This window comes from Phascolarctos cinereus, unplaced genomic scaffold (genome assembly GCF_003287225.1).
Source record: "Phascolarctos cinereus isolate Bilbo 61053 unplaced genomic scaffold, phaCin_HiC Scaffold_2;HRSCAF=192, whole genome shotgun sequence".
NCBI classification, from domain to species: Eukaryota; Metazoa; Chordata; class Mammalia; order Diprotodontia; family Phascolarctidae; genus Phascolarctos; species Phascolarctos cinereus.
Window position 1 is genome coordinate 130095648 of NW_027555625.1, and position 144179 is coordinate 130239826.

At 43.2% G+C, this 144179-nt stretch overlaps 3 protein-coding genes across 10 annotated transcripts; 1 reads left to right on the forward strand and 2 right to left on the reverse strand.

Annotated features, from left to right (window-relative positions):
• Positions 1–3998: 3998 nt before the first annotated feature.
• On the forward strand, positions 3999–66236 carry ADGRA2 (adhesion G protein-coupled receptor A2). 6 transcript variants are annotated; one of them, XM_020985276.2, is made up of 21 exons: positions 4163–4251; positions 20912–21039; positions 22645–22760; positions 29771–29842; positions 43805–43876; positions 44338–44409; positions 44810–44881; positions 45867–46030; positions 47405–47618; positions 47949–48113; positions 53204–53402; positions 53989–54138; positions 54307–54468; positions 55056–55280; positions 55548–55764; positions 59256–59464; positions 61235–61362; positions 61639–61762; positions 62373–62518; positions 62936–63025; positions 63281–66236. In XM_020985276.2, the coding sequence occupies exons 4-21, from the start codon at positions 29829–29831 to the stop codon at positions 64554–64556; spliced, it is 3699 nt and encodes a 1232-aa protein (XP_020840935.1). In that variant the 5' UTR covers positions 4163–4251; positions 20912–21039; positions 22645–22760; positions 29771–29828; the 3' UTR covers positions 64557–66236. The 6 variants fall into 6 exon arrangements, with proteins under 6 accessions (XP_020840932.1, XP_020840934.1, XP_020840936.1 ...); XM_020985277.2 differs by lacking the exon at positions 20912–21039 and having other exon boundaries at positions 4162–4251; XM_020985278.2 differs by lacking the exon at positions 22645–22760.
• A 441-nt stretch (positions 66237–66677) lies between these two features.
• Positions 66678–69663, reverse strand: BRF2 (BRF2 general transcription factor IIIB subunit). Its single transcript, XM_020985279.2, has 4 exons — positions 69295–69663; positions 68671–68730; positions 67875–68196; positions 66678–67582 (listed from the first exon to the last, which is right to left on the reverse strand). Exons 1-4 carry the CDS (start codon positions 69452–69454, stop codon positions 66874–66876), a joined length of 1251 nt encoding a protein of 416 aa, XP_020840938.1. The 5' UTR covers positions 69455–69663; the 3' UTR covers positions 66678–66873.
• A 12319-nt stretch (positions 69664–81982) lies between these two features.
• On the reverse strand, positions 81983–120686 carry RAB11FIP1 (RAB11 family interacting protein 1). Of its 3 annotated transcripts, XM_020985272.2 has the most exons (6): positions 120224–120683; positions 99485–99924; positions 97192–97895; positions 97053–97144; positions 92659–92767; positions 81983–85533 (listed from the first exon to the last, which is right to left on the reverse strand). In XM_020985272.2, the coding sequence occupies exons 1-6, from the start codon at positions 120592–120594 to the stop codon at positions 85315–85317; spliced, it is 1935 nt and encodes a 644-aa protein (XP_020840931.1). In that variant the 5' UTR covers positions 120595–120683; the 3' UTR covers positions 81983–85314. The 3 variants fall into 3 exon arrangements, with proteins under 3 accessions (XP_020840931.1, XP_020840929.1, XP_020840930.1); XM_020985270.2 differs by lacking the exons at positions 99485–99924; positions 120224–120683 and adding an exon at positions 93634–95607 and having other exon boundaries at positions 97053–97259; XM_020985271.2 differs by lacking the exons at positions 81983–85533; positions 92659–92767 and adding an exon at positions 95333–95607 and having other exon boundaries at positions 97053–97895; positions 120224–120686.
• Between the last annotated feature and the right edge of the window lie 23493 nt (positions 120687–144179).

Consider the following 144179-nt stretch of genomic DNA (forward strand, 5'->3'; position numbering starts at 1 on the left):
TGAAATGACACAACAACAAAAATACTGAGTCTTAAAGAAGTGAAGGGAATTGCACCTTCACATACGTTATCTGGTATCAGAAGCCTGACTCAGTCAGGACTTCCTGAGTCCAGCACAGAATGCTACAAGTATGCTGCCCTTTCTCAGACACCCCAAAGAACTTTCCTGCCACACTGTCCTAGCTCCAGAGAGGCAGTCATTCCCCATAAAAGCTAGGGCATCTGCTCCCTCGCCTTGTCACAGATGAGGGAATCCCTGAGGACCTTTTTCTGAAAGAATTCTATTTCTTCTGGCAGCTACAGTCTTCGTTAGCCCGGGGAGGAGGGCCCCTGCAGTGGTGGGAAGTCTATCCCTCTTCTCTATTCCTCCATTTGCAGTTGGTATTTATTTATTTTAGGAAACTCAATGAGCCTGTGCCTGCAATGGCAACAGTCTTCTGGAAGCAGGGAAAGAGAGAAAATAAGGAGGAATTGTAGAGCCAAGGATAGGACTCTGAGCTTGCAGTGAGTCAAGAGAAGACACGGAGGGGGGGAGACCCCCAGGAGGAGCCAATGTGTATCTTAGTATGGAAGCCAATAAAACACAGTAATGGAGAACAGGCCAGCCTGCCCCCCAGCAGTGTTGTGCAAAGAGTAGGAGGTTTTTCCCAGAATATAGTGTGTTCTTTTTGTATCAGACTGGAGAGTTAGATTTGAGGGGGTTGGGAGGAAGGGAAGGAATGGAGACTAATCCAAATCGCCCTTCTTTTCTCTCTTCTCCCTATGCTTCCCACCCCCAAAACAGAAAAAGTCCCCAAACTAAAGGGGGCCCAAGCTACCAAAGCTCTCCACCACATACATACACACTAAGAGTCTCTGGTGTGTCCTAGTGAATTCTTGGGAGTGAAATTGGTGATGGGATAGTAGTAATCTTGGGGGCTTGCATATTTTAGTTATATACATAGTGACCACATGTGGGCATGTGGGCAGAGTGCCAGGGCCCAGCCAGGTATTACTGTGGCCATCCCTGATTGGCTAAGAATGTGCTGTGGATTTTTGAACAAACCAATAGCCAAGGCCAAAGAGGCCGGAAGCCGAGCAGGGCCAAGCTTGGGGCACTGGGGCCTGGGAAGGAAAAAAAAAAACAACAAGATTCTAAGAGGAATCAAGAATATACTAAATAGAGTCTGTGAAAATGTGGTCAGTGCTAGTGAGAAGGTCTGTGAAGAAATAGATGTCCTTGTGAACTTTTGTGAAAGAATTAGAGATATGGGTGATGTATTATTTAACTACATATTCCTTCAATAGCTCAATCGATCCAGGATTTCTCAGTGTGGATATACCCCTTTCTCCACCATTATGATCTTTTACTGAAAAAATCCGTCAAAGAAGATACACCCAATGAGCTAGAGGCCCTTTTCTGATTATTAATAATGTCAGTACTGTATAAATGAGTAATTACCTGGGTGTGTACAGCAGGACACCAGCTACCTTGCCTACTCCTACATAGCTGAAGATTCCTGGTTGGCTGAAGGTATGACCAAGGATTTTTTAATTTATCAGCAAGCTATCCCCAGGGCTCAGGAAGCTGAGAAGCCTAAGACCAGCCAGGGCAGAGTCCAGTGAAGGAGATTAGCCATTTGCTGATCTGGGACCAGGAAAGATTAGGCTCTTGGTCTGGCTAGGAAATACCTGAGGCCTCAGGCCAAGAGAAGGGCTTTAGGAAACTAGCTGGACAACTAGTATGTTTATGAAGTTTGAGAATCATCCAGTTGTGAATGGGGTCCGTGATTTTTTCTTTGCAATGATTTTCTTAAACCCTCAGTCTTATCTATATGTTCTACAGGAGGTAGCCCCCTCTTTCTGTGGAAAAATCACCCTAAGTTTAAGGCACTATATGTGTCCATATCTATTTAAAACCATAACTCACAAGCTATCAGTGGTATATTTACTTTCACTAATTACCTAGAAGATACAATTAGTTCAAAGCAAAGACATTTTAACGAATAGTAAGAGTATAGTAAGAAAAATGGTAATATTACATTCACTGGATAAACCTGGGGTACATGTAAAGGACATACGTCACCAGTGAACACACACAAGGAACATATATGTAGCCACACACGTTGAAAGGGAATATATGCTTCACATTCTACAGATTTTTTCTGTTAATGTCATTACACCGTTCTCTCAAGCTCTGCTGCCTGCTAGATCCCGATCTTTTCTGGGCCTGTACTTGGCCATCACATTGTATCTCTGTTGCACCCTGTCCTCCCTGCCCTGTCTGTCTCGGTGTCTCTCTCTTTCTATCTCTGTGTCTGTCTATCTGTCTCTCCTTGACTTCTCTGCTTTCCATTGGGCACATCATGCTGCTGGGCTACTAGTCACTACTAAGTGTTGTTCTTCACTACTAACTTCTAGACTTCCTTTTTTTCAGGTCTACCTGCAGGTCATCTCGGCTCTAGACTGCTAGGGTGCAGGCACTAGAAAGCCTGCCTTTAAGAGCAAGGCGACAGCTCTTTAGTGACAAAGTGACAGAGCCATGAGTCACCGCAGCCAGGTACCAAAAGGAAAGTGCCTCTGAGTTTGATTAAGTTTTTTCTTTTAAGTCTCTTCGCATGCAACTATCAGTCCTTTGAGCCAGAAAACTATCTGACTTAGGGTTAGGCATTCCTAAGCTCCACTCCAACCACCATGAAAAGGAATTGAACTCAGAACAACTAAATGAAGGAATCTAGGCTATATTACCCTTCACTTTTCTGGTCCCTCCTTCCTGCCTTTATGACGTATATCTGTCAGTAACAAAGTTACCTCCACCTTTGGCTCTGCATTTGGGACAGCTAAAAAAAAACCTTCACTATTTTCTCACATGTTAACTTTATTCTTGTCCCTATAAATAAATGCTCTTGCTTTAAACTCAGAATGGCTCTGGAACAGAATTAGGTGTTTGGTGAAAAGTATCAGGTGGCGCTGGCTATTGGGGAAGAAGGTGGAAGGTCAGAAACCAGGGAGGAAAGACAGGCACCAATCTCAAGGCTGGTCAAAAGGTGTAGCCATGTTCTCCCAGGGCTTAAGGAACCAACTTGCTTACTCAGACTTAGCAGTAATGCGTTTCCCCGGAGATTTCTAGTGGAGGGTAGATGGATATTGTAAAAGGGATATCTTCTCCTTTCAGGTCCCAGTTGGCCTAGCTGAACTCCCGAGACTCTTCTGATGCCAGGGTTCTAGGGCTATCACCATTTAGGGAGCTTGAGAGTTGGAGCCGTCCATTGAGTGTAGCCTGTCTGCATCGCACTTAGGAAAGCTTCACAAACTCGAACCTGGGGTACGTGAAGAGAAGAAAAACCCAAGAAGAACCGCAGAACACCATGGGAAGGCGACAGTCTGGGGGAGCCGCCGGAGGGCTCCCCAGGCATCTGGTGTCAGAAGTTCAGAGCGCAGTGGCCGTTTAGGGGGTATCCGGGAGGCGCTAGGGCCTTGCGGATGGGTCGACCAGTGCAGGGGAGGGAGTGAGCGAGGGAGGGAGGAAGGAGGGGGCTGGGGCTAGGGCAGGAGGCGGCGGCGGCGGCGGTGGGAGAGGCGCCTGAGCTGCCTCCATCCATGGCACGGAGCGGCGGCGGCGGCGGCGGCGGCGGCGGCGGCGGCGGCGGCGGCGGCGGCAGGAGCCCAGCCCTATCCGCTAGATCCCAGTGGAGTGCGCAGCCGGCGAGTGCCACCGAGGGGATCAGTCCGGCGGGGAGAGTAGGGCGCAGTGGCCTCTCCGGCGGGGCCAGCCCGAGCCGGAGCCCCTCTGACAGCCGCGTCCTCCTCTCCGGGGCGCGCCGGCAGGGTCCCCGAGCTCGCCGGACATGCCCCGTGGGCGCGGCGGCGGGGACCCCCGGGTTCTCCTCCGCCTAGGGCTCCCCACCCGGCCCATGGGCGCCCCCGGCCCCAGATAAGCCCACCCTCCAAAGTCGGTGTCCGCTCCCGCCCTTGGTTGTACCCTGGTGCCAGCGCTGTCCGTCCCCGCGAGGGACGATGGGCTGATGGGCGCCGGGGGCCGCAGGATGCGAGGGGCGGCCGCGGCGCTGCTTCTGGTGCTGCTGCTGGCCCTGGAGTCGGGGGGTGCCCGGGGCTGCCCGGTGCCGATCCGCAGCTGCAAGTGCGCGGGAGAGCGGCCCAAAGGACTGAGCGGCGGCGCACCCAACCCAGCTCGAAGGAGAGTGGTGTGCAGTGGCGGGGATCTCCCGGAGCCGCCTGAGCCTGGCCTGCTGCCCAATGGCACCGTTACCCTGTAAGTACCGTCGCCTCTGCCTCATCCCGTCCCATGCCGTCCCTTCCCGTCCCGTCCCGTCCCATCTCATCTCATCTCATCTCATCTCATCTCATCTCATCTCATCTCATCTCATCTCATCTCATCTCATCTCATCTCATCTCATCCTATCCCATACCGTCCCGTCCCATGCCCGCGCGGTTCTGACGGGAGGGATTGTAGACTGAGAAGACGGCATACCATTCACCTCTCTGTATTGTGCCCCAGAGGCAGGCTGCCGAGGTGCTCCAGCGCCTGAGTGAGAGATTGGGAAGGAGAAAAGTGTTCTCTGGGACCACTGGACTTAGAGGGGCGGTGGTTAGAGAGGTGCTGTTTATCAGCCGCTAGGTGTTGGGGAAGGGGTCCAGGAACTTTCATAATGAAGGCCTTGGGATGGGAGAGATATGGTAGCTCTTGCTCACCAGATCAGATAAAGTTAGGACATCCCCCCATCTCCTCTCCCTCTGTACTAGCATGGTAGCTTTGGACTTCGGAGGGGGCATGGAGGGAGAGAGATGATGGCTGATTTGGTTGATGGTTCCCTACTACCCCCCCCCATCCTAGAGAATCTCCCCCCTGCCCTGACCAGTAGAGCTCTGGACAGGACTGACCAGAGGTTTGGATTCCATACCTGGGTAATCCAGCCTCTACCCCCAGCCTGCCAACTCATCCTGTAGAAGGGTTCTACCTAGTTTCAGAGAAATGAGGGTAAGGGGAAAGTGTGTCAAAAAAAAAAAGAAAGAAAGAAAAAACCCACCTCCTTAAGCATTATCTTGTCCTTTAAAGATCTGAATGTTCTTAGTTCAAATAAGTGTTTGAGCTATTCCTATTTTCTCTTACCTCCCACAGGCAATAAATCGACTTACACAGAACCTAAATATTCGAGCATGACTGTGGGCACACACACACACACACACACACACACACACACACATCCATCCAGATATCATCCATCCAGATACACATTAAAGTCCTTAACTACATCCTTCCCCCCTTTCCTTCTGTCCTCTGGGCATAATAGATAAACCCTGAGTATTTCTTTAGCAGCTTTTGCTTCATTCAGTGTAATCCTAGTCTCCTCTTTAGAAGTCTGGCTGATGGTTTTACAGAAAGGATGTCTTAAGGTCCCTTCATTACTGCAGGCCTAACTCCCAACTATTGAATCCATAGGATCTGAGGTCACTGAAAATCAAAAAGAGACTTAGGAACACACCAGTCCTCTCAATTTCCTAAGCAGATCATTCACTGAAAGTCCCTAAGCAAGAACCACAAAATGTGGATCCAGCTATCCCTGTGGTCTGTCACAGAATCACCTTAGTCCTTTCCCTCCCCTTGTCTCCCCCAACAATCACCCGCTTTCCCACCTTCCCTTTCCCAGAGTTGGGGGTTGGCTTATAACTGGCTCAGATTGTATTTAGAACAATGCAGTAATATCTCTCTCTGATTGGGTGAGTTTAGGGATGGTTTGCTTCCTGACAGGACACAAGTGGTCAGCCTATGACACTGTGTGTGTGTGTGTGTGTGTGTGTGTGTGTGTGTGTGTGTGTGTGTGTGTAGGGGACTGTTTTGCTCTGCCCTACTTCCTTGCAGTTCAACAATTTGGCAGCAACTAGTGGAGACAGCAGTGGCCCCACTGCTAACAGGGACTGGTGATTCTGGGTACCAGAGATTTGAGGTTTAAGGCTAATTTCTGGAGAAGAAAAATGCCTGCCCTCTGTGAGTTTTCAGCCAAAATACCCTTGAGTATGTATATTTGACTCCCTGGGGGAGAGAGGCAGGGACTGACATCCCTCTGAGTCCTCTTTTGTACCCCTATTGTATACGTGTCCATTTGAGTTATGTTCCTATCTGTGTCTTTATCTGTGGTGGTGAGCATGTCACACATATATTTGATATCTTCTTATCTGTGGGTCCTTGTCTGTGTATTTGTGCTGAGGATTCCTAACAGACACAAGCCTTGGGAAAGTGGAGGAAAGGAATAACATGGGAAAGCCATTCCACTGTACATCCTAAAGTGATTTGGCTTCTACTACTTTCCATCCATAGCTAATTCTCACTGACACTACTTTGAGGGGAATGGTGGAGAGGTGAGATGGTCCCTAGGGGAAAAAACTCATGGAATGACAGGGCTGCAATTTACCTCACCTTCTGCACCCCAAACCTGGCCATGGTAAGTGTGACAACTAGTTGGAGGTTTGGGGGGGTTGGTTTTTTGTTTTGGGGTTCCCCCCTTCATAGGTCCAAAGCCCTTGGAGTTTCAGGGACCTTCCAGTTGGAGGAGAAAGTGCAGCAGCAGCAGCAGCAGCAGCTGCTGCTGCTCTGAGAAGGGACTAGCTATTTCAGCAGAGGTGTCCATACACACCTCTGATGAGCTTTGAAAGCTTTTTGCCCATTCAACCTGGAATAGGCTAATATCCCCACCTCCTCGGGTGAAATATAGTTCTTGACTTCTTTTCCCCAAACCCAGAAGAAACAGAGAGAGAACTATTGAACCTTCAGATTTAAGATCCCCTGAGCAGACTTCTGTTTCTAAGAAAAGACCCAGATTCACCTTCAGCCAATGTTAGTCCCCAGTACATTCTGGTCAGGGTTCAGTCCCCTGTCTGGCCTCTTAATTTCAGTGCTCCCTCAAGCTCCAACACCATTCTGAACCTGATGTGGAAGAAAATGCCTGATTTGAGATTCTGCCCCCTCTTTCACTGAAGCTATCCTATTCCCTAAAATTTAACAAAGCTGCCATTTCAGCCTGGCAAAAGAAGGGTATTGAGTTCAAGGTTCTTACAAAATTTCCATCAGATTCCTTTAATGCACTAAATCCTACTTCTGGACCCCTGTGCTCTATCAGTTTGGGTTGATTTTTTTTTCCTTAACATAAGTCTCACCTTTTCTTCCTGCCTACCAGATGGCTTTGTGGACTGTATTCAGTGCTCTACATGTAGCAGGCCAGGCTCAGCTTATGTGCTCTCTCCTGCAAAGGATGCTTTCCTGATTCTCCCACTTGTTATTTGCTTTGTCCCTCCTCCAGTTACTGTGGATATACTGTATGTTTACATCTTGTATCCCTTGAGTAGAATGTAACTTGCCTGAAGGAAGGAGATGTTTCCCATTTTGTCTTTGTATCCCCAATGCCTAGCACAGTGCCTTGCATATGGTAGACACTTAACAAATATATGTTGGATTGAATGCCTGAAGATGGTATTCTCTGCCGCCTTCACTTCACTTTTTTCTAAAAACATTTTTATTTATATCTTTTGTTTTAATATCTCCTAACCTTCCTCTGGATCTCACCCTCTCCCCTTTCCAGAGAGCCATCGCTTACAACAGATTTTTTTTTAAAAGAAAGAACAGAAAAAAAAAAAGATTCAGCAAAATCAATGAATGCATCAAAAAAAAATCTGCTGTTATATGCAATGTGATATACTGGTATACTTGACATCTGCAAATAAGGAAGGGAGAGTCTTCTTGTATTTCTTCTTTGGGACCAAATTTGGTCTTCATCATTTCACAGCATTCATTGTTAAATGTCTTGTTCTTTCCATTTCCATCATTGTAGTTGCGTCTGTGATTTTCCTGGCTTTGCTTACTTCACTTTGCATCAGTCCATGTAGGTGGTTCCATGTTTCTCTGTATTCATCATGATCATTGCTCCGTACAGCACTTCCATTGTATTCATATACCATATACCACAATTTTTAAAGCTGTTTCTCTATTAATGGGCATCTAATTTGTTTCTAGTTCTTTGTACCTCTGAGATTTTTAGCATATTTCAAAGTTGATCCTGATCACATCAGGAAATTAACATTTTTTCCACTTTTATAGGACTCATGAGTCCACCTTGAAGAAAATTGCTTTTTTTAACACACCAAGGAGATGAATCATCAAATACTAGAGTTGGCAGTGGCCATAGGCCTCTAGTTCAGCCTTCCTCCCAGTGCACCCCACACCCCAATAGATTATAAACTCAGAGCAGGAAGTATGCTCCCCCCCTCCTTGGTACTATCCATTGAATTTAATGAAGATGGCAACGTCCCTCATAGTATAATAGTCATCCAATCTATGCTTACACAGTTCTAGTGACAGAAAGCTCACTCACTACCTACTAACAAGTGCCCTTGCTGGACAGTTTTAATTGTTAGTTGTTTTTTATTGAGCCCTGAAGCTTGCCTCTCTGTAATTCCTATCCACCAGACCAAGCTCTGCCTTCTGGGACCAATCATTCATTCATTTCTTAACAAACATCTATTAAATACCTACTATGTCCCAGGAGCTGGACTACCAAGGTGAAAAACAAAAGCATCTCTGCCTCAGAGAACTTGCATTTCTTTTTTTTAAAGAAGTGGAAGAGCAAAAACACAGAGAAGTAAATAGGAAGTAATTTTGGCAGGAGGGGAGACAGCTGGGAGGGTGGTGGGGGAGGACAGGAATCAGGACAGTCCTGGTGCTCCCTGTGAGGGACCTTCACATATTTATAGATAGTCATATGTGCTCCCTGAGTCTCCTCTTCTCCAGGCTCAGACCCTCAGAGTAGACAGCTAGTCTCTATTCTATTCGTCAAAGTCACTTATAGTGTAGGGCTAATTGTTTAGGACATTGAAGTAGGAGCATGAAGTCCCTTCCCATGAAGAAGCTTACAGTCAAATTAATACTGGATTCTAGCCTTGTTGAAAGGCTGCTCTGTGTATACAGTGCCCTATTTGTTTCTCTACTGAAATGGGACACATCTTCCCACTACTTAGCTCCATCATTTCAGTTTATGCCTTTTCTTTATGTTCATCTTTCCCCTGTCTTCCTCCCTTTCTCATTTACTTTATCCCCAACCCCCCTCCATATTAGTTTTTATTTGTGTAACTGCAGAATAGCAAAACACAGAGTTTCCTTCCTGATTCATCTGCCCCCTGCTCTTTCCTTTCCACACCCCACCAGCTTTTTGACCCCATGACATTCCAGGAGCCACCATCCGCAATGATATCATGGCCAATTCCAGAGTAAGGGTACTCTTATCCAAAGTTACAAAGTTCTAGGCTTCTCCCCAGGGAGAATGACTATTAAACTCTGCAACAGAAAAGACACTGATGATAGGAGAGATGATCAGACAGATATCAAGTAGCTCCTGCTTCTCTCCTTTCCTTGGTCCCCGCAAATACAAGTGGTGTTGTCACACTTTGGTTCTAAGAATAGTCTCTTATTGCCTCCTTTCCACATCAGGGGAACTTCTTTTGGGAAGGGATTAGGTGACCCTAGAAGAGAAGTGATTAGGCCCAGGTTGGGGTAGATGAGAAACATCTACTTCTAGGGTTTTTCCAGTTAGAAGAAGAATCAGTCCCCTCCAGTGGAACAGTATCCTAATTTCATGTCCTGTGTCTTTCTCCCAAGGAAAAGCCTCATGATATAGTAGAAAAAATCCCTTATGTCAGTAGATCTGTGTTCAGGTGTGACCTTAGGCAAGTCATTTCAATGGGCTCTTCATAAAATGAACTAAAACTGAACGATATGATTTCTAAGATCTCTCCTAGCTCTAAAACCTTTGATCTACCAGCTTACTTTGTTAGACTTGAAAAAGTTCAACACCATGACTTGCATGCTGTAAATATTTTGGGGGGGGGAGGGTTAACAGGGAACAAAACTCTGATAAAAAAAAGTTCATCAAACATTTTAAAATCTATTTTGATTGATGTCTTTTGTCTTGACATTGCCTAGATTTACCCACATATCTCTCCCCCTCCCCTTCCAGAGGGCCATCCTTTATAACAAAGAATTTATTTTTCTAAAAAACGGATATAATAAAATGCATTGAAACTGATCAATGTATTAAAAAACTATAACATCCTGTGCCTATGCACCCCAACTTCTACTGAGGGGTGACAGGGAAGCAACAAATATTTCTTAAGCATTTACTAAGTGCTAGGCATTGGGCTAGGTGCTGCGCATGCAGAAGTAAAATAAAAGTCTCTGTCCTTAGGGAAATTATAATTTAATAAGACTTTAGTTATTATGAGGTTCATGATTTCCTGGGTGTGGGTACTTCCCACCATATGTTCTCATCCTGAGAAGTTCTTGTCAATGTTTTCTCTTGTATCCTCTACAGAGGAAGCTCCCAATCCACTCAACTCAACATTTATTAAGTGACTACTACGAGCTAGCAGACCCCTTCCTGGTCGCCAGAGGCCAATGGTACTTTATTAGTATCTCAGAGGGTAGCAGAGACTATATTACTTGGTCTGTCTTTTGTTTCTAAGTCCTAGTCCATGACCAGTCAACCTCCTTTTCTGATCATGCCTGTTGTTGGTAATGGTTTTTTTTTATTGGGGTACCCCTTCTCAATCAGAAACTATTTCTGGGTAACAGGCTGTTTTCTTATCTTCTCTTTGACCTCTGGGTTGGTGTTAATATCAGTTGTACAGAGAGTATGCAGTTACATTATTTGCAGGCATATATCCTCCCCAGGAAGCTTTTGGTATTAAAGAGATGGATTTTTACAATAGCAAAGAAGTGGGGGGAGGAAAGCCTGTTAGGATCATTGAAGGCACTGTGCACCCCCACTCCAATTTTGTCTCTCTCATGTGTACATCCATTCACATACATGCTCCCGAGTAACTTTATCTCCTTATTGGCAAGACTTAATGTCTCTCTGACTAAAGAACGTTCTCTATACATAATATATGGATGCTATTCATATACATACATATTAGTAACCATATCTCCTTATTGGCAGAACTTAATGTCCCTCTGACTGAGGAACATTCCACATGTATAATATGTGCATGTAATTTGTATACGTGTGTGTGTGTGTGTGTGTGTGTGTGTGTGTGTGTGTGTACATAAGAAACACCATTTCTCCTTTTTGGCAAGATTAATTTTCTTCTGCACAAGGGACATTCTGGATCAAAGAGACCTGCCCTGGATTTCCTTAGGACAGGAAGACCCTGATTCCTCCTGGGCATCAGCATTTGAGGGTATTTATCCAACTCACCAGCTGGTGCTTGGGGTAGCACCTGGATCAGTTGTATGCAGGGCATAGGGAGCTGTTGCACCTTACCCAAGGGGTTTGGGGTGGGGAGGCAGAGTATTTGTGAGTGGTACAGGGCAAGCTGTGGAACGATACCAGTTCACCACATCACTAATCCTCTGGCCTTTGGGAAGTGGCCCTCAGCCCACAGACCTCCCTCCTGCTTCTGAACCTCATGCCTGGGAGCAGGTCCCTGTATCAGTGGGGATGGCCCAGATCCCCTGTGCTTGGGGAAGGGCATGCCAGTATCCCACTTTCCACAGCCTTGTCTGTCTAGAAGGATGAAGGCTGGAGGGGTGGGGCCACGTGCTTACTTCCCCCACCCCCCTTCCCTTCCACCCTCTTTTTCCCATATGGTTCTCATAACGTCTGGGCTCAGAGACAGCAGCCAGAGGAAGTGGCTGTGTACAGAGAGCTTTTGTGAGAGAGAGGGGGAGGGGAAAAAGAGGGGAGGGAGAGAAAGAGAGAGAGAGAGAGAGAGAGAGAGAGAGAGGAGAGAGGAGAGAGAGAGAGAGAGAGAGTGACAGGCAACCAGGGCTCTGCAGTTATTCCCAGACATTTGAGCAGTCCCATCATGTAGCTTCCCTTCACAGCCCCTAAAGCCCCATACATAGAGAAAATGGTCAGTGAGGGGGTGACAGGGGGAATCTAAACTCCTCCCTATCTGGTCCTAAATGCCCAAGATAGGAGCAGTCACCTCAGGTTTTTATCCTTAGGAGCTAAGTTTATTCTTCGGGAGTTTAGGAAAACCTTTTCCCCTAGGGTGCCCCTTATGAGCGGAATAGAGGGGGCCCCCTGTGAACAGGCAATCTTTTGTGTATCCACATTCACAAGGCAAAGACGAGACTGAGAGCCAATTCCTGGGTTCACTGACAGGAAGTAGAATGGAGATCAGAAAATTCCTCCAATTAACATGATCTATAAAGATGATCATAATAATAGCTAGCATTTATACAGTGCTTTGAGGTTTACAAAGCACTTTACATGTTTTATCTCATTTGATCCTCATAACAATCCTGTGAAAGAGGTGCTACTATTATCCCCACTTTATAGATGGGGAAACTGAGGGTGAGAAGTTAAGTGACTTGCCCAGTCACACAGCTAGTAAATATCTGAGACAAGATTTGAACTCAAGTCTTCCTGATTCCAGGTCTCTCCACTGCTCCAACACTAGGAGTCAGGGAATACTAGATTGAAAGTCCTGCTGCTGACACATTCTATCTCTGTAACCCTGGACAAGTCACTGGACCTCACAGTGTCCCAGGCAAGAAAAAAGTACCAATCTTCACTGGTAGAGAAAATTCCCTGCTAAACTTCCCTATATGATTGAAATTACAAAGACAGGAAAGGAGAGGAGAGGAGAGGGGAAAAATGGAAGAAGGGAAATGAAGGAATAAAGGAAAGGGAAGGGAAAATTCTACACATACACACACACACACACACACACACACATACACACATATACAGAGGATTAATTTAGCTTAAATTGTCTAGACTGTCTATAATGTAAACTCTATGTGGACAGGACTGCCTGGATAAATCATCAAATAATAATAAAACCCCTTACAATTCTTATGAACTTTTGATTCCCTGACTTTTGAGGCAGGTAGGGGAAGGGTTCGGTAACTTTATTTTGTAGAGGAGGATACCTAAGTTCAGATGAGTTACATAACTTCCCCAAGGTCACCCAGCTAATCAGTGACCAAAGAAGGACTGAAAAGCCAGTTTTTCTGACAGTGCATCCACTCCCCTCTGCTATACCTCATGGTCTTTCTCTGTTTCTCAGGGTTCTGTGTAGACACACCCAGAGTGGAACCTTAAGCAAGTGCTTTCCCTTTCTGCTTCCTTTCTCCTTAGTTCATCAGAGATAACTGGGGAAAGATCTGAAAAGAGATGGGGAAAGGGCTTCTCCTAAAGGTATGTGTAATGCCCAGTTATTCTAACCAGAACATAAGCCATGATACCAACATTTTGGGGGGGGGGTGAATTTCTAAGTTTACTTCCTGTGGATGTCACTGGGGGTCAGAGGTAGAGAGGACCTCTTCAGGATTCCTCCTGCCCTTTGTAAGGGGAAAGGAAGCAGCCACCTTGAGATTTATATATCCACTCCTTCTGTGAAACATAGAAGGGCCCACAAATTCTTTTCCTTGAGGCCAGCGGAGTCACAAAGAAGGGAGTTGAGTTTCCTAAGGTCACATAGCCAGAGATCAGAATCCTCTTACCCCCTAAAGGGAAGGATCTTAATTGTATTTCACTTGGGCTGTCCAGAAGTGACAGAGGGAAGAAAGGAAGAGAGGAATGGCCAGAGGAAGATGTGGGAAGGGATAGAAGTGGCACTGGGGGCCTCAGAACAGAAGAACAGGAGGAAGGATCCCAGCAACAGCTTGGAATGGGCTGCACAGAGGGGCTGTTTATTTTCATTTTCCAAGACTAGCTGCTCAGTTCTATTTCCAGCTCTGACACCGAGGGGTGGATCAATGGCCCCCCTTCCTTTCCTTCGCTTCCCTCCTTCCTCCTCCCCTTCCTTCCCTCTTGCCCCCCCCCCCCAAGATTCAAAAATATTCTCATACTCTTAGGATTTGGTGGGGGTTGGGGAATATGTTAGCAGAATCCCCGACGCTTGCTGGCCACTGACTTGCCAGGACCAGCTGTTTCCCCTAGCTCCTTTCCTCAGTTTCTACCATGGGATGAGGCTTCCAGACTCCCTCCTTCCCCAGTGAAGGGGCGGGGGAGTCAGAGGAGCCATGGAGATGGACAGGGGCAGGTGAGGGAGAGGAGGGGGATCAGCAGAGTAATGGTGAGGGCCAGGAAGGGTTTTCTTGCCTGAATTGGAAAGGCTAGCAATCTGGCAGCTGGGAAATGGGGCCTGATGTACAAATCTGCCCATGGATCAGAGAGGCCTTTCTCATAGTGGCGACCATATGGCTAGGTTTTCCAGGACAGTCCTGATTTCAGAAAGTACTTTTAAGAGGCTCCTTGAAAGAATACTCATTGTCAGCTTTTTTTTTTTTTTGGTTCTGAAAATGTGGTCACCATTACTAGATCCCAAGGTCCAGCAAGGGATGCCACACCCATCTAAAAAATTAGGAAGAAAATGAAGTGTGAGGGGCAGCTAGGTGGTGCAGTGGATAGAGCATTGACCCTGGAGTCAGGAGGACCTGACTTCAGATGTGACCTCAGACACGTAACACTCACTAGCTATGTGACTCTGGGCAGGTCACTTAACCTCAATTGACTCACCCCCTCCCCCCTAAAAAAAAGATGAAATGTGTCTTGACTACTTCCTCCCTCTCGTTTGGACATGTCCCCTTACAGGTGTCACGTGATTCCAATCCTGTGAGTGAGTTCACTCACTGTGTGACCCTGGGCAAGTCACTTTTTTGGTCTCAATTCTTTCATCTGTAATAAAGTAATAATAATCAAATTCGTATAAGGATTTAGGGTGTATAACATGCTCTATTCGCACCACAACCTGATGAGAGAAAATAGTGCATAGTCATTCTTTGTATCCCAGCTCCTTCATCTGTAAATGGGTACCATAATATTCGCATTACTTACTTTATAGGGTGGTTGCAAGGAAAGTGCTATATAAATCTGAGCTATTATTTTCTCTTTTTTGCAGATGAGGCAATCTAGTATAAGTAGAGTGCAGGAGTTAAGGTCAAGAAGAACTGGATTCAAATCCTTCCTCTGGCACTTAATAGCTGTGTGACTCTGGGCACCTCACTAATCTCTCTGAGCCTGTTTTGTCATTTGCAAGACAGTGATAACAATACCACTAGACCATTTGTCCTGGGGTTGTTGGAAGACTCAAATGAAATAATATCTGTAAAGCCATTTTCCAGTTTTAAAGAACTGAAAAAATGTCAGATGAAGACACTAAGGTTGAAATTCTTGTCTGAAATTCTCACTATTAGAGTCACTTTTCTGAGTTATACAACAAAGGGGGAAAAAGCAAGGTGTTCAGCCCTTATTAAATGGGAAAACTGGCCTTGAGAGAAGTAGTTTGCTGTAGGTCACACAGATAGTAACTGAACCAAGAATTAAACCCAGGCTTTTTTATTCTCAATCTGGTAATTTTCTGCAATGCTATGTCTGAGTTGCTGAGGAAAAGGTCTTGATAGGGAGTTGAAAGATACTGTGGGCTTGAGATACAAGATGGGAATATAGGGTTTAGCTAAACACACGAGCCAGGCTACTTTGCTGGTGGAATTTTAAGGGGGTCTTTCACCGCTACCCCACTTTATGGTGTAATGCAGTGGAGTGACTCTAATATTAGGAATTCAGTCTGTTACATTAGTTTTGTTAACCTGGAACACGATGTATTAAGGTTCCTTGAGGGATGGTATAATTTTATGTCTTTGTGGACGCAGTATCTAGCACTGCATATGCTAAAGGCTAACTAAATGCTTGTGGAATTGAATCAGAAAGAGTTCTTTCTAGTCATCTCATCCAGCAGTTCCCAACCTTTTTGAGTGGTAAGACCTTTTTTAAGCAACAACAACAAAAATAGTTGCAGGCCCACATTTCTAAATGCATGGGGGAGGGAGGGAGGTAGACTGGAGTGATTCCCACAGAAAAGGGTCTGAGCACATGCTGGGACCACATGTCCTTTACTGAGGCCACAACTCATGTCCAGCTCTATGCGGAATGATCCAATCTACCAACTCTCTCTCCATCCAGCCCTTTTTCAGACATCCTTTATGTTTCTCTTTCTCCTCTGGCTTTGAGCTGGGCACAGTGATCTTTCTGGTGAATAGATTACTTCTGCAGAGACCAGGTGCTAGTAAGCCTCCGTTTCATAGGAGAGGATGAAAGCAATGTGGAGGAAGCCAGCATCCATCCAGCCCTGGGCCTTGGTCCTCTCTGACCAGAAGTTGGCTTCCCAGGACGCCACCACCCCAATGTGCCATGATTACCTTCAACTCCATAGGGGCTCTTTCATCTTGTACTCCTAACTTCCCTGATACCTGAACCCCTGATCAAAGCACTGAGGCTCCTGGACCTTGCTGGCCAATGAAACTACTTAGTTCCTTGAGTTTAGTGGTTAGCTGCACCAGAACCCTAGTTACCCACCCCATTCCTGTGCTGCTGCACTCATCTCCAGGAAACCATTCCTAGCCACCATTTCCCTCCTTCTCCACACACTCAGTGCCACCAGACTATGTTTTCTAGTCTTTATTTGTAAGGAGAAAGCACATATACAAATTTGGAAATCATGCATCAGAATAAAGTAATTGGAAGCCCAGTAATTGAGTGTATATCTGTTGTCCCAGCTTAGCCAGCTTAGCCAAATTTGAAGAGGCCCATTACCAGGTTGACAGCAGGCGGCGTTTCTCAACCTCAAGACCATCTGCTAAGTCACATAAGGGTGTGAAGGGTGTAATCTGCATTGTTAGAGATTTTGTTTCCACAGATGGAATCAAACTATATATAGTTTATATAGTATATAAATATATTTTAAAAATCTACTAGGTAGTCTAGATTAAATGGTCCTAAAGTACTTTAAATATTAGAATTAAAATTTCTTACCCCTGAGGAGGCAGGTAGGTGGCTCAGTGGAGTCAGGAAGACCTGAGTTCAAATCCAAGGTTGGATACTTACTAGCTATGTGACCCTGGGTAAGTCACTTAACCCCATTTGCCTCAGTTTCCTCATATGTGAAAAGAGCTTGAGAAGGAAATGGCAAACCATTCCAGTATCTTTGCCAAGAAAACCCCATAATGGGGTCACATAGAATTGGACATGACTGAACAACTAAACAATAGCCCTGAGGAAGGTAGCCTGGCCATCCTCATTTCCCACAGGCTGAGAATAGTGTCACTTTCAACTCAGCTTTGGTCCTAAAGGATGATGGTATCCTCCCCTTCAGAACATGCCCAAGCCTAGACTGGAATGTGCCTACCTGGGCTGCCTGGGCTGAGGTGATTGGTCTATTCCTTCCATCACACACTCCCTCTCAGCCAGTCAGTACTGTGATTTCTTCAGGTCTCACCTCCCACCACTAGTGGGATAAACAAGGAAATACAAACAGGTAACTGAGACAGTTCCCATCACCCCAAAGTCCAAGTAATTCAGCCTGAAACACCAGTTACTGCCAAAGTTCAAAAAAGACGCTTCTATTGCTTATAGGTAGCATAGAAAAAAACGAGGGGATCAGGGATCTCAAGGGCTTAAGGGGGGTCAATGGGCATGAGGACCCTGAGGGAAAGCAGAGATATGAAGTAGACTTCCTAAAAGAGGAAAGAGAAATGTCCTGGCAGAAATGGAACCAGCAATTAGGACCCCTGGGACAAATGGTAAAAATAATAATAAGCTTTATACATGTTAACTCATTTGATCTTTACAAGAATTCTGTGAGCTAAGTGCTATTGTTATTCCTGTTTTACTGATGAGGAAACTAAGTCAGATTAAATGACATTCAAACTCTGGTCTTCCTGACTCCAAATCTTCTGCTCTAGCCACTGAACCACTGAGCTGCCTCAATCCAGCTTTTTAAGACAGATTCAGTTAGGAGGGAGGGGGGAAGATGAAGGATACTGAAAGGCCACAGCTGGAGACACCAGCACTGAAGGAGGGAACAGGGTAAGTCTGGGCCTCCGCTGAACTCACCTGGAGTACAGCCAATAGAGAAGAAAGTGCACCATCTGGTATCTTCCTGTTTTAACTAGTTTTTCTTATTAATAAGGCACTAAGTTCAATTGTTTCTACCTGCTGGAGCAGGGAAAAAACTGTCAGTGCCCTTTAAATTTTGGTACCCCAGGGCAATGTCCTAGTCACCCAACCCTAGTTATGGCTCTGGGTCCTTGTCATCAATTCTTTCCCTTTCTTTTCCCAACCTTCCCCATCTGCCCCACCCCTCAAATATACATACTTTCTAAATGGAGAAATTGAGGCACAGTCCTTTGCCCTGGGAAAGAAGGCAAAAAAAAAGAAAAAGAGAGAAAGAAAGAGAGAGAGAGAAAGAAAGAAAGAAAGAAAGAAAGGAAAAAAAGAAATGAGGACACAAAAGGTGCTTAATAATTGCTTATAGAATGAAAAGTGAAAGTAGAGATTGTACAAAAAGAACAAAGAATATTAGATTTAGAGGTGGAAGCATAGGGTTGTTTTCCTGGTTCCATAGTTTACTGGCTGTGTGATTTTAGGCAAATTATCTCTCTTCTCTGAGCTTCAGTTTCCTTATCTGTACTCTGAAGAATAGAGGTATAATGGAGAGAGAGAGAGTGGGCCTCAGATCCAGTAAGTCCTGGGTTCAAGACATTTATGACATATCCTGGCTGTGTGACCCTAAGCAAGTCATTTAACTTCACAAATGTTCTAGAAAACTCTCTAAGAATATAAATTGCAGAGAAGGTGGCAACCTGCATTGATAAAGGTAGTTTACTCATCTGGGAGTTCTCTATACCAATGAAATCACAAGGTCTAGTCTCCATTCCTAAGACAAGGGTAGTATTTACACAATCTAACTTCCCTTGCAGGATTATTGTCAGGCTTAAAAGAGAGAATGTATGTTTTTTAAAAAGTCCTGTAACTCATAAAGCATTAGAGGAATATGGGGTGGTGGCTCTGAGGTGGCAGGGTAGATAGAGAGCTAGACCTGAAGTCAGGAAGACTAGATTTCAAATCCATCCACAGATAGTTCCTAGCTGTGTGGCTCTAGGAAAGTCACTGAAACCTTTGGCTGCCTCAGTTTCTCATCTGTAAAATGGGGATCATAATAGCATCTATCTCCCAGGATTATTGTGGGGATGAAATGAGATGATATTTGTAAAGTGCTTTTCAAACTTCAAAGCACTATTTAAATGCTACTTATCATTATCATCATCATTATGATTAAAAAGATTTAGGGGCAGATAGAAGTTGTCAGGACCTTAGAAAGTTTTCCCATACATTCATTCTGGGGTATCTCTGTCCCAGATAGGGGATTCCCCTCACCAAGGCTTCACTCACTCACCATGCCCCTTTTCAAGAGAAGTCTGGTCAGTATCTCTCCCCACCCCCATTTTTAGCTTCCTGGCTTATCCACCCAGTGGAGGAGAACAGCTGCAAGTTAATGCCTGGGATGGGGCCGCTGTTGCTGCCAAACTGTGAAGCTCACTAGGGGATGGTCTTCTTTCCTAGAGGTCAGAGCAAACCTTCCACTAATGGAGATAGTGGTGGAGAGTGATGGGAGGTAACACCTTTGTGATTGGAGAGAAATACAGGCAGTGCAGGAGTTAGTCAGGCTTTGTCTTCCAACCTCCCTTTTCTTGACCTGCCCCACTCCTCTCTCCCTCCTTTCTGGAACCCAATCCAGCCTAGACACCCATTGATTCAATCCATACATATTCTCTGATCGGCCGCTTTGTCCAGTAACATAGCACTAGGTGCTGTGGGGAATACAAGCCAACATGACTCAGATTCTGGCCCTCTGAGAGCTTTACAGTCTGGTTGGGGAGGCAAGAACTACATGTCTCAAAGTTAATTCCATGCAATAAAATAATAATTCATATTTCTGGATCACTTGAAGTTTGGCAAAGTACTTTCCTCATAGCCCTGTGAGAAAGGAGGGCAATCATTATTACTCCCGTAGGTGGCTCGGTGATCTTCCTGAGTTCAAATCCAGCCTCAGACACTTACTAGCTCTGTGACCCTGGGCAAGTCACTTAACCCTGCTTGCCTCAGTTTTCTCCTCTATAAAATGAGCCAGAGAAGGAAATAGCAAACCATTCCAGTATCTTTGCCAAGAAAAACCCAAATGGGGTCATAATGAGTTGGACAAGACTGAAACAATTGAATAACAACAACAAGAGACCAGGAAACGGACTTGGAGAAATTAAGTGATTTTCCCTGAGTCACCCAAGTTGTAAGCAGATTAGGTGGAATTTGAGCCCAGGCCTCCTCAGTTCAAATATGTCTTCTCCCCTGCATCATGCTGTCTCTGGCTTGAAAGGTGTCAGTGTGTCTGGGCTCTCGTGCTAAGTATGCCTCCCTGCTCACCAGCAATCTTTGCCCTACGCTTTGGTGTGCCCATTATTTCATCTCTGGTAGGTCCCCCTTCCACTCACATAGAGCATAAGAATAATAATAGTAATAATAAACATTTATATAGCACTTACTATGTGGCAGGTGCTCTGCACTTTACAATTATTATCTCATTATATCCTTATAACAACCCTGGAAGGTCAGTGCTATTATTATCCTCATTTTACAGATGAAGAAATTGAGGCAAACAGAAGTTATGTGACTTGCCCAGGGTCTCATAGCTAGTAAGTATCTGAGGTCAGATTTAAACCTGGTGTCTTTCTTGACACCAGGCCCTGTGCTCTATCCATAGCACCACCTAGCTGCCCCTAAGAGATGGTCTTCATGAGTTGTTGTCAAAAATATTCATCAGAGGGACATCAGCCCTTTGGTGGTAAGCTTCTCCTAACTTAAGTAGGCTGGCTGTCATTTAGTAGACATATATTGTCAGGCCTATATTTGACGCCTTTCTACCCTGGCAGAGCCCCCTGGAGCTGGTAATCAGCTGACATAGCCTTTGAGAACCCAGGATCATCTCTACCACACCAGGAGACATTATGATACAGGACATCCTCAGTGAAGATATTAAATCAAACATCTTAATGACCATCTCCTTTCACCTTCCTCTCTTAGGCAAATCTCTTAGGAGGAGAGTAGAAGAGAGAGACTGACCCTGGAACCCATATCCTTAGAATAGGTGTGATCTTCTTATGGCTTGGGAAATGAAGCACCTGAACCTGCATTTGAAGAGGGAAGTGCAGGTACTGATGGGAAATATAAAAAGGGGGCTGGTTGTAGTTAGGTGGTCAATAATTATATGTACTCATGCACATAGAGAGGTGAGCCAAGTAGGTGAAAATCCAATCAGGTACGTTCTAGAAGATTCATGATCTTATCAGCATGTTCCTCCCACGCCTACACAGATCAAAATCCCTTTATACCTTTTCATCTTGAGTGTATGTTGTCTTTGTTTTCCCATAAATCCTCCATGGAGGATATACTCCATGTTCAAACCTTCTTGATAATGATAGAACCAAAGATTTAGAACAAGAAGGAACCTTAGGGTTTGAATCTACTCCAAATCAAAAGTAATAAGACATCATCCAGAGTTGTCCTATTGCTTTCCATTCTCATTACATGACAGTCCCACTATTTCTGGTTATTTGTATTTTTTTAAAAGTTACATAAATATTGGTGTTAAAGAGATGAACTTTTGTAATAGTGGGAAATTTGGTATTATTGGAAGTATTGCGTAATTTTCCAGATGTAGTATATCCTCGATCTAAATCAAAACACTCTTTCTATTCAGCTTGTTGCCCCTATGTAGCATTTATATAAACTTCTGGCTAAGCAGAGAGAAATGGTGACAGGGTAGTCCTAGTTCTGGAGTAGAATCTGAGCTGCAGAACACTAAAGGGGGAATCTAGAAGTCTGTAGACAATGTCATTACACAAAACAGCAAGAACAGTTAAGGAAAAAACAAGTCTATGGGGCACTTGGCATGAGGTCTAGACAAGCCCAAGAAATTTTGTAAATGAAATGGGAAGGAGGATAGCAAAGAAGTATAAAAAGAACAAATCTGCTTGTGTTTCACAACCATCTCTTCTCAGCTAATTGGTACAGTGGCTAGAGTGCTGGACTTGTAATCAGGAACAGCTGAGTTCAAATTCTACCTCTGACACTTACTAGCTGTATGACCCTGGACAAGTCACTTAACTTAATTCTTGGTTTTTCTTTCTGCTCTCTGCTAGTGCCTGGGTTGGTGACTTTATTTGGAGGAGGGGATGGTTATTGTTAGGGCTCTTTCAGAAATGTGCCTCAGTTACTCAGTGATGTCTGCCTCAGTTACTTCATTTTTAAAATAGGGAACTACTTCCCAGGATTGTTGTGAGGATAAAATGAGATAATGTTTGTAATGTGCTCTGCAAACCTAGTATCAATGCCTTATTGAACTATGCCTACCTCGATACCTTATTTGCTATACAGAGATGAAGTAAGGAGCCCTAAGAAGATGAAATTATAAGTGGTTGAACCTAACCAAAGACATGCAGAACAACTCAGCCCTGAATGAAGAGTAGTGCTCTAATACTCAAACATTCCGCTCTTTCCCTCTTCACCCTTCAACACATGCACAACAGAACTCCCATTCTCACGTGTCCTGGTGTCAGATAGGAACTGGGGATGAAAGGATCTAAATGAACTCCTCACATAGAAGTGTGAATGAGGTTACCTTCCCTGGTGGATTTACATCTTAAAAGAGGATGCTGGTTGACTCCAGTCAATTATCTGCCAGTGGTGAAACCCAAGCAGGATGACTGGCAGATAGTGGGGGAGCTACTTTTGAGTGATTTATTTTCTCCTTCCAGGAATGGACATGGACATGGAGAGCATGAGCACTAACTAACAATCTCATGCTGGGGAAGGACTGAGAGGCATCATTTATAATGGGAAAAGCTGTGGTCTGGAAACTAAAGACCTAGAGGCAAGTCCTAAGTGTATCATTGACTCCCTTATGTGACCATGTTCGCGTCACTTAGCTTATGTCTCTGTGCAGACCATCTCGGTGGGCTCATGTAGACATAGCCTGTGACCATTTCTGGCTGCCCTACTGCAGCATGGCGATACAGACATGTTCCCTTTTTGTCCAGATCAGCCAACTGAATTCAGCAGGGAAGATCTGAGAGAAGTGAAGACTCCTCGAAGTGCTGGCTGCCTTTGAATCTCATGAGATAGTACTCTTCCTTATCTCCCCTTGGGCTCAACATCCATAATCTGCTGCTTCAGAATAGGGGTACTAGAAGTCCCTTTCTGCCAGATCCCTTATTATCTACTCTACACACAGCTCCCACTGCCACTTGGAGTTGCCTACAAGTGCGTTGGTGGCCATTGAACTCCATGCATCAAAACTTCTACTGTTCAAGCCCTGTATCCTGACCATGAGACTCTAGCACTAAGGCACCTTCTAGGTGCGCTGAGCTATTAATCCCTTTTAAGTAGGTAAGGAAGGTTTTGGTTTCTGGATCTCACACAAGGATCCCTTGGCCCAAGACTTTGCATTGAAGGCAAAGCTTCAGAGTTTCTTCTTGTTGTTGAGTTGTTTCCGCCATGTCTGACTCCCTGTGTCCCCATGACCCCATTGTGGGGGCTTTCTTGGCAAAGATACTCGAATGGTTTGCCATTTCCTTTTCCAGCTCATTTTACAGGTGAGGAACTGAGGCAAACAGGATGAAGTGACTTGCCCAGGGTCACACAGCTAGTAAATGCTCAAAGCCAGATATGAACTCAGATCCTCCTGACTCCAGAGCTGGTGCTCTATCTATTGTGCCATCTAGATGTCCCTCAGAGTCTCAAGGTCCCATCAGCTCTAACACTGAAGAGAACCCAAGAGAACAGGGAAGGGCTGAGAAGCACATAGCTGATACTGACCTTGTGCCACAGGCTCATCTCTGCTGAACCATTTGATGTTAAAACCTTAGGCAGCTCACCATATATATATGGCCAGGGAGACAGGGAAGGGGAGAGGAAGATGGGGAGGAGAAGGGAACGGAAGAGACATTGATTAAGCATCTGCTATGTGCCAGGCACTGTGCTGAGCGCTTTTACAGATATTATCACATTTACATTTAATCATCACAAGCCTTCTACGGGAGCACACCCGTGCAGAGGTACACATCAAATGAATGAATGAAGCATTTATTAAGTGCTTACTGTATGCAAATCACTGGGCTACATGAAGGGGGTACAAATAGAAAAGGATTCTAGTCTCTGCTGTCAGGGAGTTCACATTCTAACATCCTGTGCCCTCATCCATAGACACTCAAAGTTGAGGTGGGTAGACCCTCCCTAGCCAACATTACACTAACCGGTAATATTTTATGTCACCTGCATATTTGATAAGCATATTGTCTGTGACTGATTTGATCCTTACAACAGTCCTGGAAGGTCATGGATATAGATAAACATTTCCCCATTTTATAGCTAAGAAAACTGAGGCTCAGTGGCAGAGGGCAATATCTGGATTCAAGCTCAAATCTTCTGGTCTTTCCACTATGCCACACAAGAAGAAGAGGTTCAAAGAGTTGACTTGCTCAAGATTACACAGCTGGTAAACTCTAGGGTGAGGAGTTGAACCAGAATCTCTACTCTCTGAAGTCTAGCCCTCTTTCCACTGTGTGTTTTGTGGAATCTGAATCGGAAGCTGGGTCAGAATAGGGGTGTTGTTCTTGTGATGATGTGTGTGTTTGTGTGTGACTAGAGCCTATGTTCACATACATGTGGAGAGATATGTATGATCTGAAGCCATCTTCCCTCTCTCCCACCTTGTGATTCTCTCATGACTGCAAAAATGTTCTCTCTGACAAGGGATGGCTGGGCTATAATTGCTAATATATATATATAGCACCTACTATGTGCTAACTGTACTAAGCTTTTTACAATTATTATTTCATTATTGCCTCCTTGGAAGAAAGGAAGGAAGCAAACATTTATTAGGCACCAGCTATGTGCCAGGTACTGTATGAGGCAGGTACTGTTACGAACCTTATTTTATAGGTGAGAAACTGAGGCAGTCAGAGGTTCACACAGTTATTAAGTGTCTGAGGCTGGATTTGAACTCAGGTCTTCCTGACTCCAGACCCAATGTTCTATCCATTGTGCCACCTAGCTGTGTGAAGGGAATCTAACAAGTTTCTTTTTTGGTTTAAAAAAAAAGAAAAACAACAGCAACTCAAGCCCCTTGCTGCTTAAGTCTCTAATCTCATTAGTGGTAACTAAGTTTGTTCCTTCTTCCCCTTTGATTGAAGCAAGTGACTAGAACAGGACTCCAGCCTTTTGTGATAGACTCTGCCCACATCCCCTCCCCTTGATCCTAGGTTTCAGTGCCCAAGACTCCAGCATTTGGCTCGCCTCTGTCCAGGAAGTACTTGGGTTCAGTATGGTGGGAGGGGATGTGGGGTGAATCAGGGGTTTGGGGGAAAAGAACTCTTAAAATGTTTATTCTGGAAGAGCCAGGACACTGTGGGGCAGAGCCGAAGTGGTTGGGAAGGGAAACCCACCTGTCCCCTTGAGTCCCTGGTGTGGTTAGAAAAGCCTGTTGTGCCAGGCTGAGGTGGTGTCTGGAGGGATGTGAAGCCTGGGCAGAGGCTGGCACAGCATCCAGAAGGAGTGGCATAAGGGCTGGGGTTGTGGCTCCTTCCTTTCTTCTCTCCCTCCTTCTTGCCCTGATGGCTTTCTGTATTTGCCAGTCTCCCCCTGGCCCCATAAGACATCCTCAGAGACAAAAGCATTCACTCGATTTTCCTGTCATAGAAAAAGCAATGGAATAAGAAGCAGGAGATTCTAGACCCAGCTCCACCCTTAACTAGCGCCTTTCCTTGTCTGGACTTCAGTTTCCTCCTTTGTAAAATGAGGAAGGAACCTAAGGTCCCTTGTGGTTCCAATATTCTATGAGTCTTTGGGACAACCATGTTCATCAGTGCTCGTTGAAGTATAGGTAGGTGCCCTACCCATTCCAATAATACTAGATCCTAACAATCTCTATAAAGAATGAACCTATCCCTCATTCATCTAACAACTACTTGGAACTAACATCTACTATGTGTTAAGCATACGTGGAAATCTGTTCACAGAACAAAGTGGGGAGGTGAAACTAACTTTCATAGTCATTTAAGACAAAACCCAACTTCTTGGAAATACCCAAATCACTAAAGCAAAGATGGTGCATTCCAGGGCTTGAATCATCTAGACCATAGGTTCCCAAAGTGGGGATACTGCCCCCTGGGTGCTGGAATGATCCAGGGGGACAGTAGTAGTCTGGGTACAATTAAGGGGCATTGAATAAAAATAAGGGGGTGGTGGAAGCATAAGGAAAGAAGAGAAGAAAATTTTGAAAAACCATTTGTACATGTTTCATCTGTAGTGTAACAGAGGTACATTTTATTTTCCAAATAAACACGCAAAATGCAAGTTATAATCTATCAGTGATCAAGTCCACCGACAGGTCTTAACAAACAAGTGTTGGCAGGCAAGCATGTCATGCATTGTCAGGAAGTCCAGCATGCATCAGCGGGAATATACATGTAATGACTTATTGCAGGAAAAGCCTGCATTGAATAATATTTAAATTTAAATTGTTAAATTTAAGATGCATCATTTTTAAAAATTGTATATCTTTTTGAAATGACACAAATTTTTTAAAAAAGTGTTAAAGGGTGAAAGAAAGAAGATTTCTGGAGGGGTAGGGCAATGAGCAGTTTTGTTTTGTTATTTTTTGAATAGGGTATAGTAGGCCAAATCAGTTTGGGAACCTCTGATCTAGAAGAGAAGCCTTTGTGGCACAATGGAATGATTAATTGTTTTGGAGTCCTACAACCTCAGATACAATCTCTGACATTTTGTGGCTTGGGCAAATCACCTAACTTCTCTGGATCTCAATATCCTCCTTTAGAAAATGAGGAAGTTAAATAAAGGTGCTCTGTAAAGTCCCTTCTAACTCTAAATCTATATTTGCATAAATTCTCCACTTTTGCTAGTAGATAGAATCAGGGGTGTCCTGGAACCATCTCCTATGGGCTTGTTAGACCCAGTTGTTAAATTTTTCAGAGCAAAAGCATTTGTAACTTAGAAATCAGGGAATGCTACAAAAGCAGGACTTGCTTTGTTATTTTGTTGATTTCTCAATTTATGAAAGAGATGGAGAAAAATGTTAATAATGCAAATTAAACTTTAAAATATTTTTTTCTCTTAGAGAGCCAGTTGTTAAACAGTGACCAGCACATCCCTTGATAGAGCCTTACTGACATTCAAGTATTGGTGATGTCAGTGAATAGAGAGTAATAGTCTTTACTCATTGATATTAATGGTGGAGGATAATGAGAAAGCCATTTGGCACCCTTTGACCTTTGCTTTGGGGAGTGAGCTAGGGTACTCCCTTTTTACAGTCATAAAAACCACATTGTGGCTGGGAACTTTGCTTTTCCAGTCTTCCAAGGGTCCAGAAATGTGGTCAGCAGCTGACTTGCCCACACAGAGGGCTATCCTAGAGAGGTTGTTAGGGATGGAGCAGCTAGCTCCAGATGAAGGAGCTTAGTCCCCAAGGCCAGGCCAGGAGAAATTCCCCTTTCTGGACTGGGTGGAATCCATTACTCCCTATTCCAATAGCTTAGATTTGATTTAGTCACACACCACTTTCCACCATTAATTCTAACTGTCTAACTCATAACTGCTGCAGACTCCAAGAACTAACAATTTCCACCCCACCCCCGAGATAGAGGATTGAAGAGAAAGAAATAGGATGGTTCTAGCATAAAATGGGGCACCTCTGCCAGGCCTTAGGTGGGGTCCAAAATTCTAGGTGCTAAGATGAATATAAATAGGATCCCACTGCTGAGCTAGAAAGGCATTCAGAAACCATTTAGCCTACACTCCTCATTTTACATAGGAAGAAACTGAGGCCCAGAGAAAAATTACTTGCCCAAGGTCACATGGCTAATAAGTGGCTAAAAGTCCTGATTTGAAGTCTGGGGCTCTCATCACATCCCTTCCCTACCTCTCTTCTATCCCCTCCAAGGACAGGAATGCAATGTGCTGGGCTCCCCCAGATCCTTCATCGTTCCCTATCTCCAGCCTCCTGACTCTGATGATTTGCTTTACTCTATTAACCACAGTCTTGTGGCTAACGAATTGAGTGGGAGGATGCTTTGGGGACACACACACACACACACACACACACACACACACACACACACACACAGAGTGCCCTGTTAGGATTTTAAAATTTCTCACTCCCTCTGACGTCAGAAAAGGGAGTGAGGGGAAGAGGAGCTATTTCTTCTTCTCCCTCACTAATCCAATAAGTTTTCCCTCCTCTTCATGCCTCAGACTTTAGCTGCCCAGTGCAGACAGGTGGCTGAGATGGCCAGTGGCTTTGATGCCTGTTACCTGGGTCCTTCCACTTCCTAACAGCCCAGTTCCAGTGAACTGATAGGAGCCTCAGATTATTCTACTGGAAGAGATCTTGAAGTAGGGGCTAGAGTCCAAGAACTATTTTTTAAAATATTTTGATAGCTATTTCAATGTATTTGGCTTCCTTTGTAAGTTTTTTTGAGGCAATTAGGGTTAAGTGACTCACACAGCTGTCTGAGGCTGGAATTGAATTCAGGTCCTCCTGACTCCCTGGCAGGTGCACTCTCCACTGAGCCACCTAGCTGCCCCTCCTTTGTAATCTTATGCATTTTATCTAAGTGCAATTAAAAACATTATTCTCAAAAGGAATCCATAGTTTTCACCAGACTGCCAAAGGGGTCCATGACACAGTAAAGGTTAAGAAATCCTACCTTAAAGATGATACTATCTAACTCCCTTCATTTTACAAACAGAGAAAATGAGACCCAGGAAGGTTTGTAGCTTAATGGAGTCGTGGATGAGCCAGTTACAACTGTGGGATGCTAGGCAAGTCACATAACACTTCCTGGCCTCAGTTTCCCCATTTGTAAAATAATTCAGTTTTTGCTAAATGATCTATAAGGTCCCTTCTAGCTCTAAATCTGTGATCTCTGAGGTTAGGAGACTTGCCCGAAGTTTCCTCCAGGACTGTCCTATCCCAGTCTCTTCCTAAAAGGCCTTCCCTTGAAAGACTCAGAATCCCAGCCTTTCCCTCCTCTGACCTATCTCTCCCCAGGCTGCAGGAAAGGGAAACTGCCTCGGGTTGGGAATGGATACCAAGAGGCTCATTAAAGATCTTTAATGAGCAATTAGCTGGGAGTGACCGAACCCCTTGGCTGGGCCCCTGACTGTGCTGCTCATGAACCCGGGGCCTTTCCACTTGAAGCTTTTGAGGGTCTGGCTGAAAAGGGGCTAGTGGAAAGGATGAGGAGGAAAAAGCATTATGATGGGAGAAGGGGGTGCCATCTAAATAGGGGTTCCCTCCTCCCTCACTGAGGGAAAAAAGCAAGCCAAAGAAATCTGGGAAAGATTCAGCTTCGAGCCAGAGCTGCTCCCAAAGCCTTCAGTCTATCGCTGACCCCTTGGAGACGGATTTTCATCCTCAACTGAAGTTGGGCTTTCGAGGGGGTAGTGTTGGTTGGGTATAAACATGTAGCTAAAACTCCCGCATCCTTTGCATAGGGGACCCAAACGGTGGCAGAGGATAGCTTGGAGGCAACAGTGTTGGGAGGTCCCTGAACCACCGAGCCTTCTCCTTCCATTCCAGGGGGGCCAGAGTCCAAAGGAACCCAGTCCCCACTCTCCCTGCCTAGCTTCCTTCCCTCGGTGTGGAAGGCTCTTTGGGAAGTCTCACTGAAGAGGAAGAGATCTGAAGGCAACCTCCTTGTCCTCTGTGATCTGAAGGAGGGACCTTTACTTGGATTTTACTATTGACCCCGTCCATCAAGTACACTAGGAAATTATGAATGGAGGTGCATCAGGCAGTTTGTCTGTCTAGTGTTACTGCCGGTAACAGGACCTTTCTTCCCATTTGTTCTTTACCCATCACAGGCTCCTAAGCAATAACAAACTCACCGGGCTCCGGAACGGCTCTTTCTCTGGACTTCACATGCTGGAGAAACTGTAAGTGTCTGAGGCAAACTCAACTTCATCTCCCTCCAGGCTTCCACCCTGGGAAGGGGTAGGGGCAAGTGGCATTGATGTGGGTGGTAGAGGAGAGACTGGTAGGAGATGATAGTGAAAGTCTGACCACTGACCTCCCTGGCTTCCCTTAAATCCCAACTAAAATCCCACCTTCTAAAGGAAGCCTTCCCCAGGCCCCCTTAAGAATTCCTATTTATCCCGTATACAGATTGCTTTGTGTATATTTGGTTTTTGTGTCACCTCCCCCATTAGATTATAAACTCCTTGAGGGCAGGGACCATCTTTTGCCTCTTGTTGTATCCGAGTGCTTAGCACATTGTAGGCCTGGCACATAGTAGGCACTTAATAAATGTTTATTGATTGATCAGTTCTTAGTTGCTGGCTAGTGCAGGCATGAGCCAACCTGGAGTACCAGCTGGTCATTCTTTGGGGCCCAGAATCAAATCTCGCTTGGGGTCATTGGCTCGGTGATTTGATCTTGCAGTGTATACAGCTACGATTAGGATATGTTCATCTGGGGCAAAAAGTAGTCAATGAATGGGGGGAGGCCAGTAGCAGTGCAGAGGACAAGCCGACTTCTGATTCGGTTATGGTAGGAGAGGGGACGGCTCATCTCTTACCCCAACAAGAGGCGGTGAGGTTCATCAGCTGAGGGTCATTTGGGAAGAGTGCCACAGTGACAGGGCCATGGAAAGTGGCCAGGGTGGACTGGGAGATCTAAGAAAGCTTGCTTCCCCTTCCATGTAGGCACCCTAAGGCAAAGCTCCACTCACTCCATGCTTGTTACAACTCAGGAGATCTCTGTTAATAGCCTCCTCCCTGTTCCTTATCTTCTTGTGATGGTGACCCTGTTATTGAGGGCTATTCCAGGAAAGCACAAACTCCTACTGGTCTTGCCAAGCTAGGAAGGCTTTGCATATGGGCCCAGTACAGTCCCTCTTCAGAGGGCCAGCTAAGTACGAGGAAGTTCATTCCCTTGCCTACAGCGTGTCTGGTGCTTCCACAGGGATACAAATACAAAGAATAGAACAATTTCTGGGAGCTTACATTCTATTGGGGGAGACAAAAAGTACATATGTAAATAAATATGATCAATATAATGATAAAAAATACAAGGTAGCTAAAGAGCAGGGCAGCTAAGTGGCCAAGCAAATAGAGCACAAGACCTGGGGTCAGGAAGACTCATCTTCCTGAGTTCAAATCCAGCCTCAGACACTTACTAGCTGTGTGACCCTGGGCAAGTCACTTAACCCTGTTTACCTCAGTTTCTTCATCCGTGAAATGAGCTGGAGAAGGAAATAGCAAACCACTTCAGTATCTTTGCCAAGAAAACCCCAAATGGGGTCACAAAGAGTTGAACACGATTGAAAACAACTGAACAAAGGTGAAAGACAAGGTAGTTAAGGAGCGATAGATAGCACTAGCTTTAGGGGGCATTAGGAAAGTCTTCCTGTAAAGGTGGTGTTTGATTTTTGAAGGTTCTAAGGTTATTTTTTGCCCAGCACTCAAGAAGACTTCCTACCAAGGCCTAGATGGGGCTGCAGTTTTCATGGGTAGAGGGAGAATGATCCCACAGGGATGAAAATCACAAGTCCTATTAAAGACATTCCCTAAGTCAGATGGTCTAAAGAAAGGACCGAGGGAGGGAAGATAGGAGAAGATGTCTTTATTGCTGGAAATTCATTAAGGAGAAGCAAAGAGAATGAAAGCCTAGGACTTCTCTTTCTGCTTTCATGTACAGTCTGCTTGCAACCCACCTTTTCAGTCCTGTTTCAAATTCCTCCCCTCCAAGACTCATGTCTTCCAGCCCTCTTGGACTTCCAGCTGCTCCCTGACCCCAGCATTCCATCTCTTGCCTTTTGTATGTTTGCACAAGCTGTCGTGACCCCCTGACCCCCAGCCCCATACTTGGAATTCACACTCCTTTTTCATCCCCACCTATCAGAATCCTTCAGTTTCAGCTCAGGTACCCACCCTCATCTCCCCCATACCTCCCAATTAGTGTTGTCTTCTGTCTCAAGTAACCCTTGTATACTTTATCTGATCTCTTTTTCTGTTCCATTCACTCCCTGTTCTGTATTGTTGTTTTCTGTGTACATGACTTACACTGGTAGAAGATAAGCAGGACATTTTAAACTTTGTACCCCAATCACTTAGACCAGGGTTGGGGAACCTGCAGCTTTGAGGCCACTTGAGGACCTAGAGGGCCACGTATGATGTTGGAGGCCGCAGCTTCCCCAACCCTGACTTAGACAATACCTGAAACACATAATTAAATGCTTGTTGAATTGATTTGATGCTTGTATGAGAGCATCTATGAGGTTATGGAAAGTGCAGTGGACTTGACTTCAAGAAACCTGGTCATGTGACCTAGATCCGTCACCGCCCTGGCTCTTAGTTCGTCTGTAAAATGAGTGTTTGAGAGTAAAATAAATGCAATAGATTTTTACTGAGATGTAAAGATGACTTTAGGGCGGCTAGGTGGTGCAGTGGATAAAGCACTGGGTCTTGGAGTCAGGAAGACTCATCTTCCGAGTTCAAATCCAGCCTCAGATACTTCCTAGCTGTGTGACCCTGGGCAAGCCTCTTAACTCTGTTTGCCTCGGCTTCCTCATCTGTAAAATGGGCTAGAGAAGGAAATGGCAAACCACTCTGGTATCTTTGCCAAGAAAAACCCAAATGGTATCATGAAGATGGTTTGGTTTGACCAACTGAAAAACAACTGAACAACAAAAAAGATGATCTTTAAGGTCTTTATTGGTGTGGCTTCTGATTCTGATGCCTTTAACTGTAACTCTATTGAAACAAATATCAGGCAGCAACAATCCCTTTCAGCTCAAAATTTTTCATTTCCCTTTTTTTTTTTTGACTAGGCAATGGGGTTAAGTGACCTGCCCAGGGTCACACAGCTAGTAAGTGTTATGTGTCTAAGGCCAGATTTGAACTCATTGAACCTGACTACAGGGCTGGTGCTCTATTCACTGCACCACCTAGCTGCCCCTCCTTACCTTTTTTCTACCCCCATCACTCCTCCACAGAACATCAAATGGATCCTTCCCCATAAGTGTGCCTGTTAGGGTCCTGGTGGGAGCAGAGAAAACTGATCAAGTCCTATTGGGATCCTTGAAATCTGGAACACAAGGATGATTGGTTGGATAGAGAGAGAGAGGAAGGGGCTGAAAAAAAAAATCTGTAATCAGATTGGGCACCATGAGCAAAGGCTGTGGTTGCAGATCAGAAGATAGGGAGAGTAAGAGCATATCTGAATATTCAAGAGTGTGTGTGTGCATGTACAGTTTATGTGTATTGGAAGGGTGTACAGTCAGCATCTATCTATTCAGTGTGTCTCTGCAGCAAGAATGTGTGTATACAGTATGTGTGCATGAACTGGTACATTCTCTAAGACTTATACTATGATAAGCCTAAAATAATTTGACAGAGAAAATGAGAAGACACAAAAGCAGAGATTTTAAAACTATCTCTGGCTGCCAAAAGCTGACCAAGTGGCTTTACTCTCTCTACGCAAGCAGTTAGGAATCTAGGTCGCTGCTTCTTAACTTCAGAAGAGCTTTGGTGCCTGAAACCTGGGCTCTCCTTCCCAGATTGTCTGCTGCTTTATTAATGAGTTAGCTCATTAATGAGCTAATTAATTATTACATTAATGATCTATTAGCCCTGGGAGAGACCTTAGTGATGATCTAGTCCAATCTCCTCATTTTACCGATGAGGAAACTGAGGCTCAGAATAACTTGATAAGGACACAAAGCTAGGAAGTGTCAAAGACTAGATTCAAACCCAGGTCTCTTAACACCAAGTCTAACAATAGTCCTGTTATAGTAAGCTGCTCCTCACTGATACCTTTTTCTGTCCATCAGTCTCCCACTGGCCAAATTCTGGTCCTTTATTCCGGTCATTTATTCTGCCTGCCTCTGCCCCACTGGACTCCCTTAAGCCACCTATGCAGTTGTACAAGTTCTGGTCTATGCAGGGAAGGGAGGGTAACTCACATCTGTATGAGTGTGGGAGAGAAGGTGAGTATGTAAAGACAGGGAAAACGTCTGGGATGATCTCCAGAGGTCTGTGCTCTGAAAGGAGAGGGGAAAATACCCCCATGGTCTTCAGAATACTTCTTTTACAGGGTTTTGTTGGCTAAGGCTTTGATTTTGGATGGGAACCACAGAGACTGGAAAAATATGAAAAGGGGAGGGGCACTTAGTTGATTCCTGGCCAGGAAGTCTCATCTGGGGAGCCCTGGGTCAGAGCTCCACATTGAAGAGGAGGAGCGATTCAGATCCAGCCTCTGGCACCCACCACCCAGAAGGGCTCAGCCTGGTTACATGCAAAAAAAGGCTGCTCCCTCCTGTCCTCCCCTGGAATGTGTGTCCTATTTACATCCACCTACCCAGTCTAGTCTCAGGCAGTTTTCAAATGAAATTTAAATTGTTGCTAGACTGAAAATTCTTTTCTCTGTTCCTTTGCATCCACCCACACACACTACCCCTAATGGTGATTCCCTCCGCCAGAAGTGTACTGGAGAATATTAAAAGAATTGGTAGCAGGAAAGGACCTTAGGGAACATCTGTTCCAACCCCTTACAGAGAAGAAAACTGAGGCTCAGAGAAGGGAAATAAAATGCCTGATGTCACACAAGTAGTAAAATAAAAGAGCTGAGGTCCTCAGGTCCTCAGACTCCCAAATCCAGGATTCTTTTCACTATACCATGCTCCCAGAAATAGGTGATTTATATAGTTTGCTGAACCTGGAGTTAGGAAGCCCTGGGTTCAAATTCTGCCTCTGACATTTACTAGCTGCATGACCTTGAGGAAGTCACTTCACCCTGGGCTTTAGTGTTTCATCTGGAAAATGAGAAAGCGGGATAAAATGGTCCGTAACTCTGTGAATGTCAAATGAGGCAACCCCCCAGAAACCTTTCCCAGTCCACTGAGGGTCCCACAGCTGGGAGAAGCACCCTCTGAGGGCAGAAACAAGGAAGGGGAAGAAGGAGAATGCTTAGGAGCACTCATCTCACTCTGTGCCCTTGAAAGTTACTCTCCTCGATGCACGCACACAGACACGTGTGTCTGAGCCAGAGGCAAAGGGCTTGGGGAAGGTAACTCGGTGGGCCCCATAATGATTTGTAGCTGCCTAATGAGATTAATGAGCCCTGAGGGCTGGTATGCGGCTGGTGCTGGGGCACTCATTAGAAACAGAATCAGCGCTGGAGGAAGTAGGAGAGAGAGTGTGTTCCTCACAATCCAGGTGGTTTCTATTAGCCTGTGGGTGGGGGCAGGGATATGAGGATGCTTCTGCTGCCTTTCCCGCCTCCCTCCTTCCTCCACCCCCGTATTAACTAGGGAGGAATTTGGGATAGAAGCTGCCACCAAACCTCTTGTGGAGAAGCTAAAGGGGCCACTCTCCTTTAGACCCGGGAGGGAAAACTGAGGCGTCGAGAAAAGGCAAGATGTCCACAGTACTCTAAGGACAGAAAGCCTGGAGAAGGACCCTGAATGTGAGGAGGAGCCAGGCCACTTGGCTTTCACAGCTGCCACCTAGAGATTTGTTCCCAGACAAACAGAACGTGGGTGCCCAGGATGCTGTTCTCCACAAGTTGTCAGCCAGGCTCCACGTTCTAATTAACCCTGGAAGTCCTGTAGGGCCCCAGGGGAAGCTGTTCTGTGGCCTCAGACCCTGTAATTTGGTTTCCAAACTCACAGGCAGGGAGGTCTGTGGGGGCTAGAGGGAGCCAGCTCTGGGCCACTCCACCCAGCCCCCTTCATGCACGTCTGGACTGACGAGCAGAGGCTAGAATGTCAGAGGGATGGCTCTTGGTTCACCCTCCTGCCTGTGGCTTAAGGCTGCCTTTGCATAGGTACAAGATGTGTGGTATCGAAGTTAATAAGTGAGGGTGGAAGAGTAGAGGGAAGGGGCCTTTTTAGAAAGAGAGTAGGGGTGGGGAGGGGGAATGCACCGAGCCGGGGCTGGGTATCAAGACACTTGGGTTCTAGGCCCAGCTGTATCACTAAATAGTTGTATGACTTTGGGTAAGTTACTTCTACTGCCCGGACCTCAGTTTCCTCATCTGTAAAATGAAGGTGTTGGTCTAGATCAGGGGTTCTTAACCTTTTTTTGTGTCATGGACCTGTTTGGTGAAGTCTGTGCACATCTTCTCAGAATAGTGTTTTTAAATGCATAAAATGAAAGACTTAAGATTACAAAGGAAAGCAATCATGTTGAAATAAAGAGGTGATTTTTTTCCTTTGTGCAAGTTCATAGACATCCTGAATTTTGTCCATGGGCCTCAAGCTCAGAATCCCTTGACTAGATGATTTCTAATAGAGTCCCCTGCAGCTCTGACATTTTATGCATCTATTAGAGAAATTCCCTCTGCCCCTGTCCTCTACCCAAACTGGAAGGGTCCAGCTGGCACTCAGCTGTGTCCCAGCCAGGTGGGAATCTGGATGATCATCGCAGTAGCTCTGACTGGGACCTTGGGCTCAGCCTATTTCCAGCCCACCAATTCCCCTTCTTTTTAGTTACTGGCCTCAACTGGTCAGAAGTTAGAAAGGGGCTGTCCTCACTACCACTCCCCTGAATATGAGGCTCCCCAGCCCAGACCCCTGGGCTCCAAGAGGCCCCCAAATGTCTAGAGGCTGCATGCAGGAAACCAAAGGCAGGAAGAGGCACTGGGGACTGAGTAGAGGGGGCAGCCCAGGCGCAACTCAGCCCCATCTGCAAAGCATCAGTTGGGCAGGCAGGGTGGGGGCTGGGGGAGGAAATGGGAATAAACACTGGCTAGCAGAGAGGGAAGGGGTGGGGGGCGGAGGGGGAAGGGGCTGCGGCCTCAGCCCCTTGGCAGCCCATGAAGGGAAGTGACACAATGAGGAATGTGTTTCCCTCTGCCAGTCCTCCCCCCACCCCCCCTACAGAGGGGTGGGAGGCCAGGCCCTTCCAAAGTCTGAGACTGTACAACTGGCCCAGGGGGCAAATGCCTGGGCCCCAGGGAATGTCGGAGTGGAGAAGGGAGGGAGACCAACCAGGCTGCCCCTTCGAAAGATGGCGAATTTGCCTCCAAGGGCAGTGTGTGTGCGCCCAGGATCTGTGCGCATGGATGGATCCTGCACATGTCTGTATGGGAGTGCTCCAGTCCAGCACATGTGTGTGGGCATCCCCAGGCCTGTCCCTTCTCCTGAGAGCTTCCTCCCCTTGACTCCTTCCCTTCTGGGGGCATCGGGGGATTGGCGCTGGCTTCTTCCTGCCCCCACCCTCCCTCCTATCTACTTCAGGTTTCAGGGTTAGCAATGAGGTTAGAGGGAAAGGGCTGGGTCCCGGAGGAGGAGGACAGGGTGGTGGTCAGCTATGTGAGTGCCCTGCTGATGGGAAGGGCTGGGCGGGGTATTTTATTGCTCTCTCCAGCTATTTCTGTTCAGTGACTCTGCGACTCTGCAAAACATGCCTCTGGTAGGAACAGGGCCTCCCCCCTACTGACCCCAGCTTCCTCCCCTCTCCCTCCTCAATAGGAGAGAGTAGACTTCATTAACCCCTTCCAGGATATGAGGATTCCCTGGAGACTCTGAGAGGGTCTCAGGACCTGCTTGGAGTGTGATAGAGGGGGTGGGTAGCTAGGCAATTTTCAGCGTGTCTGTTGTGCCTCATGCCATGGTATCTTGGGCATACTGAACACTCCACCAGCCTCCTTTATCCTGAAGTGATCTCTCTCTCCCCCTCTGAGCTAGCATGGTACTGTGTACCTACCTTCCTCTTTTATCACATTATCAGAGAGAGCCATGTCAACAAGTATTTATTAAGCATATGCAATGTGTAGGCTGCTGGCAATACAAAGAAAGGCAGAGTTGGGTCTTGCCCTTTGAGGGTTCACAGTCTAATAAGAGAGAGACAACATGCAAACAATGTTCAAACAAGATATGTACAGAATGAATTGGCGGTAATCTCATTAAGGAGAATCAGGAAAGACTTCTTGTTGAAGGTGGGATTTTAGCTGAGACCTGAAGGAAGCCAGGAGGCAGAGGTGATGTGGGAGAGAGTTCTAGGCATGGGGAAATAGTGAAAAGGCCAACGGTTAGAACTGGAATGTCTTGTGAGAACAGCACAGAAGACTTCCAGAAGACTGGAAGGGCAGGAAGGGGCTAGGCTTTTAAAGCCAAACAGAGGATTTTTTAATATTTCATCCTAGAGGTAATTGGGAGCCACTGAAATTTAATGAAATGAGGTGAGGGGGGGAAAGTGACATAGTCAGATCTATACTTTAGGAAGATCAATTTGACAGCTGAGTGGAAGATGAACTCTGGACTGGGGAGAAACGAAGTAGGGAGACCAACCTACAGTAGGCTATTCAATAGTCCAGGCATGAGGTGGTAAGGGCCTGCACCAGGTGGTGGCAGTGTCAGAGGAAAGAAGGAGGTATATAATGGAGATGTTACTAAGGTAGAAGCAACCAAGTGTAAAGCCTCATGCTTGGGTTCAAAAAATCAGAGCCACTAGTATGAGATGGAGGGGGTCACTACAAAATGGCAGTTTGTCTTTAAAAGATTTTTAAAATTTACCATTAGCTACTCTTCTTGGTTTCAACTCCGAAACCGTCATGCCCTAGCACAGGTTCCCTCTGGCTCGAGGTTCTCATGCAAGTACACACATGCGCACACACACACCCCTTTTCAGCTTTTATGTGTGGTCTTCCCCCATTAAACTGTAAGTTCCTCGAGGGCAAGGGCTGTCTTTTATTTTTCTTATTATTCTTTTTATTCCCAGCACTTAGCAGAATGCCTGGCACCTAGTAGGTCCTCAATAAATATTTATTGACTAATGACTGACACAAAAAAGGTTAAGAAACCCTAGCCATACACTGTCACTCTGTAAACTCATCAGCTCCCATGGATTCAATTATAATCTCTACACAGACCTGTATTTTTAGCTCTAGTCTTTCTCTGAACCTGCAGTCCTGATTGCTTATTGGACCTTTCAAACTGGATGTCTCAGAGATATCTCATACTCGACATGTCCAGAACCAAACCCAATATCTTTGTTCCCACACTCTCCTATTCCAAGCTTCCCAGTTTCTATCTAAGGCACTACCATCCTTCCTGTTTCTCTGGTCCATAACTTAGGCATATATTATACTTCAGTCTCCCTAACCCCATTTCCAAACGATTGCCAGATTCTGTCATTTCTACCTCTGTGGCATCTCTCACACCAGACTCATCGTCTCCCCTCACATAGTTACACCCTTAGTCCCTTATCACCTCTTGTGGTGAAATGGAACAGTCTCCCGGTTGGTGTTTCTGCCTCCTCCCTCACCACTCCAGTGGACCCTGCACACTGTCTCATTGTCATATACAAATCTCATTTATCTTACAAAATTCAATCAGCCTCATCAGTACCCTCTGCCCCTCTGATCAGATCCTCTGAGTGGAAGGCAGAGCCATGAACTCCAAAACATCCATCTCAGGAGAGGTCACAGCCCATTCTTCTTCCTATTTCCCATCAGCTGTGCTACTTTTCTATCATGCCCCTGAGTTGAACCTTGAAGATAGGTGCTATTTTGTTTACATTTGTATTCCCACTTAGCACAGTGCCTGGTATGTAATAGGAGCTTAATAATTATTTATTGACCATCTGACACTGATGCCAAAGTAGTTTTCCCTAAGCACAGATCTGACCATGTTGCCCACCTATTCAATGAACTCCCGATGGTTTCTTATCATCATTAGGTTATTTAGCTTTGAAAAACCTTCTCAATCTGGCCCCACCATATCTTTCCAGGCTCATTTGAATATTACTTCCCATCCCATACTGTACCATCCAGCCAGACTGGCCTGGAATACACTCTCTCCTCACTGCCACTCCATGGAATTCCTCTTTTCCTTCAATATGAAGCTCAAACACCACATGCTACTCAAAGTCTTTGCAGATCCCACAAAATGCTAGTATCCTCCCACCCAGACTACCTTGTATTTAATGAGTGTGTTTTTATACTATTTTCTTTATATTTATTCTACTTTGTTTTTGTACATGTATTTGTCTTCCCATTAGAATGCAAGTTCCTTGTGAGTGGTGTTGCTTTGTTCTATTTATTTATATTCCCCAATACTTGGCACAATGTCTGGCACATAGTAGGCATTTAATAAATGTTTGTCAACTGACATATTGTGGAGGGGATGTCTTGTTCAGATGCAGTTAGGACTAGCTGTTCTCTCTGGTCTCTTCTCATTTGGAAATGCTGCCATTTTGTGAACAATAATTTACATTCACGTAGTGCTTTACACAACTCTCTGAGGCAGGAAATTCTATCAAACTGTCTTCACAGGTAAGGAAACTGAGCCTCAGAGAAGTTGAATGACTTGCCCAAGACCAGACACCCAGCTGGTAAAACTTGAGCTTGAACCTAGGCCTCCTGATTCCTGGAGCAGTGCTTTTCCTCCTATGATACACATCTTTCTGCCTTCTACTGTAGCCATTTATGTAATGCCTCTTGTCTCCAGTGCCTAGCACAGTGCCTGGCACACAATAGGCACTTAATAAATGCTCGTTGACTTTCGGTTGATATGACTGCCCTCCTAGACTTTAAGCTTTGTGAAACGAGGAACCATGATGTTGGGCAAATCACTTAACCTCTCTAAGAAGAGCCTTAGTTTTCTTACCTGTATAACAGAGGAAATAATACTTATGTCACCTACTTTGAAAGGTCATTTTCAGAAGACACTCTATAAGTGATATAAAGTAGTTGTGAACTGTCTTTATTCTTCTCAGTGCCTAACACTGTGTCCTCTGCATGCAGTAAGTGCTCAATAAATGCTTATTAAATGAATGCATCAAAGCCTCCTGATTGTTTTGACTGGAGCAGGGGGTGGAGGGCACAGGGAGCAAAAGGGAAGAGTGATGAAGAAAATAGAAATAAACCCAACTGAGTGGTAAAGAGGGAGTGGGGACACTGGACTTTTCTCCAAAGAGATATGAATAGTGCTCGCAGTGACAGCCACCAGTAACAGGTGCTGGGGCCGGGAGAATAGTAGCTGAGTGAGCTCAGGGCAGCTGGTACCTCTTCCCGCAACCCCCTCTTCCTTTCCTCCCACCAGAATGTGTCGGGGGAGGAGAGGGAAAGGGAGGGGAAAGTGGAGAAGTGGAGAATGAACAGTCACATCGGCCCATCCTTCTTGCCAGGAAAGTGGCTGTGTACTGCTGTCTACTCTGAAAGAGGAGGAGGGTTTGGGCCCTGCCAGTGCCTAGCAGGTTCCTGCAGGTGTGGGAGCTGTCCTTTCAGCACCGTGCCCTTCCTTAGTTGCTGGGATCTGCCTGGGTCTCTATCTGCCTCCTGAAAGGGAATGGCTTACTCACAGTGGAGTTGTTTGAGTTTCTGGTCACCACCCACAAGAGCCAGGTACTGGATGCTCCAAGATGCCGTTCTCTTTTCTTTCATGACTCAGTTTTAGTGCTTCTAGAGGTTGAGAACTTAAAGACTAGAGGAAACTTTATCCCTGGAGCCTCATATAAGCTCAGAAAACAGGATGTCCTTCAGCAGATGCTAGATCCAAATTCTTTGCCTTGGTCTGTGACCTTTCTGAGTAAATTCCCTGGACTGAATATAACCTGGAGTTTTCAAAATAATTTGTTCCCTTTTCTCTCACCTAGTATTTTATGTTTATGTCAGCTGGGAATTATGGAAGAAGAAAAAGAATGCTGAAAGCTCTTGGATATGTCAGGAGCAAACTGGACAAAGCAAACTCTGTGACCCTAGGCAGATTGCTGAGTCTTCTTATCTGTAAAAATGAAGGGATTAGACTGGTCTCTAAGGGCTTTTTCAATTCTGACAGTCTTTATTCTTACTCAGGTTAGGGTTGGGCTAGATGTCTCTGGAGTCCTTCTAACTTTGCGATTCTATGACTAGGAGACAGTATTATGGAAAGAACGCTGGAATGAAAGTCAGTCAGGCAATCAAGATTTGTTAAGCACCTACTATGTGCCAGGTACTGTGCTAAACTCTGAGGATACAAAGAAAGGCAGTCTCTGTTCTGAAGGAGCTCATACTCAAATGCGGAGTCTAATGCTACGGTCAAAGTGAGAGGACCTGGGTTCAAGTCCAGGTCCTGTCACAAACTATCTATATTATCATGAACCAATCACTTACCTTTCCAGTCTTCTTATATCTTACACTTCCCTCCCCCCTCACCCTATGTGCTCTTTAATCCAGTGACACTGACCTCCTTTCTGTTCTTTGAACAAGATATTCCATTAACGACTCTGGGTATTTCCACTGGCTTTCCCCATACTTGGTTATGTTATTCCAGGATCTCAGGAGCAGGCTGGGTACCTGCAACCTTTTAGTGTTCCCAAAGTGGTCTGATTCAGAATAAAATCTGATTGCTGCCCAACTACCCCTCCACCCTCAATCTAAGCTTTGCAAATTCCTGACCTGATTTTGAGTCAAGAGTATGCAAGAGTAAAATGGCTGCTGGACTCCACTCCTATCAATAGCTGGAAAGCTTTGTTGGTCAGAGTGGCAGAATTGCAGGCTTCTCTTTGGTTTGGGATCCCTGCCTGGTTATTCCTCTGTAGGCTGGCCTAGATACTTGAAGTGAGCCCCTGAGCTGAGGTTGCTCACACTGGTGCTGCTGCTGCCTCTTGAACTTCCTCTTTTTCCTGTAAGCTGTCCAGTACCTCCCTACACAGGAATACCACTCCCCTGAGAAGATTCCCTTCTCACTCTAACTTGAATCTGTGACCAGGAATTGGGTATTGGGTAACAAAGCTGCCACTCTCACTTGTCTGAGTCTAGTGCCCCAGTATGGGGCCATACCTGCTGATACCCTGATATAAGTCTGAGATCTCATCTTGCCCTGGTGTACAGCCTCTCCTGAGAGCTAGAGTGCTCCGCAAGTCATGTGCTCCTGATCTGACCTCCATCCCTAGTGTCCAAAGACCTACCTGCATGTATACCTATGCTGTGCTGGGCTGGACAAATGACTCACTGTAACTTTTTCTGGATTTCTCCATCAGGATTCTGTCTGGTGCATTTTCTAGATTTATTTGGAGGAATTTGTGGAGGGAATTCACCACACTGCTTCCTAATACTTCACCATCTTGGTTCTGCCTCCCTGTCTCCCATACCTGGAATGCTGTCTGTCCTCATATTTGCCTACTGGCTTTCCTGGCTTCCTTCAAGTTCCAGCTAAAATCTCACCTTCTACAGGAAGCCTTTCCTGATCCCTTAAGTCTAGTGCCTTCTCTCTATTGATTATCTCTATTTTATCCTGTATGTATCTTGTTTATACTTAATTGTTTGCATGTCTCTCCCATTAGACTGTGAACTCCTTGAGAGCAGGAATTGCCTTTTACCTTTCTCTGTATCACTTAGCACAGTGCCTGGCACATAACAGGTGCTTAATAAATGTTTATTGACTGACTGACTAAGCTTACCTCTTTTTCTCATCTGTAAAATGAGGTGGTTTTAGATGGTCCCTAAGGTCCCTTCTGTGTCCGCACTAATTAGCTTTGTGACTAAGAGCCTTATACATCAAAGGGAGATAATAAATTAAGACATGTAACTGCTCAGGGCTCTCGATGGCCTTCTCCCTTCAGTAGAGAAGAATCTCGTTAGCCGACTAACAACCCACTGTGTAAAAGACCACCTAGTTCCCTGACCCTGTCCACCTTTTTGGCTTCTCCTCTCCAAAATTATGTTCTGTAGCTTCTGATTGGCCAGCAATCAAAGGAACTGAGGAAGATAGTGCTGAGAAAGGGAGACTGCCATGTGGGGAATGGAGAGGAGGTTTGGGGTTGGGAAGAGGTGGAAAGGAAAAAGATGTCTAGAGAATGCATGAAGGAGCCTGACATTTTTAGAGGAAGAGGAGATTCCTGCCTTGGGAAGGCTGGTCAGGTCTTACGAGAGGCAGAGCCATGATGCCTCCTTCCTCCACCTGCTTCTTCCAGGGACCTGAAGAACAATCTTATCAGCACAGTGCATCCTGGTGCCTTCCTGGGACTGGGAGAGTTGAAGCGCTTGTGAGTACCAGTGACTGATCTGCCTCCCCTTCCCTGCCCTCCTCATTCCACATATCCAATACCCTTACTATCACAAAGTACATAAAGGTATCTTAAGCCCAGATCTGGCACCAGCCCCTATCCCCAATCCTTTTCTACTCATCTCTCCTCTTGCTTCTGTAAGTAGACAGAATGCTGCACTTGGAGTCAAGAGGATCTGAGTTCAAATCCTGCCTCTGACACTTACTGACCATGGACAAGTCACTAATTTCACCCTTGGTTTCCTCATCCATACAACAACATCCATACTTACCTCAGAGGGTATTTGTGACACCCCAAAAAGATAACATATGTAAAGTACTTTGTAAAACCTTAAAGCATCACATGTATGTGGATTGTCATTGTTTTCCCGTGCCCCTCACCCCAGTTGCAACCTACCTACAAGTTGATAAATCCTCCTAAGGCTGTATCTGTTTCTCTAGAGATCTCTCCAACAACCGAATTGGCTGTCTTTCTTCTGGAGTCTTCCAGGGCCTTTCCAACCTCCTCCGATTGTGAGTATGAAAAGGCTAGAGGAGGTGGGGAGGACTGAGGGGAAAATGGATGAGACAATGGTAAAGACCCAATGAAAGATATAGTAGGGACTGAGAAAAAATAAGAGAAGACTTCCAAATGAATCTCTTGGTCCTGGACCACCATGATTCTTTGGAGCCTCACTCCTTCTCAACTCCTACCCCTAAGGCAAAAGTTTTTAAATCTGGAAGTGTTTTTTTTAATGTTGTGATAACTGTATTTCAATGTTTCCTTTGTAATCCTATGTATTTTATATTATACATTCCAAGAAGTTCAAAGGCTTCACCAGACTGCCAAAAGAGTCCATGGCACAAAAAAAAGTAGGAATCCCTTAACTTTGCAAGGTCTCACAACCCCATTCTTACTATTCTTCCCTCATAGAAACATGTCTGGGAACATCTTCTCTAGCCTACCAGCTGGGGTGTTTGATGAGCTTCCAGCCTTAAAAGTTGTGTGAGTATCTTCTCCCAGCCCAATTGACTTCCAAGAGAAATCCTTCCTCCCCTCCTTTGGCCACAAAGGGAGGATACATTGGCTTTACTGGACTAGCACAAATGTGGCATCAGGACCATCCAAGTGAGTAGACAGTGTAGAGAGGCATCTTTGTGGGATGACTTAGGGAGCATTGGTTAGGTCCATCCCCAAAGTATCCCCATCTCTGCTTGCTATGCTGCCTAAAGCATGATATCATTAGAGATTCATTTCAAGTCCCAAAGGATTCCTTATTAAAACTGCAAATTCACCTGAGACAGAGTGGTGGTACCTGAAGCCATTATCATCATACACCATAAGGAATTAATTGAGAAGTAGCTAAGAGCAAAGAGTCTTGGAAATAGTCAAGATGGTGTATACCTGGCTTTCATCGGTGGGTATTGGCAGGCAAGTTTCCAGGGCAGGAGATATGAGCTGAAAGGAATGATGAGAAGGTCCCAAAGATATATTCTACCTAGGCTTGATAATTTCATTGGTGTAGAGAGTTCCCAATGAACAAACTCCCTCTCCCAATGAATTATAGACACCTTCTATGCAATTTATAATCTTATAGAGGTTAAACAACTTGCTCAATGTTACATAGCTAGTGTAGCTCCAAAGCAGGACTTGAACCCTGAGTCTTCCTGACTCTGAGGTCATTATCTTTCTACTCTACCATGATTCCTCTCATAAATTGCATCTACTTTGCAATTTTCTTAGGCTGACCCTGGTGAGCACCCTTTTCCCATAGACTCATCTTCCCTGATTCCTGGTCTTTTCCAGCCCTATATATTTGGGGGCAGGGGCTTACACATGCATCATTCCTCTCTTCCTGATGGCCAAAAGTCTACCCACACACCTATCCCCATGAGCCCCTCACCTGTTGGCCATTGTTGACCATAGTCTCAAGCTCCCCTTTCCCTACCCTTCTACCATGATTTCCTTCTTTATTCCTCACCAACCCTAGGGATTTTGGCACGGAATTCCTGACCTGTGACTGCCACCTACACTGGGTACTGCCATGGGCCCGTAACCACTCTGTGCAACTGTCTGAGCGGACACTCTGTGCCTATCCCAGCTCCCTCCATGCTCAGGCCCTTCGAGGTCTCCAGGATACCCAACTCCATTGTGGTAAGAAACTCCTAGCCTTCCCTGATGTGCCAGAGAAATCTGTCTTCCAGCCTCACTCCAAACTCCTAAGATGCCTCAGGTTCAATTTCCTCAGACTCCTCTAAAAATATAAGAATTTCCTCCCACTCTTTTGATACCTGTGGGCCATTCAGCCCAGATCGGCAACCTCAAGGGCAGAGACAATCCCTAAACATCCTACTCTCCATGAATAACTCATTATGGATCTGCCATTCATGAATTTACTTATGTCTTTTTGGAAGCTTTTTGGAGAAAGCCTGTTAGCTGACTGACAATGGACTGTGTGTAGGACCATTCTTTACATTAATTACAAAACCACCTTTTTGGAGATTTTCAACATTTGGGAATTTGGTGTCCACTTTTCTGTCCACCCAGTCTGTGACTTTTATATTTTTATACACATAAATCATAACCTTTCTTGGCCCTTTCTAGACTGAAGAATCCTTAATCCAACTTCAAACACCCAACCCTCCCCTTACTGAATACCAGAGACATGCCTAAGAACATAGATGGGACCTCAATGGCCATCTGGTCCGACCCACTCATTTTACAGTTGAGGAAACTGAGGCCAGGGAAGGTAAATGACTAACCCAGGGTCACACAGGTAGTAAACATCAGAGGTGGGATTTGAACTTTGATCCTTTGACTTTAGAACCGATGCTCTATCCACCGTACTATACTTTGCTCTGGATGTCTCTGGCTGTCCCCATTCTCCCACTTTTCCCAAGTCCTTCTCCCACTTTTACAAATAATTATTTATATATTGAAGTCAGGAAGACTTGAGTTCAGATCCAGCCTCAGACACATACTAGCTGTGTGACCTTGAGCAAGTCACTTAACCTCTGCCTGCCTCAGTTTCCTCCACTGTAAACTAGGGACAACAATAGCATCTACTCCCCGAGGTTGTTATCAGGATCAAAGGAGGTAATATTTGCAAAGTGCTCAGCACAGTGCCTGGCACAGAGCAAGTGCTATATACATGCTAGCTATTATCATTATCATCATCATCATTATTATTTTATCTCCCAAATTAGAAGGTAAGCTCCTTGAGGGCAGGGCCATTGTTGTCTTTTTTTTTTTATCCATAGCACTTAGCATAGTGCCTGGCAGATAGTAAGCCCTTCATAATTGTTTGCTGACTGCCTGGCACTCTTCGTGCGCTTTTTTCCACAACCGGTCCTGTTGTTTCTTACTCCATTTTCTCTCCTCTTCCCTGCTCAGTAGGTTATGGGATACAGGTGGAGAGAGTCAAGCCTGTGTCTCTGCTGACTCTCCTCGTGTCTGAAGCTCCCCTTTGCCCTCCAGCCCCATCCTTTGCCCATAGGCCTTACTGTGATTCTGCTCCCCCCACAACAGCGGGTGCCCTGGAGCTGCACACTCACCACCTGATCCCCTCGCTGCGCCAGGTGGTGTTCCAAGGTGATCGGCTTCCCTTCCAGTGTACCGCCAGTTACCTGGGCAGTAGTACCCACATCCGCTGGTACCATAACCGGGTACCCGTGGAGGGGGATGAGGAGGCAGGTGTCATCCTAGAGGACAGCCTGGTCCATGACTGCACCTTCATCACCAGGTACGAGCATTGCCCCCCTTCCAGGGTGGGGTTAAGAAGCGGGAAGGGCTCACCAACATTCCCTGAAGAGGTGAGAGGGTGAGGAACAGGGGGAGGTAAGGAAAGGACCATGTCTAGAAGACCAATCAGGTCTTGGGCCCCTATATAGGGTAGGTTCTGGGAGGGCGCATAACTTGGGGTGTGAGGTCATAAGAAATATAAGAGACCTGACAGAAATAATGCCAGTGAGGGTCCCAAAGTTGTAAGAGGACCCGCTACCCAAATAAAGAAGAACCACTGGAGATTTCCTCTTGCTGGAGAGCATGACTACAGATTTCTGTGCCCCCTCAGCGAGCTAATTCTGTCCCACATCCATGTGTGGGCATCAGGTGAATGGGAGTGCTCCGTCTCTACTGCCCAAGGCAACGTTAGCAAGAGGGTGGAGATCGTAGTGCTGGAGACCTCAGCCTCCTACTGCCCTGCGGAGAGAGTTGCCAACAACCGGGGAGACTTCAGGTTTGAGGGCCGGGCTGGGGAGGATTACCCCCCAAAATGCACACATACCTCCAATAGATTCAACAAGAACCCTTCTTCATCTTCTATCATAGACCCCAAGAAGAAATTTGGGAGTATTGTCAAACCCCCAAATTGCCCCCACCATCTTTCCATCTTCCCCCTGGTATTTACTATTTCTTATGGAGAAATGACTATTTTTCATCAGTCCCATAAATAGTATTTACTCAGCACTCTGCATGCACCATGCATCCATGTTGCAATGGGAAAACTATTGGGTTTTAATTAGAGAACCTCAGTGTGAATCCTGACTTCGGTAGCTACTAGCTATATGACACTGGGCGGGTAACTTCCCCTCCCTGACCCTCAGTTTCCTTCCCTAAATTTCCCTTGAACTCAAGATCCTATAGGAAATGTTAGAGGATTGTTCTAGGCTATGTACAAATGAAAGAAATCTAAAATTCAATCTCATAGCAAAAGAACTCAAAGAATCACACAATGGCAGGGTTGGAAGAGAGCTCAGGACCATCAAATCCAACTCATGCTAGCACAATATACCCAGCAGGTACCCAGGCTTTGCAGGAAAATCTGCAACCCAACTCCCACCCCGACCTTGACCCCTTCCCCCACTATTCTACTTTTAACTAACTCTAATTTTGAGGATGTTTTTCTTTGCATCAAATTTAAAGAGTTTTTGCTTCATATCTTCTACCCACTGCTCCTAGGCCTTCCCTTTGAAGCCAAACAGAATAAACATAATCCCTCTTCCACATGACAACCTTTCAGATCCTTAAAAACAACTATCATGTCCTCCTTCAGTCTTCTATTCTCTGAGCCAAACATCCCCATTTCCTTTGACCAGCCCTCCCATGGAATGACCTTCACCAGCCTAGTTGCCTTCCTCTGAATATTGTTCAGATTGTCAATGCCCTTCCTAAAATGTGCCTGGAAACAAACACAATACTCTGGCCAGGGCAGGGCATAATGGGATTATCATTTCCTCATTCCTGGGGCCTACACCTGTCTAAATGTAGTCCAAGATCAATGAACCAGTAAATATTTGTTAAGCACTTACTATGTGCCAGGGTCTCTGCTACAAGCTGGGGATACAAAAAAAGGCAAAAGACAATCCCTCCCCTCTGGAGCTTATTTTCAATGGCTTATGAGGATAGAATTAGCTTTTCTTTCAGCTGCCATCTCACATTGTTAACTCATATTGAACTTGTAGTCTACTAAAACTCCCAGCTCTTTTTCAAACTGCTATTTAAGGAAGCCTGGATCATTTTGTATTTGGAAAGTCAGTTATTTGAACCCAAGTGTGAGTGTACATTTGCCCCTATTACATTCCATTTTCATCTAACTATATAACAATCTGGACAAAATCTACTTGGGTTTTTTGTTTTATAGAGATGGTTTGAGTGATTATGGATCCCATGGGGAATCAGGAAGGGACTGATGCAATCAGAACAACGTCATATAAAAATAGAAGCATCTGGAGGGTCTTGGCATCTATTGGACATTCCCTTTCAAGTTGGACTCTGCATTAGATCTCCAAGATAGTGTCAAACACCTTTGGCGTGCAGGCATCTCCTTGTTTTATGATTTTTAATAATCAGAGGATTGTTGACCAGGTTACTTGTTAAATCTTTCAAGGAATCTTGGATGGGAAACCCATAGAGCTCGTCCATCAATGGATCTATATTGTGTCTGACTGTCTATCTATGGGGCAGCTAGGTGGCGCAGCGCATAGAGTGCTGGCCCTGGAGTCAAGAAGACTCATCTTCCTGAATTCAAATCCAGCCTCAGACACTTACTAGCTGTGTGACCTCGGGCAAGTCACCTAACCCTATTTTCCTCACTTTCCTCATTTGTAAAATGAGCTGGAGAAGGAAATGGCAAACCACTCCAGTATCTTTGCCAAGAAAACCCCAAATGGGGCCACGAAGAATTGGACATAACTGAAAATGACTGAACGACAATATCTATTTGTCATCTTTCTATCTGTCATCTGTCATCCATCTTTCTGTCTATCTCTCATCTACCCATCTATTGGACAGACATAGCAAATGGAAAATGATCTGGGCCCAGAACTGAACAAAAGGAGAAGAGGCTGATTTATCTTTAAGGAATTTTAATGACCACAAGTTTCCCCCTAAAACAAAGGCCCATCTCTTCAACCCTAATATTCTTCCCATGGCAGAGAGAGACAGTACAACATAGTGGATAAAGAATTGATCTTCACCAAACCTGGAGTGAGGAAGACCTGAGTTCAAATCGAGCCTCAGACACTTACTAGCTATATGACATTGAGCAAGTCACTTAACTCTGCCTCTTAAAAATAAAAATAAATTTTTAAAAAGAGTTGATCTTAGAGTCAGGAAGAGCTGGGTTCAAGTCCTCCCTCTCCCATACTGGTTGTGTCATCCTGAGCAAGTCACTTCACCTCTGAGCTTCAGTTTCCTCATTTGCAAAGTGGAAATAATGATAGCACTTACTTCACAGGGCTGTTGTGAAAATCAGATAAGATTGCCTACCTCCTGACAGAGAGCTAATGGACTCAGAGTATAGATTAAGAAATCTCTTTTTTGGAAATGGCCAGTGCAGGAACTAGATTTGCTTGACTCTACATATTTGTTGCAAGGATTTTGTTTTCCTTTCTTTTTAGGGGGTTGGAAGAGGGAAAGGAGAGAGGTTTTATTAATTAATAAGAGGAGAAAGTTTTATTCATTTAAAAAATAATTTTAAAAATCAGGTAATATATGTAAAGTTCTTTGCAAACTTTAAAGCACTGTATAAAATACCATTAGTATGATATTCACATTAACCCTAGTCAATGTTCTAAGATGATAAATTGTAGAATAGTTTTGAGCTACATCGAGAGGGGGAGTTTCCTTCCATTTCCCATGAAATCACAGAAGAGAAAAAAAAATTTCTTCCCATGATGTCATATAGCTCTGAGGCACAGAATGTTAAATTGAGGCTCATCCAGTGGGAAATAAAGAGGCATATGGTGGGCATAAGCAGACTGTAGCATAGCATGAACAAGGAATTAGGAACGAAAAACCAGGATGTCATCAAAGAAATGTACAAGAAAAAAAATGGGCTAGTTCATGTGGTGAGATTGAGGGAGAATGGACTAGACAGACTGAATGCATCATTGACTTCTTTGAAGGAAGGAAACAGGCATGCATTAAGTGCCTGCTGTTTACCAGGCACTGTGCTAAGTGCTTTACAAATATTATCTCATTTGATCCTACTCTGAGAGATAGACAGGTGCTGCTTATATCCTTATTTTACAGTTAAAGAAACTGAAGCAGGCAGAGGTTAAGTGACTTGCCTGGGTAACAGCTAGCAGGTGTTGCGTTTAAACTCAGGTCTTCTTGACTCCAGGCCCAATGCTCTATCCACTGCGCCACCTACCTGCCCTAGAGATGTCAAGAGAGCTCAAGGAAGGCCTCTGGTACATTGAATGGACTGCCCACTTATGCACGTACATTGACAAGAGTCCCACAGGATAGGCGAGTGTGGTTGGGACTAGCTTATGGTGAGGATTACCTCCACTGATAAGACCACAGACTCTGGATTCTAGTACATTTCCTCTGAACAGATTCTGTCCAGGGTTCTAGTCTGTCAACATTTTTTCCAACCCTGACTGTCGTCCATTATGTTAGTCATCACTGCTAGCTCTGTATCACCTGCAAATCTCTTCAGGATGCCCATTTGTGTCTTTAAGTCATTTTCTTTTTGGTCTAGACCTGTGGTTTCATTAATGTAGGGAATTCTTAAGAAGGCAATTCCTTCTTATTAATGCTGATCAGCAACTGCTCTGTAATTTATATAGTCTTAGAGTGCCCTGGAGCCCTGAGGGATTGGGACTTATCAAAGTCACTCACACAGCCGGAATATAGGCAGAGATGGGACTTCAACCCATTTCTTACTAACTCCATTTTCATTTGTCCTTTTTCTAGTTTTGTTTTTTTTTTTCAGTTGTGTCTCAACTCATTGATCTGCTCTTTCTCTATTTTGTTGATGTAAGAGTTTAGAGATATAAATTTTCCCCTTAGTACTGCTTTGGCCGCATCCCATAAATTTTGGTATGTTGTCTCATTGTTGTCATTCTCTTTAATGAAACTATTGATTGTTTCTATGAGTTGTTCTTTCATCCACTCATTCGTTAGGATTAGATTATTTAGTTGCCAATTAATTTTTAATCTATCTTTCCACTGCCCTTTATTGAATGTAATTTTTATTGCATTATGATCTGAAAGGTATATGTTTAATATTTCTGCCTTTCTGCATGTGATCATGAGGGTTTTATGCCCTAATGTATGATCAATTTTTGTGTAGGTGTCATGTGCTACTGAGAAAATGGTATATTCTTTTCTATCCCCATTCACTTTTCTCCAGAGGTCTATCATATCTATCTTTTCTAAAATTCTGTTCAACTCCTTATTTCTTGTTTATTTTGTGGTTAGATTTATCTATTTCTGAGAGGGGAAAGTTGATGTTTCCTACTAGTATAGTTTTGCTATTTTCTCCGTAACTCACTTAACTTCTCCTTTAAGAATCTGGATGCTATACCACTTGGTGCATCTGTGTTTAGTATTAATATTACTTCATTGTCTATGATACCTTTTAGCCCTTCCTTATATCCTAACTCCACTTTCAGTCTACCAGATTGTGCTGCTTAACTCATTGATAAAAACCTAGTCCAACCTCCCCCCATTTTACAAATGAGGAACTGGGCTCAGTTTGGTGAAATCTTTCCTGAGGTCACACAGGTATTAAGTAGTAGGAGTGGGATTTAAACTCAGGTCCTCTGACACCAATCCAGTGATCTTTCCTATTCACCTGAGAACTGGGAGAAGGATTCCAAAGAGCCCTGTGCAGGGAGGTGAGGGCAGGGAGAGTAGGAAGTGTCTTTTCCTCCTTCGTTTTGTGCCCACTCCCCATCTTTGTTCCTGGAGAAGCAGAATAGCACCATGCTAAGGGACAAGGGAGGAAGAAGGGGTGAGGATGAGGTTGAATAAAACATAGTGAGTTAGACATGTGGCCTTAAGATCCCTGAGCCCCCAACCCTCCCTTTCTCCCAGGTGGCCTCGAACACTGGGAGGCATCACAGCATATCAGTCCTGCCTTCAGTACCCCTTCACCTCAGTGCCTCTCAGTGGGGGCACTCCAGGCACGAGGGCCTCTCGACGCTGTGACCGAACTGGGCGATGGGAGCCAGGGGACTATTCGCACTGCCTCTACACTAATGATATCACCCGTGTGCTCTATACCTTCGTCCTGGTAAGGCTATGAAATGGGGAAGGAAGGGATTGGGGTGAACAGGGACCACCATTTTCTTTTCCTGATACCTGGGGCAGGGGTAGAGTGCGCTTCCAGTGTGAAAAGTCCAGAGGTAGACCACCCTTCCAGAGTGAGGAGGGTGCTGTGATATGGTAGAGAAACTCTGGAGGGTCAGGAGTGGAGCCTGAAGGAATGAATAGATGAATGGGTTAGGGAACTACAAGCAAGGAAACAGGACAACCAAGGGCCTCTTGGCAGCTTCATACTCCTGGGCTATTCCTGCTCTTCAGGTGTATGGGAGTAGGGTATGGGCAGTTTAGAGACAGAACTAGCCCCACTCCTTTTTTGTCTCTGAGGGTGCTAGTGATCCATGGGCTGGGTGAGAGCCTTGGGTCTTCATCAGCAACAGCTGGTTGAAGGGGCCCTACACCCCTGCAGGCTTTGTCTGTGAGTCGTGACCCATTAACAACAGCCATCTAGGGAGGGGATTGGATCAGGCAGAGCAATTCTCCATCTTCTTTATTGTGATTTGGAATGGGGAGGGGAGGTCTGGGCCTTCTTTCCCCCACTCCAATGCCTCTTTCAGATGCCCATAAATGCTTCCAATGCACTGACCCTGGCACACCAGCTGCGTGTCTACACAGCTGAGGCAGCGGGCTTCACAGATATGATGGACGTGGTCTATGTGGCACAGATGATCCAGAAATTTCTGGGCTATGTTGACCAGATTAAAGAGGTGAGATTTCTATACAGATTCACCCAGTAAGCCCCAAATCTGACAGTTACCTAAACTTCTTGACTTCCAGTCTCCCCAGTTCGCTCACCCTTTGTAGCTTGCCTTTAGCACCAAACCATTTCCCTACACTGTTATCAGCCAATGCATGAGGCCTTCTCTGGTCCATAGCTGGTGGAGGTGATGGTCGACATGGCCAGCAACCTGATGCTTGTTGATGAACACCTGCTGTGGCTGGCACAGCGAGAGGACAAGGCCTGCAGCGGCATCATTGGAGCCCTGGAACGTATTGGAGGGGTCGCCCTCAGCCCCCACGCCCAGCACATCTCTGTGGTAACAAAGGGGGCGGAAGAGGAGTCTGAGAAGTCAATTCAAGGCCTTAAGACTTGAATTCGTTCATTAATAATAATTGTTAATAATAAATTATTAATTAATGAAATATTTAATATATTAATTTGATTTGTGAGTTAATGAATTATTAATTTGTTAAGTGCTTAGGGATTGTTTGTTCAGTGCCCTCATTCCATGGACGAGGAGAACCAATCACAACGTGTTCACTGAGTACCTGTGTGCTGAGGGGCAAACGTAAATGTGCCAAATGCAGTCTGAGGCTTCAAGGAGTTTACGGCATTGGCAGATACACTCAGGGGAGATGAAATTAACACCCATAAAGGGAATTCAGAGGAGAGACACACCAGGCCTCTTAAAGGAGATCGAGAGAGTGAAGGAATTAGAATTAGGAGGGAAAACTGGGGAGCATCCTATTCCTAATGTAAGAGGTGAGGGAGTGTCACAAGTGCCCCTGGGAAATACTCTCTGATAGGTCGTTCACAAGTACATTTCACTACAACTTGAATTCATGGCATATGAAGGGAGGTGGGGTGTCTCATCTTATGAGGTGATTGGCTCTTCATCCCTAGAATTCAAGGAATGTGGTGCTGGAGGCTCACCTCATCAAACCCCACAGCTACGTGGGCCTTAGCTGTACGGCTTACCAGAAACGGGAGCCAGCCGTCTCAGGGCATCGTCCAGGGCTCCCTGGACTAGATCCCCAGCCTGAGCATGAGACCCTAGCTGATCAACAGCTGCGTTTTCGCTGTACCACTGGGCGGCCCAATATCTCCCTGTCCACCTTCCACATCAAGGTAGGGTACTGGCTGGGTTTGAGGTAGAGTGGGGTGGGGTGGGCTATTGCTGAGATAAGGGATCCTGAGAAGTAAGGCCCAGAAAAGGGGGGAGGGGTGGATGATTGAGGATAGCCAAAATTGGTGCTGAGGTCTGGGTTTATTTGTTTGTTTTTGTGGAGGGAGAGGGGAGAAAGACCAGCAGGATTGTGGGTGCTAATGAAGTCAAGAGCCCAAAGGGCCAAGAAACCTTGATGTCTCTGAGGAATCCCTATGTCCCCTCCCCAGAACAGCGTGGCCCTGGCTTCCATCCAGCTGCCCCCCAGCCTGTTCTCATCCCCTCCGGCTGCACTGGCCCCCCCAATTCCCCCGGACTGCACCCTGCAATTGCTCGTCTTCCGCAATGGCCGCCTTTTCCGTAGCCATGGCAATACCTCCCGCCCTGGAACCACAGGACCCAGCAAAAGGCGTGGGGTGGCCACTCCTGTCATCTTTGCCGGAACCAGTAAGAGACCAAATTCTTTCCCCAAGACCTTGGAGAAGGGCGAGATCACTGTGGTCTTGGGGAGTGTGTGTGTGTGGGGGGGTGGCACAGTGAGGGAAGGCCTCAGAGATGAAATGAGGCAGCTGGGCTTTGAAGGACAGATTAAGAGGTGAAGAAGGGTGGGGAATGCCTTCTAGCTATTCCAGGTGAGATGAGAGTGCATGAGCAAGTGTTCAGGGGTGAGAAAGTGTGGCCTGGAGGAGGAGGAATGGGGTTATTCCTGAGATTTTTGGTGGGCACCCTGCATCCTGTGCTCCCCCAGCCTTTTTTCTTCTATGAGGATCCTGGTGCTTGAAACAGACGCAAGTAAAACCTACCAAGGTTCTCCAAAGTGGGCAGAGGATGAGAGATTCCCTTAGTAAAGACGGAACAGCTCTACACAAGATTAGATATTACGCTCCAGAAGGGCTGTGGGATTCTGGACTGCATGTGAAAATATCCCTTCCCCAATATGCACACAAACACAACTCCACATTCACTACACCTCCTGCATTCCCATCCCCCCACCACCACCACTACTACTGCACACACAACTCTATAGGAAGTACTGAGTGCCCACTATCTGACTGGGAAAACAGAACACACACACATTAAATGTAAAGCAAGACAATAATTAAATAACAGTAAAGAAAAACTAATTAAGAAAAGTGATTTGGCCTCAGACACTTCCTAGCTGTATGACCCTAGGCAAATCACTTAACTCTGTTTGCCTCAGTTTCTTCATCTCTAAAATAAGCTAGAGAAGAAAATGGCAAACCACTCCAGCATCTTTGTCAAGAAAACCCCAAATGGGGTCATGAAGAGTCAGAGATGACTGAAATGGCTGAACAACGACAAGAAAAAAAGACAATACAAAAGTCCAGGGAATAGTAATAGCAGATCTGTAGAAGACTTTGTCTACATCCATGATGCTCTTGTGTCTGTGGATGACATGGAGAAAAAATGGCTAATAGAGATGATGACAGAATCAGGATCCAAAGTGATCTCAGCAGGTGTTGTTCGCTTATCACCGCTTGCTTAGATGATTGCAATAACCTTCTAAATAAGTCAGATCAAAAAAGGCGGAAATTAATAGGTATAAATGTAAAGTCCAGCCCTTAGGTTCAAAAATACAATTGCACAAGTGGGGTGGGAGAGGTGACCAGACCATAGGTAACATGAAAAGAACCTGCAGAGACAGAAGCAACATCCAGAAGTAGGAAGGTATCTTGCCCTAGTCCAATTGCATCTGGAATATTTTGTTCAGTCCTGGGTGCTGCCTTTTAGATAGGGCATTGCTAAAGGCAGAGAGCACCTGGAGAACAGTGATCGGGACAGTGAGGAGCCTCAAAATTGTGCTATGTAGGGAGGGATTGAAGGAACGAGCGCTGTTTGCCCTGGAGAGAGGAGAAGGGAAATGTTCGCTGAAGGGCTGTCCTGTGGAAGGGGCTTTAAATGTGTTTTGCTTAATCCAAGAACGCAGAGGCAGGAACGACGGGTAGAAGCTGCAAAGCTGCAGGTTTGCTTCAGTATTAGCAAAGCTCTCCAATGATGAGAGCTGTTAGGAAAGTGGAATCGGCCGGAGCCCTCCACCTTCAAGCCAGCGCTTCTTGGGGTGGGGGGGGAGGGGTACCATCTGTTTCTGCTCACGTGCAAGAATAAATGAGCTCCGAGCTTCCTTTCACCTCTGATATTCCGATTCTGTGGGGTTCCTGGAGGGTGCAGTGCGTGGGGACGGCTTCCCTCCTGTCTATCATCAATATTTCTTCTGCCTCTTGGAGACTCCACTTATTAAGAAAGTTCTCTGCACTCGGTGTCTCTGCTTCCTCTCCCCCAACTCACTTCGGAATGCTGCAGTCTGCTTCTGGCCCCATCATTCGTAGGCAACTGCTGTCTCCAAAGCTACCAAACACCAAATCTAATGGCCTTGTCCCATCTCCTGGATACTCTTTCCTGTCTAGGTTGTCATGATGCTGCTCTTCTAGTCGACCTCCCACTTCTTCCTTCTTTGCTGGCACACTCACTAACTATGAGTATCCCCCCAAGACTCTATCCTGGGCCCTTTCCTCTTCTCTCTCTATTGTTCTCTCCCTTGTTGACCTCATCAGCTTCCATGAATTCAATTATCATCTCTATGTAGATTTTTTTCTCAGATCTATAGATCTTCTCTAACCTCTCTTTTGACCTCCAATCTCTCATTATCAACTTCCTTTTGGAAATCTTAAACTGGATGTCCTGTAGACCTTTCCAACTCAATACTTCCAAAACAGAACTCATTGTCTTTCCCCAAAAACCCTCTCTTCTTCACAACTCCTCTATTACATTTTGAAAAGAATTCTTTATTTATTTTTTATTGATATCTTTTTTAATTACCAACATTTTTCCCAGCATTCCTGTGAAGCCTTCCCTCATCATCACAGCCCTCAGGGATTTCTCCCTTTTCTGACTTCCTATAGCAATAATGATCTAATTATCTGAATCTCTTATTTGACTCTTGTCATGGTTATTTATCTTTTTATGTGCATACCACATGTGTGGTATGAATATAAGTAAATGTAAGCAAATGCACCCTAAGAGAATAGCAATGAATGTAACAGATACAAAGAGTACTGTTAATAAAAATGAACAAAAATCTTTATTGGAATTGAGGAATGTTAAAAAAAAATCCTTCCCTAGTAAATACATATACATGCATACAGGCATATATATACACACACACATAGACTTTTATACAATAATGTTGTGTATGAGTAAAGTACATTAAGGTCCTTCCATGCCTCATCAAGTCATAGATGGGACTCTGATGTCTTGAAAGGCTTGCCAGCCTATAAGTTCTAGCAGGCCCACAAGCTTGCAAAAGGCACAGGCCCAGGGATACAATGTGTACCTAGGTCCTGAGGACCAGCTTAGCTTAATAAAGGTCAAGAGACTCATCACACAGGGGGATGGAGTTTTTCACAGCAGCACGTGAAGAGGGCTTATAACCTGTATCTATGGAGTGAGTTATCCATGCCCCCCCCCAAAAAAAAAGACACCTATGTGTAATTACTTTTCTTTTTTTGGTGAGGCAATCAGGGTTAAGTGACTTGCCCAGGGTCACACAGCTAGTAAGTGTCAAATATCTGAGGTCACATTTGAACTCAGTTCCTCTTGACTCCAAGGCCGGAGCTCTATCCACTGTGCCACCTAGCTGCCCGTGTAATTATGTTTCAATGTATGCCTATATATCTATATTTTGTTTTCAAAGAGACTACATTTTAGGAGTATGGCCTAGATTTGACCAATACCTTATACAGATAAAGTGTCATAGTTTCCTAACTAGACTATAAGCCTCTCGAAGGGAAGGGTTGTGTCTTACACTTCCTTGCGTTTCCCCATTTCCTAGCACATAGTAGCTACTCAGTAGCTACTTGTGGAAGATGGTGGCCTCCTCAGTCGATCTTTATGTGCCCTCTCTGTCCCTCCCTCCCTAGGTGGCTGTGGTGTCGGGAACCTCACAGAGCCAGTGGCTGTCTCCCTAAGACATTGGGCTGAAGGGATGGATCCCGTGGCGGCCTCATGGAGCATGGAAGGGCCTGGAGGACCAGGAGGCTGGAGTTCTGAGGGCTGCCAGCTCCACACTAGCCAGTCCAACGTCAGCTCCCTGTACTGCCAGCACCTTGGCAACATTGCAGTGCTCATGGTATGTCTGTGTGTCTACGTGTGAGGGACAGATGGACAGACAGACACCTGGATAGGAGAGAGAAAGGGAGGAGGGCTGGGAAAGAAACTTGATCCCACAAGGAAACAGAGGCAGAGGAAAAGAATTCGGTAGATGTGAGGCTCACCTCGCCAACCTCCCCGACATGGCTCCATCTTTCGTGAGACAAACCCATGGCCAACTTTTTTCAGCACTTCAACTCTATACCCAGAGAAGATGAATCAGTAATGATGCAGGCAGGTTTTTTCGGATCCTTGCTTTTATTCTCTTCAAGTCAAAAAAAAGTTTCCCACTCCCTTTCTCCTCTCCCTGAGCAAAAATCAGGTGTAAGAGATATGATATATATACATGATGTCTGAGAAGAAAGAATGAAGGAGCAGTAGAAAGACCACTAGACTTAGGAGTCAGAAGACTTTGGTTTGAGTCATGGTTCTGGCACTTTCTACTTATGTGACCTTGGGTAATTCATTTTCTGTCTGTGAACCTGAGTTTTCTCTTCTATAAAATGAGAAGACTGTGCAACTCTGTGGCTCAGTGGAAAGAGTAGTGGGCCTAGGGTCAGAAGACCTGAGTTCAAATCCATCCTCAGATCTTTACTAATCGTGATTTGAGGCAAGTCATTTAATGTCAGTTTACATGTTTCCTCAACTGTAAAATGGGATCATAATAGCATCAACCTCCCAGGGTTCTTGTGAGGCCAATTAAGAAGCTATTGCAGTAGTCCAAGTAAGAAGTAGTAAGGGCTTGAACTAGGTTATATGAGTGGAGAGAAGGGAACAGATGGGAAATGGGTAGAGGCAACTGATTAGATATCAGTTCTGAGGGAGAGTGAAGTGCCAGAACTGTGACCCTGAAATCACAAGCCTGAGTGACCGAGAGGGCAGTGGCATCCTTAAGAGGGAAGACAAATGAATTCTGTTTTTGTTGTCTTTAACTGTTGTTCAATCGTCCCATCAGGCATATCCGACTCTTCATGACCCCATTTGAGGTTCTCTTGGGAAAGATCCTGGAGTGCTTTGCCATTTCCTTCTCCAGCTCATTTTACAGATGAGGAAACTGAGGCACATAGGGTTAGGTGACTTGCCCAGGAAGGGTCACACAGTTAGGAAGTGTCTGAGGCTGGATTTGAACTCAGGTCTTCCTGACTTCAGGCCTGGCATTGTACCCATTGCGCCACCTAGATGTCAAATTTGAGATGCCTGGGGAGCATCCCAGAGGAATTATCCAGTATTGGTAGATGTAGCATGACTGGAGTTTAGGAGAGAGAAAAAGCCTACTTGCCTAGATCTGGGAGAATATGATTGTGGGTGTGTCCCCATTTTGGCCAAAACAGTGAAACACACAGTGCCGAGCTCCTGATTTAGGGACAGTGCAGCTTGTCAGCCTTACTTCACCGGGTACTGAACAGGCTGCGGACCCCACACACATTGGCAGGAAGTTTTCTCTGATGCCTAAGATAGAGCAGGCTCCCTGATCAACTGTGGCTGGAAGGCTGGCTCACACTCTCCTAAGGAAGGTGGAGAATGGCAGAGAGTGAGTGTGATGGAGGACTTGAGAGGCTCAGGCAGCTGTGGAGGCAAACACACATTAGACTGTGAGCTCCTCAAGGGCAGGGACTGTCCTTTTGCCACAGTGCCTGGCAAAGCAGGCGCTTCACAGACGGGTATTGACTGACTAACACCGTCGATGGGTCTGTGCCTCTTGCTAAGCCCTGGACTCTGGCTCCCTTGCCTTTTCCTATCTCCTCCCCAGGAGCTGAGCACTTTTCCCCGAGAAGCAGGAGGCCCAGGAGCAGTTTTGCATCCTGTTGTCTACCCTTGCACTGCCCTGCTGCTGCTCTGCCTCTTCTCTACCATCATCACCTACATCCTCAACCACAGGTGGGAGTCCTTGGAGGGGAAACAGGAAAATACGAAAAGGAGTTAATCTCAGTGTTGGGGGTGTCCTTAGTTCTGGGGAATGGGGAAAAGGGGTTGAGGACCTTTCCAACACCATTATTTTTGGGGCGAGGGTATCATTTTGAGGATCAAGGATAGATGTTTCCCATTCCTTTCCTGCCACCTCCTGAACTGCTGTCCCCAAGTGTGGAGTGGGTGGGCTAGGGGATGCCACCAGCTGGGCCCTGGTGCCAGCAGCATGACCTGTATCTATGGCAGCTCCATCCATGTCTCGAGAAAGGGCTGGCACATGCTGCTGAACCTATGCTTCCACATGGCTATGACTTCGGCTGTCTTTGCAGGCGGCATCACCCTCACCAACTACCTAATTGTCTGTCAGGCGGTAAGGCAGCAACTTGGGGAGGGAGTGCTTGGGGTGGGAAAGAAGGATTGGAGGAGAGGTGACCTCAGGGAGGAATGTGACGGTCAATGCAGGATGTTGGGGTACCCAAAGAGAGAGGATCCTTATCATAATGGGCCTGACACCAGATCCTCTGCCGGCTTTGTGGGAAGGAGGAATAAAAACACAGGTGAAGGTCAGGGCAAGGACAGGTGGGAAGTAATGGTACCATGGGCAGCTGCAATGGCGAACATAGGGATAAGCAGGGCAAGGAGGGTGGCACAGGGAACTGAAGGGTGAGGGTGACCCAGTAAGAAGAAAACCCACAAGGGAGATGCCTGAGGACCATAGGGAATATGGGGGGAAGGGGGATGGATACTGTGGGAACCTCCATGGAGAATCGCTGAGTAGGCCGCAGGTAGGATACCACCCTGGAGGAGGAAAAAGACCAATTGCTGTGGGAGGATGACGAACATAAGGACTCAGTCAGGGAAATCAAGGGGAAAGTGAAAGGCATTTTCCCAGGCAGCTGCTGTGCTTCTGGGACAGTTCTGCCAGCGGCAGCCCTGGCTTCCTTCCCAGCTCTGCTATCTTCTCTCCTCCCCCACTGTAGGTAGGCATCACCCTGCACTACTCATCACTGTCCACACTGCTCTGGATGGGTGTGAAGGCTCGAGTTCTCTACAAGGAGCTGACCTGGAGGGCTCCACCCGCCCAGGAAGGAGAGCCAGCCCCACCCACGCCCCGTCCAATGCTCCGGTAAAAGATGCCTCCTCTCACCCCTAAATATTCTTCAGAGCTTGGGAAGACCAAGGCATGAAAGCAGATCTAGATGAGGTCAGCTGACAGAGGACAGGGTCCATCCAACACATAGAAACTAGGTGCACACACTTACAGGCATGATCAGGCCTGGAGAAAGATGAAGCAGGAGCTCAGCTATCATCTCCTGATATCAGGACAGAGAGCAAGGAGTACATCTTCCATTCAACTCAGCAAAATGAATGTTAGGAGCCACCTTTGCCTTAGTTTGTGAAGGTCTCTTAAGCCACAGGTGAAAGACCCTCCTGGAAGCCTAAGGAGAGAATGGGACAGGGTGGAAAAAGTAATTTCCACAATGGTCCTTGACCTGGAAGTTTTCACTCTCTTCACTTCTTAACCCAGATCTCTTTTCATCAGGTTCTATCTTATTGCCGGAGGTATCCCTCTCATCATCTGTGGCATCACGGCAGCTGTCAACATCCATAATTACCGGGATCATAATCCCTAGTGAGTATATGCCCAGCTCCCAAACCCCACCTACCCCAGCCAAGTCAAATGCCTAACCACTTTTTCCATACTGGAAAAGCCATCCAACCAGGTCCTCTCAGCGCCTTGACCTGAACCTATGACTGTCGACCCAGCCTTGCTTATCCCTGTCCCTGCATGTGTGCCTTTCTTCTTTGAACAACCCCAGTCACTCATTCAGGTTTCCGCCAGAAATTCTTTTTCCTACCCTCCTGACTATTCCCCATCTTTCCACAGCTGCTGGCTGGTGTGGCGTCCTAGTCTGGGAGCTTTCTATGTGCCAGTGGCTCTGATCCTGCTGATCACTTGGCTCTATTTTCTATGTGCTGGGCTGAGCTTAAAGGCCCCCCAGGGGCAGGGCCCCAAAGGGAGCCACAGCAGGGCCTCACTGGAGCCAGGGGAGGACCTGCGATGCCCTGCCAGGCTCCAAGGCAGTGGCCCCCTCCTGAGTGACTCTGGTTCCCTCCTGTCTGCTGCGGGTGGAGGAGTGATTTCCCCAGGGCACCCAGGCAATGGAGATGGCATTTATTCGGTAGGGGCCCAGCTGGGAGCACTGGTGACCACTCACTTCTTGTACCTGGCACTGTGGGCCTGCGGTGCTCTGGCAGTGTCCCAGCAGTGGCTGCCCAGTGTGGTGTGCAGCTGTTTGTATGGGGTGGTGGCTGTAGCCCTGGGTGTCTTTGTCTTCTCCCACCACTGTGCCAGAAGAAGGGATGTCCGGGCTTCCTGGCAAGCCTGCTGTCCCTCCTCCCCTCCTTCCACTCGGGCACTGCCCAGGTCCTTGTCCACCAACATAGAGGACAGCTCTCCAGTCTTTGCCGAGGGGCATTCCTCCCTTAAATCTTCCCCCAGTGGCAGCAGCGGCCATGCCCAACACACAAGTCCCTGCAAGCTGACCAACCTGCAGCTGGCCCAGAGCCAGGCCTGCGACTTGGGCGTGGGGGCCCTCGGGGAAGAGCCCGATGCTGCCGGCCCTCGGGGCCCTGCTCCCCGGCACCCCAACAACGTGCATCACGGGCGCCGGGGACACAAGAGCCGGGCCAAGGGCCACCGTGCTGGGGATGGGGGAGGCAAGCATCGCCTGAAGGCGCTTCGCGGGGGATCGGCAGCGCTAACGGGGGCCTCGGAGCTGCAGTCCAGCGAGAGCGGCAGCCTGCACAACAGTCCATCTGACAGCTACCCGGGCAGCAGCCGTAACAGCCCCGGCGCCGGCCCCTGCCTAGACCCTCGGGAAGGAGAGCCTACACTCAGCCCCTCGGAGGGCAGCGACACCAGCGGGGCCCCCGGGCCCGAGGCCGGACGCGCGGGCCAGCGACGCTGTGCCAGCCGGGACAACCTCAAGGGCGGCGGGGGGCTGCTGGAGGACAGCAAGCGCCGCTCCTACCCGCTCAACACCGCTAGCCAGAATGGTGCCTTGAAGGCCGGGAAATACGACATCAACCTGGGAAGTGCAGAGACTGGATCTGGTGGCTGTATGAAGACGGGCCTCTGGAAGAGCGAGACCACCGTCTAGCTCGAGGGGGCTGTGGAAGCAGTAGGGAACACACACTCACACACACACCCTGCTCACTAGTGGCCAAGCTGGGGGCCTCTGGCTGTACCTCAAAAGGTTCCCCATACCGGTGGCAGCCCAAAGCAGCACCTCTCCTTGCCAGTAAGGCAGATGCCAACCCACGAACACTATTCCTCAACCCCACTAGGGGAGAGGCAACTCACTTAAGGGAAAGGCATCTGCCCCTTTCTGGAAGGAGACTTTCCAAAGAGTGACAATCTTTGGAGCACATTAAGGACACTGCTTCCCTTCTACCCCAGCCTTACCCTCCTTTTGTGTCTGTCCAGGATCCTTGATACCATCCAGCAGGAAAAGGCCATTTGCCACCTAGTCCACAGGGCAACCCTCCCCCTACAGAAAATGGGCAGCTTGTGTGGGCTGACGAAGGTTCCACTGTTCTTACCCAAACTGTCTCTCATGTTAGCTGGTTAGAGGAATAGAGCGTAGGGTGAGTTTTCTTTAAAGTTCTCTTTAAAGGCCTAAAGCCTTATTTTTTTAGGACCAGGGCCCGAGTCCCATGGGTTAGCCAGATAATGGGCACTGGTTTGTCAGCCAGGCTGCTGCTTTGGAAGACAACTATGCAAAGGCAAATGGGGAGGGTGGTCTTCAGGAGAGAAAGTGGGAAACGGGCAAGAAGGCCGAGTTTTGTTCTAGAACCAAAGAAGAGTGGGATGCTACCTTTGACCTAGAGTGCCTAACTCAAGCTTAACATTTCATTACAAATCTGGAGTCAAAGATAAACCATCCCTAGACTTGAAAGTTGATCATGCCATGTGATTCAAAAGGAAGGATGTGAACAGAAAGCAGAAAGCAGAAAGAACCAAAGCCAAGGAACAGGAACTGGCTGTTTTAGCTCAAAGAGCAATAGTCCTGGAGGATCCACGCTGGGGGTTCATGGTGTTGGAAACACTTTTTGAAGCCTAATTCTCACTCTCAGGCTTTGGCCCCAGAGGGCCCTAGAGAAAGAATTTCCTTTTCTTGAATAAAAGCATATGACAGAGCTGCAGGGAGTCATAACTACCAGACCCCAGCTCTATGGCTATAAGATGCCCCTCAGAGGTCAAACCAGCTTCCTGTTCTCATTGGGGCCCATGCAAGGCAGTAGCTGGAGCATTTGGTGGAAATCCTCCCCCACTCATGCTGCACAGCTCGGTTCTTTGCTTTTTCTTCTGCCCCCAGGTCCTTAGCTTTCTCCTAAAGAAACTGATGGTCAGTCCTTTAGGATTTTTTGGAAAGAGGGAGAAGGTGAGTTTAGACCTGAGAAGCAAAGGGACTAAGCCTGTTCATGCTTCTCTGTTCTTGTCCTTGTATGTGTCACCCAAGGTCCATAAGGAGGGCATATGGGAGAGGGGGTGGGTTCTGTTATTTACGCTTGCTGCACAGAGACTATATTAGAGAAAGAGAGAAAAAAAGCTTTGTATTACTCTTCCACATATGCTGGCTGCTGTTTACATACCCTGCCAATGCCTTAGCACTGGAGAGCTTTTGCAATATGCTGGGGAAAGGGGACTTGAGGGGAGGGGATGAAAAGTGCCAAAGAAAACGTGTTTTTTAAAAACTCGGGTTTTATACGATAGAATGTTTTCTAGCAGATGCCTCTTGTTTTAATATATTAAAGATTTGCAAAGTCCCATGAGCTTAGCTCTAGTTTACCCTCAATCTTTTTGTGTTTTTGGATTAAGGGGAAATATAAAATCCTCCTGTCTCACCCTCCAACTCCACAGATCTCATCTGTAATAGGCTAGACCATTTAATCACTTAGCAAAAACATGTTTTAACCTGTGGATGTGATGAAATGGTCTGATCTCAAAGAAAGAATAAGAGGTCCTACCACCCCACCCCCATGGCTGCAATATTCCTACTAAGTCAACCTGCTGTCAACAGAAGAATGCAACCAATGTATTGCTGCACGCAAGGCATTCATTCCTACTCTTCTAGGGCATGGTGCCAGTCACACAAAGCAGCCTCTTTAGCTTATATCAATTATGTCACATTATGGTAAATGACACACATGCACTTCCCCTCTTCCCTGGACATGAATGGTCCCTATTGCAGGACTGCTGAATCACAGCACATTAGAGCTAGAGAGGGCCTTGAGTTCCTTTATTCCAACACCCAATTTCACATGACTAGCCCAAGGTTATACTGCAAGCAGCAACAGAACTCAAACCAAAGCCTTCTACATGCAGCACTCCTCCCACTACACCACCCTAGATGGGAAGAGTGTAAGTTCCACCAGACCCCAAGCATATTCAAAGTCCTCAAGATAAGAAGTTGGTCAGGAAGGGGCAGGGGCACCTGGGACAGCTTGACGCGAAGCCTGGGCTCTCTGGAAGTCTTTGATTTCTCGAGGTGTGCGCAAATACTGCTCTATCTCACTGTCAGATATATCCTCATCCCCAGTAATACTGGGATCAGCAGGAGTGGGACAGGGCCGCTTTGGAGGCCTCAGCATGCAGGGAGGGAGCAGAGGTGGTGGCGAGCTAGCTGGCCTTTTCTTTTCAAGGACCTCTAAGGTACTGCTCCCGGCCTCCTCCCCCTCCTCTTGTGGCTGCTCTTCTCCTTCTTCCTCTTCAGCTCCATCCCGAAAAGCCTGGCGGAGGAGAATGCACCGGTGCTGGAGCAAGTCCCCAATATGCTTCACGACTGTTTGCTTATCTAAGTTCAGTATCCGCAGCCAGGCCAGCTGCCCAGCCATCCGCAAGAGGATGGCTAGCAGTTCCTGAACTCGAAGGTATGCTGGATGAGGCAGGTCAACACCTGCCAACTTGCAGAATCGGGAAAGGGAGCAGGTCAAGCGGCTCCCAGGCTGCAGCGATCTCCAGGCCAGGTAAGCAGCAGCAGTTATCACCGGCACAGGGTGCCTTCCTGTCACCAGCCACGATTCACTGGCCAGCTCTACCAGCTGTAATGTCCGGGATACCATCTTCTCTTTGTCCTCCACAAAACTGACTGATACAGAGGGGGAGGGCTGGAACAGTTTGAAGCTGTAAGAACCAAAAAGAAAGGCCTTATTCAGTGACCTGAGGTTGCTGTTTCTTCTAAAATAATTTAGGTAAGGAAAACAAGCCAGCTCTAGGCAGTAGGGAATAATATTGCCATTCCTCAGCAATACTGGGCACAAGAGAGACCAATAAAACTGGCATGATAAAAATATAGACAAAACCTTCTCTGGTAGGCTTTGCTCAAAAGTTGAAAAAAGGCAAAAAGTATCAAGATTTAGTTCTAGGAAATATGTCCCATGTTCCCTTCCTCCCAATCCCTCTACCCACCAGGTACCTGCTACAGTAAGTCTTCACTAGGTCTGCTAAGCTCAAGGCAGGAACATCTAGTCCTAGGACCTTCACTATTTGTAGGTATGTGCCAGAGAACAGTTCTAAGTTGGCATACAACAGGGTGCAAATAGTGCCCATGGTCAGGGGCCAATTATGTTGTCGGCAGGTGACCAGCACACAGCAGCCCACCAACACTTCTTTCTTTTGGAGTCTAGCAGCATGGAGGCCAGGGTGTTGGTATGCTCGTTGGTAGTAGGACACTGCGGTCTCCTCAAAGGTTGATGGTAGCTGCAGAACTCGGCAGAGATCCCGAACTCGTCGAAGCCCTGGGAAAATTCATAACGCTATGTTATCAGGTATCAGGAGAGCTTATGCATAGTTCCTACAAAGTCCAAATCCTGTTAATGGAACTTGAAAAATCAGCTATCAACTCATATTATTTCCTCCCCAGACACTAAAGGCTGGGGAAAGGCTTAGTTGAGATCATTCCTGGGGTGTAAGGAAACAGCTCATTAAGCATGTCTCCCTCACAACTCAGAGGCCAGCACACATGCTTCCATCCAGAACTAAGTCAGATTCATTTCAAGCCTCTTGGGGTCACCCCAACCTCCAGCACAGCCCGGCTAATCAACTACCTCACATTAGGAGTTCTCCATGATGGTGAACCAAAGTCATTCTTATTTTTCACTCCCAATTATCCACTGTCTTTCTCAGATATCCCAGATGGAACCAATTAAAATCAAATTTTTTGGCCATCCAACTACCTTAAGCCTGATCTCTGGTAAAGGATTGGGTCTTACCTCTTTGCTGGCTGCGGCTGACCCGTTCATTCTCCCCTGTACTCCTGGAATACGTCACTTCTGCAAGACAAGGATCAGTAATTGTCAATTTAGTCACTCTCTGCTTAACACAACCACCCAGAAAGGCCAGATAAAAGTCAATTCAGTTCAATTTAACACGGATTTTTTTGGAAGCCCTAATGGAAAGGGTATATAACCTTAAATCACCACCTTCCCACCGAAAGAACCCATTAAAAAAAAAAGCACAGGGAAGTTCCATGATGGGGGTGGGGGGAGATGGATGAGACAAAAAGGTTCCACTCCTGGAATATGTTACTTCTACCTGACAAGGATCAGCAGTAGTCACTTTAGTCACTCTCTACTCAATGGAATCACCCAGAAAGGAGAGGGAAAGGTCAGTTCAGTTCATCTTAACACGTATTTACTGCATGCATCTAGTGGAATGGGTATAACCTTAAGCAAATATCTTCCCACCTAAAGAACCCATCAAAAAAAAAAGTACAGAGAAGTCCCACGGAAGGGGTGGGAGATGATGATACAAAAAAGGCCCCACGTTTAGACCCATTCCTAGGGTACTCCCCAGCCCCAGGGCTGGGAGGAGGGAGGCTCGCAGGGCATCTGCACCTCGGAGGTTGCCCTCGTCCGCAAAGGTGGTGGTGAGCAGCCCCTCGGACACCACGCAGCCGCACTCGGCGCACACCAGCTGGCTCTGCGCGTAGTGCGAGTCCTCCACGAGCTCCGCGCAGCCGCAGTCCGGGCAGCGGCTGCGGCCCCCACCCGACATCTCGGCTGCACCCTCGGCCTCACCCCGGGAGCAGGGGAGCAGGAGCCGAGCTCAGGCGAAAGCTGCTCGAACTCTCGGCGTCGTCCTGAAACCTCCTCCCGCCGCCTCCCCCGCCTTTTTGTCTTCCGCAGTTGGGAGGGGGACGCTTCAGGGCGTCGCACCTTCCGGCTCTCACTCGTGGCCCTGCATCCTGTCCCGCCTCCTCCCCCCAACCAGCCCTGCATCACTTCCGCTCCGCATGCCGGATCGCGCGCTGCCTCTGACAGAAACGGCAACCAGGAGGAGGAGGTTCCGCTAGGGGCCGGCTCTTGGGGGCAGGAAGGTGAAGAGCCCGGGACCGTGGAGCCTGGCCCTGCCCTTGTGCCTTAGGGACTTCTTGTATTAGTGATCGAGGAAAGACGAGACTTTTCAGCTCAACTTTTCGTGGTTGGACAATGAAAAGAACCCCACCCCACCCCCCTTTTAGGAGTTTTAAAGTCACCGGTGCAGGCGAAAATGTCACCAGCCCCACGGGTTTCTAGCTGTCATCTCAATGCCAGCCTTTGATGCCACCAGGTGGTGCAGTTTTTCCCATGTTTTTCTTACCAAGAAAATATTTTGTTCTACCTGTCTTTCAAGATCCAGCCCAAATTCCCAGACCTTCCTCAACACTACTTTTACCTTTCTCATGCATTTACCTCGTTCATTCAATTCTGCAAATATGATTCAATGTCTACCATGAGTTAGTGTTAGTTAAGGAGCATTTATTAAGAACCTACTATTCTGTGTTAAGCACGGGGGATGCAAAGAAGCTCGAGGTATACAAATATCTTCCCTTAAGTAATATTAGATATGTATGTTGTGCGTGTGTATGGAGAGGGAAATATGTATTTATGTGTATTTATATATGTATGTGTATGTTACTGGGGGGGGGAAGCCAAGATAGATATACACATAATACATAATACAATCTAGAGAATGATGAGGGCAAAAGGGAGATGAATGATTTTAGGAAAATTTGAGAAAGCAGTTCAAGTTTTATTGATGCTTTAAAAAAAAAACCACTATAACCATTTCCTGATTATTCCTACCATCTCCTCATCCCCAAACCCCACTGAACCCTTGTAACAAAGCAAAACAGTGAAGCAAAACCCACCTACAAAGAAGCTGCGTCTGAAAGCTTTGCAACATGGAGCAACCATAGTCGCCCACCTCTCCGGCAAAGAAGGAAGTGCGTTTGATCACCTGCCATCCTAGACTAAGATGCAGCGATCCAGCCAATCACAGTCTGGCTTCCAGTTAGGGTGGTTATCATTTAGGTTACTGGAGTTCCTTCCTTTACAAGAAGCCTTTCCCGATCCCCCGTACTGCTAGTGCCTTCCCTCTGTTGATGGACCTGGAGTCAGGAAGTCCTGAGTTCAAATCCTGCCGCAAACAGTAGCTGGGTCATTTTGCCTCACTTACCTCAGCTGTGAAATGGGGATAATGACAGCACTTAACTCACTGGGTTGTGGTGAGATCACATGAGATATTTGCAAAGTGCCTAACACAGAAGCCTTTACAAATTGCTTTTTCACTTTTCCACCAGCCTAGGGTCTGAGGCTGGTCTTCTGCCTGAAGATCCCCCACCCCCATTCAGCTGCACTGTGAGAACGCTTCCATGAATCCCACTGTAAAATTTAGGAAAGGCTTTGTGTACAAGGAAAACTCTTCACCTACAAAACAAACCGTGAACACTCACATAATTGTCCTCATTTCAATTCTATGTGGTTTCCTGATGCACAAGCTAGGCACTGAAAGGGTTACAAAGTACAAGGACTTCTATCTCTATGTGTTTTGTTGGTTTTGGGTTTTGTTGGGGTTTTTTTTTTTTTGGTGAGGCAATAGGGGTTAAGTGACTTCACTGCACCACTTAGCTGCCCTTAAATCTGTTTTTCCCTCTTACCCCAGAGGTGAAGAGATTGTTTTTCTTTTTGGGGGGAGCGGGGCAGGCAACAGGGGTTAAGTGACTTGCCCAGGGTCACACAGCTAGTAAGTGTTATGTGTCTGAGGTCAGATTTTAACTCAGGTCCTCCTGAATCCAGGGCCAGTGCTCTGTCCACTGTGCCACCTACCTGCCCCTATCTCTATATGTTCTGTCTGAATCAAAATGTTGATTTTGCACTGGGGCTGGGTATTTTACTGAGGTTCCTGAAGCAAAGTTAGTTTGAGAAATTGCAACTTTGGTAACTAACTGCCTACGGTTATGTTCACAAAAAGGGTAATGATAATAGATTACATCTATAGAGAGTTTTTAAACTTACAAAGTTTTTAACTTACAAAGTTAAAACTGGCATGGACATAATGATTTATACTTAGAAAGCATTTTGCATGCAATATCTGATCTCACTGGATAGTTAACAGGCACTACAGTTACTTTTCTCACCATTTTTACAGATGAGAAAAGGGAGAGTTAGGGGTAAGTAACCTGCCTTTTGACACACAGGTAACAAGTGTGGGAAGAGGAATTTGAACCTCTGTGTGTGTGTGTACTAAGTGATTAGCACAGTGCCTGGCACACAGTAGATGCTTTTAAAATGCTTATTGACTATTGACTAAGTATATAATGTTGGTGATGTTAATCAAAAGTCAACAAAAGGAGAGGGAACATATCAGAGCATAGAGGGCACTGAACTTGCAGTCAGAGAACTCATTCCAAGCCTGCCTCAGACATTTAACTAGCTGTTTGACCCTGGCAAGTCCCTTAATCTTTCTGGGCTTCAATATTCTCATCTGTAAAATGAGGGAGCTGGGCTCATTGGCCTCTAAGGTCCCTTCCCCCTCTAAATCTATGAGCCTATAATCTCTAAAGGGGAAAAGGGATTGTTGGTACATTTTTAAACCAATGAAATAATAACAGACCTCACATAAAGTGAACAAATTAAAGGCTTGTCTGGGAGGTGAAATGAGAATGGTTGGAAGGACGTGTTCAAGAATGTCTTCACAGAAGGCAAAAATGGGTTGCAATGGACACAATACCCACAATAGATAAGATCACCTATCTGTTGAATACCAGTGGATACCAGAAGCCCTTTCTTACTCTATGAATACATGAATCAGGATAGACTTGATAGCTTTATCAGAGCAAAGATTCTGAGCTATGACCTACCCTTCTTTACAGGAAAATTGAAAGCAGGCTCCCAGTAGGATACTGAATGAATGAAAAAGACATTTATTAAGCACTTACTATGTGCAAAGCACAGTGCTAAGCTCTAGGAATACCAAGGGGAAATTAGGAATAGTCCCTTCTCTCAAGGGATTCACAGTCTCACAGGGGAGACAATAAATATATGTCCCAGTTGCAAATCAAATGGAAAAAAGGTCAGTAGTCATTAGGGAGCAGGGACAAAGCTTATGGCAATGCATCTTCTTTAATGTCATTTCCATTGACAAAATCACGAGGTTTTGATGTTGAACCATTTGACAATGCCATGGGCTGTGATGCTGATAACTGTCTTTTCTGGGTCTTTAGTAGTTGTGGCTTCAATACCTGAAGAAGCAGTGACCAGGTTTAATTTCCACAGTAATTCCCCAGGGCAATGGCTTCAGGGGTTGGGCTGGAAACAGGATGAGGCCAGAGGTGCTGCCATTCCCAGGGATCTTGGGCTTCCCTCCCCATCTGTGGCAGTTGGTCAGTAGTTGGTTTTAGTGATACTGAAGAAAGTGGGCCCATTATCCAGAGTGATTATTCCCTTCAATGATAGTTGTGGAAGCCAGGCTATATGTGGGGCTGACTAGTGCTTGTCATTGAGGGTCCTGACCAGTAACCTAAGAGTCTATTAGGAGAAAACTGGAGTGCCTACTTGGTTCCTGACAACTAGAGAGTATTTTAAAGAGATAGGTGGGACACCAGTGCTGAAATAAGGTTTTAACATTTCTACCCAAGAATGGAATCAGTGCTAGTGACTCTGAGGCAAGCCAGTGACAAAGGGAAAGGGAAAAAATGTATTCCAACATTTAGAAGCAAGTAAGCTTCAAAAAAGTGGGGGATAAACTCAGTGGAACTAATCTGCTACCTTAAATCATGAGTTATCAACTTGTAAGTTTCAATCCCACCTATACAAACTGTAATTATTAGGCAGGTCAGTGCTAAAAGCTATGAATTCAAGAATTCCCATGTTTTTCCTACCAAGAAAATATTTTGTTCTACCTGTCTTTCAAGATCCAGCCCAAATTCCCAGACTTTCCTCAACACTACTTTTACCTTTCTCATGCATTTACCTTGTTCATTCAATTCTGCAAATATGATTTAATGCCTACCATGTGTTAGTGTTAGTTAAGGAGCATTTATTAAGAACCTACTATTCTGTGTTAAGCACTGGGGATGCAAAGAAGCTCGAGGTATATAAAATATCTTCCCTTAAGTAATATTAGATATGTATGTTGTGTGTGTGTATGGAGAGAGAAATATGTATTTATGTGTATTTATATATGTATGTGTATGTTACTGGGGGGGGGAAGCCAAGATAGATATACACAGATAAGTACATAATACAATCTAGAGAATGATGAGGGCAAAAGGGAGATGAATGATTTTAGGAAAATTTGAGAAAGCAGTTCAAGTTTTATTGATGCTTTAAAAAAAAACCACTATAACCATTTCCTGATTATTCCTACCATCTCCTCATCCCCAAACCCCACTGAACCCTTGTAACAAAGCAAAACAGTGAAGCAAAACCCACCTACAAAGAAGTTGCATCTGAAAGCTTTGCAACATGGAGCAACCACAGTCGCCCACCTCTCCGGCAAAGAAGGAAGTGCGTTTGATCACCTGCCATCCTAGACTAAGATGCAGCGATCCAGCCAATCACAGTCTGGCTTCCAGTTAGGGTGGTTATCATTTAGGTTACTGGAGTTCCTTCCTTTACAAGAAGCCTTTCCCGATCCCCCTTACTGCTAGTGCCTTCCCTCTGTTGATCATCTCCGATTTGTAGACAATTGACTAGTCATTGTGTTCATTGTTCTTCAGGTTCTAATTTCTTCATTCCTTGTCATTTCCCATCAGCTGCTCTACTTGTTTTCCACTCCAGGAACGTCAGGCGTCCTCCACGATGTCCGGGGATTGATTTGGCCTCGATAATCAAAACCTCCTCTGCGGCCTCAGCTGTCTCTCCCTTCTGATTGCGGGGCTGCAGGGAGGAGCAATGAACTCCTTCCAAAGCCTTCCTTTATATTGTATATGTACCGTATTATGTTATAAATGTGTCGTCTTCCCCCATTATATTGTAAGCTCCTAGAGGGCACAGACTGTCTTTTTCTCATTTGTATCTACAGCACTTAGTCAATGCTTAATGAAAGTTTATTGACCATTATCAGTTCGTAGAGGTTTTCTCATGTTTCTCAAAGTTCCTCATATTAATCATTTCTTACAACAAACCTAATATGCTACTTTATTCATAAACCATAATTTGTTCAACCATTCCCCAATCAGTGGTCATTCAATTTCTTTACATTTTTTTGCTGTCAAAGGAAATTCTGCTATGAGTGTTTTGGCATATTTTCTGCCATTGGCTTACATGAGATACATGACCAACAATGGGGTCATTCAGCCAAAGAATATGAACAAGTTCAATAACTTTTTTCAGATAATATTTAAAGTAATGCTTTTAGTATCAATTCCCAACATCCAACCCCCACACACACATATATAAAATCCTCATTTATAACAAAGAGAAACAGACAAAACAAATCTTTTCTCAAATAATTCCTCAGTTTTCCAGAGCAGTTGGACATTCACATCTCCACCAATAATGTGTTAGCGTGCCTGTCTTTCCATTGCCCCTCTGACACTGATCATTTTGATCGTTTTCCATAGGATCATAGATTTAGAGGTCTAGGGGTCCTTAGAGATCATCTAATCTGACCCCTTCATTTTACAGATCAGGAAATCAGGGCCTAGAAAGGTTAACTGACTTGCCCACAGGTATTGCTCAGCAAAGCCAGGATTTCAAACCCAAGCACTCAGACTCCAAGTTGAGCATTTGCTGAGTATAAGGTAAAATATCAATTGTTTTAATTTGCATTTCTCATTATTTGGAGCCATTTTTCTCCATTTCAGATGTTGATCATTTGTACTTACTCTTTTGAAAACTGTTTATTTGTATCCATTCACCACCTACGGGGTGGGGGGGGGGGGGGTTGCCCTTGGTTTTACATACATAAGGTATGATCAGGGGAACCCCTAAATCAACTGGATGAGATTAAAAATTTGGACCTCTATCAGAAATGAATACCTCAAGTGGAAGTGGACATGTCCATTACAAGGGACAATAACAGTAATAATAACATTTATCTATCTGAATGTTAACTTATCTGATAAAACCTGAAATAGGTACTGAAAGAGCCCTTGCAGAGAGATGTGTGCCCTAGAACCTTGCTACAGTGACATAGAGAACTCCTGACTGATCTACAGCAACTGAGGGTCTGCTTGAAAAATAGATTAGTAACAGAGCATCCAGAACCTACGCTTCTACCCCTCCACCACACTATTATATTCTTTTGCCTGGGGACTCTTTTTCATTTTTTATTTTTTGGGGGGGGTGAGGCAATGGGGGTTAAGTGACTTGCCCAGGGTCACACAGCTAGTAAGTGTCAAGTGTCTGAAGACAGATTTGAACTCAGGTCCTCCTGATTCCAAGGCCAGAGCTTTATCCACTGCACCACCTAGCTGCCCCCTCTTGGGGCTCTTTTTCAATGATTTCTATCTCCTAATTTTCATGAAGCCAGGGAAGGTCTCCCCTCTTACAGAAATGGCAATGACAACTTGTAGCAGGGAGCGTGCACTTGTTCAAATATAACTACTGTATCAACTGATTTTTCTTAAATATTTTTCTTTGTTGCAAGAGAGGGTTCAAGGGCTTGGAAGTGGGCCTGAAACAATAAAAATAAAAGGCATCAATGCAACTTTAGATAGATGCCACTCCACTCTCTTTTGTTTGTTTCTTTTGAACTTGAATCTATTTTAATACATTCAACTTAGAATCAACCTTATGTAAGCTCCTTAAGGGCAAGGATGGTTTTCATTTTTGTCTTTGAATTCTCAGTGTACACAGTAGGAGCTTAATAAGCATTCATTGGGCTACTTAATTCATTCCTCCAAACAGTACTTACACCATTAGTTATTTCGATGTAGTATCTACCTACCACACCGTAAGCAACATGAGGACAGGGGTACATGTTATTGATCTGCATCTCTCCCAGAACAGAACACAGTGTTCTACATAGAATAAGTCCTTAATGTTTGTTGAATTATAAGAAATGTTATGGGACTTGAGGCTATCAGAATTTACCTGTTGAAATTTTTTGCATATATATTTTTTAATATAACTTCCTTCTGGCACATGGTGCTCTACATGCTTGCAGGAGACAGCTAGGCAAAGCAACAGGTAGGACTCTGGGTCTGGACTCAGGAAGCCCTGAATTCAAGTCCTGCCTCAGATGCTTATTAGCTGTGTGAGCCTGGGCAACTCACTTAACTTATGTTTGCCTGTTTCCTCAATTATAAAATGGGGATAATAACAGCACTTCTCTCTCAGGGTTGCTGTAAGAATCAAATGATATAATATTTGTGAAGTGGTGGGCACACAATAGGCACTATATAGATGATTATTCCTTTCTCCATCCCCTTGCAAGCCAAATTTGTGCCAAGTGACAGGACTGAGCAGAAGAGACAGTTTTTCCCCAGGTTTCCAGAAAAATCCCAGAAAAGAGATGCCAAGAGATAATAAGCATGTTCCAGGTTACATCTGTATGGACATATACATTCATTCATATAGGCAGCACAGTGCAGTGGGTGGAGTGTTAGACTTGTAGTCAGCAAGACCTGGATTCAAATTCTGCTTCTATTTAATAAGTATCTATTGACTTAATAATAAAACTTAGTACTTTTTGATTGATACTAATTGTATGACCTTGGGCCAGTTAGTATGCCTCCTAGGACATATGTGTCTAGTCATAGATGGGTTGTTGTCTGCACTGGTGAAAAAGGGATCTGAGTTGATGAAGGCAGTTCTTCTGTGAGAACTCACAGATCTTTCCTATACAATCACACATATTCAGCTTTTCACCTGTGTCCCTAAAAGAATGGAAGGCTATAAACTTATGCCATCCAATATGGACTATGTCTATGTGAGGGGGCATGATTGAAGTCAACAGATGGCGCCCTTGACTAAGGCTTTTAGATTTCATTTAATCCCACTGAATTATCTGTAGTTTAAAAATGACTTCATGGTCCTGTAGAAGGTGGGTGATGGGGAAGAAGGTATGATCAAAAGGAGGGAGATGATTTTGGCTGGCAGAAACAGGCTGCATTACAGCAGGCAGCCTGCTTTCTTCCAATGCCTTGACATGACATGGAGCTAACTTTGAAGGATATGCCAGAATTCAAGATCTGAAAGATCCTATTAAAATAGAATTTTCTGGGTGATCACAACACTCAAAATTTTGAAAAACAGCTCTGAAAAATGTCAAGAGGACATTTGTTGTTGTTTTGTTTCATTTTCGATGACACCATCATTTAGAAGGATGGCAATCTGAGATGGTCGTGGGCATAAGTACACTGAAGAAATCACAGGTGTTTTGAAGTAGAATGGTAAAAGGCTGGCTGAAGCATGGCTGATGAAAAGACAGTCAAGTCATCACAGCCTAGGGCCAAGATTCTAGATGGGAATGGAGAGATTATGGAGAAGAATGCTAAGAGCTGAAAGGGGCCATGAGGCTAATATACAAAGCCTTCATCAAATCTTAGAAGCTCTCAAGAAAAGAGAGCTTCTCCAAAGTCATTTTCTTTTTGTCTGGGCCTCAATTTTCCCATCTGAATAAAAGGGTTAGAATAGATGATCTTTAAAAGAACCTAAGTTGTAACATTCTATGACCTGCTTTTAAAAAGCAAAAGGGGGCCACTAGGTGGTATAGTGAATAGAGTTCTGGCCTTGGAGTCAGGAGGACCTGAGTTCAAATCAAGCCTCAGACACTTAACACTTAGTAGCTGTGTGACCCTGGGCAAGTCACGTAACTCGATCACCTCACCAAAAAAAAAAAAAAAAGATGAGTAAAGGGTAGGGCAGTGGATAGAGAACTGGCCCTGGAGTCAGGAGGCCCTGAGTTCAAATTTGGCCTCAGACACTTCCTAGCTGTGTGACCCTGGGAAGGTCACTTAACCCTGACTGCCTCCAAAAGAAAAAAAAAAGTAAAGGGTAAAGCTGCAAACAAACAAGGTCAAGTGCTTTACCCCCGTTCTTACCTCCTACATAAATGGCAGGTATAAACAAGTAAATACCCAAATACCCACCTATCTTCCTGCTGGGTTTATTCAGCACAATGCCCTTCTGGAAAATGTACCTCAGACCCTGTTCATTACTACCACCAAGAGCTCACAAAAACAGGACTTTTATGGTTCACAAAGCCCTCTCCTCACCAAGCCTGTGAGCTGGATATTGATTTTTCTAATAAATATAAAGAGATAAAATAATAAAGATATAGATAAATTAGAGAGACACAGAGAGAGAGAGAGAAAGAGAGAGAGTAGTATCTGAACTGGGGCTCAAACCCCGGAATTTTGTCTCCTAGTCCAGTACTTATCCACCAGTACACAAAGCAAATCAATTCTCCAATCTCCTTCCCACCTTAAGGATTCTTTAAGCCTCATGAGGAAGCCAGGATACAGGGCAAGAATGTGCTGGTAAATGTTTAACAACTGGCTCTCCAAAAATGTAATGCAACACACTTAAAAGTTTAATCTGCCTTATTAACATTTTCTCATCCCTTTCTTAAATCTAGACAACCAACAACAATAAATCAAGCCCTGATGTGTAGTGTTTGCCAATTCCCAAAGTGTAAATGCTCACACTGAAAATTTGACAATTGGCTTGCTGTGCTGGTAAGAGCTGGCTCCAGCACATTCCTGGACAGAGTGAAGCTGGGGTGGTCAAGATTGAGGAAAAACCAAACTCTGGCCCAATTCTCTTTTCTGGTATTTCCCAGTCTATAAAATTCAATTTTTTTGTATATACAAACTATTCCCCTATCTTTGGGCTGAGGATGATCATTGAGAAGGCAGCCTGGTGTAATGGTAAAAATGCTGGACTTGAAATTAAGAGATTTCAGGTCTCAAGAACCTAGAACCTGAGAGTTCAAATTCCACTTCAGACAAGCAGATTAGCTGTATGATAACAGCAAGCAACTTCAGTCTCTACAATTTGAATGTGCAAAACTGCCCTTCCTGACTTGAATCCTGGAGAGGAAGAGGCAATTCCCTTCCTGGACACTGATCAGGAAGAATTCTGACACGGTAGACCTTTAATATCCATGTTTTCCACTCTCTTTTTGTGTCTAAGACTGGTGAGTCACTTGCTAGGAGGGGTGGGAGAAGGACAGCTTCCCTAATCCCCCACCCAGGCTGCCCAGTGGCCAGGAATACATGAGCACACTAGAGATCCTGGGTCCTTTGGTTGGAGCTGACCAGTACCAAGAGGAGGAGGTTCCAACAATGACTCGTAGTACTTCTTGGAGATGACCACTGGCAAAAGAATGAATTAAATTCCTGACCTGGCTTACTAGAAGAAATCTACCATGTTCCTCCCATTAGTTCTAACCATTCTTTACATCGTGACTAAGGGGAAAATATGCTTAATATGAATGTATAAGTAGAGCCTATATCAGATTGCACACCGTCTTGGGGGAGGGGGAGAAGAAGGAGAGGGAGAAAATTTAAAACTCAAAATTTTATGGAAGTGAATGTTAAAAACTAAAAGTAAATTAATTTGAAAAAATATCTACCATGAAGGGGAAAGCACAGAAGGGAAAAGTGGCTTATCGATTCAGGAATTAGTCCCACAAACAGCTTATGTTCTTACAATGTTTAAGCAGCCATCCCCCAAGAGAGTATAACAACAACTATGTTATAATTGTATATACATATGATCTCGTATGTGTAGTTATTAAGTTATTGAATCCTGTTTTATTTTTCTCTCAATGCCCACTCATTTTGTGTTTAGCATTTTTCTTTTGCATACAAGAAATAAACACTTATCCCACATTTGGCTCCTGTTGTAATCCCCTTTGGAGAGACCTTAAATATGACCCAAAACCTAAGCTTTAAATAAATTATTTTCTCAAGTATCAAGATTGGGTGTAAGGAGTCAGAGCAGGAGAAACAGCCTCTCCTTAGAGGCCAAACACCCTAGGCCTGAACCTAATCTGAACTTCTGTACGGGGGGGGGGGAACGGGGGGACCAAAGCAGAAGGGGCCTTTTAATGGAAAAGGAATAGGCACAATGCTTCTAAACCTTAGGCCTAGAAATGATGCTTATGGTTTGATTAGCAATTGTGACAAGTAAGGAAAACATGGGGTGGGGAGATCTGGAGAAAGATGCCCTTGGAGCATGAGGCCCCATTGTACCCACAGAGACAGACCTCAGGATGTCTTCAGGCAGGCTTCTGGGTAGGAGCTCACTCGAGGCTCAGGAAGCTTTTGGGATCCCATGGCCTTTGTTGCATTCACTCAGTGGGCAGAGTTTAGCCATTCCTAGTAGCCAACCAAGAAAGAGACCAACAGCTGGTAGCAGCAGTCCCTTCCCCAGTCTGCTCACCCCCAAGGGGAGACCATGATCCCTTTTTGTGAGATTTGTTGGAGTTCACAACTGCTGAACCCAGGACTGCTACTTAAACAGTCCCTAACACAACCACCATCCTGGCTGGCAAAACCAAAACCAACTGTCCCCATAATCCTAGAAACGTGAATGGTTTTAAGACCAAATGGAATTAGCTTTGGGCTACAAATGTAAATGAAACACACTCTTTGGATAAGGAAGGAGGTCAAGAAGGACTGCATACTAATATAGATAACCAAAGGCACAGGCAGGGTGAAGTAATCATCATTAATAATAGGTAGCTGACATTTACATAGTAATTTAAGATTTCTAAAGTACTTCATACCTACAATATTTCAGTTGACCCTCGACCAAGTGAGTTAACTATCATAGATAATATCCCTATTTTACAGATGAGGAAACTGAAGCCTCAGAGAGGTACAATGGTTTGCCTGTGGTCATACAACTAGTAAAGGTCAGAAACAAAATTCTGACACAGGTGTCTCTTACCTCCAGTTCCGGTGCTCTTTCCCACTGAAGAAGGCTGGATTGGTATCTGAGAGCCCACATTCAAATCCTTGTATTTCTGCAAACTACTTGTGTGACCTGGAACCCAAACTCCTCAATCCAAAAAAAAGGTATGGAACAGATCTGTCTGGTCCCTCCCAGTTCTGAATCCCACCATCATATCACATCAGATAAGGTCTGTCCCCAGAGGGGAGGAAAAAAAGTTGTTCCTCCCGTGAATTCTAAGCTCAACAAGGCCAAGATTAAGAGAGTATGAGTAGGGAGGACCAAGAACCAAGGGATGGGTAGGTTTCCTTCCCTGCACAGGTGATTATTCCTACAAGTAGAAGCCGTTTTCTGAGTGAAGAAAAGGAGTCTTTAGCACAGGTGCACCAGTAAGCCACTGACACAGGACTTAGAATAGGATCATTTTATTTAGTGTTCTCAGAGATTTCACTTCTTTAAAACAAAGTCAAAGAAATCCAAAGGTCCCAAAGTCACAATGCAGGACATATCAAACACAAACACAATGTAATCCAAAGACACCATGTGATCCTTCAACATTTTGTTTTCATTTCACAAACAACCCTACCGCAGACTGAGAAACCATACCCAAAGTGAGGTCTGGTAATAAATCCCCCATGACCTAGATTAGCTTCTCAGCTTAGTGCCCTGGAGGCAGCATCAACTTAATCAGTGACTGAGAAAATGAGTTAGATCCTCTATAACTTCAATATGCATCTTCCTACCGGCTAAGAATCATCAAGGACCTTCCTTCACAGTTCCGGAATTTTTGGATAGTTCCCACTGTTGGGACTGTCTCTTCCCCACTTCCCTACCTCCATTTTTATCTTTCATATTCTATCATTCTCTCTTTTTTCTCACCATCAGCCTGGGAAGGGTTTTTTTTCTTTTCCTCCCTTCTACTGTGTCCTGAAAGTACACCCAAATAAAATAGTAAACACAAGGGGAAAGCCCAGTTAAAACATCTAAGGTACCACACAGTGTAAGAAATTCTCTGGGCAGAGGTTTGATATTGTAGGGGTCTGACTCTCTAAATGAATTTGATGCTTAAAAGGCACTGGTTCCTTTCAGGAGGTAGTCAGGGCACTGTCAAACACAGCAGAGCTCCGGCCACTGAGATATGTAGAACACATCTCTGTCTAGAGACCAATTAGGCTGCCATTTAAAACACAGCTTGGAGGCAAGTCCCCATTCTTCTTCTGGTTTATTTAAAAGCCCCTGAGACCTGCCCAGAAACTGGCTACAATCAGTTTTTATAAATTTGCAGAACTCTGCTAATGGCTCAAAAAAAGTTAAGGCTTTTCCAGCATGTAAATTAAATCAGAAGAGATCCTCAGGAGATCTCCAAACTACTGCTTAGTGAGGTAAAGCTACAGAATGAGTTTTTTTCCCAGCAGTGCTGGGGAGTTAGAGGCACTTGAACCAAATATGCCTTTATTCTCCTTCTCAATCCCCAAGTAGCAGTTGGGCCCATTTCCCTCCTCTGAAGTTGTCTCACTTAAATACTAATTGTGCCTTTACGTACCTGAGGTCCTAGCAAGAAAGATTATCAAACCAATCATCTATCATGAGGAGTACTGAACATCTCCATACCAGCTGCTTCTAAAAAAAAAAAAGAAATCCTGCAAAACAAACTTGCCTCAAATTTTCTAGCACACTTGGGTCATCACAGTAAAAAATAAGTTTTATATAAAGTAAGAAACAAAATAAGGAACAAATATATATATATACATTTTCATAATTCAAAAGAAGATATAGATTTTTATGTGTGTGTATATAAATATATTTTGCATCACTACAAAACACAAGTTATCTGAAAAGAAGCTTCCAGTGGTCTCTGGTGTTGTAGAACATTAAATATAACAGTTTTAGGCAAATTCACTCATACTTAATAAAAAAAAAGCCATTTAGCTAAATGGAATTACAGTACCACCCTTCAGATTAAAGTGCTCTGATATAACAAATACTGCAGCAAAAGCAATCCTTAAAAAAAAGAGGAGAGATTTCCTTCTTGTTCACCAATCCAAGCAGTATGGACTCTGAACTTTGAGAAACAGAAGCAGCTTTACACTCAATCTATTCCCAGCTCAACAACCTTTACTACAGTCTCTCTCTCTCTCTCTCTCTCTCTCTGTCTCTACACACAAAAGGCCCACAAACAATATGCCATAGGAAGACATCAGAGCTGAGATGTGCAATACAAGAAATGTCCCAATGGCATCAATATTCACAAGAGCATAAATGACCTAGTTTTGTCCTTGGGTTATAAAAAATATTCTGTTTTTAAAATAACATAACTACGAATGCAGAAATGAATTCGTGTCTTGCTTTTCCCAATTCCTACCAGGAATTCCTGTTGTACTTTCCCCCTCTTTATCCCCTTGGTATGGAACCAAGAGAAAGGAGCAGCAGCAAACTGAAGCAGATGGGCAGATTATGTTGTATCAACCATCTGGGTCATTTCTGATTGCTCCTGGCTTTGTAAAATTATTACTAAATATGTTAAGGCTGTAACTTCCTCAACCACTTAGAAACGAGCCAGATTTCACTACAAGTGGGGCCAAGAAGCACTCTTACTCTGGAGCCCCTGAGACTGGTCTATATTTCCCATCCTCTAGGATTCAAATGGCATGCTCCACCATAAACCCCATTTTCTTAAGATAAGACTACTGAGGAAATTTGAGAATTGGGTGCAACCACCAGGGGAATTAAGGAAGTACATCCTTACAGAAGACACATAGGTCATGCAGACCATCAATATGCAATGTGGCAGAATGTTGGATTTTGAATTAAGATCTAGACTTTAATTCTGGTTCTTAATAGTTATGTGACTTTAGGGTTAGGATTAACCTGTCAATGTCTCCTCAGGGTTTCATCTGTCTCAATTTCCCCTCTATAATTATATAATCCTCCTGCCCAGGGGGAACCTGGTATCAAGATACCAGTGACTCTCACTGAGTCTCCCTGACCATATGCAAGGGAGTAAAGGGCAGCTGTGTTACCAGCTTCCCCCATTTTATCTCTTAATTTCATGGCCCGCAGTGAAAAGATCACATGGGCCTAGTCAAAGCACAGTAAGTAAGACCAGGAGTTTGGGTTCAGAAAAAAAAACAGCTCACTTAGCATACCCCCCAGGCACTTTAAAAAAGTAGTCCCTAAATGATCCTGGCCAAGGTTAAATGAATAACCAAAGGCAAACCCAAGAAGCAATATCAAAAATGTTAAAGTAGCAAAATTTAACATCTAAGGCCAGGAGAACTACACCTAAGCTAATAAAACTCAAGAAAATGAGTCCACTCTGTGCTATAAAGATTCACAGACAGACACTGGGATGAAAGGAAGGAAAAAAAATCCAAACATCAAAGTTAGAAAACCCTACAGCTAAAAATGCATGAATGGTTTCTGTGCCTTCTGAATCTCTGCCTCCTAGATTAGATCTTGTTACTATACCCCTAGTATGAATAAAATATTTATGATGCACTTAAAGGGAGAATGTCTTGAATAAAATTCTGGGAATGTACATTAAGAGATTCACTGTCATAATTAACCTGCCTTCAGTCAATGGAACAGACTCTCTTGCCAGAGTACTTGCAAGGAAGTTATTTGGTGATTCAGATTCAGATCCTACTTGCCGGTTGTCATACATACAGAAAGTCCATGACCTCAAAAAGGGAGGTGTAAACAAACTCACAAAAAATCGTTTCATTCCTTTATTGCCATGACTCACATCTTCCCTGCTTTATTCTTTAATTGCGCTGGAGAGCGGAGAATGTTGGGGGTCTCTTCCATGACTCTGACAAGCAAGTTATCAATGTAGTCCTCCAGCTCACGAACCTGAAACTCCTTCTTGCTTATTGTTTCTTTCTGTTTCAGGACCAGCTGGATCAGCTCGTCGTGGGTTAACTGAGTATAAGCGAATTCTGGATCAGATGGCTTGTATTTCTTTAGAATTGAAAAGAAAAAAAAAACCAGAAAGTCAAACTGGAAAATTTAAGTTATCAGTCAATAAGCATTTATGAAGTACTTACCATGTTCCAGGCACTGAGCTAAGTTCTGGAGTTACAAAGATGGGCAAAAAAATAAGGTCCCTGCCCTCAAGAAGCTCACAGTCCCAATGCAGGGAAAAACACATAAATAACTGTGTATATACAAGATATACAGTATAAATGGGAGTTAATCTCAGAGAAAAAGCAACTGATAAAGGACTTTAGCAGAAGGTAAGATTTGTGCCGAATCTTGAAAGACACCAGGAGGCAGAGGCCAAGAAAAGAGAGCATTACATGGAAAACGGAGCCAGTGAAAGAACACAGAATTTGAAGATGGAGTGTCTTGTGCATGGAACAACAGGGAGGCCAGCATCACTGGATCTCAGAAGTGGTAAAGGGAATAAAGTGGAAGAAGACTAGACAGTCGGGAAAGGGCCAGGTTATGAAGTCAGACAAAGATTTTATAATTTGATCCCAGAGGTTATAATTGTTGATAGAGCAGGAAGGTGAAATGCTCACACTCGAGCTTTAGAAGATCCCCTGGGCAACTTAGTGGAGGATGGACTGGAATGGGGAGAAACTTGAGGCAAGAGAACATACCAGAAGGCTATTACAGTAGCCTAGACATGAGGTGTTGAGGGACAGCACCAGCATGGCAACAGTGGAGAGAAGTGGATGTATACAACAGATATTGTGAAGGTAAAAACAACAAAGTTGGTAACAGATAGGATATCTGGGGTTACAAGCAAAGAGTTGCGAATGACATCTAGGGGTTGAGTGACGATGGTAAGAGGGGAGTTGGGAAAGAGAGCACTTAAGAAAGATAATGAATTCTGATTTAGATATGTTTGAGATGTCCATGAGACAATCTGAGATATTCAACAGGAAGTTGATGACATGAGAATGGAGGTAAGGAAAGAGACTGCAGCTGGATAAATAGATTTGAGAATCATCCACAGAAAGATGAAAATCCATGGGAGATGATGAGGTCACCAAGAGAAACAATACTGTAGAGGGAGAAGAGAAGACTGCCCAGGACAGAGCCTTGGAGGACAACCCACATTAATGGGTAAGAAGAGAGTATCAAGGAGAAGAGGCTGACAGACACTGTAAAAGACTACAGAGAGGTAAAGAAGGATGAGGATTGAGAAGAGGCCATTGGATTTGTTGAAGAAGAGATCACTGGTAACTTTGGAGAGAGGAGTTTTGAAGAGGTGGGAAGCCACACTGCTGAGGGTTCAGAAGTGCAAGAGGAAGTGAAATCACCTAGTGTAGACTGCATTTAGTCTTTCAGGAGAGGAGACTATATATAGGATGGTAGCTAACAGGGATGCTTACTTAGATCAAATGAAGGTTTTTTGTTTTTTAAAGGGTAGAGGACGTATGCAAATATCTGTAGGCATGAGGGAAGTAGCTGGCAAATAGAGAGAGGCTGAATATTAGTGACAGAGTGGGGATGACAGAGGGAAAAATTTGCTGGAGAAGATGACATGGAAAGGAATCAAGGATATAAGTGGAGAGGTTTGCCTGGACAAGGAGAAAGGCTACCCTTCTTTGAGATAGGTAAAAGAGAGACTGAGAAGAAGACATCTGAGTGACATCAGATGAGGGGAAGATGGAGCTTCTCAGTAAATGATCTCGATTTTTTTTTGGTGAAGTATGAGGCAAGTATAAGGCCATCAGATGGGTGAGTGGGAAGAAGGGGTTCCATGACAGAGAGGTTGGAGGAGGAATGTAAAGGGTTTTTTTCCAATTAATTAATTTGTTTTTATTTTTCAACATTTACTTCCACAAGATTTTGAGTTCCTAATTTTCTCCCCATCTCATTCCTCCCCCCACCCCAAGATGGCGTGCATTCTGAATACCCCTTTTCCTAATCTACCCTCCCTTCTATCACCACCACTCCTTGTCTTATCCACTTCCCCTTCTATTTTCCTATAGGCAGGATAGATTTCTAAACCCCACTGCCTGCATATCTTATTTCCCAGCTGCATGTAAAAACAATTTTTAACATTTGTTCTTAAAACTTTGGGTTCCAAATTTTCTCCCTCCATCCCCACCCACTGTCATTGAGAAGGCAAACAACTACTTACAGGTTATACATGTGTAGTCATGTGAAACACTTCCATAGTAGTCATGTTGTAAAAAACTAACTATATTTCCCTTCATCCTAACCTGCCCCCTGTTTATTCTATTCTCTCTTTTGACCCTGTCCCTCCTCACAAGTGTTTGCTTTTGATTACCCCCTCCCCAATTTGCCCTCCCCTCTATCATCCCTCTGCTCTCTTATCCCCTTCTCCCCCCTATTTTCCTGCAGGGTAAGATAAATTTCCACACCCAACTGAGTGTGTATGGTATTCCCTCCTTAAACCAAATCTGATGAGAATAAGATTCACTCATTCCCTCTCACCTTCCTCCACAGGAATGTAAAGTTTTTAAAGAAACACAAGGAAAATAATTAGTAACCCAGGACCCCTCGGGAAGACCTGCCAACTGAATCACACATTCCAGTCCTTAAAAGATGGCAATGACAGCCCCATTGATAGCTCATGCTGACAAACATGAAACTTTTCAAAATTATTAATATACAACTGGAAAAAACAGCAGTCTGGTATAACAGAAAGAACACTGTCAGAGTCGGAGGCTCTGGGTTTGAACCTAAGCTATGCTACTACCACCTTGGTGACTCTGAGACAAGGCACTTCAATCCCTGGGCCTCAATTTCCTCATCTGTAAAATGAGGCAACTGGGCCAGAAAGTCCCTCCCTTCTAGTTTGAAAACCCTACGATTCTCTAACCTAGGTCTTACATGAAGAGACAGGAAGCTGAGACACAGGTTCAGAAGAAGAAAAAAAAAGAAGAGAGAAAAAGACTTCCAGGAAAGCAATAGCTCCATTTCCAAATCTGTTATTGGGAGCTGATTACAAGTACCAGTAAAACATTAAAGGAGCGTCATTACAAACTCTATACCCCAGGCAGAGACCCCAATTTAAGTCATTTGGGAATACTTATTCCAAGTATATAGGGAATCAAAGCCAAACATCTCTAGATCAAAATGACCACCATCAAACATTTATCAAGCACCTCAGGCTATTATTGTAGCTCTCTCTGTACCAGGCCTTCGTGTTCTCTCTCATGATGAAAGGGCAGAGGACCTACAAAGAGATCCTGGGTTTCACTGGCACTGATGATTTAGAGAGCTTGAGGTTGAGCTGTATTCTCCACAAGGCCCCTAGACTCACAGAGAAGCACTGAGGACCAACACTGATACCCAAAGCTCCAATTCCTTAGTAGGGGGACTAGAAGGACATTTCTAGAGCAATCTCAGAACACTTGTGCTAGCTGAAGCATGCCCCCCCAACACCTCCTTCATTAATGCTGAATGAAGGGATAAGCAAAAAGCAGGAAACAACCATTTTAACATATATACAGCAGGAGCTTTTTACTTAAGAGTGGGCATCCAAAAATCATTTAGAGCAAGAAGCACCTTAGATGTGACTTTGGGTAACCCCTTCATTTTACATATAAGGAAGCTAAGTCCCAGGGAGGTTTAACAACTTGCCGACTATAGGAAGGGGTTATTCTTAAACGAAAAAAGGATAACTCTTATTAGATTGGGGGAAAAAATAACAAGAAGGATATTTTAACAGTTCATTAACATTTGTGAAGTGCTTTATTTATACACCTTAACTCATTTTGATCTTCATTATGATCTTGTGAGGCAAATATAACAGGTATTTTTATACTCAATTCACAGATAAGGGCACACAGCTAGCAAGAGCTGGAGGTAAGATCTGAATCCACATTTTCTGAACTCTAGCTTCAGCACTCTAGCCATTATACCCCCTGCCTCCTCCAGAAGACAGGATGAGCAGAGGTGGGTGTGATGAAAATAGGAAGTTCCAGTCAAATGTACATCCTCGAGCTTCTCAGTAAAATAGGAAGTGAAGTCATGGGCAGCTGAAGGCCAGGGAGGCATCAGGGGTTTTCCATGTCACCCCAAAGAGAATGAAGCAATTATAGTCACTTAAGAGATAACTGGGAAGTGATTGATGTGGCAAAACAGAACGTACCAATATATATTTTTTTAATTCCTTACGTGCTTAAAATTATTTCTTAGAACTTCTACCCTCAGAACTGGAATCACTTCTCTCATTTTACTGCTTAAAACAGAATTCAAAGAAAACTCAATGACAGTTTAGCGTGTTAAGTCACTTATACACTGTCTTGCTGAAGTCAGAAACTCCTGTTACAACAGACCTATTCTATTTTCTTTTCCCCAATGAAGTCCTGGGGCCTCATTCCCAACAGAACCTTCTCTTGCAACAAAGAATTGCAGGGATGTAAAACAAATTAACACACTGGCCAAGTCTAATGACATAGGCCTTATTGGCATGTACAGCCCAAAACCCACTTCCTCAAACAGACCCTTTTCTGCAAGTAACCAGGGTACAGGGTCCAATGCTCAAGAGCTTTGGAATTCATTTAATTTTACTACTTTCAAATTGAAGTTTGAAGTCATTTGTGTACCAAGTGCATTTCTGGTCTGGTTAGGGCTCCCAATGATCAATCACAAAGAGCTAAGGCATTAACACATTAGCAGAGAGAAAAGAAGCCCGGTACTGACCCTGCTGTTTCTTGTTTAGTTGAGAAGGTCTTAATAACTCCAGCTATGCAATTCCTTTGCTTAACCTCCCCCTAGCTATGGCAACATTCCAAAGAGAGGCATTAACATAAATATTGTCTTGGAACTGAAGTCAAAGCACTTATTATAAATGCGGCCCAGTTACTGGACGGCTCCAGGAAGCATTACTACTATATTAATTTGGAATATGAACAGCATAGTATAATACAGAAAGTATTTTTAAGACAAAAAAAAGTCAAAGGTTAGAAAGAAGACAATAGCAGCATTGGGGGCCCTTCCCCATCCCACCGGTAATATTAAGAAATAGGACAAGTACTATTTACTACTTTTTGTTCTGGGGGCAAGACTGGGAGGAGGACAGAGAATGGCCTATAATTATTAATAGTACTCCACCCATCAAAGCACATTACTCTGATTAAGTACACATTGAAAAGAGACTAAAACAATGTCTCCAACTGATGGAGAGCTGGGTGTTCCACTTTGGAATCCGAGTGCATTCCATTCCAAAGTAAAAAGCCAATAGGGGGAATGGAAGCTGCAGAACTCTCCTAGTTTTTATTACTGAATTCTTCCTTCATGCTGTCCATGCAGTCTCTTCTCCAGTTTATCAGTTGCTGCCATCCTATGTTAGGGTGTAAGAAGTGCCTCTGTTCTGTTGAATGTCTAGCACAGACTTTCAAACAGACACTTGCTCAGTCATAATTTAAGCCAAGAAGGTAATTTTTTTAAAAAGCTTATTTTATTTCTCCTCCCAACTACATGTGTCCTAGAGGAAAGGCAGAGTTTTCAGTTGTATAGAGTTGTAGTCGGTTTCGGGTTGTTTTTTGGGGGGGGCGTGAGGGGCTGCAGGGATATAGGAAGTCACAGGATTTAGAGTTGGAAGGAACCGTAACAGAGCTAATCCAACCCCTTATTTTATACATCCAGACCCCAGAGTAAAAAGAGGCCTTAAGGGTCACCAAGCCCCTTCTTTTACAGATAAGGACACTAAGGTCCAGAGGGGTAATGGCTTGCCCAAGGGAACAGAGACAGTAAGTGGCAGAGCTAGGATTTGAGCCCAGGACCTTTGACCCCCAAACCACTACCCCTTCCACCATACTGTGAGGAAACTGACCCAGGGAGGGGAAGTAATTTGTCCCAAATCACATCATTACCAAACCAAAGAGCTGGTATCTAAACCCAAGTCTTCTGACTCAAGTCCAGGGCTCTTTCCACCACAAAGGTCAGTGGACAGACATGTGAAGGTTGATTTCCAGTTCTTGTTAAGCCTAACTTACCACACACGTCAATGCAGAGTAAATGTTAACTGAGGATAATGAACTGGGGAATAATGATTACTAGCTATGTCAAGACTGGAAGGAAAAGAAGACAGGGCAAGGGGCAAGAAGGTGCTAATTCATTTCTAATTACACATATTGGTAATTTAGCCTCCTTGCAAATGACTCATTATGCCCACAGTAAAGAAGTTATTATATATGAGGTCAAGAACTTTGTCTTGTCTCAAGTTTGATTATCCCCCTAGTGCCTTGCATGGTACAAGCTTTACTCTTTGCTGAAAGAATGAATGAGCTCCCAGAAAACCTTTAAAATAGCTCCTAGCCACAATGCTTTTGGTGTTGGCACTGATGTCAGTTAGCAATCCCAACCCACCTACAACCATTTCCAGGGTACATTTACCGATTATACCCACCACCTTTCCTCCCTTACAGATCATGAGAACATCTGCCATAGTGGAAGGAATGATCCACCTGGAGTCAGAAGACCTAGGTTCAAATTGCGAGCTGCCTACCTCTGGGCAAAGCTTACTTAACTGCTCTTAGCTTCAACCTTCCAAACAAAAAAATGGGAAATGTTTACAATCTCAGTTTTTTTGGTAAGGAAAACATTTTGTAAGCTATAAAATATTATATAAACATGAGCTGTTATTTTTGCTTATTTTAGGGAATCCTGATCCTTTGTGAACAACTAGCCTCTTTCTCATTCATGTGACAGCCAATCAGTGAAGATGCTTATTTTCTGTTACAAGACAAGAATACTCTTCCTAGGAACTATCAAATGCAGATGTGCAAGTGACCAAGTGTTTTCAAACATCAAGATAATTTTTTTGTTTTGTTTTCCTACATTATTAAAGTGCAAAAGGTAAATACCAACACTATAACTTGGGAGGGGTTAAGGGGCACAACATGTCAATTTATAAAAACTATGAACACATTGAACAAAAGCATTGTGCCAGGCAGTGGAGCTACCAAAACAAAAATAAAAGATCCAGGCCCTCAAAGAACTTATCATTCCACAGGGGAGGGGAGATTTAGAAAGCAGAAAACAGGCCAAGGTTCACAAAGGCTGACCTACAGTAGTACATCTACACTAAAAATGAGAAACCCCTGAAAGGTGAGCAGCTAACATGCTAATACAGAACTCTCAGGGGAAACATACCTTCGTAATGGTCTCATTAAGCAAGTTCTCACTGATGATGGAAGCAGTACCCAAACTGGTGGGAGGGGTCTTTGTTGCTGTTGCGTTCATTGGTTTCACAGGATGAGTTCTGAAAAAGAAGGAGGGATGGGGTAGGAAAGTGGATTTATTTATTTAGACTATTCAGACAAGGGAAACATCACCCCTAAGGCCCTAGGTCATGTAAGAGAAGTCATAAACAATAATCCCTTCTTATCTCCAGTCCCCAAAAGGTCCAATCTTAGATTCCTGAAAAAGCAGAACAAATCAAAACTAATCATTTAGAAGCACAGTTAAGTGCTACCCAAGCCAGGCGTTTCAACCTTTCCAAACACAGTGACCATTTCTCTAATAACATACACTGGAAATCAGTTAAAGACAGACTCTCCTCTCTCAACAGAGCCATTTCTACAAACAATTAAAGCCTAAGGAATCATCTGTACACCATGCAACCCTCTGCATCTAGAGCCTAACAGTTAGGCAAGGACAACCACAGCCAAACCAGTGTCTCATTTGGTCCATACTTAAAACAAAAGCCAAACACTGGAACAAGGGCCAGAAAAATAGGGAAAAAGGAAATTTAAAATGTTTATTATTTTTAAAATAGGACTCCTGTAAATATCTGAAGCAGTTCCTGGGTATAGCTCAGATTCTGCTCACAGCATATTCTTGCAGATCGTTTTTTTAGGGGTCAGACCTAGCTTTACAAATTGGTCCCTACAACTATTATAACTAAGGCAAAACCCAAACAAACAAACAAACAAAAAAACAAAAAAACCTTGTACTGGCTTACGTATCTGCCATTTAGTAGGTAAATTTCTAGGTATCTTCAAAAGATGGTTTGGTCTTTTAAAAGGCTAGAGTTTGGGGGCCTCTCAGGACCAAAAGCCTTTGGTGTGACACTGAAAAAAAACCAAGTATCCCACACCTCTGTAGATGATCTTCCCAGTCTCTCACCTGTGCTTGGCAGACACAGTGGTTCCACCAGTTGGCTGAGCTGGGAATGGATGTGGCTCTGAGGGCGAAACCCATGCCCGGAGAAGCTGCTTCATCTTGTCAGAATTTTCAACTTTAGCAGCCGAGCTTTCTGCTGATGTTTTTTGGGGAGATTCTGCTCTATTTGTGTGATAAGTATCAGAGTGTAGAGAGCCAGGGAAAGAGTGTGTTGCATTAAAGTTCTCAGAAAGGGAGTGACCCGAAACAGGAGAGGCCTGGGAAGATGACCTTTGACTCCTACTTTCCTCGATATGGTTAACCTCCTCCCTCCATCCCTGCTTCTCCAAACTCTCAGGGATTGGGATATCTTTATCTAAACCTAAGCCTTCCCCATGGTGTAGTTTGCAAACACCCAGTGCTGTGGTCTGCTTTGAAGACAATATGGAAGAGTTAACAAAATCTTCAGGTTTTTCCATTTGGAGGGCATTTTGTTCCTCTTGAAACAATGCGGATACCCCTGCATCAGGGCTCTGTCCCTCTGACAGGCTCAGGTTTTCCTCCTCAGAAGAAGTGGCTGATGAGCAGAATGGTGTTTCCTTTTCCAGATGATTCTTTGAGGTTGGAGTCATTCTGACATATTCCAACTGTTCTACTCTCTCATCATCTGATGTTACTTCTGGAATAGAAGGAAGTGTCAGGTTCAGATCCCCCATAAGTGGAGATCTGAGATCTGAAACCGAATCAAAACTTCTCAAGGGGTCGGACAGCAGGCCTTCAAGATCGCTGGCTTTGCTCTGATAATTCTCACTAAAATTTTCATAGCGCTCAATCCTGAATAATGGAGTGGCCTTTTCTGATCTGGATTCCCTCAACAGATCTTCTGAAGAATGCTTCCCATGAGACTCAAGCATCAATACACTACTGACAGGTGGATCAAAGGAGAGAAAGAAGTCAGTCAGGGAAGCTGGCTCATCATGACTGAGTCCAAAAATAGCCCCTGATCCTGATTTGAGCGGTAAAGAAAGACTGTTTGGTTCAGTTGTCATCTTTTTCTTCTTAATTTCCTCTGGTTCTCTGTCAAATAATGTATCATTCACTACACCTTTAGACTTCAGCTCTAGAAGTTTGTTTTTCTCCTTTTCTACCTCCTCTTCTGGAAAAAGCTCCTCAGAAAAGGACACACGCTTCTTGATCTTCTTGCGGCCCTCTCTAACATGCAGACCAGTTAAGTTGTTTTTTCCAACTACAGAGTCAAATGGTGTGGCCAAATCTTCCATTTTACATGGCGATTCAGCTCCTTCATTAGCAGAAACCACTCCAGGATCACTGACTTGGTCTTCATCTTCCAAAGATGACCCATAAGAAGATGTAAATTCTGTACTCCCTGTCATCCAAGGCTTTCCACTCCCACTTGTGTCTTCAGTGAGAGTACTATTTTGTTGGGGGTCTTTTGATGGAGGGAGATATTCTGGTTGGCTGACTTGGGGAAATGTTGGGACCTTTTCTTTTTGTTCTTTTGGAAGGTGCTCATCATGTGCAGTTTCCAGGATCTCCAGGAAGGGTCTTGATTTCCTGCTCTCTTTACTCTTTCCTACATCTATCTCCCCAGCCTCTTCTACAGAGACTCCATTTCCTTCATGCAATGGAGAATGCTTATCAAGTGATTCCAGGGAACCAGAGGAAGCATTTGAAACTCGAACTGAACCCTCTTTTTGAGATTTCACTGCAAGAAGGAAAGGTCTTTCAGAACTGGCCAGGCTCTCCTGAGAAAAAGGCCAGTTTTCAATTGGAGTAGAGGTAGAAACAGGATCTATGGTGGGAGGTGAGAAAGAGGAAAGGATAGAAAGGCTTTTTGAGGATTCTGTCTCTGACTCTTGCCCCACTTTAGAAGGTAGGGAATCAAGGCTAGAATCAGAAGTGGTGACAGAAAAGAAAAAAGAACCACAAAGAGGAGGAAGCTCGGCTTTGGATTGAGCCTCTGGAGACACTCCCAGTCTGTGAAAAGGACAAAATAAATTCTGCATGTCAGTTGCAGATGCAATCACACACACACACACACACACACACACACACACACACACACACACACTCTTGAAATGTTCCAAAGAGGATTTTTTATATTTTTGGTAACGTGATTATATTAGAAGTCAAAAGAATCTAAACATGCTAGGAGAATTGACGCCAACGCTTGAAACACAAAAGGAATATTTTGTTATCAAGCATGTCTACCACACTCGGGCTTGTCAGTTATGACGTGGGACAGAGTAAAAAATATCTTAACAGTTTCATTTAGAAGACAAATCCAGAGTCATGTCACTTGATTGTTATAGCAGTAAAAAGACATTTAAAATTCTCAAAGCATTAAAGCTGGTAGATGATAGGGCAGGGGACAGATTTGGAAAAGAAGTATGCTTTCTGTGTGTGTGTGTGTGTGTGTGTGTGTGTGTGAGAGAGAGAAAAGTGAGCAGAATCTCCCCAAAAAAAGTAATGCATAGCCCAAAATACAGAAATACTGTTGCTATGAATAAGAGTCATGCCAAGAAGCATAAATGTTCCAAGGTTAGTTAGTCTTCTTGGAACTAAACACCAAGCCAGCATGGAAGGAAATAGTAGCCCAAGGCATACTCCAGAGCAAACTAGAGTTCCTGAGGTCTTGTCCTTCTTATATCCAAGCACGAGGAAGAAATAGTATTAGTCTTCAAGAAAAATGCCCAGTTTGCAAGGGAGAACACAATTAGCACAGGTCTATGCACACAACAGCAGCAACAGGAGTTAGCTTATTAAAATTATGATTGATCCCCTATTCTCTTATCTTCCATACGAGGTAAGTCAACCCAAATCTGGAACAAACACCTATTGCTTTCCTACAACTGCCAAATTTTGACTAGGCACCTATGACTGAAAATACAGGTTAGCTTTGTACCTTCCCAGTGCCCATAAAAATTAATGGTTAAAAAAAAATCCTGCAGAGAGTAGAAAGCAAAGAAAGGGTTAGTGAGGTTCCTCTATGGGAGAAAAGCAATAGAAAGAGCTCTGTTGAGGCAGCCTGACTCTTAATGATTTTTATTCATGTCTCTTCTTACTGACTGATACCCCCACCAGATTTCTGAGTATTTTTCAATATAGGAAATTTTTTAGTATTTCAAAAATTATAGTTTAAACTTCACTTGGATGGTTTTAACTTTGCTAATCAAGGTTTACTTGGCAGAACACAACTCCTGGCCTGGTGACTGGGGCTGGCACTCATTTATTTAAATTTGTAGGCTGTACAAATTTACAAGCAGAACCAGTTAAAAGCCAAAGTCAACAAGTGTTTTCTTGATTTGCCAGTTATAAGATCTTGTGCAATCACAATCATGAGAATGAGGACCTAGAGGCTCCTTCACAGCAAGGTGTAAAGGCAATGAATGAATGAATGAATGAACAGAACTAAGACTCACCTGGGTTTGACAGCTTTGGTTTGGGGTCCCCTTGCAGAAAGAGCAGGTGGCCTGGGCTTAGGCTTGGGCTCTGGCTCGGGCTCGGGCTCGGGCTCAGGCTCTGCTCCAGACTGCATCCTGGGCACCTCCTCAGTGGGGCTCGGGATTTGCTCTGTCTTGAGACGGAGGCTGACAAGTCTTCAGGCTTCTCATCACGGTCTTTCACTGGAATTTCAACAAGTTCTGCCTCTTTTTCCTCTGCCATGGCTTCCCTAGGCATGACTTCCTTCTCCTTTTCCTTCACCAAGATACTAGGAATGCTGCTTTCGGCTTCACTATTCTTCACAGCATCCTTTTTTCCTGTGACCAAAGACAGCAGAGAGGACTTCCTGTTCTCCTGCTTCTTGCTCTCCTTACTTTCCTTCTCAGTTTCCATATTCACAGGGGCCACATTCACATCTCCACTAACAACTGGTCTGTAGGATGGCAGAGTCAGAGATTTCAAAGACTCTTTTGGGAGAGACCCAGAAAGTTGCCATTCCGGAGACATCCTCCCTGCCTCCCCTGGTTCCTTAGAAGGTCTGGAAGACAGATTTTCTGTAGATGAAAATAAATGCTTCTTCCTAAAGCCTTGAGGAGATGGGGAGGAAGATGGGGTGCTGTCCTTTGTCACAGGCTCATTTTTGGGCTCCGGCTGCTCTAGATAAATGTGATTCCCATTGATACATACATTAGATCGGGAGAGCTGGTCATTCTTAGATCGAAGGCCACCAAAAAAGGACAATCCTTCTTTCTTAGGAAGGGTCAAGTTTATCTGACTTAGCTGCTTGATATCTGCACTTGCTGTTCTCCTGTGAGACATGCCTATGGGAAGAAGAACAAACAAGCCTTGATGTCACAAGGACACCAATCTTAACCAACTAAAGAAAGGAGATGTTATATCATGTTGCATCTATGGGCAATAGCAGATGGGCCCTCCAGTAGGACAGAACCAATCATCTAAGTCCAGGATTCAAAAACACGAATGCAAGAGGAGTGAACTGAACTTCTTATTCTTCTAAAGATGAGGTTCTTAACCTAGGGTCCCATGAACGTATGTGTGTGTGTACACAACATGTATACACACATACATATGTATTTTGAACACTATTTCAATATAATTGCTTTCCTCTATAATCCTATAGATTTTTTCTTGTTAAAAACATTGTTCTTGGAAAAGATCTATGACAAAGAAGAGGATGAGACTCTATCCTAAAGTATGTAAGTTACCTTCTAAGCCCAAATCAGATTAAAATGTAGTTGGGAAACATTTAGCACAATAAATAAAATACTACAAAACACAAATAAAGTTAATGTGTCGTTTTCTAAATAAATGTGTGACCTTCAGGGATCCTTATTTAAGGTTTAGTGGCCCTCCTTTCTGAGTTTGAGGCCACTGCTCTCTATTGGGTATACTTTTAAAAAATTCTACTGTGTTCCAGGTGGTTATTAACACCTTTAAATAAACAAACAAACAAACAAACAAACAAACAAATAAATGAGCAAATAAATAAATAAGTGTATGTGCATACACACACACATATACACACACACACACACACACACACACACACACACACATATATATATATATATATATATGTGTGTGTGTGTGTGTGTAATTTTTTTGATCCCCCTTAATTTTAATACCTTTCCTCTGTTGATTATCTCCAATTTATCCTGTCTTTTGCCTTTCTTGTATCCTCAGTGAAGGCTTAGATCAATGCTTGGTACATAGTAGGCACATAATAAATGTTTATTGACTGAATGACAGAAAAACCATCCTTTGTGTAATTGGAACAATTTCTGGGAACCATCTACTTGATCTCCTGGTAAAAATCTTCCTCTTATGAGTCCTCACTTTGCAGAGGTGACTCTGGTTCCATGAAGGCTTGATATTAGTAGAGTCAAAGTCCAAGGCTAAAAATTATGGGCTAAGGTGAGATTGTATTATTGACAAAGGTACAGCCTAGTACTCAGAGCAAGGAAGTTCATCAACACAGGATTAGTCACCAGGGAACCAATGTCCCCTGGTCATAGCAACTTGTAAAGACCTTGAAAAGGGGTGAAAAACCTGAGAACTGTATACATGTTAGGCATCCCTAGAGAAGACAAAAATCACAATCTTCTCTCAGACTAAAGGTACCAAGAGCTCATGTTATTACACTGCCAACTACTGAGCCAGACATTTACTAAGGAAACCCAGAAATAAAACACGGAAGGCTTCCTCAACAACACTACCCCAGAGAAATGCATGTAAAAGGAAGATTCTTCTTTGCTTAGAAGATTCACCTGTCTCCTCTCTAGAGAACCGGAGTGGGAAAAGTTCCACTCTATACTCAACTCCACTGTAAACTTCTTTTGTACTGAGAAGGACAGGGAAGAAGTGCTGTGAGAAGGACAATGAGACTCACTATTGGAGGGTGAAGGGGATTCGTCCTCCACATCATCTTCCCATTGGGACTGGAAGTCTTCTGGACGGAGTATCAATTTCTCAGGCTTAGCTACAGGAAGGACAGACATGGACTGGGAAAGGGGTGTTTTCTGCAAACCAGATCTAGAAAACAAGGTTTTGATCTTTGATTTCTTCTTGTTGTCTTTTGTAGAAGAGTCATCATCACTATCTACTGTGTGCATTGTGCTGGGGACGATGGCCGAGGCACTGTCAGAAGGCTCCTCATGCCGCTTCCCTTTGATTTTGTCTTTCAGTTTCCCAAACGGATTACGGGACTTATCCTTCATGGACAGGTCAAACATGCTGGCAGTCATGTTGTTTCTCATAAACTGGATGTCCACTTCAATCTCCCCTCGATCTTTCTCCTTCTTTCCTGGTTTTGATTTCAGCATATACCACCTGCAATAAAGGAGTAGAGAGGTGACCCTTACAGCCAGGGAGCCTATGAGAATCATAACTCACATCTACATAAACTCTCGATGGTTTGCAAAGCACTTTACTGTTTCCAAAAGTGAACTACATCCATCCTTCTCCTTCTTGTTATCACCCATCTCTTTTACAAATGTACTGGCATCCTGCCCCTACCCCTAGCTCCCAATTATCTGGAATGCAGGATTCTATTTTGAGAAGAAGCACACTGGGCAAAGAACATGTTTAATTCTGTGTTTAACATATTACCAACTATACTGCTGGCACTTGATAAATATCCATTCTTAAAAATCAACAAAACACAGTAACCAGTCTAGCCAGTCTATTCTCATATTCTGTGATGTAGCTAGGATAAGAGAAGAGCATAAAGGTCAAACAAAAGCTGCTTGATAAATGATATGCCACAACCTATATGCAAATCACAGAGGAAAATGAAAAGGTTGGGGAAGGAACAGTCCCTGCTGGGAAGCTTTGGAAAGTTTTGAAACAAGGTTTAAAAAAAAATGCCAAGTGATTTAGAAAAAGAACAGCAACAGAAGGTATTCATTACATTTCATTAGTAGCCTAATATTGTTGGCTCAGTAAATCTGAAGAGTATGACCACACTTCAAATGTTATCTCATTTTAAAAGTATTTCACCTGGTATGTTATGCAAAACCACTTGAAGATATACTGGTGATATTTTCTCTGAAAATAGCACTAAAAGACAAGTACACTTCCCTGACTACATAGTGAACTCAGCATGGAAAAACTTTTCCCTAAGATTCTATATCTCAATTGGGGACCTTCTATCTTTGAAAGATTTCACCAATGTAAGGCTAGATCAGTGCACTCCATCTCTATTGGATAAACTAGGGTCATGTCAGATTGATAACACAGCCTGTGGCATTATCCCCCCTCGTGCAAATTTGTTTATTTAAGCATTAATAAGGTAGCCAGCAACCCTGAAAGAAATAAAGTCAAGATATTTCCCTAAACCATCTCCCAGAACATTTTTCATTAGTCATTTCTGGCAACCTGGTACCTAAAATGGTGGAGATAAAAGCACAAATTTTAAGAGAAACCATCATGACGGAATGGAAGAAGCCCTGGCCTAAGAGTCAATAAAGCAAGGTTAATTAGGGCTCTGCCTTCAAACTCCCTCTGTGTGGAATGTTGGACAGGTCATTCGGGGCCTCTAAATTTCTGTATTATCCGTAACTGGAAAAGATAGGAGTTGTGTTAGAAGATCTTCAAATTATAAATTGTAGAATTTTAGAGTTGAAAGACACCTTAGAGATAAAATAGTCTGATCCCTTATGTCTAAGTTTCTTTTTTAATGCTAATGCTCTACTCAAGGCTAAAACCATTAATGTTTCAAATCTTTCAGGTTAAGAGAGAGTCAGATTTAAACATTTCATGATGAATAAAAAATGCAGACCCAATTTTTTTTTAAAGGTAAAGTCTAAAAGAGGTAGAGGGAATCTTAGTCTGGGTATTAGGAAAGAAGGGTTCTAATTAATATTGCCTTGGGAAAAAAAAATTAATATTGCCTTGGGCAAAGTCAATCAACTTTTCTCAGTCAAAAGCCCTAGACTGAATGAATTCTAAGATCTTTAATGGAGCTAAGTTCTATAACTCTATAATTAAGCTCAGTTAAATGATATCTTTCTGTGGTTCTCCTTAAAATGAGGTGGGCTACCCAATGTGGACAGTCTAGGAAACTGTGTGGTTTTACACTACAGCCTTCATTTTCATTATGCTGTTGTCTTCAGGAAGCAGTGCAATTTAGCACAAAGCACCCTGGACTAGAGTCAAAATATCTGGAGTTCAAGTACTGGGTCTTCAAATTAGGAGTGTGATTCTGAGCAAGCCAATCTCTCAGAGGCTCAGTTTCCTCACCTATAAAATGAGGACAGAAATGTCTGTTCTGCCTGCCTCACAGATGGTTTGTGAGTATGATGAGATGATGCATTTAAAAGAGCCTTGGTAAAAAAAATTTTCCATCCAAATGTCTAAATTCATCAGTGGAGAGCACCTTACCTAGGCCCTTTGACCACTGATGGTATCAATGTGCAGGTAAGACAAACTTTGACTCTTTAGACATGTTTCCTCTGTAGGTTAGGGGCCTCTCACCATATAGCCAGTTTGTGTCAGGGGTACCGTTTGAGCCCAGTTCTCCTGGACTCCAAAAGGGTTCTTCTATCCACTGTACCAAATAATGCATATTTGAAGTTGCTAAAACATCACGATAATGACAATGATGATTTTTCACTAGATTCAGGCCTCGTAGCTCATATCTTTTTCACACATTCCTTCAACACCTGCCAGGGAGTCCGCATCTCTTTCAGTTAGGAGCTGAACTATTTAAACTCTTCTCTCCAAAGCATCACGTGGCTAATGACAGCTTTGGTAATGATGAAGGATTAGTGGTTTGGATTTTGTTTTTATTTTAAAATAGCAACTGCAAGCTTCCCCAAAAAGGGAAGCTGCCTATGAATGAAGAAGACATTCCAGTGAACTGCAGGCCTGACAACATAACTTCTCCCTTAGCACCCTAGCTCCTGCTGGAGAAGCCCAGGCAGTCTGAGACAAGAGGAAGAGTGCTGCCTTCCTCCAAAGGAGCTACTTAACCATCCTCATACATTCCAAATCCCTCTCTGCCAAGCCTGTTTTTGAAGTATTAAGGCAGCTAGCTATCCCAGAGTCATCTCTCTCACACTGAGGGCCTTTTAAAAGGTTTCGACAGCTAGGCAGAGTTGCTTCAGGCATTCCAAGAATGCCACTCATCAGCTACAGGGGACAGGCCTTCCTTCCAAAGGCAACAATGCTAGTAATGTTGGTTTACATCTTACAACCCACTTGGGAATCTTCCCCAGGGGAAAATTACTTAATGCCAGATGGGTCAGATTCCTGGTATGATTTCTTAGTGCCAAGATGAGGGCTGTTTCGGAAACTTCATCACTGCTCTCTAAGTGTGAAGAGAAACTCATCAATTGTTTTTGTTAACCTATTTTCACAGACTCCTGCGCCAGCTTAAAGCACTAGACCCAAAGTTGCCAAGAGCACCTAAGAAAGTAGTCAGTTTGAGTATGTGAAAAGCTGATAACCTTAACCAAGAAGGGAAGTTAATCCTGCAAAAACCCAGTTCTTTATACAGGCTATGCACACTGTTTTTCAAAACAGGAAAGAAGAATAGGAAGAGGGAGTACAATTTTTTTTAATTTTAGTACTGATATTATCCTCATCACTAACCTTTATTAGGCATATGCCTTCTGACTGAATAAAACATGAGCCTGGAACAACAGCCAACACACTACTTCAGCAGGAAGGCTAAACAAATAAACGTCACTAGTCACAGACATAATTTTGTAAAGGTCAGAAAGCAGAAAAGCTTGCTAAATGTCTCAAACTGGAACAAGCCCAGAACAATCTTTGATATGACTTCAATTGCACAAATAATTCTGTTCAATCTCAAGTGGTTAGTTGTTGTTTTTTTTTAAACATTCACTAAACTACTTCTGCCCCATGAATAATAAAACCTCTGCATACACTAAAGTAAATGGACCCAACCCTATTTTCTGAGATAATGAAAGCTTTCTGAATTTACCTGAAAGGATGTAGGGTGTGTGCTAGTGCTCCTACATCCTTTCAGGTAAATTCAGAAAGCTTTCATTATCTCAGAAAATAGGGTTGGGTCCATTTCCCTGGTCCAAAGAACAAGGCTCTGCCTCAATGCCAATTTCTTTCCACAGGTCTTTTTCTTTCTACCTTCCTTGATAAAAATCATGCATCTTAGAAAAACCTTCAGCTTCACAAGGAAATTACCTGCACCTTACAACCCAAGCAAAGACATTACAAACATTAAGTCTGAGGTCCACAAAGATTAAAAGGCAGGGGAAAAAAATCAACACTCATTAGTAGTCCAAATGTCTTATGCTAGAACCACCCCAGAAACCAAAACAATCTTTGCCATGACCTTAAAAAAACTGAATAATTCCATTCAATCTCAAACATCTAAAAAAATATTCACTAAACTGATCTCTTATGAATAATAAAGCCTCTGCTTGGAGTAAAAAACAAGTTTGGGTTTGTTTGTTTTTTTCAGTTTCAAAAGTTTATCATGACTGCTTTGTCTAGAATTGAATCCAACTTATATTTTAAGTTATATTCGGAAAAACAGGTCTGTAAATACATACAAAAGAATCCTTAGCTAATGAAAGGTCTCTCAAGGCCTGGAAAGTAGGGAAAAAAAGAGGCTAAAAATTCTTTCAATTAATTAGTCTAAAACACCAGCTCAAAAAAAAAAAGGGTCTCAACTCCTCTTCTTCCCCTTCAAAACTATCCTGCTGAAGAAGAACGAAGACAAACAGACATTAAAAAAATGAAGAGGCAGTGAGGCAGCACAGCTAATAGAGCCCTGGGTTTGGAGTCAAGAAGACCAGAGTTGCCATTCTGCCTTCGAAACTGACTACATGTATGGCATTCAGCCTCAGTTTACTCATTTGTTAAATGAGAGGGTGGGACTCCCTGGCCCTCTAAATCCTTTCTAATTCAAATCTATGTTAAGAAGAAACTGGTAATTGAGTAAAGCATCTACCCATTCTGCCCAGTTGTGTACTAATCATGCTTGGGACACATCCTATCAATCCCTAAAAACTTTGATCACTCTGGGTATCTCTGAAACTTCACACTTCTCTAGCAATGAGTCCATTTGCAACATAAAGATTGTCATTTTTCTTTAGGACATGTAGCTTCTCAAAATTTCCCAAAGCAGATACCAGATATCCTTCCTCTGTGCAGTCTAGCCAAATGTCAAAATGTAGACGAGCAAGGGCAGTGTGGTTTCAGCTATTGGGAAATACAAATTCTTAGAGCCCCAGTCTACAGACAGCAGGAATCATTCCTGTAAAGGGCTGGATAGGATGCCTCAAATTCATTCAGGCAGATGAAACATTTTTTCTCTTTAAACTATTCCAAAGGAGATTTGGGAAAATAACAGGCAGTCTCTAGGTTTCAAACACCACAATCAGAGTGACATTTACAATAATTACTTCCATTTTCTGATAATGAAGAAAGGTAAAATAATTGTGTGAAACGAAAGAAATGCCTTGCGTTCTAGACTTGCTGCTAGAATACAGAGATACTTTACATTGCTCATTTCCTCCCTCCTCTTCCCCTCCGACCCCCAAGGACTGACCCAATCCTATCAGAGGAGTTGTACTGTTCAACAGGTGAGAGACTTTCTAAAATAAAGGAAAAAGCAGCCCCACTGGTTTTGCTTAGAAACTTCAGGGATTTTCCTTGTTCCTTCATAAGGGATATTCACATCTCCATTTTGCTTTCAATTATGTTATTTATATACAGCCTGCTTCTTCCATTTGCAATCTTAATCCCCCTGTTTGCAGCACCAATCACCTCCTAGTAATTTACTTCTGTGTCACAGAACCTTATCACCTGAGGTGGGAAATGGGAAGAACTGAAGAAATCAATCTCTTAAGAATTTCATTTTTGCAGGAAAAAAAAAAGTGACAAGACATTTAGCTTGAAGCAATGTACATTTGAAAGGGCTCTGAATGCAACCTGGGAACACCTGTAGGAGCTAATGCAGACTGAAATGAGCAGAAGCACAGAAACTATTTAATGACAGCACTGAAAAGAAAAACACTTAGATTTAAAAATTCTGAGCAATGCAATGCATAACCAAGACTCCAAAGGATCAAAAATGAAACATGATACCCATACTTCCTAACACTGCAGTGATGGGTGTAGATGCAGAATAAGACACATTTTTAGACATGGCCTGTGGATTTGTTTTGCTTGATTCTACTTACTGGTTATAAGGATTTTGTTTTTATTTTTCAGTTGGAAGGGAAGGGTGGATTGGAAAGGAGAGGGGAGGTAGTGATAGTGCCAAAAAAAAGAGTCATTTAAGCATTTAAAAAATGTTCAGGCATTCAGGAAGAAACACAGACAAACAAGATAGCTTTGAAAATAACAAATTAAATTTACTATTTTTTTAAAGCAAGCTGTACATAATACGGATTCATAATTTCCCCATATAATCTTTTTTCTCTCCTACTATGAATATGGAAATATTCTTTCAGGGGAGTGTTTGTTAGCTAGACAGACAGAAGAAGGTTCTGAAAAAATTTCATCCCATTTGGGCAAAATGATGAAACACTTCATCACTGCTTTAACCCTAAGGGATAAATAGAATTCAAAAATATATTCTCCTCTCAGATTACCTCCCATCTACTCCAGATATATCTTATATGCTCTCAGCTATTTACATATCATCTCCCTCAACCCTCCTCAGTATGCACAAGTGAGGAGTCATTTTTGTCTTTCACTGTTATCTCCAGTGTTTAGTTAGTAGTCCAGCACTCAAGTTTAGTAGGTGCTTACTTAATAAATGCTTTCTGACAGAAGAAACACAAAGTGGAAATTTTTATAACCTATAAAAAGTATGATTTAAAACCTACAAAAAGGTATGGAGCTTAACAAGTTTTGTTACTGGTCATCATTACCTGTGACCTGGAACAGAGGTTGCTCTGACCAACCCCAATCTCTCTCACATTCATTCATCTATACCCTGTGTTCCATCACCACTGCCACCACCCTAGTATAGGCCTTCATTACCACCCACTTGGACTCTAGCAATAATTTCCTAACATGTTTTTCTAACTCCATGCTCTCCTTCTTCAGGCCACCAAATTAATCTTCCTAACACCGAAAATCTGAAGATGCTACCAAAAATCTTCCCCACTGTCTACCGAGTCAAGTTCAAACTCTTTTGCCTGGCATTCAAAAGCCTTCCACAACATGGCAGCACCTTTACCTTTCTAGTCTTATTTCATGCACACTTTACTCCAACCAACTTGACTGTACTCTGCCAGCAAAATATACCTACCAAAATCCCACCTCTAAGCCTTAAGCCCATTACAATCCTATCCTTAGACTAAGCTTCCTCTTTCTCTTAATCAAATGAATGTCTCTGGATCCTTTAAAGTCCAACTCAAATGCCCCCTGATCTGTTAAGTCTTCCCTAACTTGAAGTCGATAATAAAACTTCTCAGACCATACAGAGTATACTTTCTCATGACACGCACATGACACCACTTGGGCTGTATCACCTGCACCAACCAACCCCTCAACCTGCACCTTGATCATCAACCCAAACTGAGCCAGCACTTTGTACACAGTAGGTGCCTTATATATTTGGTCAACTGATTTGGATCCTACTTACTCATGGGCTTACTGTGGATATAAATTCCCCCTAAGGCTTGTCAACTACTTCTAAAGTCATTATTAAACAAAGAAGTATAAGTTTCTGATACTAATCCCTAAAGAACACCCCACTTGCAGTACTACAATCTATTTATGGTCACCAAATCCAGTACTCTCTGATCAGCAGCACACAGAAAACCAAGAGCTGACAAAGAAATGTCTGAGTGTTTTAGAACTGATCTTAGCAGATCTACTACAGCTCCCTTGAAAGGAAATTTAAAATGTCAATACAAGCATATCTCACATAACATCCAATGTCATCTTGTGATAATGGCATTAATACAACCCAATCACAACTCTGTTGATTCTTCCAGTCCCTCACATCTAGAATTCACTCCCTCCCCTCCCATCTTCCTCTCTGGATCCCTAACCTTCAAAGTCTCACTCATATGCCTTCCCTCAACATTCTACTTATTAGTTTTTACTCCTTCCTCAAATTATGTTGGATTCACTTAGCTGTTTACACATTTTATTCCTCCAGCAGAACACAGGCTTCTTGAGAGCAGGACTATTTTTCATCATCATCTTTCTATTCCCAGAAGAATTTAACTGAGTGCACTGCCCACAGCAGCAATTCAGAGGTGCCTGCTGAAAAGAACTGTAACCTCATTCTGTACCTCTTTCTGTGGCTGTCTCCTTCACTTGTTCCCAAGGTACCTCTCTGTCCTTTAATTGCCAAAAGTGGTAAATTCAACCAATCAAAAACTGGTTGTTAGAAGGCCCAAGAATGGTACCCTTCCTAAGAGTTCCTAGCCCAGTCAATAAATCAATAACCAATTAGTATGAATACTATATGCCAGGCACTGTACTAACTAACAGAATGAATGATATAAACCCCGTTCAAGGAGATTACAATCTAATGGGAGAGATAAGGATATATAAATACATACAGCATAAATGTAAAGAGAATAAATGCAAATAAGTATAAGGTATACAAGTTAGTTTGAAAGAAAGGGCACTAGTAGTTGAAAACTAAGCCAGGAGCACCTTATTTCATCTGTCTGCCTCCTTACCTCCTATCTTAATGTTTTATGATCTAATTTTGGCTGCTAAGGAACACATTTTTCAATTCTATCACTGCCTCTGGGAAGCAATATCAAGTGGATAAAAGGCAGCCTTCAGATTCTAGAAGGTCTAGGCTCCAGCCCCCCACCTCTTACATATACTGCTTGTGTGATCCTGAGCAACTAACCCCAGTGTCCCAGGCAATGTTTTTAAAAGACAGTTCTTAATTTGGGATCTGTGAACATTTTTAAAAAATTATTTTGATAACCACATTTCAATATCACTGATTTCCTTTGTAATCTTATGTATTTCATATACACAAAACCTTCTACGAAGGAGTCTCTCTATGCTTCAAATGATTACCAAAGGGGTCCATCACAACAACAGAAAAAGGTGAAGAACTCCTGCTTTAAAACTACTAATTGCAGAACAATTACAGATCTGCATTGAACAGAGGAAGTTTCTTCACTGGGAATTCCCTACCGTGAATAAATCACAAGTTCAGACCCCATCTCTACCCTAACCCTCCACACACTTCCATATACCGCCCCCCCTCCAAAAAAATTGTCCCTATGGACCAGTAGTTTCTTCTAAGGTAATTTTTTTAAAGTTGTGTTTTCACAAAACTCATTAATGATGTTTAGAAAGGGGTAATCATTTCCTAAAACTAACTCCTTATCTAGTCTCTACTGAACTATGCCACATAGTAAATAAGTGAAACAAAAAAGGCACCAGATGAGTCCTTTTGGACATTTCCAACACAGAAATTTGTTTTGCTTGACAATACATGTTTGTAACCGGGTTTCTCAACGTGGGGGGAAAAAATTTTAGCTGAGAAAAAATTAAATTTTAATTTTAAAAAAAAGCAATGGATGTCAATCATTCAGTGAGCATTTATCAAGCATCTCCTATGTGCCAAGCATTGTGTTAAACACGAGGTGAGGATGCAGAAGAGGATTCAAGCAGAATATTAATTTGTTTTAATCTGCCACTGTCACTTGGTTCTGAAGACACAACAACTCCTTATAGATTTTGGATTTTCTGAAAGGTGCAAAGCAAACTAAGTGGTATCATAAGAAACTGATCAAGGAGCTTTCCAAGGAATTAAGAAGGCAAGCCTTCAATGCAAGAATTTTCCTCTTTTTTCTTTTAATGGGGAGCGACAGACAGAATGTAAATGTTTGTTGATTTAAAAAAAGAAACAAAACAAAAGTATCTGAGGCTTTGCAGGTGCTTGGGAAAGAAGAGGGAGACGAAACAGTATTGCTCTGAGGGAGGGGGAAAGGAAACTGCAAAAAGGCTCAAGACAGCCCACCTGAAGCTTTACAGAATCCATTAAAGGACTAGTAGCTGATTTAGAGATGGTCAGCCCACAGACAACAGAGCAAGCACTGGGCTGGGCGGCTCAAGGAGGTAATGAGTGATCCCTGGGGAAGGGTTTAAACTATTCAGCAAGGAAGTCAGCATGTACTTCTGCTTGTGAAAACTCCCAAATGTTGAACCAAACCAGGTGTGGGGAACCTGAAGCCTTGAGGCCTCACGTGGCCCTCTAGGTCTTCAAGTACAGCCCTTTGACTACATCCACACAGAAATGTGACGTTTGGATTCTGTCAAAGGGCTGCACTTGAGGACCTAGAGGGCCACCTAGAGGGCCACATGAGGCCTCGAGGCTGCAGACTCCCACCCCTGAACCAAACTGTTGCTGCCCTGAAAAACGTTATTTTAAAGGTGAATGGTTACTTGGCATGTAGCATGTTTCACCTTCCGCATTCCGGGGGGGAGTATGGGGAAGAGGAGCCAGGACAGCGAGGAGCTGGAGTGTTATCTGCTTTAAGAGAGTTTCAGGATATTTTCCTTCACCAATCTAGAGGAAGGCCATCATCTCTAGCCTTGCTAAAGGCCTTAGATTCCAAGAACGTTGGAACAAACCCACGCCTGCTTAGTAATATCTTGTCTGTTGGACCAGAGGACGGAGTGGACAGAGGGGCCTCAGTATGAAATGGAACAACTGAGGACCATTCATGGGGGATTCTACTCTATTCTACTGCTTCCAGATGGGTTGACAGGGAACAGAAGATCATCTTTTCTGAAATGTAGAATAAACACTGCCATGAAGATGGCTCCAAAAAAGAAAGAAAGAAAACTACCAGTGCCCAGCAGCATTTGCTCATGATTCTCCACAAATACTGGATGTCAGGTGTTATGTTTATTTAAACAGGGAAAGAGGTGAGACCAAGGCTTCTAAAAATACTTGGATTACAGCTCTTTCCAAGCCTCATAATTTAACAGAGAAGTCAGGCCAGTATTTTCATACAGAGTTGAGTGTAAAACGAAGCCCCCTCACAAGTTTAAGCTAATGAAACTCTCCAAACTTAAGATTTTCCTGAATATCCATTAAATGAAGGCACACCAGGGTGGCTAGATGGCACAGTGGATAGAGCACCAGCCCTGGATTCAAGGAGACCTGAGTTCAAATCTGGCCTCAGACACTTGACACTTACTATCTGTGTGACCCTGAGCAAGTCACTTCACCCCACTGCCTTGCAAAAAAAAAAAAAAAAGAAGGCAAACCACCATAATGCCCCCTTAAATTTGTATAGTACTTATTTACATACATTTGACCCTTACAACAATCCAAGGAGGTAGGCAGAACAGGGGTGCTGACCCCCACTTTGTGAGGGAGATTCTGGCAGATCATTTTGGGGAAGAGAGGACTCAACTACTTAACCTGTGGTCCTAAGTGGGAACAATAGATATCTACACTGCTCCTGCCAACATTTATTTGATATGTTTGCAGAAACTCAATCTCACTGATGCTAATACTGGCCTGTCAGATCTTGCACAGCAATCTTAAGTGCACTGAGTGCTACTGAATGGATAATTACTCACGGAAGGCAGTCTTGAGGAGAATTTGGGGTCCAGTGGGACAGTCTGCAATGTTGGGAAATTTAAAATTTTTAAATGGGGAAAATAAAATGTCCACACTCTGCCTATATCAAACAGCAAGTGGGGGTAGAGGTAAGGAATGCACTCATCCTAGAAGAAAAATTCCCTCTCTGTGCTACAGACACCAATGATGGCCCACACCTGAGGCATGAAACTTCATTTTATTTGGAATGTGTAAGAATCTGATCAATGAGGGCATAGACATAACCAATGACTTATCCTAAAATTAAATTGTTATACACACACACATACACACACAAAAAACACCAAGCTCTACCACTTACCAGGTACCTATGTGGCCTCTCCTATATCATTTAACCTCTCTGGGACTTCACCTCCCAATCTTTAAAATGAGGACAGGGGGGCAGCTAGGCAGGGCAGTGGACAGAGCACCGGTTTTGGAGTCAGGAAGACCTAAGTTCAAATCCGGACTCAGACACAAAACACTTACTAGCTGTGTGACTCTGGGAAAGTTATTTAACCCCAACTGCCTCACCAAAAAGAAAGAAATTTAAAATGAGGACAAGGTGACTGTTAAGGGTACTGTTCTTAAAATCCTTAAAATCAGAAAGAGTCAGGGTCCATAGTGAGTCTGGAGGATCTAGATTAACACCCTGCCTGTTACCATAGTGGCTATGTGAACCTGAGGAGGGATTATTTAACCTTTTCAGTGTTCTAGGGAACTCTCTAGGACTACATGTTACTAATGAACTGCATCAGTGGAGGGTGTTCAAATCTTCATGTTCCCCATACCTCTTAAATTATAGGTCCAGATCCAGGGGGAAAATATAGTACTGAAAAAGTTGGTGGGAAAGATTCATATTGGTGAGCTGTATGACAAAGTTAATTGAAAATTAATATAAAACCCTGATCAGTTATTATTCTAAGATTAAATCCTTTGGTGATATTGGGAACAAGAATAATATTATTGGCTTTTATCATTCAGGTTCTCCCAAACTTCATAACAAGGAGAGGTCTCCTTAGGCAGTCTAGCAAGAAGATTTTCATTGTTCTCCTAAGAGAATATGACATGTTTTAAAAGGCATATACCTTTTAAAAGAACTATTCAAAAAACAAAGTGTATTTCATCTCAAGAAATATTTTCCTGGAATTCCCTAAAACTTCCTTCCCAGCTTTCCTTTTCAAACCACTACCTCAGGAAAAGACAACTGCATATTTAAATTACCAAAGTTCTTTTATTTGCCTAAACAAGCTCATTCCTTAGTGTGTCCCACTGGGACTCCCAGGAGACTAAATCCCCAGAGTGCTCCCAAAGTGATTAGCAACAGGCTCCCCCTCTGCAGGAAAGGAATTCTTTACTCTCATTAGTAGCTAACGAGGCTGGGCTTCACTTGTTCCTTTGATGTTAAGCAAAGACCTAGAACGTTGACAGCTAACATGGTTTAGCTATTATAAACCCTCTGGAAACAACTGTAATAAAACAAAGTGTCCTTGTAAAAATTCAATCAGGGAAACTATCACCTCTCCTGGGCCTACAATAAAGGAAGAACATTCCCTCCACCCCCACCCACACCCACACCCCCTACATACACACTCTAAACCCCAGGTTAAATGATCAGAATACCCTTGATGTGTTGGCTGGTCATTTAATCTGATCCAGAACACATCTAGGGTACCTGATGCCACCTCCTCAGTCTTTCCCAGTCTCTAAGGTCTCAGAGACCTAGATGGTTTCTTCTAGGCTCAATCTGAAAGTCTGGGCGTTCAGGACTCTGGAAAGGAAAGGCCATCTTAATGTTTTAAGTCTCTGTTCAGCAAGGGAAGAACATTCAGCTCTAGAAATCCACGAGTTTTGGTGACCATGACTAGGTCGAAGAAAAGAACCACTGCAAGGACTTCCTAATACTCCCAGGGTTGAGTTAGAATCAGATTGGCCTCTGGAGGTAGGAAGGGTAAGGATTCATAGAGGATGAGATATTACGCTTCCCAAGGATACAAGAAGATGAAATTCACAACACTGATAGAAACAAGAATTTGGTGACGTAGGAACAAAGGAATGCTATCTGTTAAAGCAAAGAACAGCAGAAACAGGAGTAGACAGATTCAGAGTTAAAGGACCTGGGTTTGAATCACAGTGTTAGCATACCTGTGTGACCTGGGGAAAATCACTTCCCCTCTTTTGAGATCTGTGTCTTCACTTCTAAAATGAGGTGGTTGGACTAGATGATCTTTCCAGCTCTGAATCCGGATGATCTTATGATCTTAAGCACGGGCTAATGACAATCTTAGTAGACACATTGTTTTTAATCTATCTGCAAAGATCCTTGTGGAAGTGTAATAATCACAAAGAAAGATCACACTTACAAAACTCTCTTTCCATTAAAGTTCATTATAATTTCACCAATCTTTGCAAATGATGGAGACATAAAATTAAAGCAAAGTGAATTAAAAAGAAAACTATAAACAGGGATATTTAAATCTTCAAGGCAGTAAAACAAGTCTTTTGTAATTTGGCCAAAAAGCCCATCAAATAAATTGCTACTTGCCTCCAAATTTTTATTTTCATTAACACATAAGTATACCTGTTTATATATTATTAATGCAGTGTTCAGTGCTGTCATTTAAAACAAGCATTTCATGAGCTGCAGTAGGAATCTGACCAGTGCAGAAACACCACTATACTATTACAAAACAGAGAAATGACTTATACCAATACATTAAACACTTTTTAAAATGGTTTCAATGGTGTCCACCTACTGATTCATTCCAACAACAGACTCAAAGGTGTAACTGTGACAAAGTTTTCTTTTGTGATAAGGAGCTCCTTTTATTACTCCTGTGGCTATTTTGGAAGAAGAAAGCTGGAACCCGGTTCACTTTCAATATTAGTCTTTCATTATGTCATTCTTTACCCCTTTGTAAAGTGAGAAAAAAAGATGGGGGGGGAGCAGAAGCAATTGAGGGGAGGGGGGGACTGGATACCTTAACAATGAATTAATTCATTATAAACAAGTAAGCAAATACATTAAAAACAACTCTACCCTTAGCCACAAAGAAAGCAATCTGTTTTCTTCAACTTGTCACACAATGGAAAAGGAGGTTCTCTGGAAGAGTGAGAAGAGTAAGTTTTCCAGTAAGGTTCAGAGTTATCAGGGGAGATCTAGAGAGAAAAAAGGTAGGCAGAGAAAAAAGAACCTAATTTTAAAACAATAACATTAACTCTGATTTGCTGACATGCTATAAAAGGTAATTACATGTAAACAAAGCCTGTTAAGCATGTACTGATTGTTAACATTTTTAATCAGATTCTTAGGGTCAACTAATTGTGTGCCTCCAGGCAGAACTAACTTGGAAAGATAAACTACCTTTTTTTTTAAGCTCCCCAAAGATAATTCCAGTTTCCCAGAGTGAAAGGTGAGGTAGAAGGAAAAGGATGGGAGGTAGGGGAGGAAGTGCTGAATTCATAAACTGATGACTAGGTCTCAATATCTACTACCATCTGTGTGACCTTGGACCAGTTACTTCCCTTAAGGGACCTATTCCCACATCTGTAAAATAAAGGTATTTGGAAAATAAGAGGTCCATTAGCTGGAGACTGGCTAAACAAGTTGTGGTACTGGAATGGAATGGAATGGAATGTGATGTTACAGCTGAGTAAGAAGTAATAAATATGATGAATCCAGAGAAGCAAAAGAAAACTAGATATGTTAAGGACTGATAACGAGAAGTATGCAAAACCAAGAAAATGTATATTTCTTGATATATTCTTGATAATGATGACAATCCAAGTGGTAAGATCAATGAAACAAACTAAACAATGCTATGAAATTATAATGACCAAGCCTGAACCCAGAGAAGAGATGGAAAGGTACCTCCCTCCCTCTTTGCAAAGTACAGGGATTATGGGTGTGGAGGGAGGGGGGGGGAGGGAGGGGGAGGGGAGAGAGAGAGAGGGAGAGAGAGGGAGAGAGAGAGAGAGAGAGAGAGAGAGAGAGAGAGAGAGAGAGAGAGAGAGAGAGTGAGTGTGTAGGAAATTATTTGTTATAATGGATGGCTCCCTGGGAGGGAGAGGGGAAAAAAATACATTCAGAATTATAGATGCTATAAAAAGCTATCAATATTTTTTTAAAGTACTTTGAACCTCTAAATCTATGATATTCTGGGAAACAGACAAAAAATAAATTTAAAATGATTCTCAAAACTCTGTACCAGAGGCAGAGATACAAATTTCAGGCTTCCCAAACAATATTTCAGTTGCAGGAAGGGCAGGAAGGGACTGGACTAAACAAGCCCTAAATTTCCTTCTAGCTCTAAATCCTATCAAACTCTTGACAGTGTGAATTATTCCTAATGTCTAGCCCCTAGAATTAATGTCTAAGTCCCTTCAGTTACAATTTAAGTTCATTTCCGTTAGTTTTATCCTCAGTAGAAACAGAAAAACTGCTCCCATGATTCCCTTATAAATTTCCTTTGGCAAAATGAACCTGGTGGTTTTCACTTGACCTCAGAGAGGGGAGCTAATACACTAAATAATTTTCTTGCTACCTTCTTATGGACTTTGAGTTATTTTACATCATACAAAGTTATGTGATATAAAAATTAAACACACGCCTGTGTAATGTTAAAAAATAACCAAATTTTACACATTAGTCTCCATGATAGCATATTCCAGCATCTAATCTGCTTTGAAGACATATTATTCAGAGGTCCAGTAAAAACCTATGTCTTTACTGGCTCTATTTGCAAGTCAGATTCCATCTAATATCCTGGCCCTAAAATGAAGCTTCTCTGTGCTTAAAATGAAGTCTTTTTCAATACCAAATGTCAACATATAAATAAATGTATATGTGTGCATGTCAATTTCACTTTGTTTTTTTAAATGTCAGCTACCATTTCTATCGTGAACTAGACCAATTCATAAATAAAGACAATAAAAGATAGTATCAGCCAGTTCTACTTCTTATGATGCTTTAAAAAAATGATTGAGAAGAGCTATTTGGAATATTAGCATTTAGAAAAGTAACACTGTGAGTTTACAATGTCTGAACCTGAATTTATTTTTCTTCCTCTTTTTTCTAGAAACTTCCATTACAAATCCTCAAATGCTATGCCAGCACGGCACAATCTCTGCTAAGATGAACTGAGTAGAGAGATTCAGCAATAGCAGCTGGCATTTCTTAGTAAAGCGCTTTACGGTTTGCAAAGTGTTCTCACTTAAGCAACAGAGAGAATATGAATGTTGATCAACCAAAGGACCAGTCTAGCTAAGCACCCAGAGGTTCACCACCAGAAGTCTGGCTACTAAGTGATGAAATTTTTGGCTGCAACTACAAATGAAACCCTTATTAAAGAGAGGGCAAGGAAAGAGGTCCAGAGAATGCCTATCCTAATGACACCATAGGTCTATTCAAGTAATGAAGTTTCTTTACAAAATGAATCCTTTCTGAATGAATGCTAAGTCAGTCTCTTCAGTAACAACTTACTGATCTCACTTTTAAAGTAATTTTCCTAGAGTTTAAGATAAATGATTTATGGACTGGAATTTGAGTTTCTTTGTTTTTCTAACTGCCTGAATAAGTAGTTCAAATAACTTTCCTAAACCAATACATTTTTGGTCTCTGTAATTTGTCTACATGGTGTTCCTTAATGAAATATTGCTTATCAAGTGTCTAGATCTGTGTTGCTAGTATTGCAAAGCTTTTCGGAAGGATGCATTCCAAAAAATTAACATGTAGCACAGCAGTGGTGTGTTGTCATGGACACTTGGAAAGTTCCACACATGTGCTTATTTCACCTGACAGACCAGGAACGGGCAATTTCATCAATTTATACAGGACCATTATCATCCTTTAGTTCAATCTGTTGCATTAGGTTATCACAGAATCAAGCCAAATAACCAAGAGGGCCAGGAAAACTGGAAGTGAGCAAAACAAACTTTGACTAAAAAAGGGCACAAAATATTTCTCTTGAAAAGATCCTCATTCCTCTGACACACAAAACAACTACTGTACCTTGCTGATCTATACAATAGTTCCATTACTCCAAGGATCTAATAGTGTCTTATAAACATCAATTAAGCCTGACAACATCTCAATTTATAAACAGGGAAACTTGGGCATCCAGAGACTGAGTTGCCTAAAGCCCCAGAATGAGTCAGTGCCAAAGCTGGAACCAGACCCGGGAAGCTAAGATTCCAGGCCCCTGCCCAAGCCAAGCGAGAAGCACCTTATCTTTCAAATGGATAAAAAATTTATGTAAGTAACATACAGCTGGTATAAAGCTATTATCCCCTTATCCCAGGAAGAAAAAAGACTGAAGAGAAGGTCAAAGCTTGGTCCTGCCTGAAATGTTTAATCAGATGATAGAGAAAACTATTTATCCACTTCTTTAATGAAAGACAGAGCTCATTATCTCCTTATGAAACAGTATCCCATAAGTTACTCTCTCAAAAATCTTCACAACATTAGAAAGGGCTAAAAAAAACCACCTGTTTTTCTTTTTTAATTTTTTAGATTTCAAAGAAAAAAAAAGGAAGGGGGAAAGGGGAAAGAACAGAGGAAGCAGCATCAGTCCCTTAACAAGCCTCTGGAAAATCTTAAATAAAGATCTAAGTCCACCTGGCTAAGATATTTCTTATGTAAAGGGACTGGACAGGTCCTTCTGGCCAGCAGTCCTTCCCTCCCCATCAATGTCTCAAAGAGTGCAGCAACCCAAAGGAATATCCCCATAGCTGCCCATAGCCTGTGGCATTTTCTGCTGGGTGGGGTTATGTTTTGAGAGAACTTATCAGAACAGTAAAACAGGTACACAGGAATTCAAAGAACAAAGCAATCTTCTGTAGTTTCAAGTAAGGCTAAACTGAAAATACCAGCTGCCACAAGGACCTGGCAGCCAGGATCAGTTGTGCCCAGTTAGAAAAGCTTTCAGCTTGTTCCCTTACTTGGGTTCAGTAAGGTCTGTACAACTTGTTAGTATGGGTGAACAGGATAGAGCCTGGGTAAGGCTATTACATTCTTCGCCCAACAGAAATATAAGATCATTTGAGGCCCAACTCAGTTAATCCTTTTAGCTGACACCTTTTTCTGCTAAGGATGAACCTTTTAGTTGATTCATAGGATGATACAACAAGGAGGGACCTTGGTAGCTAGCTATCTAATCCAACCCTCTGGTTTTACAAATGAGGAAATACTGAAGTCAGAAAGACTCATTTTTGCGAGTTCAAATCCAGCCTCAGACACTTACTAGCTGTGTGACCCTGTGCAAATAACTTAACCCTGCTTGGAGCAGTTTCCTCATCTGTAAAATGAGCTGGAGAAAGAAAAGGCAAATCATTCTAGTATCTTTGCCAAGAAAATTACAATTGGAGGCACAGAGTCAGACACAACTGAAAAGACAACAAAAATGACTTGCCCAAAGTCATACACATCGTAGGCAACATTTGAACCATAAAGTCCTTGGATTCAGGGCTATGCTCTTTTGATTCCTCCTTTAGATCAGTGATGTGAAATACAAATAAAAAAGGACGCCATTAAATAATACCTAAATATAAATACACTAAATATAAATAAATAACAGGGGTTCTTTCCCTGTGGGCCACATACTGACTTAAAATGTAACATTATCTGTTTTATTGTATCAGTATTTATTTTGGTAAATATTTCCCAATTACATTTTAATCTGGTTCTGGCCATACTCTAGCAACTAGAACTGGCTGTGTGTTTGACTTCTACTTTAGATCCTGTCCTTTCCTTCAAAATATCTTCAACTAACTTGATCCTTACATGAATTCAGTCCAAATGGTAATCAATTCTGTCCCTAACGCCTTAATGCTGACTAATTTTTCACCTTTTTCCTGGGAGATGAGATCTGCCCGTATCAGTACATCAGACATCTAATTTGGGAGTAAGAAAAAACCCAGAGAGAGAAAAGTGCCAAAAGCAAACAATCAACTATTTGAGAATTTTGCTAATGGCTGGCTTTCAGCCCAACCCCATTACTCAAGAAATCTCCAGAAACACTGCATCTACGTTAATTAGAAGCTAACAACTCTTTAATAGGTACCAAACCATTTCTAATTTTCCTTCTAAATCTACTTGTTCTCTTCTCTGCTCTGATTATCCTCTATCCTACTAACGTCAACAGGCATCTCTATTTCAGATCACCTTCCATTTCCTTGGAGTCTGGTTTTCCACCCACTCAGCCTATTCTAGGACACTGCCCAGATATGTGTGCTCTTTAACCTTTTAGTTTTCTAGTTTCTGGATTCAGGCTCTTCACGGAATGACAAGTTCTGATTCACTTTTGCCCATCCTTAGCTCAAAGTTCCTACTTTCAGTATCAGACATCCAGAAGATACAACACAATTCCTAATCAATCACTGATTGCCCTATATGTGATACCCTTTATGAATAAGCTGGGATGGATGGGAGAGAGCATGATGCATAAATTTCATTTCATACTATTTTATATATTACTTGGCCATCAAGTCATAACAGGCTTTTTTGCCCTCTTTTTCACAAAGGATAAAAATAGTTTGTTCTATAACTATTTTCGCAAATGATTTTCCCCTTTTTTTTGCAAAAGCACCTCCCCCAATCTATAACCCATCCTCATTCTCCTTTCCCAATCTCTTTACCCCCTCCCCCCACAATGCACATTCTCCCCAACAAACTCCTCCAATTTCCACATTTCCCCTTTCCCCGAAACCGTCCCCTCTCTCCCCCAACTGCCCCTTTTTTCTATTCTTATCATCTTCTCCTTTCCTTCCCCGCCCCACCCCCCAACCAGCTCACACTTTTCCCCTTCCCAATCCTAAACGACCTCTCCTTGCCCCGTCTCCCCCACAATCACTCCTTTCCCTTCTTTCTTCTGGGTCCCCTTTCTCAGCTGCCCGCCACTCTACCCTCTGGCTCTCCATCTCTCCCACTGAGCGCTCCCCTCTTCTCTGCGGACCCTTCCCCCCCTCAACTCCCCCGCGCTTCCTCTCGCCCTCCTCCAGCAGCCCAGACCCCGAACAGTCTCCAGCCCCTCCCCCCAGGAGTCCCTCCCCCTGCACGCTCCCTCCCGCGGCCGCCCCGCGCGAACGCACTGGGTTTTCCGTCGGCCCTGGTCGCGGTGCAGCTCCCGAAGGTCCACTTCGGCTCGGCCCAGGAACTTGTCGAGGCCGAGCAGGGCGCGGTGCAGCACGGTGAGCTGCAGGGTGGCGGCGTTCCCGGGCACGGCGGGCAGCCCCAGCGGCGGCAGCTCGAAGGTAGCCTCCTCCCGCCACACCGGCGCGCCCAGGCTGCGCTCCGACACCGAGGTCGCGTACTTCTCCTTGCCCACCTGGATCAGCGCGTACGCGTCGCTGGTGCCGCCGGGGCCCTTGGCCCGCAGACCCCGGGCCTGGAGCACGGTCACCTGCACGTGCGTCGGGGACCACGCGGCCCCCAGGCCCCGGCCCCCAGCCGACAGGGACATGATGCCGAGGCTGGGGCTGATGTCGGCGCCGCCGCTACTACTACCAGTACCTCAGCCACCGGTGATTCCGGCTCCTGGGTCACGGCCCGCGGTCCCTTTAAAGCTTCCGGCCCCGCCCCCGCACGGGGGCCCCGCCCCCCACCTGTCCGCGCGCCCGCCGCGGCACCTCCGGGAACTTGTTTTGGACCCGAGTGACCCCGCCCCCATTCTGGCTGGCTGAGCCTGGGCAGAGAGGGCGCTTTTGGAGGAGCAAAGAGGAAGAGGAGGCAGCGCGCCCCTCTGCACGGCCCTGGGAAGTGGGTAGGGTGATTTGTGCCTGCTTTACTGAGGGGCAAACTTAGCTCCTGAGAGGTCTAGCGACTCCGCCCAGGTAGAAGCATCCTTAGGGGGGATTTGAACCCGCGCTTCTCGAGCACCGATTCCTTCTCCCAGACTGGGCTACGCGTAGTTCAAGGCAACTCGAATTAAGATCTCTGTTCAGGGCCTGCCACGTGCCAGTATTTTCAGTTTTCATCCAATAAGTAGTTACAAAGAGATACAAAAGAAATAGAAGAAATGGGCACTGTCCTCCAGGACTTCATACGGTAAAGTTGGGGAAATAGACATATGTGCAGGAAATGCAGGAATCCGAAATTCTCAGTTTCTGGCATTCTCTGCAGACTGATCTTTCCCCGAAAGCCCTGGTCAGACACCTGAAAAGCATCATCAACTTGTGCTTTCACTGTCTTAAATTCAGTTTGGTCCCCACAGTCAATAACATCCCTGTGATTTCCCCTGAACCCCAGTCTAGGTAGCTCCCTATGAGAACCAAGAGCTTCCTACAGCTGAAGCTGGCGGGAAAAAAAGCACCTCCTCACAACCCCACGCTGGAGTCAGACTGAGAGGCAGACTTAAATTCTAGATCACCCACTCCTGGACAGATTTTACAGGAGGAAGATCTTACAGAACCACAAGGGAGTGGGAAAGGAAGTCAGGTCATTTGACCCTGGAGAATCTCCCATGATCTCTCTAGGAAAACGGGAGTGTGGTTGGCATTTTTAAAGCCAGAGGATTATCTGGAAGGTTGTGTTTATGTGATAGTAGGCGGCTCCCTTGTGTGACAATAACAGATTTGGGCCGTCTGAGAGACAGTCACAGAATCATAAAGTTTGAGGTTGGAAGGGACTTGAGAACACGGAATGTAAGAGCTGGAAGTGACCTCACAACACAGAAAGTTATAACTGAAAGGGATGTTTGAAATAATCTAGACTCACTTTTATAAACTAGGAAACAAACCCACAGAGTTAATTAATTGGAAAGTAGTGTTATTTTGTGGGGGGGGAAATTGGCTCTGGAGTCAAAGGTCCTGGGTTCAAATGTCATCTCTGATAACTACCGATTTTTACCAGCCTTGAAAGATTAGAATCTTTGACTACTTCTATTCCTCCATCATACAAGAACCATTGAATTTTACAATCTAGACAAGGTTACAAATTTGTCCCCCTTGTGTATGACAAGCTTCTGAACTTTCAATAACACACAATAGATTTGACATACTGTATACTTTAGTGTTAGGATGGATCTATAATTCCCTCCGTCAGTACAGATCAAAATCAGTCCAGAGCTTATCATATATAATTCTTCTCCATAGAAAATCTACTAGATATTCTGGAGGCTTTTCCCAAAGCTTTTTTTTCTTTTTTTCTTTCTTTTCCTTTTTTTTTTACACTTCATTGGTACCCCCGCTGCTGTCCATTATGTCAGTTGCTTCAACTACATGACCTTCCCAAGTTCTTCTATTCCCACATTTCTTCTGTTATTTATGCATAAAGGGCCTGAACATACCAGCATATTACTAGTGATGAATTAGATAACATTGAAAAGGTATTGTAAGTCAAGATTTAGAGCTGGAAAGTACTGTAAAGTCCAACTCCTTCATTTTACTGATGAGAAAACCAAGGCCTGGAGTGGTGAAACAATATGCCGAAACTCACATAAACAGTAAATGGCAAAGTCAGGATTCAAACCTAGTTCCTCTGATTCTAAATCCATTGCTCTTTCCACTATACCAAACTGCTGGTCATGTAGCAAGAGGAAGGAATAACAAATGGACAGTTCCAGTGCTGCACTAGTACCTATATAGTGTCAAGGAATATAAAGGAAGACCCCTAATATTTTGACCGTGCTCCTACAGGGAATTTATAGGGGCTCAGGTACAAGAATTGAAAAGGATAAGAAGGAATGGATGAGTTGTAATCTGCACCGCTGGAGGAAGCAAATCAATTAGCTCAATCCTTCAGTGTATATGAGAAGTATCCCTTTTATGATTTTTTAAATTTTCTTTTTTATTGTGAATTTATACAAAGAACAGAAAATGAAGTTTGTGTATGAAACTTTGAACTTGCTTATATTTTGTGGCTTTTGACATAAATTTAGCACAATAATAATAGGACTGCCCCCACTTGTCTATGTCTGATTCTTTATGCTACTTTTTGTAAATAAATCATTCTGGAAATACACAGCAGTCTACTTGTGCCTACCATTTTTTTTCTCCTTTGCACTTTGGGACACCCATTTTGATTCTTCGGAGACTGTGTTGTTCCAGAACTCACACCAGACAGCATCATTGGGAGAACACTTCCTTTAAAGAGATGGGTTTTAAATCTGAAGTTTTACTTCATATCCTGCAAATTGGCAAAGGTGACAAAAGATAGTTCAGTCAGGGTTGGAAGAATTGTGGAAAGATGGGCGCAATAATGCATAGTTGGTGGAGCTGTGAATTGGTCCAATCATTTCAGGAAAGCAATTTGGATTTATACCTAGAAAAAAATTTGATTATCTTTAACCCAGAGATTCCACTGTTAGTCGCATACCAGGCCCATTCATACAAAAACATTTATACAAGCATTTTTTTTTGTAGTAGAAAAGAGGTGGAAACAGTAAATGTCCATCAATTAGAGGATGGCTAAACAAATTGTGGTACTTACATATAAAAAATATCACTGTCTATAAGAAATGATGACTATAGTGAATACAGGAAGCAACTTAAAAACTGTCTAGTCAAAGTAGGAAAAGAAGAAAGATGCTAAGAAGAGAGTTTCTCCCTTTTATACATCTATTATGTTATCCATTTTTCTGGCTCTGCAGCTGATTACAAGATTTTATCATCTCAAAGCCCTTTATTCTTGAGTCACATGGCCAAAGTTCCCTTGTAGTTTAGCAGCCCCAAGAAGGACAACTGTAAGCATGTTTCTTGGAATGGCCTTCAATATATTCGTAGGCCAAGTGCATCAAGGACTGAGATGATAGAGTCCAAATCTGGTGATGTCAGTATCATGGGTGATGAAAATAGCCTATTATAGAAATGTAGATAAATTAATTCCATTTTCCATCTTTTTGTTGTCAGTTTTATCTATGAATGCTCTTGATATTATATAACCCAGTTAGGGCTCACACCAAAACTAAAGATTTATTTTTTCTACCCTTACATGTGCTATTTTCAGAAGTGGTAGTGATCATAATCTTCTGTGATTCTGTTCTGTGGTATTTTGGTTCCTATATCTCTACTTGGCAAAAAGATCAAGTATTTTCTGACTAAGGTGATTTCCAGGCTCTTTTGTCCTCCTTGTGGTGACTGTTTTATATCAGTTAAACTTTTCAAGGAAATAATGATGATTCAGGTCAATACTTTGGCTCCATACCAACTACTCATTTGAATAGGTCTAGTTAAAGCTGTTTGCAGAGTCATCTTTATTTTTTCTTCTAATTTGATGTGGATTTTGACATTTGATTTAACTAGTTGATAATCTGATAACTGGCAGACAGCTGATTGTCATAAGACCCCACATCAATAACCAATTATTTCCTGTCTGTCAAGATAAACTTGATTTTTGCTACCCACAGAAGTGCTGTTATGACAATTTTGGTGTAAATGGCACTTCCAAAATAATCATAGCAGCACATTTTAGTGGCAGCTAAAAACCGGAAAGTGGGTGTACAGTTGATGTGTTGATTGAGTTTGCTGAAACAATTTTTAAAAACTTTTGTCACAAAAGAGGACTCAATACGTTAAGGAGAGTTGCAAGAATATATTCAGAAATGAAGCTGATATAAAAACAAAAAGTAGCAACTTTTAAGTTACTGTCCTTGCTTCCCCTCTCTACCCTTCACTTTTGTTACCAAGGCTACCCAAGTCCTCATTTTCACTATCTTCTTCCATTCAAATGTTTTTTACATTTATTCATACCTCTCCATTCCCATTGCCACCACCCTAGTCCAAGCCTAGATTTCTTTTTTTTTAAGATTTTAAATTTTTTATTTTTTTCCATATGCTTTTGAGTTGAAAATTTTTCTCCCTTTTCCTCCCCCCCACCCACCCCAAGACGGCGCACAATCTGACATAGGCTTTACATTTACATACCCATTAAGCATATTTTCACATTAGTGAAGTTGTAAGTAAAAATTAAAACCAACACGAGGAACCATCAGAAAGATGAAACAAAACTCAACAGAAGGTAAAAATAAGTGATAGCGATTCGACTTCCATAGTTCTTTCTTTGGATGTGGACAGACAGCATTATCCATCCCGAGGCCTCTGGAAATGTCTTAGATCCTCATAATGCTGAGAAAGGTTCAGTTTAACAATCTTAGTCATTGCATAACATGGCTGTTATTGTGTACAAAGTCCTCTTGGTTCTGCTCACTTCACTCAGCATCAGACCATGTAAGTCTTTCCAGGTTTTTCTGAAGTCAGTGTGTTCATCATTTCTTATAGCACAATAGTATTCCATTACATTCATATACCACAACTTGCTCAGCCATTCTCCAATTGATGGGCATCCTCTCAATTTCCAATTCTTTGCCACCACAAAAAGAGCTGCTATGTATACTTTTGTACATATGGGTCCTTTTCCCATTTGTTTGATCTCTTTGGGATATAGCCCTAGAAGTACCAAGCCTAGATTTCAAAAGTCTCTTAATTGATCCTCCTACCTCTAGTCTCCACCTCAACCTGCAATCCAGCCTCCATACTGCTACTTAATTAAACTTTTAAAAACTCTGCTCTCAACCTGTTATTCCTTTGCTCAAACCTTCAATTTAATTCCAGCTAGATTGATAAATGAGTAAATAAATAAAGCCATTTATTAATGGCTCTTCATTTGTCTATTACATCAAACCAAGGAAAATTATGATTGAGAGGAGCTCTAGTGATCATCTAGTCCATCTAGATGCACCTGCATCTTGAATACCTTCTACAACATCCTTGATAAATGGTCAATTAGAAAACTTTTAGTGATGGAGAACTTACTACTTCCAATGACCACCCATTCTACTTTAGAACAATTCTAGGTATCTGTTATACCAAACTAAAATCTACCTTGCTTTAACTCCCACCCACTGTTCCCACCCACTTACTGCCCTCTAGGGCCAAGCAAATTACAGAGAGGTTGATTTCAGTTGGATATGATGAAAAATTTGATAATTAGAGTTGAACAAAATTGGACTGGGCTGTCTTGGGAAGTCAGAATTCCTCATCAATGAGGTCTTTATCTGAAAGTCAAATGACCAGTTGTCAGGGATATTGTAGTACTAGAAGAGATTCCTGTTCAAATACAGGCAGGACTGGTTGACATCAGAAGTCCCTTCTAACTCTAAGATTCCTTGAATCATTTCAGAACCATTCAGACTCCTCAACTAAGAGGATAAAAGCTAAATCTACTTCATCCCTAACTGGGCTATAAAATAGCATTTATGAGCACTTACTCTTTAATCTGCTAATTAAATTAAGGAACCAACCAACTTTCCTCCTTAGCAACAGTTTCTGGTCAATTGACCTAATAATGGCGCTACCTTCTCAGTAAGAAAAAGACCTAATGAAAGGATCAGAAGTTTCACGAAGCATATTTGACAACAAAACAGATATTAGGAAAGGGTCTAAGTAGCCATTGTATAAACTCTGTTCCCAACACATGTAGTCAACTTTTAGCAGTTCTCCTATACTACATCAATACTTCAAGAATCTATGATTTCACTAGTGTGAGTACTGAAGTCTTCATAAAATCTCAGAGGCAGAAAGGCCATCAAGTCTTCATGAACAACCAAAAAATTAATTACTTTGTGGCAAACTTGGGTGACCCTTATGCCTAGTGTTCTCCCTCCTTCACTACAATTATTAACCTCCTTGTCTTCCTTTAAGTCCCAACTAAAATCCTACGTTCTACCAGAAGCCCTCCCTAACCTCTCTTAATTCTATTGCCTTCCCTCTGTTAATTATTTCCCATGTGTCCTATACATAGCTTGCTTTGTAATACATTTGGTTGCATGTTTTCTCCTGCATTCGATTGTAAGCTCCTTGAGGGCAGGAACTGTCTTTTGGTTCTTTCTGTATCCCCAGCCTTAGCACTGAACCTGGTACATAGTAGGTGGTTAATAAATGTCAATTGATTAATTGAATTAGCCTCACTAGACTGAAATAGACTGATTCTCCCACAACAATCAACAAACATACTAACCACCTATGATGTGTCAGGACTATACAAGATACTGTGGATACAAAGAGAAAAATGGAACAAGTCCCAGTTTTCAAGTAACTTACATTCTACAGCTGATAACTCATTTCTGGATTGTACTAAAAGACTTTCTGAAAGTGCAATAGGACCCACCACAGTCTCATGTTTACTGTTGGCATATCCTTTGAGAACTAGGAGTTCGAATTGGATAGAGCTCCGACCTTGGAGTCAGGAGCACCTGAGTTCAAATCCAGCTTCAGACATTTGACACTTACTAGCTGTGTGACCCTGGGCAAGTCACTTAACCCTGATTGCCTCACCAAAAAGAGAGAGAGAGAGAGAGAGAGAGAGAGAGAGAGAGAGAGAGAGAGAGAGAGAGAGAGAGAGAGAACTGGGGGTCATCTCCACACTACAATGAGGCAGTAGAGTCTTGAATATAAGGTCTCCCTTATGTTCATGTCTAATAATATAAGTAAGGAGAAACACAGCTGGGAAACCTGGCTGGTTGACAGTGAAATTTGAGATCTCTTTTCATAGCACTTGACAGAAAAGGAGGAAGACAGTGAATTTTCGGTGTCTTATGTCAGATACAAATTGGCTGGGTTTTGGGTAATCATGATAATTTTTCTTGAAATCAGCAAAAGTGAAGAGAGTTGAGGGGAGGGGCAGACATATTTGGAAACAGTAAGAGTGAAGAGAATGGAGGGGAGGGGCAGACATATTTGGAAATAAAGATTATATTAAAAATACATCAATAAATTTTTTGGAGTGTGAAAGAAGTGGAGAATACTGGCTGTTTCTGAAGGACAGTTAATGAGAGTTTATGAGGGAAGATTGGATCCAGCAGTTCCAATTGCTGACACTGTTAGGGTAAAGTTTATTTCCTTCACTGTATCTTCTTGCTTAGAATACTTTCTTCCCTGCTTTCTCAGCCTGTTTTGATTCCTACAGGTTCACCTACAGAAAGCTTTTATATTGAGCTTGGCTTCTCCACATTTTCCAGGCACTGAGTCAGAGCTCAAGGATGTGTGTTCCACAGGATATTGACAGAGCTGGCACCTCAGCATGCCCACATTCTTAGCTGCCACCCCAATATGTCCCCTATTTCTCAGGTTACCACCCCAGGGACAACTCAGATCTGGCTCTTCCAATAAATTACAGGATTGTTTATGAACACCTCCTGTGGGTGGGGGAGGATGAGAGCTCTTTTGCCCTGCCCTTGTTCTTTGACCGAAAGAGGAAGATAGTTTCAGCCAGCCCAGAGCACCTGGGCAAGGTGCCCAGCAGGTTAGACTGGAAAAGTTGTCCTCTTGCAGCAACAGAAATGGGAACGCCTGTATTGCAAACAAGGATAGTCCTTTAGCCTTTATAATACAACAGGAGTGTCCAAGTCTTTCAGTTATGTTTTCAGTTATGGATCACATAATCAGAAATCCCAACTGTGTGGTTCTCCATGGATTTCTATTTCAGCAATTTTGTGAAAGACAATATACTCTCAGTGAGCTGGCTGAACCAAATCATTTCTCTTAGTGATATCACTCAGCCAGAAATTTTAAATGGTTAGATCCTAAGGATGGTGTTCCATCCAGCTCTGAATCCTATGATTCTTCTTCTAGTTCACGTCTGCATCTGAAAAGGTTAAAAAAGAGTTTTTGCTAAACTTCTGAGACATGTCCTGTCTGGCGCTTAGGCCACGCCTGAGGAGTTTGACTCCAGAACAGAAGTTTGAAGACTAGGGTAGAGACCCTCCTAATCAGGTACCCCATCTCTAATCTGTAGGAAGAATGGGAACAGATTTTTAAGGAGAAATATTTATGGGTCCTATCAAGGGTGGAGCATTGACTGCCAACTATGCTCTCCTACGCATAGTCCCTAATAATAAGTACAAAAACAGGAAAATCCTAGCTGGAGCTTCCCGTGATCTGTGCTGGCTATTGCTTTCCCCAAAGAGGAATTGGGGGTGGTTTTAGAAGGGAAGGGGGCTGGGGTCAGTGGTATAATGGCTGCACTGTGTTCACCTTGGGCTGCAGGGTGTGGGGCCAGCTTTGGAGCCTACTTAGTCATTTGTGCATTCAGTAAACACCAGCCTAGCTTCTCACAAACCAGTTCCCTCTTCTCCTGCCCTTTATACTGCCTATGGCTACCCATTTTCACTTTAATTTAAATCGATTGAAAATATTTGTGAAGAGCACTGTGTCTGGTTCTGGGGCAGATAGTTTAAATAAAACATAGTCCCTGCCGTCATGGAGTATATACTTTCACCTTACATGGATTCCTCAGCAATGCTTCTTGTTTTGTTTTTGTTTGTTGGCTTTTTTTTGGGGGGGGAGCCTAAGCAATGGGGTTAAGTGACCTGCCCAGGGTCACACAGCTAGTAAGTGTTATATGTCTGAGGCCAGATTTGAACTCAGGTCCTCCTGAATCCAGGGCTGATGTTCTATCCACTGCACCACCTAGCTGCCTCTAGCAATGCTTCTTGTAGGGCAAGTAGGAAGATGGCAGGGAGAGAATATGAAAGCCTGGCTTTCAAATTTTTCTGCCCCAACTGCACGCTGCCCAGGATTTTCTTTTGAATCTTGGATCAGCTGACATTTAATAGTCCAATCAGGGGCAAAATACTCCTCCATGACCCCACTTCCTCACCTACCTACCCACCTACCCACCCAGCTTCAGTTTCCTCATCTGTAAAACAGGGTAATATAAATACTACATTACCCACCTTGTGGTGAGGAGGTGAGTCATTGTAAGGAAAAGACTTTGTAAACTTTAATGCATTGTATAGTTGAGAGTGTTATTACTTATTGCTTCTGTTGTCATGTAAATACACTGAAACCCTTTCCTTAGCCACATATGTAACATTAGGACAAACCTATGGATGGCCAAAGAAAAAAAACTGTAGGAAAGCTCAAGGATCCAGACAATCAGATGACTGGGTATTTTCTCTCTAGCCATTTGTTTACTCTGTGAATTTGTTTGGCACTTGTAGAATCTGACTTGAAAGGGAGCTTGGAGATCACTGAGGACAACCTCTTACCTTATGTGCCCTAGAGAATGTCCTCTATAAAGTCCTCAAGTGGTCACTCGGTTTCAACTTGAAAACTTCTAGCAACAGGGAACTCACTACCCCCTAAAAGCAGTTCATTACATTTTAAGAAAATCCATCTGTCAATAAGCATTTATTAAGTGCCTACTGTGTGTCAAGCATTGTGCTAAGTGCTGGGGGATATAAAGAAAGGCAAAAGACAATCCTTTGCCTTCAAGGAGGTCACAGCTAATGGAAGAAACAACAAACAAATATATATATATATACATATATATATATATATATATATATATATATATATATGGAGGAAAGGAAAGGAATAGACATTTATATAGTTCCTAATATGTATAGTTTACAGAGTTCCTAACACACACCTGACACTGTGCACTTTTACAAATATTATCTTATTTGATCCTCACAACAATCCTATGAGGTAGGTGTTGTTATTATCCCCATGTCCTCTACGGCTAAGCTTTGAACTTAATCTCTTCTCTGGAAGGAAAGAGGGCAGGGGAGGGAGGGGAAAGCATGCCTCTTATGTACTAGAAGAGTAAGTCTATAGATTTGTGTTTATGCTTTTGATGTAAAAAATATTCCTTTGTAAAACCTCCTTTGTTATATACAGTTGAAGAAACTGAGGCAAACAGATTAAGTGACTTGCCCAGGGTTACACAGCTAGTAAGTGTCCAACACTTGATTTGAACTCAGGTCTTTGAATGACTCCAGGCCCAGTTCTCTATCTGTTAGCCATAAATAGGAAACAGAGGGAAGAGACTAGAATTAAGAGGTATCAGGTAGGGGCAGCTAGGTGGCACAGTGGATAGACAGCTGGCCCTGAAGTCAGGAGGACCTGAGTTCAAATCCAGCTTCAGACCAAACACTTGACACTTATTAGCCATGTGACCCTGGGCAAGTCACTTAACCCCAATTGTCTAAAAAAAAAAAAAGAGGTATCAGGAAAGACAGGAAGCATTTACTAAGCACCTACTATGTGCCGCTGGGTGGCTCACTGGATGGAGAGTGTTGGGCCTACAATCTGGAAGACCTGAGTTCAAATTTGACCTCATACACTCATTCACTAGCTATGTGACCCTGGGCAAGTCACTTAGCCTCTGTTTACTTTAATCCACTGGAGAAGGAAATGGCAAGCCATTTCAGTATCTTTGCCAAGAAAACCTCATGGACAATATTGGCATGCTACGGTCCACAGAGTCACAAAGAGTCAGACACGACAGTGACTAAACAACATGTTCCAAATACTTATTGTGCTATGAGCTGGGGTTACAAATTCAAAAAAGAAAAATGGTCCCTGTCCTTAGAATCTTAGGTCTATGGATCTTAGAATCTAATGGGAGAAGACAACACGCAAAAAGAAGCTGAAAAGCAGATGGGGGAGAAGGTATTCTAATTATCCGAATTACTAGAAAATTATTCTATATGTTGACCCCAAATCTGCTTTTCTGTAACTTGGGGAGTAGGGAAAAATGCACTGGATTTGGCAGCAGAGGATTTGGGTTCAATTTATAGCTCTGCTTCTTACCACCTTCGTGAACTTAGGGAAGTTACTTCACCTCTCAGGCCTCAGTTTCCTTATCTGCAAAATGAGGGTGTTCAATAAACAACCTCTGCAATCCTTCCCACTCTAAATCTGTGGTCCTATTATCCATTCACTGGTCCTAGTTTTCTTTTCTAGAGACAGGGAATCAGAATCACAGAACATATGAGTTGAAGGAGACATCAGAGGTCATATGGTCCAACTCATACATGAGCAAGAATGACCTTTATAACATTTCAGACAAATAGTCATTTTGAAGCCCTCTGGTGGGAGGGAAACCATTACCAACTGAGTCAGTCCATTTTGGATAACTTTAACTGTCAAAAGAGAGGTAGCACTACTTGGTACTTGGGGATCCTGATTCTCTTGGGCAAGATGTAACCTAAATCACGCTACCAAGATCAGCCGTGGAGATAGGAAGATCTGGGTTCAGGTCCTGCTTCAAACATATCCTAGTTATCTGACTATGCAGTCATTAGTCCTCTTAAATACAACTAGCCCACTCTTTAAGATATTATAAATAAGTTGATGATCTGAGTCAATGGAAGGAGCTTCCCCACTGGGAATTTTCTATATCAATGAAAACACAGGTCTGTAACCTCTCTCCCCTCAGAAAATAGTTATTAAGTTCTTCCTTTAATTGATCCAAAATTTACCCAATAATCTTAATTCTACCCTCCAGAGCCTAACCCACCCCACCAACCCCCTTCACATGATAGCCTTTCATACAAGAAGACAGTAATCATGCCTTATCTTCTACTGTCTTCTCTGTTCCAGGCTAAATGTCTCCCATTCCTTCAACCAATGGTAATATGGCAAGGTATCTAATGCCCTCACCATCCTACCTGCCCTCCTCTGGACACACTTCAGTTTGTCAATGTCCATCTTAAAATACGGTGCCCAGAAGTAAACACAATCTTTACAATACTGTCCAAGAAACCCGTGAGGTAGTGGGACAGTCACCTCCAGTATTTTAGACACTATTCCTCTCTTCATGTGGTCTAAGTTTTTTTGTTTGTTTGTTTGGTTTCCATGTCATGTTGAGCTCAGAGTCTACTAAAATTCCCAGATCTTTTTCACATGAACTGCTGTCTACTTGTGCCTTCTCCATCCTGTACATTATTGTTTTTGTTTAGTTGTTTCAGTTGTGATGCCAATTGGAGTTTTCTTGGCAGAGATACTGGAGTGGTTTGCCATTGCTTTCTCCAGCTCATTTTATAGATGAGGAAACTGAGGCAAACAGGATTAAGTGACTTGCCCAGGGTAACACAGCTAGTTAAGTAAGGTGACATTTGAACTCAAGATGTCTTTCCTACTCCAGGCCTGGCACTCTAGCACCACCTAGTATCCAGTCCATTACATTTTTTTTTAAAAACCCAAGTGTTACATGTAATTGGGGTGGGGGGGGAAATCAGAAAGGAAAAAAAAAAACCCCAAGTATAGGGCTTTACATTGTTTCCATTAATTTTCACCAAATTAAGTTCAGCACATTGCTCTCACCTGCTGGGATCTTTTAAGATCCTGGTTGTATTGGGGAATATGTTATCTATTACACACAGATATTTTGTAATATGGTACCCAGTTTCCTGTCACCTGTAAATTTGATAGGCCTGCCATCTATGCTTCATCTAAGTAATTTATATTAGTGTGGAATAGCCCAAGGCCAAGGACAGGTACCTAGAGTACTCTACTAGAAACTTCCCTCTAGTTTGATATCAACTATTAGCACTACTCTTTGGGGTCTAATCATTCAACCAGTTCTGAATTAACTTAATGACTATGACTATCTAGTCCATATTACTTTATCTTGCCCACAAAAAAAAACCCAACACCATAAAATAATCTGCCAAATGCCTTGCTGAATTGCAGATACATTGTTTGTATGACATTTTTCTGATCCTGCTAATCCAATAACCCTGCAAAGAATTTATCTAGTAGAGTGACATGTTTGATCTTGAGATTAAATGTTCTACAAATAATCAGTGTATACTCAGCAAATATACCAAGGAGAAATATGTGGGTCTCCAGTTTCTTGGACACCAACAGCCAACTTCTTGATAGAGCCCAAGGAGTGTTTTTACTGCTTAGGGTGGAGAATGCAACTTGTCTTGACGACAGCCAATGGGAGAGGGTCAGAGAGCTCCATGATGAAATGACCCTTCCTTCACCATGGGTGGAAGCTGTATACTGTCATTCCTGACTGTTCTTACTATTCTCCTTCATATTTCTCGTAGAACGATGCCTGGGCCCTGTTTTTGGCTTGTCTCACTTCTTTGTATAATAGTTATTCTACCCATTACATTGTAAACTCCTTCAAAATAGTAACTGTGTATTTTTCAGCTTTGTATCCCAGTGCTAAAGGCGGGGCATGTTTATTAGATTCAGAATTACAGAATGATTAGAGCTGGTAGAGACCTACTGTAAGCCAGACACCGAGCTCAATTAATGCTTTTCGGTTTGATCTGATTTTTGATTCGATTTTCAGAAGTAGAGTTCCTTGCTCAAGCTTACAAAGCTTGTCTGGTGCTCAGAATACAGCTGGAACTTGAAGCTATATTTGTCCTCTGCCTCATGAGACCTGTGTTCTCACCACCATAGCACACTATCTGAATTGAATAGGGCAAAGTACCTGTGTGGTGAGGCAGACTGTAGGCAAATGTTCCCCGAGAGATTGAGCACAAACTGCCCAGGAAAGTGCACAGAATTAACAGCTGACACAAACAAAATCATTATAGTCAGGGGGTATTGGGAGGGATGTGCTGGCAAATGTTTAACAACCAGCTCTCCAGAAAATCTCTATATTTTTAGCCTTAATTTATATTACTAACATTTTCTCTATCATTTTATTAAATCTAACAATCAACAAAACAATAAATTAAGCACTGAACGATCTCTACCATGAGCAAGTACAAGCCAGCACCAGCATGCCCCAAGATGTCAGTATCTTCAAGCTTTATATTTGGGCTAAGGTCTAACCTTATCTTGACATGAAGCCCAGAGGGATCCCAAGATCTGAAGGAAGCTAGAAAAGAAAGGAATCAGTTCTTCAGGCAGGCAAGAGCCAGACATGCCTCTTAAAAAAAAATGTTGGTGTACTCCCCATTCTCCTTTGTGGAGGTCAGGGTCCATGAGTATGGACCATTCCATGTAACATCACATCTTTTCAGTGAGTCGATTGGTTGTACTGATTTTTTTTTCTTTCCTTTCCTGTTTTTTTTTTTAATTTTTAAAATGTAAAATAGCACTCTGGGAGGGAGGAAAAAGAGAGGTTTATTGGACAGAGTATACTAGAACCACCTAGAACAGACTCATAAGAGCCCATCACTAAATTTTTAGTGTAGCAAAATTATATAAATCAGGACTTGATTTATCATTTTATTGTTTGTCTAAGCTTAAGAAAGAGATGGAGAATAATTCCAGATTGCTCTCCAAAGTGTTTGGATTAATTCACAGTTCCACCAACAGTAAATTAGTGTCGCAAATTTTCCACATCCCCTCCAACATTTGGGGAATACTAATCCGAATACTAATTTCATCTGAAGATGTACTCCACGCTTGAGCCCTTCCATCCCTAGGAGTAAAAGCCGATGCCATCCCAGGCCGACTAAACCAAATTACCCTAACATCCACTCGTCCAGGAGTATTCTATGGACAATGCTCAGAAATTTGTGGCTCTAACCATAGCTTTATACCAATTGTACTTGAAATAAATACATTAAACTACTTCGAAAAATGATCCTCTACAATACTATCATCTTTGAGAAACCATACTAGTACTATAAGTATTACAAGGACCCATACTTCCCTCAAAATACATGCCACAACTAAACACTTCAACATGACCTCTAACCATTACCTTAATAGTACTAACATCCCCTTCAATCATTTTAGCCTATCTGATAGGTATAAAGTGATATCTCAAGGTTGTTTTAATTTGCATTTCCCTAATCAATTATGATTTAGAGCATTTTTTCATATGACTTTAAATTGGTTTGATTTCTTCATCAGAAAACTGCCTGTTCATCTCTGAGGGCTTATCAATTGGGGAATGACTCATATTCTTACAGATTTGACAAAATTCTTTATGTATTTGAGATGTGAGCCTTTACCTGAGAAACTGTGTGTAAATTTTTTCCCTCAGTTTTCTGTTTTCTTTTTGATCTTGGCTACATTTGTTTTATTTGTACAAAATCTTTTTTAATTTAATGTAATTTAAATTATCCATTCTTGTATGGGATTTAGGGACCCCATTTAGCCACATCAGTGGAAACCTAGATATGAACTATATTCTGAGATTTCTGAGAGTAAAATCTGGTCAAGGACATATCAGCCAAAGAGATAAGGATCTTTTGGAGCACACCTACAATTGGAACCAAGCCATGTGAGTCCAGAGCTTGGGTTATATTTATTACATACATTTTGCTGCTGTTTTACTTATAACATTTAATATTTCAATTTAGCCAGTAGGGCAATTCCATTCAAACATTTGCCCTACTTTCTCCTGATTGGCCAGGGCCTATCACCTGGAAGCTCAATCTACTAACTGACCAACCAGCTGTTACCCTAATAAGAATATTCTACAAGGGTCAACTGTGCCAACCAATAAGTAAAGCATAATCTTTGAAAGCACCATTTATGGGTGTTGCCATAACCTCCAGGAAAACCATAAAACTCACTTCCATACACCTCACACTGCTCTCTGTCTCTTGTTTATTCACTAATTATTCATCCATCCATAAGTTTGAAAGGTAATATGTTCCACATTTTTCAGATTTTCTTGTAATATATCTCTTTATATCTAGGTTGTGTGTCCACTTTGACCTTATCTTGGTAAAAAGTGTAAAATATTGGTCTATGCCCAATTTCTGCCAGATTGCTTTCCAGCTTTCCCAACAATTTTTACCAAATAATGAGTTCTTCTCCCCAAAACTTAAATCTTTATACTTGTCAAAGGTTACTATAGTCATTTGCTGCTCTAAATTGTATGTCTACTCTGTTCTATTTATGTACTTTTTTATTTCCACTATTTTATTATACATTACTATTTTATTTAGATAGTTTTGACAGTTGCTGCCTTATAGTTTAACATCTGGTACTGCTAAACCTCCTTCCTTTACATTTTTTCATTAGTTCCTTTCATATTCTCGACCTTTTGCTCTTCTAAATGAATTTTGTCGTTTTTTTCTAACTCAGGAAAACAAACTTTTGGTAATTTAATTGGGGTGGCATTAAATATATAAATTAATCTGGGTAAAATTGTCATTTTTATTGTATTGGCCCTACTTACCCATGAACAATTAATATTTCTCCCATTATTTAAATCTGGTTTTATTTGTATAAAATTTTTTTGAACTTTATTTATATAGTTCCTGGGTTTGTTTTGGCAGGTGTACTCCTAGGTTATTTTATACTAGAGTTATTTTACATGGAGTATCTCATGCTCTAATATAATCATATTATACTTGCAGGGGTTTGTTTGTGATATAAAAGAATGCTGATAATTTATGTTTATTTATTTATATTTATTTAGAAAATGTTAGTAATTAAAATTAAACTTAAAAATGTGTCCTACATACATTTTTTTTTCATAGAGAACAAGTTGTTAAACATTTAGCAGCACAACCCTGATGGTGGAACAAATTTTGACATAGAAAAAGCAAAAGATATCAATAAAAATTATTTTCTAAAAATAAATAAATGAATGAATGAAAGGTAACCATTCGAGAAATTTCCTCTAAGAAACCAGTAGTTCTGGGGGCAGCTAGGTGGTGTAGTGGGTGAAGCACAGGTTCTGGAGTCAAGAGGACCCCTGAGTTCAAATATGGCCTCAGACACTTGATACTTACTTGATACTTACCTGGGCAAGTCACTTAACCTTATTGCCTAGCAAAAAAAAAAGAAAGAAAGAAACCAGTATTTTTTTTTTGTGAGTGAGTCAATTGGGGTTAAGTGACTTGCCCGGGAGTCACCCAGCTAGGAAGTATTATGTCTCTGAGGCTGGATTTGAACTCAGGTCCTCTTGACTCCAGGGCTGGTACTCTATCCACTGCACCACCTAGCTGCCTCTAGTAGCTCTTTTTAAATCATACCTTAGTCTCCAAATAATTATGTGATTTCTAATTTTTTTTAGTTTAATTCTCTTTAATCATAAAACAATTATATGCAAATGAGCTAAGGGACCATAATGCCCTATAGCCCTTAAGTTTTCTATCTTATTTTGTGCCCTTGAAACTGTTTCTTCATACTTACATTTTCTAGGTTTTTTTAAAGTATAAAAGTTATTTTTATTCCCCCTTTAAACCATCAAATAGTTGACATACAAGTAAAGAATCATCCTACATCTTTTACAGGGTGACTTAAACACATATTTATGTCACAATTTATTTTCTGTCCAAAGCTTAAACCTGAAAGCTACGTTTCTTCATATACATAATGAACCATCATTATTAATGTTGTTGTTGTTGTATAAATTGTTCTGTTCATTCTGTCCACTTTACATTAGCTCCTCAAAGCCTCCCCAGTTTCCTCTGAAACCATTCCTTTCATCATTTCCTGTAGCAAAATAATACCCCATTACATTCATATGCCATAATTTGTTCAACCGTTCCTCAACTGATGAGATTCCCCTTAGTTTCAAGGTCTTTGTCCCTACAAAGAATTGCTATAAATAGTTCTGTACATATAAGGCCTTTTTACCTTTGACTGTGTGATATAAGTCTAATAGTTGTATGTTAGGTCAAAGGGTATGCACAGGTTAGTAACTTTTTGGGCATAGTTCCAAATTGTTTTCCAGCAGGACAATTTATGCAACTACAATAATGTAAAGGAAAACAACTTTGAAATACTTAAAATCTCTGATTGGTGAAGTGAGCAATCATAACTTCAGAAGACTTGCTTCTCACTTTTTGGTGGAGAGATGATGCATTAGAGGTGGAGAAAGAGATGTATTTTCAGATACAGCCAATGGGTCCATTTGCTTTGCTTGGATGTATTTGTCACTACACTTTGCTTGACTATTTGCTACAAGGAGGGGCTTTTTTTTTCCAGAGTGAAATAAGTTATGGAGGGAAGGAGTGGGTAGTATTAGTGATGCAAAAAAAAAAAAAAGACAAGATCATACACCTATATCAGATTGCATGCTGTCTTGGGGAGAGAAGAGGGAAGGAAGGGGGGAGAAAATTGAAAACTCAAAAGCTTATGGAAGTGAATGTTGAAAACTAAAAATAAATAAATTAATTTTTAAAAAGACAAGAGCATTGATGAAACATTAACAATATACAGAGAAATCCTAGACAAGTCACTTAACCTCTTTCTGCTTTAGTTTTCTTATTTGTAAAATGAGGATAATTATAGCACCTACTTCCCAAGGTTGTTGTGAGAATAAAATGAAATAATATTTATAAAGCACCTTGATAACCTTAAAGCACATATAAATACTAGTTATTATAATCATGATTATTTTTACTGTTTTGTATACTTTGTATATTCTACTGTTTGGTTAATTTGACTAAGTTGATTTTTTTTCTCACACACACAAAAAATTTTAACCAAAGTTTGGCTGGCAGAGAAGGGGAGGAGAAAAGGACGTATCCACAAATGTACATGATTCAATAGCAGCCATAAATAAAAGTAACATGTAAAAAGTAAGAGGGGGAGGGGGAGGGCAGGAAAGGGGGTAGGAGGAGAGAGAGAGAGAAGAAAGTTCAGAATAGGACACAGACAAGAAGGGCTGGGGTTTGGTACTATCGTGTCAAATTTAATATAGGCTTTAAAAAAACACAAATATATGTGTGGCCCCAGTCTCAAAGCCCATTTATATGTGACTCTTCTTATTGAGATGAATTCCCTGCCCTGTATGGGGGCAGGGCTGAGTTGGAGAGAATGGAGGAGCTCCAGCCTTCTTCAGTATTCTTTTGTGTGTGTGTGTGAAATCATTCATTTATTTATTTTCAACATTCATTAAAAATTTGAGTTCCAAATTTTCTCTCTCCTCTACCTATTGAGAAAGGAAGCATATGATATCCATTATACATATGAAGTTATGTAAAACATTTCCATATGTCATGTTACCAAAAAAACAATAAAAAGCAAGAAACATAAAGAAAGTGAAATCTGCATTCTGAGTTCATCAGTTCCCTCTGTGGAGGTTGACAGCATTTTTAATCATGGGTCCTTTGGAACTTCTTCAGTACTTTTTAAATCTCTTCAAACTTCCAGTTGCATTGAGCCCTTCTGGCTTCCAGCTTGGAGAGGGAAGACCAAGGAGGTCAACCCCACCTCAGGTTGTTAAAAGAAGACTCCAGGAAGACATGAGAGGAGCTAGCAGTATCCATTATGTCCTTATTCCCAGATTGCTATTCTAGAGGCTTTGGGGAGTTTCCCCCACTGGATTGGGGCCATCTCCTGATCTATATCTGGCCACTGGACCCAGATGGCTCCAAAGGAGAAAGTGAGGCTGGTGACTTTGCAGAGCCCTCCCTCACTTAAATCTAATTCACTTGCAAGTCATGGCATCACCTTCATGATGCCATGGTCCTCTTCTAGAATGGAGGCCAAACAACAACCTTGGATGAGACACGGTTTCTCTTGGTTGAGCTAAGTTACCTACCTCCCAATGGAAGAGCTTCCTTAACTCTGTATTGTCTGTGTATTCTTTTATGTATACCTTCTCTGATTTCTGTTTTGCTATGATCTGAACGAATGAGTGTCTTTCCTATTCGCTGTGTATGTTCATTGTGGAACTGGAATTTGGTGGGAAAGGGGTCAAGACTTGGATATGAAGCTTGGAGGTCTCCTTCTCCACCAATAATGACACAGCAGTCAGAAGTTAGCTTGAACCTGATCATATCCCCCAGCCTAGACTAACAATATTTAAGGGAGCTGTTAGATATATTTCTTATCTGGTACACCCTCTCTCTGAGGAGGGCAGAAGGGTGGTGTCTGGCCCCAATTTCCTGCTTCTCCTCCTGGCAGGAATGAAAGTCTCCCTTGGAGAAGGGATGAAGGCTAGAAGAGGCTACAGATGTCTATTCTGCCTCCCTTCAGGCTAGCTGGAAGAGGAGGGGCAGCCCCTGCATACAAGGGGCTCACTACATGTGAGGCTCACTACGTATGTAATAGAAGTTCATGGTTTCATATGTAGTCCTCTCTTTTGCTGTTCTTCGTATACTGAAATGTTCATGCTCACAATAAAAATAATTCTTTAAAATGAAAAAAAAAATACTCTGGCTGTCTGAGTATCATTGGACTAAGAGAAAAAGCAAAGGGCCTGCTCTCTCAAAAGTTCCATCCCCCTAGTCTACAGACTGTTCTACTTTGTGTCCAAAGCATGCTGGAAGCTAATTCAAAACAAGGCAAGTTCTTTGCTCTGTAAGGGTTTACATTCCAAAGGCAAGATGAAAGAAGATGCAGATAAACATACATGAGGATATTTTATAAAAATGCATAAGGAAGGATAAACGGGAGTTAAAAAAATTTTTTTTTTGGGGGGGAGGATATTTTTGCTTGGTTTTAAAAACACCAACTATGCAAAAACCTTCCTTTGTTCCCTGTTGCCTGCCAAATAAAGTTGTCCTAAGATCTGAAGCTAGAAGGAATCTCAGAGGTCAAATAGTCAGAGAATCTCAGAGTTGGGAGGAATCTGTGCATACCATAACTGCTTCCCTTTGTAAAAATCCCTGGCAAGTGCTCCGTTTAACTTCTGCTGGAAGCTGGCCAGTGAGGGGGAACCCACTACCTCCTGAGGAAATCCATTTCACTTTTGGATAGATTTGATAGGAAATTCTTTTTAACCCTAAATCTGCCTTTCTGTAGCATTTGTTTATTGTTCCCAGTTTTGATCTTTGGAGCTACGTAAAGTACAACCCTTTTATTGTCCTGCCTCGAATTTCTTCCCATTCTAATCTACTTTGATAGTTTCCATGTCTCTGAGAACAAAGGACTACCACCACCACCACCAACAACAACAACCAACCTTGATATTTCTAAAACATAGACCTGACCGTGTCCGTCTCCTGATCAATAAACTCCAGTGGCTCCCTATTACCCAGGATCAAGTACAAAATCTCCCCTTTGGCACTTAAAGCCTTTGGCTCCAGTCTACCTGATGAGGCTTACTCATCTAAGCATTACTCCTTTTCATGCATGCTATATTACAGTCAAGCTGGCCATCTTGTACTGTTCTTCCCACATAACATTCAGTTTCCCATCTCCGGGCCTCTGCACGGGCTGTGAACCCTACCCAGAATGTACTCCCCGCTCATTTCTACCATAAAGAATCCCTACTTTCTTTCAATGCCCAGCTCAAATGCCACCTGCTACATGAAGCACTTCCTATTCCCCCCGGGTGTTAGCGCCTCCCCTTGGAAAATCACCTCGTATTTATTCTGTATATAGTTTTATGTGTATGTGTTTACTCTCTTCCTCTCATTTTTGTTTCTGAATTGACAGCACCTCACACAATGTCTGGCACATAGTAAGTGCTTAAGGTATGCTTGCTGATTAGCTGACTGTTAAGGAAACTGAGGGTAGTAGAAGTAAATAGATTTGCCCAAGGTCCCACAAGTAGTAAGTAAAATAACTGGGATTTGAACCCAGGACCTCTGACTTCAGATGCATTGTGCTCAAGTATAAATTTTTGATCTTGCCATTCAAAGATCTCCACAGATTTGCTCCAGACTTGTCTCACACTATGACCTTTCAATTTTCTTTCATTATGGCCTAACTGAGCTAGTTGTCCCCTGCTCTCATTCTGCCTTTTCTGTTTGTGTGCCTTTGTTCTCTTCATTTCTTTGTTTCCTCATTCCTGAAATGTACTGCCTTCTATTGCCATCTGTTGAATTACTTGTACATGACTTTTCTCCTATTGGATTGCAAGTTCCAAATGCACAGGACTATGGAGACAGAACACCAACATACACTGTTGGACTTCATTGATATGTTAGTTTCACTCAAGTGCTTTTATTTTTCTCTTTCATTTTCATTCTTTGTTATAAGTTATAGCTCTCTGGGTAGAGGGGGGTTGGGAAATGAAGATAATATAAAACAGAAGCTGTCAATAACACTTAAAAATAAATTAATGGACATAGAAAAGACTTTCATCCAATAATAGAGAATTGGACCCACATACCTTGGAGGACAAATCTTCCTCCAGAGACTTGTATAGTTCCTGTAGCTTACAGTACTACTTTGCTCCTCCAAAACTGTTCGCCTTTACTATCCCTTTGCCTGCATTTCTTCATTTGTCTCCATTCGCTGCTTTCCTGAACCCATTCCCCAGGAGGTTTTGGGAGGTGCCATCAGTCATCTTCTGACTCCTGAAGCTCAGTACCTAGCAAGGTTATCTCCATTATCTCTGCCTCCTAGGGTGTAGCTCTTTTGTTCTCCTAGTACTCCTTTGGATTACACCTCCAACTCATATTCCCAGGTTGGGTCCCTTGGAAGGGAGGGATAGCTTTCCCAGATTCCAGGTTGGCTCTCCTACAATTCACAAGTCCTCTGCAATATGTTTGCTTTTTGGTAGTCAATCAGAAGAAACAATTAGCTCAAACAAAGACATTCCTTAAAATGGCATAGTGGGTGCTGGGCCTGGAATCAGGAAGACTCATCTTCCTGAGTTCAAATTTGGCCTCAGACACTTACTAGCTAGCTGTGTACCCTGGGCAAATCACTTAATCCCGTTTGCCTCAGTTTCCTCATCTGTAAAATGAGCTGGAGAAGGAAATGGCAAACCACTCCAGTATCTCTGCCAAGAAAACCCCAAATAGACTCACAAAGAGTTGGACATGACTGAACAACAACAACATGGCATAGTAAAAAAGTAGTAATAAAACATCTCCCCCCATAAAGTTGGAGTACAGTCTTCTACAAATACACACTGTTTCTATGGGAAGAGGGCATGCCTGTAGATTGCAAAGAACAGAGGCATCCGTACAGGGGATTCATGTGGCTAAGGCTATTAGAGCTTTGGGGCAGCCAGGCCAGGGTGCCTCCCACTCATATCTTCTTGTGACTTCCTCACGCTAGTCTTTTTGGATTGTAGAGTCTCTGCTAAGTAAAGTCACTTTGATGGGCCCCTTAGACCTGCTCTCGAGTATCTTCTGTTATATGTCTCTGATTGACTGTCACTAGTCTGCAGATGTAGGTTCAGCTAAAGTCCTGGCCTAGAGTACTGCTATGCCCTTGAAAAAGAATCAGAACCGGTACCAGATTGTTAGCACCAGAAGACACCTTGGCTCTGGGACCTGCCATTTCTTCAGCAAGATCTCAGTCCCCAGCACCAGATTCTCTACTCCTCTCACCAGCTCCATTTGGACTCTAGCCACTGGATGCTGCCATGTGCTTCTATAACAAGATATCATTGTTGATGGTGGGGTGGAATGAAAGAAGTATCTCCGCTCTCTTCACCTACCCCACCTCCATTACTCTCTTAGTAGACTCCCCACGAAGATGCAAGCAAAATGTGAAAAGTGGGCCAAGCTTGATATTTATCTAGGTCTAG

Bases quoted from the DNA above. Each gene is read 5' to 3' on its own strand.
- ADGRA2 (XM_020985273.2), top strand. From the start codon at position 4,004: ATGGGCGCCGGGGGCCGCAGGATGCGAGGGGCGGCCGCGGCGCTGCTT. The intron at 43,877-44,337 runs GTGAGTACCAGT...CTGTTTCTCTAG, and splicing joins CTGGGAGAGTTGAAGCGCTT to AGATCTCTCCAACAACCGAA. The intron at 61,763-62,372 runs GTAAGGCAGCAA...CCCCCACTGTAG, and splicing joins ACCTAATTGTCTGTCAGGCG to GTAGGCATCACCCTGCACTA.
- BRF2 (XM_020985279.2), bottom strand. From the start codon at position 69,454: ATGTCGGGTGGGGGCCGCAGCCGCTGCCCGGACTGCGGCTGCGCGGAG. The intron at 68,731-69,294 runs GTGCAGATGCCC...CTTGTCTTGCAG, and splicing joins GGACGAGGGCAACCTCCGAG to AAGTGACGTATTCCAGGAGT. The intron at 68,197-68,670 runs GTAAGACCCAAT...GAATTTTCCCAG, and splicing joins CAGCCGCAGCCAGCAAAGAG to GGCTTCGACGAGTTCGGGAT.
- RAB11FIP1 (XM_020985270.2), bottom strand. From the start codon at position 97,168: ATGCAGTCTGGAGCAGAGCCTGAGCCCGAGCCCGAGCCCGAGCCAGAG. The intron at 95,608-97,052 runs GTGAGTCTTAGT...TCCTTTTCACAG, and splicing joins ACCAAAGCTGTCAAACCCAG to ACTGGGAGTGTCTCCAGAGG. The intron at 85,534-92,658 runs GTATGTTTCCCC...TCAATTCTAAAG, and splicing joins TTAATGAGACCATTACGAAG to AAATACAAGCCATCTGATCC.